The 140,496-nt window shown below is 49.3% G+C and overlaps 5 protein-coding genes, 1 long non-coding RNA gene and 2 pseudogenes across 7 annotated transcripts in view; 3 read left to right on the top strand and 5 right to left on the bottom strand.

Annotated features, from left to right (window-relative positions):
• Positions 1-4,706, bottom strand: part of NAGK (N-acetylglucosamine kinase) — a 10,817-nt gene extending 6,111 nt beyond the window's left edge. The window contains exons 1-5 of the mRNA XM_007970291.3: positions 4,546-4,706; positions 2,347-2,431; positions 2,094-2,192; positions 1,119-1,260; positions 195-305 (exon numbers count right to left, since the gene is read on the bottom strand). Of these exons, the coding sequence (XP_007968482.2) occupies positions 195-305; positions 1,119-1,260; positions 2,094-2,192; positions 2,347-2,431; positions 4,546-4,574 (466 nt within the window). The 5' untranslated portion in view covers positions 4,575-4,706. The remainder of the gene's footprint in view (positions 1-194; positions 306-1,118; positions 1,261-2,093; positions 2,193-2,346; positions 2,432-4,545) is intronic.
• A 24,536-nt stretch (positions 4,707-29,242) lies between these two features.
• On the top strand, positions 29,243-38,209 carry TEX261 (testis expressed 261). The gene is made up of 6 exons (XM_007970292.3): positions 29,243-29,425; positions 30,340-30,419; positions 32,154-32,307; positions 34,304-34,371; positions 35,103-35,205; positions 35,441-38,209. Exons 1-6 carry the CDS (start codon positions 29,356-29,358, stop codon positions 35,554-35,556), a joined length of 591 nt encoding a protein of 196 aa, XP_007968483.1. The 5' UTR covers positions 29,243-29,355; the 3' UTR covers positions 35,557-38,209.
• On the bottom strand, positions 36,476-46,017 carry ANKRD53 (ankyrin repeat domain 53). Of its 2 annotated transcripts, XM_073023064.1 has the most exons (6): positions 45,222-46,017; positions 44,777-44,921; positions 44,262-44,461; positions 42,022-42,186; positions 41,427-41,547; positions 36,476-39,540 (listed from the first exon to the last, which is right to left on the bottom strand). In XM_073023064.1, exons 1-6 carry the CDS (start codon positions 45,389-45,391, stop codon positions 38,851-38,853), a joined length of 1,491 nt encoding a protein of 496 aa, XP_072879165.1. In that variant the 5' UTR covers positions 45,392-46,017; the 3' UTR covers positions 36,476-38,850. The 2 variants fall into 2 exon arrangements, with proteins under 2 accessions (XP_072879165.1, XP_072879166.1); XM_073023065.1 differs by having other exon boundaries at positions 44,777-45,391.
• Positions 46,018-56,887: 10,870 nt separating this feature from the next.
• ATP6V1B1 (ATPase H+ transporting V1 subunit B1) lies at positions 56,888-86,689 on the bottom strand. Its single transcript, XM_007970306.3, has 14 exons — positions 86,476-86,689; positions 78,512-78,567; positions 64,966-65,064; positions 64,683-64,776; positions 64,013-64,090; positions 63,031-63,170; positions 62,089-62,190; positions 61,424-61,521; positions 60,162-60,285; positions 59,751-59,901; positions 59,412-59,494; positions 58,530-58,634; positions 58,206-58,335; positions 56,888-58,108 (listed from the first exon to the last, which is right to left on the bottom strand). The coding sequence occupies exons 1-14, from the start codon at positions 86,591-86,593 to the stop codon at positions 57,945-57,947; spliced, it is 1,542 nt and encodes a 513-aa protein (XP_007968497.1). The 5' UTR covers positions 86,594-86,689; the 3' UTR covers positions 56,888-57,944.
• Positions 66,042-67,329, top strand: LOC140713435 (elongin-C pseudogene; annotated as a pseudogene).
• Positions 86,690-89,069: 2,380 nt separating the features above from the next.
• VAX2 (ventral anterior homeobox 2) lies at positions 89,070-122,691 on the bottom strand. The gene is made up of 3 exons (XM_007970303.3): positions 122,391-122,691; positions 101,751-101,938; positions 89,070-89,741 (listed from the first exon to the last, which is right to left on the bottom strand). The coding sequence occupies exons 1-3, from the start codon at positions 122,635-122,637 to the stop codon at positions 89,304-89,306; spliced, it is 873 nt and encodes a 290-aa protein (XP_007968494.1). The 5' UTR covers positions 122,638-122,691; the 3' UTR covers positions 89,070-89,303.
• On the top strand, positions 92,053-92,165 carry LOC119627472 (small nucleolar RNA U13; annotated as a pseudogene).
• An 11,059-nt stretch (positions 122,692-133,750) lies between the features above and the next one.
• On the bottom strand, positions 133,751-136,167 carry LOC140713434 (uncharacterized). The gene is made up of 4 exons (XR_012095512.1): positions 135,861-136,167; positions 135,669-135,731; positions 134,462-134,574; positions 133,751-134,227 (listed from the first exon to the last, which is right to left on the bottom strand). It is a non-coding gene; the product is annotated as an uncharacterized lncRNA (long non-coding RNA).
• Between the last annotated feature and the right edge of the window lie 4,329 nt (positions 136,168-140,496).

Genomic DNA, 140,496 nt, shown 5'->3' with positions numbered 1-140,496 from the left:
GAGCAGGGTCAGCAGCTAGTCCAGCCTTTGCACCTCTATGATCTCAGTCATGATCCTGCACATGGAATGGCCGGTTCAGGAGTTGTCCCCAGGAAGCCCCAAGGGCTCAGTGAGCCAAGGGTAGGGAGAGAAAGACAGGGAATGAAGGAAGGGGCAGATCCAGGACCAGGAGCTGGGCCAGTCAGTGAGCTCACCTGAACCCTCATCACCCATCATATGGCCCCAGCCACCGCAGCCACTCTCAGAGCCATCAGGGTTGATAAGCCTGCAGTTGGAGCCTGTTCCAGCTATGAGCACAACTCCACCTGGGGAAAGGGAACAGGAGGCTCGGTGCGGCCAAGGTCTAGCACACAGCAACAGCTTGCTGCTGTGGAAAGACAGGACAGAAACCAGCCCCAGGCAAGCGATCACCACCCAGTCCTGTAGAGGAGAAAACAGGGCCCAGCTAGTTTCCTGCCTGAGGGTGAGGGCCTGGATCTCAGAAAAACTCCAATCCCATAATGCCCTTGTCTAGGGGGACAAAGAGAAATGCAAGCCTGCACCTCTTAGAGGGAATGCGGCTTCTTGCCCAGCCGGTTTTCCAGTGACTCTACTTGCTTTACTGAGATTGTGCTAGACCTGTTCTCAGTGATATTCACTCATATCCTAAACCATCTTATGAATACAACGACCTCTATTTTATAGATGAGGAAACAGAAACTCAAGAGAGTTTTGGAACTTCATCAACATGGTATAGCAGGCAAAACAGGAACTGGGATTCAAACACCAATCCCATGACACCAACACTCTTTACACTATCACAGGGCCAACCCACTTCCTCCTCAGCACTGACAGCTTCCACAGTCTGCCTTCCTCACCACACCGCCCCCAGGGGTTCCCTCATCTGCAGGGGAGTTATGTTTGACTCCACTCCTTGATTCCCATCAAGAGACCTTTCTTGCCCTCCCTCCTGCTGCCTGGTCCTTGCTCTGGCAAAGACTTAAACTACTGAAGGAGTCGAGGGGAATATAAGAGAGGCTGCCTTCTGGATATGTGCAGAACAAGTTTTGTCAGCTGTATCTAGGGGGCTTTCCCAAAAAAACCAGTTCTCACTCTCCCCCCTCCCTCCACTTCCTCACCATCCGGTGTAGCTGTGGCGATGGAGCCGGCGGCATCGGTGGTGATGAAGTAGCTTTCACTCAGGTAGGGAAATCGGTCCCTCAGCTCCTCGATCAGGATCCTCCCCGCGTCCTCCTGATCCCCACCGCTCAGAGATAGGCCCTAGGCCACGTGGGAGGTGAGCGAGTGTGCAGAGCCCCAGCCCCAGCTCTTTTCTCAACCCCCTCCCCGTCCTGATGCCTGATTCCTGTTCTCCCCATCTGGCCATTCCCTGCTCACCCAGCCCGTCCTCCTTTCACCCCACACAATGAACCCTCGGAAGGCTGTGGTTATAAGAACAACCTGGACTGGGGATGGACAGAAGAAAGATGGATTCTACAATGCCAGCTTTGGAGCTTGGGAGGGCGGTAGTGCTCTTAACAGAAAGAGCAGACAGCGGGGCAAGGTGAGGGGTGATGGAGAGGTAAGTTTGGTTTGGAACACATGGGGTTTGCCCATGGCTGCAGAACATCCCACATGCATGTCCAGGGAGTGGCTGGAGCTACTGCAACTTGGGAGAAAGATTTGAAGCAGGAGTAATAATAGCTAACATTTAATGAGTGCTTACGGGTCAGGCTCTATACTAACCGCTTTGCAATGTATCATGTCATTTTACCTTCCCAACAACTCTGAGGTAGCTACTATCCACATTTTCCAAATGAGGAAACTGAGGCTTAGAGAAGGTAAGTAACCTACACATGGTTACTCAGATACTGAGCAGCAAAGCTGGGATTCAAACCAAGGTCTTGGCAGCTCTCCAAAGCCCTGTGCTCTTCCAACACACTTGTAGTTTGTAGGTGGCAACTGAAGCCATGAGACTGGGTGAGATTATGACGGTTTCGACACCAGGGACTAAGTCTTGGAGGTCCTTCCCTCTACAAACTCATCTAGTTCAAACTTGCTAGCTGTCTCAGTGTCACTGATGGCTGAATTCCCCAGCTCCACCCCAGACTCACCAAGCTTCGCAGCGGTACCAGAGGATCCACCCCTGCTTTCCGTTTGGCCCTGTTCACCATCTCATTGATCCTCTCCACACACTTGTCTGTCCCGATCAGCTGGCCCCAATCAAGGGAAGAAGGAGTTACAAAGGCTTACAGAAGCTACGTTGCCCCTACAGGCTGCTCTATGAGCCCCAGCCACCACCTCAACAGGAATTACAGAGAATAAAATCAGAACCAAGCCCTCTGATCCCCTCAGTATGGTTTTTACCCAGTGGTTTGTGCTCAGTCCATCTGCTTCTGCCAGGATCTTCCCATCCTCCGAGACTAAAAGGACCTTGGACCGTGTGCCTCCCCTACAGAACACAAGAGGGCACTTGGTCTTGCTCAGAAAAAACCCACAGAGAGAACTAAGCTTGGCTGTCCACACTGGCAGAGCCCAGTGTGATGGAAGACACAGTTTCAACAAACTCAATCACCACTCCCAAACCCGCCTCTATGGTTCAGTGTTTGCGTGCTCTTTAACTGAAACATAATTCTCACTCCTCTTCCCTTAGGGATGTCCTCCTTATCCTGCAAAACTCTACTTATACTTCACCTAGTCCTTGAAACTTTTTCTGAGGTGTGGCCCACCCCCACGAATTAGTTAAGTCTCCATTAGTCAAACCTTCACAGTGCCTCTAAAGTTATTAAGGACTCCTCTGTATGAAGAGTGTGTTCAGAGGCTTTGTGTCCACCTCTTACTAGACTTCAAGTTCCACTGGGTCAAGCTCCTGATCACTTACCCTCTCAGCACTAGCACAGGAGCTGGCACGGGCAATGCTCAGCAAACACTCCTAAGAAAAATGGCACATCTCTCTGCTTCCTTCACAATAGCTAAAGACTGCCTTTCAAGATCCAGGTGTCTTTTTTTTTTTTTCTTTTTTTTTTTTTTGAGACGGAGTCTCGCTCTGTCGCCCAGGCTGAAGTGCAGTGGCCAGATCTCAGCTCACTGCAAGCTCCGCCTCCCGGGTTCACGCCATTCTCCTGCCTCAGCCTCCCAAGTAGCTGGGACTACAGGCGCCCGCCACCTCGCCCAGCTAGTTTTTCGTATTTTTCAGTAGAGACGGGGTTTCACCGTGTTAGCCAGGATGGTCTCGATCTCCTGACCTCGCGATCCGCCCGTCTCGGCCTCCCAAAGTGCTGGGATTACAGGCTTGAGCCACCGCGCCCGGCCAGATCCAGGTGTCTTTAAGACACCTTTGCGAGAAATGCTGACAGGGTGAGTTCATACATACTTAAGCAAGTAAACTTTCAAATGTTGATTACTGGGCGTCACGATAGTTCACAGGGAGATCTGTGGTGGTGGGATATATGTTTCTTTATTGATCATTACTTTTAGGAATGGAAGAAGAGGACACTGAAGACCGCTCATCAAACTCAAAGAGGACATGAAATTTCAAGGGTGTAGTTAATACATGAGTTGGCAGATTCAATATCCAAAAGAATGTCTTGACGAACTGGAAGAAACGGGTCATATCTTACAGATGACTCTAACAAGGATGAATGCAGACTTCTATACTGTTTTTTTGTTTTGTTTTGTTTTGTTTTTAAGTGCTACAGATCCAGGATGGGAAAGATCATTCCTAATAATTCATGGGAAAAGACTGTGGAGTCTGTGAATCAGCAGTGGGGTGTGGCTGCCAGAAAAGTGAAAACAATCACAGATTCGAAAGTACAGTGCTCTGGCTGAGAGGACAGCCACCCCCATTATTGCCTGATTTGACACACTCAGATTCACAGAACGTTGCCACTGACAGGGATGTAGCGATCTTATTTATCCCTATCCTCACTTTGCACATATGTAGCCCAGAGAGGGTAAGTATCTTGTCCATAGTCATACTCAGGGGCAGAACTATTACAAAAAGTTCAGTAAACAAGCTTCTGAGCAGAAAAATGCAATCTAGTGAAAGCAGCATGGCAGGCCAACAGGGATGGAGTGGTTTTCAGACATCAGGACAACCTAGCACTCTGGCTCACAGCTGCTCCAGCTCCCGGATAACCTCCAACCAATATCTCTGTCCCGCTTTTCCCCACCCCCACTCCCACTCCCCACCCTGCCCCCGCTCAGCAATTTCACACCTGACACCTGTTCTGCAAAACTCTGTCCGAGGTCAGGAATAGGAAAAAGGCGCTGCTTCCCCAGCTGAAGACAGCTGAGTGGGTGTTTCGTGGGAGAAAGGGGCGTGGTTCCGCCAAGAAACACAAAGGATCCCCCACCCGGGGTGTGGCTATTGCACACACAGAGTCCCCGTAAGGCAACCGGCCGCGCGCTGCAGGGCGCCCCTGCGCGTGCACACACCTCTTCTCCGCAAGGTCCCGCCGACCAAAGTGCCCGGACGCCGTGGCTCAAGGCCACCAGCTTGCCAGCCTGGCCAAGGCCTTCCGCCCCACCCTCGGGCCCAGGCTCCCTCAGCCGGGCCGTACTCACCCCTCTATACCCCCATAGATCGTGGCCATGCTGCTGCTACCGTCGCCGCTGGTCCCGCCGTTTGCTTCCCTCCCGGCCTGACGCCTCCCTCCCTCCAGCTGGCTGGGCACCGCCCCGTGTCCCGAAAGCTCCCGCGCAGCCAGCTACCGCCCAGTGCGCGTGCGCATGGGCGGGGCGGGGCGCCGGTAGGAGTTATGGATCGCTGAGTTCCTCAGGCTGGCGTCTCCTCCGGGTCGCGCGACTGCGGTCCGCAGCGGCCCCTCCCTGCCTCCTGGATCCTGCTTCCAGAGATGGACACTAATCCCAAGAGGAGGAACCAAAGAGGGGTATCTAGGTCCGTCGGACTCTTAGGACACGTCACTGCCCTGCCTGCCCCTTAGCGCCCGGAAGTTGCTGGCAGCCCCGCGTTATATTGCGCGTGCGCATTGCTCTTGGCCGCGTAGATTGTGACGCACGCCGACCAGACCCCCGCGAAGCTGTGGGCTCAGGGACCTGCGCTCATAAGCCTGTTACATAAATTACTGTAGTGTTCAACCGAACATCTGCCACGCGATGGCGAGTCACACGGGCACACACGAACACACGCTCAGTTTGTTGCCCTGCGCTCGTGTGAATGTACGGATCCGGGAGGAATTGGGAACTAAACAGAGACAAGCCCCCCAGGCGGTCCCGGCATCCCTGAGGAGGGAGCCTTCACCTCTTACTACCCACCCAGTTTACTTCTTGTGGCGGTTGTTTGCAGGGACATAGGCTACTGGGAGAACTAGCAGTTACGGCTTTACAAGTTTTTTATTGCCTTTCAACCCCCATTCCGCTCCCTTTCCTTGCACTGCGTCGGGAAAGGGAATGGGATCCCTAGGGGTGCAAATACAGGCCAGGTCAGGGAGAGCTGTGGCTCCTGAGGGCCTCCTCTGGCTCCTCCGGGCAGTTCTCGGCCCGCAGGGAGCAGCTTCACGGGCCAGGAGGGGCGGTCAGCTGCCCTTGGCATCTCTTAGGGGAAATCAGCTGGCCTGTCGCCGGTGGAACTCTGTCCCCCTTGACTGCCTGCCATCTTCTGGTGGAGAAACCCTAATAGGCTGCTGTGTCTGGTTTAGTGAGAAAATTGTGCTTTTTAAGCTTCCTCATTTCCTACCGTACCACGTTGTAATTCACAGAAGTAAAAAGTAAATCGCTACATGATAGACTCTGTATCATGTATTCATTTATAGAATATGTGTATATCATATATTCTATATCAGATGGAGAATGTAATAGAAGAGGGTAGGATTTTTTTATGCCTACCTACGACGTTTTTTATTCACAGCACATTAGAGCTGGAAGATTATCCAAGACACATATTTTTAGAATTACAGAGTTAATAGATTCTGGTGCAATTAAACTGGGCAGGATTTTTGGAGACTAGATTGTAGGTGGATTTTGAAATAAGTGTTTCTCTCCTGTACTACTGCAATGAGCCATGGGGCCTATGTGTATGATAATATTGTGTGTCTTTGTATTGCTTGTTTAGGCAAGCAAGCAAAAGGGAAAGTGCCTAGGTTTAAGACAAGAATTGAGTTGACCATTTACTAGCTGGATGATCTTGGGTGACTTACAGGTAATTGCTGCAGCCTGTCCTCTACAAAATGGAAATGATAAACATCCACCTGCTGGGGCTAACGCAAGATTTAAATGCCGAAAGACTTTTGGAAACCATAAAATCCTTCACAGATCTTAACTACTTGTATTTACATTACCAATTAGTGTGTGCTGTCCTACACAGTATCCATATGTGATTACTGAGCACTTGAAATGTGGTTAGTCCAAAATGAGATATCCCGTCAGTGTAGAGTACACACAGGATTTCAAAGACTTAGTACCAAGAAAAGAGTGTAAAATACCTCATTAGTCACTATTACATGAATCACATGTTGAGACGATAACATTCTGGATATAGTAGGTCAAGATTATAGATTAGTAAAATTAATTTTGCCAATTTATTACCTTTTTTAGTGTCGCTACTAGGATATTTAAAATTTTGACCCACGTTGTATTTCTGTTGTACAACCCTGTTGTCTCCATCTGGACCATAATATTTCAAAGTCACTGAGTGCCTATTTATGAAATAAGTAATGGCCATATAATTGATTTAAAGAAGAAATGACATTGAATAAATAAAATACTTTGATGTTGTATATTATAATTGTATAGAGCTCTTTTATGTACCTTTAACTTGTTTTATATGTACGTTTATCTTGTTTGATCATCCTAAAAACCTTATGAGAATGACACTTTTTTTTTTTTTTAAGACAGAGTTTCAGTCTGTGACCCAGGCTGGAGTGCAGTGGCACGATCTCAGCTCACTGCAACCTATGCTTCCTGGGTTCAAGTGATTCTCCTGCCTCCGCCCCTCAGCCTCCCAAGTAACTGGGACTACAGGGATGTGCCACCACGCCCAGCTAATTTTTGTATTTTTAGTAGAGACAGGGTTTCACCATATTGGCCAGGCTGGTCTCGAACTCCTGACCTCAAGTGATCCGCCTGCCTCGGCCTCCCAAAGTGCCGGATTATAGCGGTGAGCCACTGCAGCAGGCCGAGACTGACAGATTTCTAATCACATATTACAAATGAGGAAACGGGAGGCTCTAAAATAAAAGTAATAAGCCTAGGCTCACACAAATAATATATGTGGCTTATTATGTGTGGGTAGTTAATATCAAGGGAAGGAAATTCAAGATGTTGCAATATAGCAGGGTATACAGGTGTACACTGGGCTTGCAACATCCAGTAGCTGCTCCGATGATGCTCACAAGGTTAATAAAGTTCTTTAAGAATCTGCAAGCCATAGTCTTCTCTGTCTTCTGTACTTTGTCCCTATGACCCCAGGGAGGCCGTAGTTTGGGGAAAGAGTGGTAAGAGAGACAATAGGAAAATATCTTTCCTCACAAATCCACTTGCAATTTTGGGACAGATAACTTTTGGTCAGGGTCCTCACCAGATTTTGTTAATTCATGAAACACAGTGACATCTGTTTTTACTCACCACAGTATGTCCAGGGCTAACCTCAGTACTCCACAAATAGCTTTGAGAGTGGTTTATAAACTATAAAGCATGGTGTCACAAACATGACGGGTAGCAAATGCCCAATTTGAGCTAAAGAAGGGAGCAAGGAAATTCCACAGCGAAAACTAAATTTACAGAACAGATCAGGAAGAGAAAGAGAAAATAAGGAGAAGTGAAATTGTGAACTGAGGAAGCAGGAATTGGACATGTGGTCAGAGGGCCTCAAAGAGATCTAGTCCTAGTTGGTCTTGCATTCGAAGTTGCCAGTACATGTGTGACCTCAGTACTGTGCTTTTAAATAATCTGGTAGGTCACTTACAGGGTGACAAATGGGAAGGGAGAGTTTGGAGAAGGGAAACACTTAGAAGGCTGGACATTGGTCCAGGTGAGAGATGAACAAGCAAGTGATGGAGGTGGGGTGGGGGACAGAGCAGGAGCCACGGGGAGGGAGCAAGGAGGGGGTCATGCTAACATCTGTTGATCTGGGATGAGGAAGTAGAGAGAGGCTGGAGTTCACTTTCCCACAATGAAAGAGGCAGAGGTGAGGGGCTTCCTTACCAAAGGTGGAGGTGGGTCTCTGGGGCTGGCATCTGCAAAGCAAGGGAAAGACAGCCTACGGGACTGCCAGGACCAACCCAGAAGGGACAAGGGGTACATGGGGTCCCCAGAGCACAGAGGCAGCCATACACAGCTGGTGTAAATGTTCTGTTCTTCAAGTCTCTTCAGCCATGTAAGGGAACTGAAAGAAAAGAGGGATCTTATCTGCCTTGATCTTAAATTGTTCTGAGGGATGTGGGGCCTCAGGCCAGGGCAGCAACCGGAGCAAATCCGGTTAGTTTACTCCCTCTTCTTTTCTGAGCGTGTGGGTGTGTATGTGTGAGTTTATATGCATGTCCTGGCTTGTGTCAATCTATGCATAGGTGTGTATTTTTTTTATATATTCGAACTTCTCTTTGTATATGTTTCTAAGTGACTGAATGTGTCTACAGATGCATGTAGTTGAGATGACGTCCTCATGGTATTTTTCTATATTAATGTGTCTACAGATTTCAAGTTAACATTTCAGTCCTCAAAGAAACCTAAGCAAGCCTGCATATTTAGGCACCTTTAGGCAGATGCGTAAATGTGCACCTGTAACTTACGCTGGAGCCAGCTCACACAGCTCACGAAGACCCAGTTTCATGTACAACTCTCCATCTTCCATGAGGTGTAATTATGTTGGTAGCTTGAAATCACCATGGTGGGAGTATTTACACCACAGAAATCGGTAACTGCTACAACTCAGGTTGTTATTGTTGTTTCCAGAAAGCTGATTGTTAACACTTACCAGCGCACCACTGGGTATATGCCTGTGAGAAAGCTCATGGTCTGTGTATATCAGTGTATAAGCACACACTGTATATGAAAGTATGTACCTGTGTAGCGGCTCCAGTGTTTTACAGACTGCAGACTCAGGGGTACAAAAAGATAACTTTTTCTACAACTAAACTTGATTTCTGACTCAATCCTCCCCTCTCCCTAAAAGCAGAAAGCTTAATCCAGTTAATCATTTACAGGTAAACTCAGTCATTTCAGGTTTCAACTGAGGTCCAACACTTGTCCTCCTCCTCTTGGCTCACCAGGGTGACATGTGACAGCCAGGGTTAAACAGCACTGCAGCAGCACTGAGGAGAGGCATCCACTAGCCTCTGCTGAGATGTGCAGTTTTCCCACTGGGGCATTTGGTCTCCTGACATCTCCTAAGATTCCCAAGGCACCATGAGCCCTCCAGTTGCCCAGTCTATACTGCCATTTTGTGAATGTGTCTCCTTGTCAGGTATCAGGGATGTGTATATCTCTTTTGTAGTGCCTAACTATACAACACTCTGTAAGATAAAGTGTATATCCATTTTATAGTGGCAGAAATGCTCAGAGGTTAGGGACCAGATTGCCACAACACCCTGTGAATTATGGACACTAGTACATGCTTTTGGTCCTGATGGATTAGACATTAGTGCTAGAATAATCAGAATCCCCCATTCCATCATTGGACCCTGCACCAACTGTGACATCTCCTATGCTACGGTATAGCAGGAAACCCAAAAATAAGTGTACATGGAGAGACGGCTGGGAGGTGGAACCAATATGAATTCTGTGGCATGTAAAACCAGTGAATAAGTTTCACAGACCTCCTCTCCTGAGCCTGTCTGGTTCCTTTATCAGGATTTAGTTATCTGGCTTCTAGATGGAGCCCTGGTACTGAGCTGCCAACATTGTGTGTCCCAGAAGAGAGAGGCAAAGAACTCACAGCAGTGGGGTGGATTTTTCCAGAACAGACCTCCTCTGGAAGAGGTCTTGTGAAGTTGCTGCAAGGAAACGGTGGGCAAGGTTTAGAGGGAAGGGGATCTCTTCCAGGCGCCTGCCTTGCCCATTAGCAAATGTGCAGAACTCATAGTTCCCCCTTTTATAAAATTGTATTTTTTTTAAGAGATAGGGTCTCATTCTGTCTCCCAGGCTGGAGTGCTGTGGTGTAATCATAGCTCACTGTAGCCTCCAGCTCCTAGGCTCAAGTGATACTCTTGCCTCAGCCTCCAAAAGAGCTAGGACTAGAAGCATGCACCACCACGTGAGGCTAATTTTTAAACTTTTTTTGTAGAGATGAGGTCTCGCTTTGTTACCCAGGTTGGTCTTGAACTTCTAGCTTCAAGTGATCCTCCTGCCTCAGCCTCCCAAAGTGCTAGGATTACAGGGGTGAGCCACTGCACCTGGCTGTATTTATTTTTAGAAAAAAATCAGTAACTATAATTTTTCGAGATAACTTTAGATTCACATACAGTTGAAAGAAATACTACAAAGAGATCTCAGTTTCCCCCAGTGGTAACATCTTTCACAACTACAATATCACTACTCAGATATTAACGTAGATACAGTCCATCAATCTTTCAGATTTCTCCTTTTTTTTTTTTTTCTGAGATGGAGTTTCACTCTTTCGTCCAGGCTGGAGTGCAATGGCACGATCTTGGCTCACCGCAACCTCTGTCTCCCAGGTCCAATCAATTCTCCTGCCTCAGCCTCCCTAGTAGCTGGGATTACAGGCATGTGCCACCATGCCCGGCTGATTTTGTATTTTTAGTAGAGACGAGGTTTCTCCATGTTGGTCAGGCTGGTCTCAAACTCCCGACCTCAGGTAATCCGCCTGCCTCGGCCTCCCAAAGTGCTGGGATTATAGGTGTGAGCCACTGCGCCCGGCCCAAATGGTAGGTGAATGGAGCCATTGCAAGGCGTATAGGTAGCTGTCAGAATGCTTTTCCTTTTTTCTTTTTATTTTTTTATTTTATTTTATTTTATTTTTGAGACAGAGTCTCGCTCTGTTGCCGAGGCTGGAGTACAGTGGCGTGATCTTGGCTCACTGCAAGCTACGCCTACTGAGTTCACACCATTCTCCTGCCTCAGCCTTCCAAGTGGCTGGGACTACAGGCACCTGCTACCATGCCCAGCTAATTTTTTGTATTTTTAGTAGAGACAGGGTTTCACCGTGTTAGCCAGGCTGTTCTCGATCTCCTGATCTCATGATCCACCCGCCTCAGCCTCCCAAAGTGCTGGGATTACAGGCGTGAGCTACTGTGCCCAGGCCCAGATTTCTCCATTTTTTTTTTTATCATACCCATTTTTTGTTTTTGTTTTTGTTTGTTGAGATGGAGTTTCATTCTTGTCGCCCAGGTTGGAGTGTAGGGGCGCCATCTTGGCTCACTGCAACCTCCGCCTCCTGGGTTCAAGTGATTCTCCTGCCTCAGCCGCCCAAGTAGGTGGGATTACAGGCACACACCACCACGCCTGGCTAATTGTTGTAGTTTTAGCAGAGATGGAGTTTCACCATGTTGGCCGGGCTGGTCTTGAACTCCTGACCTCAGGCCCGCCTCGGCCTCCCAAAGTGCTAGGATTACAGGTGTGAGCCATCACGCCCAACCTGTTGTACCCATTTTTACAAATACATGTGTGTGTTTAGTTCTAGTTTTATCACATGTGTAGGTTCATGTATCCACCACCACAGTTGAGATACTGAGCTGGAATCCATCTCTAGCAGTATTCCTCCAGTTCTCCTCCTTGTATACTCACACTCCCTTTCTGCCTTGAACCCTGGCAGCTAATTTGCTCTCCATTTCCAAACTTTTGTCATTTCAGGAATGTTATATAAATAGAATTGGGTTGGGCACAGTGGCTCATGTCTGCAATCCCAGCACTTTGGGAGGCTGAGGTAGGATGATCACTTGAGGCCAGGAGTTCAAGGTCAGCCTAGGCAACATAGCGATCTCCCTATCTCTCCGTATAATTTTAAAATAAAAATGAAAATAATTTTAAAATAAAAATAAAAAGCGCTGTTTTAGTGACACAGTCACACATATAAATCTCTCTGTACTCTGAATAAAGGTTATAAAGTCATGGCTCCTTATCTGAATCCTTGAGCCTCAAGGAAGAATGCAAGACAGAGCCACCTCTGGGGCTTTCTTCTCAGCTCCTGGAGCGGAGCCTGGCTGGAACCCACCTTTCCCATCTGCCTTTGGGCATCTGGGAAGCAGCCCAAGTCTGGGGCTGAGTGAGGGCTTCTGGGAGAGCTCCTGCTGAGACAAGGGACAGTCCCTGGGGGATGGAGGAAAGGTTTGCTGGGGGAAGGAAGAAAGCAGAGGCTGTGAGACTTGCTCCAGGCAACTGTCTCAACTGGCTTTGCCACTCCCTACCAGGTTCCCAGAAGACTCTCCATCCAGCCAGAGTGCGTTCTCCCAGAATCCTGAGGGTTTTCAACCCCTCTTCAACTTAGCAGTTCCATCCTTCACGGTTACATGTGTACATGAGCGAAAGCCTGTTCCCATCTAACCTGATTCTCTCAGGACGCTTCTAAGGATGCCCCCTCCCCTGTTGCCCAGGCTAGAGTGCAGTGGTGTGATCATGGCTCACTGCAGATTCAAACTCCTGGGCTCAAGTGATCCTCCCACCTCAGCCTCTCCAGTAGCTAGGACTCCAGGTGCACACCATCACATCTGGCTAATTTTTTATAGAGACAAAGTCTCCCTATGCTGCCCAGGCTGGTCTTGAACTCTTGTCTCAAGCAATCTTCCTGCCTCAGCCTCCCAAAATCCTGGGATTACAGGCATGAGTCCTTCTCTGACACTCTCTGAAGCTAGAAAGTGAGAAAGAGGGGCTGTGAGAGTCAACCAGCTGGGAGCATTGGGAGGATAGAAAAGAAACGGGTTAAAATGGACTGGAGCAGTCAGGAAGGGTTCCTGGAGGCAGTCGTCTTAAAAGACTGGTGAGACACGAATGCATAGAGAGAAGGGGCAGGAAGGGCACCTGGAGTGAAGCAAGGGTGGGGCGGAGGAGGGGTTTGTGCAGGAGATGGGGTCAGAGCTGGAACTCAGAGTGTCATGCTTGGGTGCTTGTGGCTGGTGGGCAGGGCTAGGCAGCTTTTCTTCCCTTCACCTGCCCAGGAGATCTGGACAGTGACCTGCAGGCAAGAGACTGGACAGAAGAAAGAGGACGGGCCAGCCAGTAGCTTAATCAGTGATACCAGTCCCCTTGCATCATGATCTGTAGGTCTCAGAGAGTTCCTGGGGCTGACTGCAGCCAGTCCTGGCTCTTCCAGTACCTGCTAGAGGAGAGTGAGCCCAATAGTCTGGTTTGCTCAGAACTGAGGAGGGCTCCTGGGACATAGGACTTTTCCATTTTTAAAATAGGAGGAGTTGGTCACTCTGTGAAGAAATCTCCTCCAGAGAGGGGGCCAAGAGCAAGGCTGAGGGAGCGACCCCAGTGATCCATGCTGTGGGTAATACAACTTGAGTGTTTTTAGGAGGGGAAATGTTTGGTTTTCAGTTTTATAAAATTGTCTTCCAGCCGGGCGCGGTGGCTCAAGCCTGTAATCCCAGCACTTTGGGAGGCCGAGGCGGGCGGATCACGAGGTCAGGAGATCGAGACCATCCTGGCTAACACGGTGAAACCCCGTCTCTACTAAAAAAAATACAACAAAAACTAGCTGGGCGAGGTGGCGGGCGCCTGTAGTCCCAGCTACTCGGGAGGCTGAGGCAGGAGAATGGCGTGAACCTGGGAGGCGGAGCTTGCAGTGAGCCGAGATCCGGCCACTGCACTCCAGCCTGGGCGGCAGAGCGAGACTCCGTCTCAAAAAAAAAAAAAAAAAAATTGTCTTCCAATAACTTAGGGCAGGATTTATATGTTACTGCAAATAATAAAATGAGATATTCATAAAATGGATTAAACTGATCCATAGATCAGTTCGTCAGTGTTTCCCAATATTTCCTCAAGATATGTTAATGAGTACCTCCAGAACACAGGATTCTATGGTCCTTGGGAACACTACGTCTTCCCAAATCCACCTGTCCCACCCTCACCCTGGAGAGACACAATGTACTGCCCATCAGTAGATTGAGGCTCAGAAAGCCCCAAAGGAGAGAAACTTGTTTCATCCTGTTTAATGGCTAAAGAAGCAAGGCTATTTGCACAGATGTAGTCTGGTTTCTCAAGTGGTATTGAGTCCCTAATACATTTTCCTTGCTACACACACCACAGGTTTTCTCTTCCATTGAGTTTGGAAAACTCTGGAAGTGAACATAGATCACAGGGTGCCACCCACTTTATGACCCTGGAGTCCCTGTATCAACTCAATAATCCCACAGCCAGGTTTTAAGGATAAATCAGCTAGAAGTGTAATTTCTATTCTTGTTTGATTTTTTTTCTTTAATAATCCACTGGCTGGATTATTACTGGATTAATACTGGATGCTATTCAAAGGCTACAAAACTTCAACTCCCCACATGCCTCATACCAAAGCCCTAGGCCTGGGCTTTGTTTCCCTCAGGTTGGGACCAGCAGCAGCTGGGGGTCCATGCCCTGGAGCCAGCTCATCACTTCTGAAGGCCTCAGGAAGATGCAGCAAGCCCAGGCCTGGCAGCATGGGAGTGTGGGGCTGGCCCTCCACTCTTTCTTTCCCTTACCTTCTCCTCTGAGGCAGCCCTGAATATCCCCCAGATACTGTTTCCGAAAGACTTCGGCTGCTCCAGCCTTTTCTGGCCCGTGTGGAGAAAAAGTCAGGTGGCTTTCAGTTCTCCAGACCCAGGCCAGGGCCAGATCAGGGCCAGGAGGTGTCACCCAGGACCTCTCATGGGCCCTCCCTAGCATCCTGCCTCTGTCTACATGATGGACTATATCAAGGGAGGCCATTGGAGTTGTTGACACAATGGATTTTTCTGCAGTCATGAACCCCCAGCTGGAGCATTAGGAGAAGAAAGGCAGGAGAGGTGGACCTTACCCAAGCCTGCCCTCAGCTCTGCAGTCCCCTGACGGGGCAGATGGAGCAAGGATTAGTCAGAGTGTACAGGAGCAGGCAAGAGAGGCAGTAGAAAAGGCAGGATTGGAGGATGGCTTGGAGAGTGAGAGGTGTTCTAGGAGGTGATTTGGGCCCTGGTAAAACTGTGAAGTGGTACAAGTTGGGCTCTGGAGGCCTGAGAAGTGGGAGTGGAGTGGGCACCCTTCCACAGGAAGCCAGGTCTTGTGCTTTCTCGTGGCCCAGGTACTGTCCCCTCTCCACCCTCAAACCCCACTGGGAGGAAAGTCAGGTAAACAAGCACCCACTGAGGATCCCAGCCTAGGCTGAGGAAAAGCCACTTCACCTTCTCCAGAGTACTGAGATCCCAGACATGAGCATGACGGCCGGTAAGCTGGGGCTGCCACTTCCACCCCAAAAGCCATCCACCGAAAAGCCCCGGAAGGGGTGTCAAGGGACATAACAGCATCAAGCTCAGAGACCTGATGGTGGATATGTGCAAGGATCGATTGTGTGTTCCAGTGAGCGGGCCTTCCTCTCCCCACCTTTCAGGACCCCGCCCCAGTTAGGGCTGTGCACTTTAAGAGAAGCCCTGAGGGAGAGCAAGGATTGGCCTGGAGGGGTGTTCTTCTGATGGCACGAGCACCGTGACAGGTTATGCACAGATGCTGGGCTTGGGCCCCTCGTTATACCCTCTTTATTACACTACATCCGTGGGCAACCACCCAGCCCAGGGCCAGTCTTATTGCTGAGCTGTCTCTGCTCTTTCTCAAGAACGAGCGGGACTGGAGCCACCATCAGAAAGCCTGGCTGGCCCAGTTGGTCCCATGTGGCCAGGCATGTGCGGTTCAGTGGCCTGCTGAGGACTAAGCAGAGGGGACAGCAGTGCCTTTCCTGAGACAAGTGGGAAGAAGGTATCAGCCATGGCTGACCGAGCGGTGACCCACGGCCCAACACAGAGCCAATTAGCAGCCACCACAATGGTGGTGGGCTCACTGCAGCTTCCACAGGAGGTCCCATGTGCAACCGGCGTGTCAGGCCGAGTTAGCACTAGGAGGGCTGAGCGGAGTCCGACTGGAGGCTACCTGAGTGGGAGAGCGTGGGTGATAACGCTTCCCTCGGGCTCTCGGGAGCTGAGCCAAGTGAGACATTCAAATGCCTCTGCTCACAAGTGCGTGCGGGGGTGCGTGCATGTGTGTTGTGTGTCTGCGTTGTGCACATGTTTGTCGTGTGTCAGTTGCATGTGCATGCTTGCTTATGTTCATGGAACGTATTTAGTGCATGCCTACTTTGTTTGCACTGGGAATTCTGGGACTAGACAGGCCAAAGTCCCTGCCCTCATGGAGTTTACATTCCAGTGGGAGAGACAGAAGATAAATGCACATCAACTATATTGTCTTGTACTGGTAAGTGCTGTGAGGAAAGTCAAAGTGGGGAATGGGCTGGGGGCTGTTGTTCAGCTAGTGTGATCAGGGAGGCCCCCCTGAGGAGGTGATCTTGGACCGAATGATGAGGGGGCAGCCTGTTGAATATCTGAAAGAGGAGGGCTATAGACAGAGGGCAGAGAGCAGGGCCAGAGTGAGAGAAGCTGCAATTCTACTATGCTGTGTGTAGTGTGGACAGGAGGAGAAGGGAGATACCATATCTGGGGTGGCATCTGGCAGCCCAGATGGGGGCAGCCCTCAGTAAGAACCTACTTGCCCAGCTCAACCCCGAGGGGCAGCTCCGACTCCCTCCCTAGGCCCAGCCCCCCTGCCTGGCGCACACGGGCCTCCCCTGCTTGTGTAGTCAGCACCTGGGACTGCCCCTGTGGGTACCCCTGGCTCTGCAGATCCCGCTGTGTCCACATGGTGTCCAGCTCCAAGGGATGTCCAGGAAGAGTGATCAGGGCTCATACAGCCAGGCTTGACCCTGGGACCAGAGCCTGAAGCTGCTCTCGAAGCTGCATTCTAGTGGCCAGAGGCACAGCTGCCCATGGATGTTCTGGTATGTAGGACCCACTGGCAGATGATGGGATGGGCCTGCCCAGAGAACTGAGGGGACACTGGAGACTCCATTCCAGGCTCTCCCAGCCCCCGCCCCCAGACTTTCCCTTGGGGTTCAGAGGCCTGACGCAGTACGCAATTCCAGCAAGTGAAGCAACCAGGGCTGGGCCCTGGGAAAGCTGGGGGGCCTTGCCTGTCCTCACTGCCCCAACCACCTCCCCTCCATGGAAAGGGCAGGCTCCAGTCCCCAGCAGAGGGGTGGAAAGCCAGTTTCCAACTTTGACCTCCATCTCCCAAACCCCACAGCCCTGGGATAGAGAACCTCTTAGGTCCAGGGCAGGGGAAGCTCAACTGGCCCCGCTTCGGGTGACCTCAAAAAAAATTGGGTAGATGCAAAGAAAGGGAGGTGAGATGGGTGTGACAAACTGTTGTCACTGCACCAAACTAGCCAGAGGCTGCCTTTGACTGAGGAAGACTGATTTGGGTGTCTCGGGAGGATGTCAGGTGTGAAGCTGTGTCTGTGGGTCTGCTACCTGTGTGGATTTGGTGTCTGGGTTAGTCTGGTACCTTCCTGCTTGCTTGGGTGTCTGTGAGTGAGTCCTCATGTGCCCACATGTCTACCTGTGCACTCCCTGGGAGCCCTGCACTGCCAGCTGCGGGGGGCCTCTCTTGTGTGTGCCTTTCTGTGTGTGAGATGTCCCGAGGTTTGTGCCTGTCAGCAGCTGAGTCTATAACACTCTGTTCCCCAGCCTTGCCCTGAGGCTCTCTGGGGAGCAGCTGCCTGCTCAGCTCTCACCAACACTGCATATGGGGATGGCAAGGAGACTCAAGGAGCTCTCGGGAGATGCAGTTCTGCTGCTGTTGGCTGGCAGAGGTTTGCACTTAGCTTTGTCTTCACTGTCATTACACACACACACACACACACACATACACACACACACTGCATGCAGCCAGCCAAGCCAGCAGCCCTAAAATTAGTCACGCATTGATTTTGGTCTCTTACTGGTCTCTGGACATGGTTTCAGACTCACATCACTGCCACTGCCCACTCCCAGCCCCCTCCCCCTGAAGGTGCATGGAGAGTGGTGGTGAGTAAAGACAGGCAGCTTGGGTGGGACAGGCAGTGTGGCTGCCACAGGAAGCTACTCTGGTGTGCTGGGCTCAGAGATTTCAGATTTGGGATGGAATTAAGAGGTAATCTAGCCTCCCCCATCCCTCTACCATCGACCGGTGCTATCAGCCACCGTTGTGTGTGTGTGTGTGTGTGAGAGAGAGAGGGCTCCTGCTCCCGTCCAACCTGATTCTCCAAGGACCCTTCTAAGTATGGGCCCCTCACTGACACTGTCTGGAGTGGGGAAGTGGGAAAGTGGGGTGGGAGCATCCACCAGTGCATGGACTTCTGAGCATCTCCCTCATGCCCGGCTCAGTGTTTGGCCAGGGTGTGGTGAGTAGACAAGGGTCTCACAGACTGGTCAGTGAGGCAAGGTGTTAAAGGCCTGGAAAGTCAGATAAGAAGCAGCAGAAGTCACAGGGAATCAGTGAGTATGTCTGATGAGGACTGTGAATGCTGGGTGCAAACAGGAAGCTAGAGAAGAAAGGGTTAGAATGGACTGGAGCAGTCGGGAAGGCTTCCTGGAGGCAGGGATGTTACCTAGGTCTTGAAAGACTGATAACTGGATAGGCAGAGAGAAGGGGCAGGAAGGGCGCGTGGAGTGATCACGGGTGGGGTGAAGGAGGGGTATGCACAGGAGGCAGGGACACAGGATGGACAGGACTCTTCAGAGTTTCAGAGCTATGACTCAGAGTGTCATGGCTGACTCTGACCCTGTGCAAGACATGGGGGAAGCTACACCGGGAGGGACGGACATGCTGCCCAGGAAACGCTGGTGAAAAAGGGAGGAGGCTGGCAAAGGGACTCGCACTTGTCTCATATGAAGAATGGCTGTGAAAAGACGTGGCCTGGAAGAAGACTTGGGGGCTGTGTGCGTGCCTGCGTGCAAGTGCGTGTGAGAAACGTGAAGAGTGGACGTTCCGAGGCAGTGTATTTCAGTGGGTAAGCATGTGGATGCTGTTGCCAGGAAGACTGGCGACTGGAGTGCCCAACTTGTCCCAGTATGCCAGTGGCTTTCCGGGCTTTAGCACTGAAAGTTCAGTGGCATGAGTATAGTAGTATGGTTGGTTGCCCTACCTGGGACTTGCTAGCTGTTACCTAACTTCTCTGTGCTTCAGATTCCTCCTCTGTAAAATGGATCTAATGGATACCTATTTTGGCTGGGTGTGGTGGCTCATGCCTATAATTCAGTGTGTCATGCATGCGAGTGGTGGGTGGGACCAGGACAGCTCCAGGGCTCACCCTTGCTGGGTTGGGTTAGGAGGAAGAGGAGGAAGGGCAGGCTGGGCAGGGCTGGCCTCACTTGCAGGCCCCTCCACTGCTGTCATCTCTACAGCTCTGCATGGGAAAAGGAGGGTGTTGGTGCTCAGGACTCCAGTGGCCGGTGCTCTCCTGTGCTCCTCCTTCCCTAGGGCTGTGTTCCATCCTGGCTGCCCTGTGGAAGCCCTGAGGAAATGGGATGTGGCCCTGTGGAAGCAGGTTGACTTGAAGAGCTGCTGGAGACCGTCCTGGAGAGTCTAATTCAACCCCTCTGAGGTAACTACAATGTACGGCCCCAGCTGAGAGCTACCAGACTGGGAGGTGGGGGACAATGAGGGGACATTGGTACGGCTGGCTGTGGGACAGGTAGGGCCCAAACTCTGGGTCAGCATCTGTTGAGCCCTGGGAACCTCCTCCCCTGGAGCAGTTAGTGTTGTTTCTCTTTTACTACTATTAATAGACGCAAAGACTAAATATCAACAAAGGCCAAAACGAGCGAAGAAAGTGGCAGCCTTTTATTTGCAAATATGCATACACTCTGCCGGTGGAGGTTCTCTGGTCCTCAGGTGTGGGGGGGCCAGGGAAGTCGCGCTGGCGCTCTCGGGTGATGTTCTCCGGCCCACGAATGTGGGGGGCCGAAGAAGTCACGCCGGCTCCAGCCGGCGGCGGACTTTTATGCCTGGGAGCTGGAAGGGGAGGAGTTTGGGGCGTGTGTGTAGGAGTGGCTTCTTGAATTTCGGTGTCCCCGGCTTGACGTCATTCTGCGCAGGCTCAGTTGATTTAGTTCTTTTCCCGGGCGCAGGAAAATCTCTGATGAAGAACCCGGAAACAACAGGGACTGCTCCATCTTGTTCACCTTCCTCCATCTTGTCCCTTTTCCCTCACCCAAAGAGTTAGGACTCTTTTTTTTTTGAGACAGCGTCTCACTCTGTCGCCCAGGATGGAGTGCAGTGGTGCAATCTGGCTCACTGCAAGCTCCGCCTCCCGGGTTCATGCCATTCTCCTGCCTCAGCCTCCCTGGTAGCTGAGACTACAGGCGTCCGCCACCACCCCCGGTTAATTTTTTGTATTTTTAGTAGAGACGGGGTTTCACCGTGTTAGCCAAGATGTTCTCCATCTCCTGACCTTGTGATCCACCCGCTTTGGCCTCCTAAAGTGCTGGGATTACAGGCGTGAGCCACCGCGCCCGGCTAGGACTCTTGAGTTGCAAGAAATAGAAACTCAGTAGTGCCTCAGAGAACCCAAGGGTGCAGGGAGCAGCCGGAATGGGAAGGGTCTGTAAGGCCGAGGCTACACCCCACTGACCGTACCCTCTGTCAGGCTTTCCACAGAAGTGAAAATAGCCTTAACTGATGACATTCCACCATTGTGATTTGTTTCTGTCCCACCCTAACTGATCAATGTACTTTGCAATCTCCCCCACCCTTACAAAGGTTCTTTAAAATTCTCCCCACCCTTGAGAATGTACTTTGTGAGATCGACCCCCTGCCCCCAAAACATTGCTCCTAACTCCACCGCCTACTCCAAAATCTATAAGAACTAATGGTAATCCACCACGCTTTGCTGACTCTCTTTTCGGACTCAGCCCACTTGTACCCAGGTGAAATAAACAGCCTTGTTGCTCACACAAAGCCTGTTTGGTGGTCTCTTCACACGGACATGTGAGACACCCTCCTCACAAGCATCAGCTAGGGCCTTCTCACCATAGACTGACTTCCTCCGTCATTTCCACATGGCATAAATGGCCACCACAGGGCTCACAAGCTGCCATAGAGGTGGTTCAGTGCCACACACTGCACACAGGCCAACCAGCCTCGCTCAGTTCTGCTCTCCAGTTGTGGGAAAGAGCCCATTTAGCCAGCTTGGGTCAAGGATCTCCACCTCTAATGGAGGGAGGGTGACCTGGCAGAAATATGGCTTCAGGGGCCATCCCCATAGGCAGGATAACTCCTGCCCACCTCACGCCCCTCTTCATGCCAGGCCCTGTGCTGGCTACTGTGGACACAGAGATGAGGACACTCCATGGCCTGTTCAGGAAATATTTGAGCTGGGCTTTGAGAAATGAGTGGGCGTTTTTCAGGTGGAGAGGTGGGCAGGTGGTAATGGGTGAAGGGGGATTCTGTTTCTCAGGCAAGAACCGCCCTAGAAAGAGAAGACAGCAACCAGCTCTCTCCCCTCTGTCTGGGTGGAGTGGAGAATGCCAAGGAGTGGAAGGACCCCCAAGGGAGACCATCCTAACGTGTTGTTTGGATTTGAGATTCACTGTGCATTTTCCTCCTCCCACCACTGCCCACTGCCCCAGAATCAGATGTCCCTCCTCCAGTGGTTGGGCTGAGGGTGATATGGAGAGTTGTTCTATTTTATGTTTGTCTTTTTAAAAGCAGGGCACACTGCTGCTCTAAACAAAATACAGGCTCTGCTGGGAAGGAAAAAAGGAAAAGAGGACATTGGAAACAAACCCTCAACCTATGGACATGGTCCCCTTGATTGTCAGCATCTGACTCTGCACAAGACGTGGGGAGAACTGCACCGGGAGGGACGGACATGCTGCCCAGGAAACCACTGGCGAGAGAGGGAGGAGCCTGGCAAAGGGACTGGCACTTGTATCAAATGAAGAATGGCTGTGAAAAGGTGAGACGTGGTCTGGAAGAAGATGGGGGCCGTGTGTGCGTGCCTGCGTGCGTGTGCGTGTGAGAAACGTGAAGAGTGGACGTTCCGAGGCAGTGTATTTCAGTGGGTAAGCATGTGGATGCTATTGCCAGGAAGACTGGCGACTGGAGTGTCCAACTTGTCCCAGTATGCCAGTGGCTTTCCTGGCTTTAGCACTAAAAGTCCCGTTGTGTCATGAGTATAGTAGTATGGATTGCCCTACCTGGGACTTGCTAGCTGTTACCTAACTTCTCTGTGCCTCAGATTCCTCCTCTGTAAAATGGATCTAATGGATACCTATTTTGGCTGGGTGGGTGGTTCATGCCTGTAATTCCAGCACTTGGGGAGGCTGATGTAGGCAGATTGCTTGAGCCCCAGGAGTTCAAGACCAGCCTGGGAAACATGGCAAATTCTTGTCTCTACAAAAAAATACAAAAACCAGCCAGGCATGGTGGCATACTCTTGTAGTCCCAGCGTCTCGGGAGGCGGAGGTAGGAGAATCACCTGAACCTGGGAATGTCAACGCTGCAGTGAGCCGTGATCATGCTACTGCACTCCAGCCTGGGCAACAGAGCAAGACTCTGTCTCAATACCACTACTACTACTAATAATAATATCTACTTTATAGAAGTATTGTGGTTTAAACAAGAGAGTGTATAAAGGACCTAACCCAGTGCCTGGCAAAAGACATGTCCAACAAATATCATTTATTTATAATAAATTATATTAGATATATAGGCTTTTTCTGGGCAGTCCCAAGTGGGGAAACTGGACCAATCTGTTTAGTGTAAGGAAAAATTTCCTCACAGAACATGGGATAGTGAATTGCCATGGTGTTCAAATACAGGCTGATGTAGGGTCTGGTTGTGAAGTGGAATGTAGAGCTAGCATCCGCCTGATCCAGAAATTTATTTTTTCGTTTGTTTGTTTGTTTGAGACATGGTCTTGCTCTGTCGCCCCAGCTGGAGAAGTTGCTCAGGCTAGCAGCATTTCTTAGTTCTCTGATACATTCAATGTCATCTCTTCTCTTTCTTTCTTTCTTTCTTTTTTTCTGAGGAGGGGAGCTAGCTTGTCAGAGAGAGCTGCACCTTTTCTTCTCATCAGGAATTCCTGTCATGAGAGGACCCCCTGGAGCTGCTTGGATAAAGACAGAGAGACACTGCAGCGGAGATTCCAGTGATCTGCGTTATGCTAATGACAAGAGTGACCGTGAATGGCTCTCTGCTGTCCTGGCTAATGGGGCTGCCTCAGGATAGGAGCTGCTAGCCCAGGGCGGCTGGACTTCCATCAGCCAGCTGCTCACCTCCCTGCGCCCCAGGCTGTGGGACTAGAACAGCCCTGCTCAGGGGCTCTGCTGCATGCGTGTGCATGCATGTGTGTGTGCGCGTGTGTGCGCGCGCATGTATGCGTGTGCGTGCATATGTGCATGTGCTTCCCGCCCCACCCTTTCCTTCTTGTCATTCCCCAGCCCCACCCCTTCACCCCCGCCCCACCCCTTGCCCTTTGTCCTCTAGCAGTTTAGCTGAAGACAATGTTGAGACAATTAACAGTGCCCTTTGAGGACTTGTCACTAGAAAGCTCTTTAACCCAGCCACCTGAGGTGGGGCCCCAGGCACATGACAAGGATGGAGGAGGGGTGCCAGGGCCCTGCGGCAGCTGCCTGGGTAAGGCACTGGCACCTTGTAGAAACCAGGTCGGGAGGCCTAGGTTCCTTGGACATATGGATTATGTGGACATAGCAGGGGTCATTGTTTTTCATTGTAGTTTTTCTCTCACTAGAATTTTGGTCTTGCTAACCGGATCTTAGAGGATCTTAGAGGTGGGGTGCCAAGCAACACACCTGCCAACTACAGGGGCCATCACAGAAAAAATTTCCCCGGCATGTGGCACCTTAAAGAGGGGACATCGTGTGGTGGATGGCATGTGTTAGGGTGCAGTGGGGCAGGCGGTAACCTCTCTCCTCAGCTCTTCCTACCACAATGCTGCGCTCCTGGGAGGCCTGGGGAGTTGGTGGGGAAGGAGTTCAGCTCGAGTAAGAGCTACACAGTGGGAGGAGAGGACTAGGCAGAGGGCGGGCCCTGGGCCTCCAGGCCTGTCTCTGCCATGTCTCACAACTATCGTCTGTAGCCAGACCATGCCGGGGCAGCAGGAGCCCCGATGCCGAGGTGGACCCTCTCCACAATTGTGTGTACTGTGTGTGTGTGTGGCGGGTGGGTGTCCGCTGTGTGTACTCTCGGGGCCTGCCCACCTGGCCTTCATGAGCCGGATAGTGGGGTCCCCACTCTCTCTCAAAACTACTTTCCGTAAGCGATGAACCTGTCTTTGGTCCTCGCCAGCTCCTCTGGTCGCCACTGGAGGGCAGCAGCCCACACACTCCGGCAAGGGGAACTTCGGTGGCTGACTCCTGGCCCTGCGGCCTCCTACTTCCACCTGTCTGCACCTTCCCAGCCCCTGGGGATGTGCAGGTCCCCACCGTGTGGGTGGACCACTGGGACCACAGATCCTACTAAGGATGTCCTTGGCCTCAGGCATAGTGAATATGTAAGTCTGTTAGAATGAGAAGGGGAGTGGGTGAAGACAGTGGAGGGGACCAAAAGTGACCAGGGGTGGTCAGAGCCAGAACCCTGAGGTGTGTTCATTTGTTCCTGCAAGGATAAAGGCACGGGGAGAAGAGGAAAAGCCCAGGGGACCAGGCAGCCTGCAGGGAGATGAGGCAGGACCCAGCCCACTGGCCAAATGGCACCTGATGACAAGGCAGGCGGAATCACCGTAACTGCAAAGGCAGGTGATTCAACTCAGAAAGACCAGAGAAAACATGTGGACTCCGGAGCCAGCCTGCCCAGGTTTGAGCCCCGGCTGCTTAAAATATTAGCGGTGTGACTTTGGACAAGATATTGAACCTCTAAGTGCCTTGGTTTCTTATCTGTGATGGAGACAGTAATAGTATCACCTGTGCTAGATGTGTGTATTAAATAGGTTAGTACATACAAATCACTTAGAACAGTGTCTGACACAGAGAAAGAACACTATAAATGCTAGCAATCATTGCTTTCTGCACTTCATCTTAGCCAAAAAGCTGAAAAGCAATTTGGTCTTTGTTTTCTCAAGATGCTGATTGTGTTGAAATAACTAGTTTCCCCTAGAACCCTCTCAGGAAATATATGGAATTGGTCCCCCGCCTACAAACATTTAATGGTAACATTTGTTTTTTTTTCTTTTCTTTTTTTTTTTCTTGAGACGGAGTTTCCCTCTTGTTGCTCAGGCTGTAGTGCAATGGCGCGATCTTGGCTCACTGCAACCTCCACTTCCTGGGTTCAAGTGATTCTCTTGCCTCAGCCTCCTGAATACCTGGGATTACAGGCATGTGCTACCAAGCCCGGCTAATTTTTTGTATTTTTAGTACAGACGGGGGTTTCTCCATGTTGTTCAGGCTGGTCTCGAACTCCTAACCTCAGGTGATCCGCCCTCCTCAGCTTCTCAAAGTGCTGGGATTACAGGCATGAGCCACCGCGCCTGGCCCTTGTGGGGTTTTTTTTGGAGACAAGGTCTCACTCTGTCACTCAGGCTGGAGGGCAGTGGTGCAAACATGGCTCACTACAGGCTTGACCCCCTGAGTTCAAGGGATCCTCCCAACTGAGCCTCTCAAGTAGCTAGGACCACACGTGTGTGCCACCATGCCCAGCTAATTTTTTTTTATTTCTTGTAGAGATGGGGTCCCACTATGTTGCCCAGGCTAGTCTTGAACTCCTGGGCTCAAGCAATCCTCCTGCCTCAGTGCCCAAATTGCTGGAATTACAGATGTGAGCCACCATGCCCAGCCACCTGTCAATATATAAATCAACAAACTGATCAGTCACCTTTGAACTTCCAAACCCTTTGACTCTTGAAATGAGTCCCTTGAATTGGGTGTGGTGGCCCTGCTATCCTTTCTTCCCTCCTTCGGGAAAGGCCTGGGTTTGCTCCCCTGGTAACTCCTTCCCTAAACACAGCCTGAGGACCCTCCCTGAGCCCCGCCCTGTCCTGTTGGGTCAGGTGGAGCTGACTTCTCACCACTTTCAGGAAATGGTGACTTCTCTCTTCCTGCTGTTGGAGGAAATTCGAATCCTCAGCCTTAAGGGTGCAGTGGCTCATACTTGTAATCCCAGCACTTTGGGAGGCCAAGGTGGGTGGATTACTTGAGGTCAGGAGTTCGAGACCAGCCTGGCCAACATGGCGAAATCCCATCTCTACAAAAATACAAAAATTAGCTGGGTGTGGTGGCAAGCACCTGTAATCCCAACTGCTCGGGAGACTGGGGCAGGAGAATCTATTGAACCCAGGAGGCAGAGGTTGCAGTGAGCTGAAATCGTGCCACTGCACTCCAGCCTGGGCAACAGAACAAGACTCCATCTCAAAAAAGAAAAAAAAAAAAAAAAGCATATAGCCTTTAAGGTCTCACTCTGTCACCCAGGCTGGAGTGCAGTGGTGTGATCCTGTCTCACTGCAACCTTGAACTCCCAGGCTCAAGCAATCTCCCACCTTAGACTCCCGAGTAGCCAAGACTACAGTCACCATTGCACCTGCATAATTTCTAAATTTTTTGTAGATATGGGGTCTCACTTTGTTGTCTAGGTCAATCTCGAACTCCTAGGCTCAAGTAATCCTCCTGCCTAGGCCTCCCAAAGTGCTAGGATTATAGGTGTGAGCCACCCCACCATACCCCATATACATATCTCTCAGGCATTCTTAACTGGGGGTCCAGGGACCCCTTAGAAGTCAGCAAGTATAGAATTTAGGGAGACAAATTCAAGAAGCCTGAAAACTTGGAAGGAGAGAAGTTTCTATTTTTATCTATAACTCTCTCATATGATTAATGGTATCTTGAAATATCATTTATACTAACTCCTACTTTGTCATTGTGATAGGTAGTTATTAGATTTTGTAATAGGTCTGCTTATGTCATATATTAATAAAGAAGCACATAAATTACAGAATACATTTGGTTTTCTAAAAATATTTTAATACTTGCATTTCAATATAATTGGTTTGCTTTGTAATCTTTCTTTTGTTTTGTTTTTGTTTTTTGTTTTTTTTGTTGTTGTTGTTTTTGAGACGGAGTCTTGCTCTGTCTCCCAGGCTGGAGTGCAGTGGCGCGATCTCGGCTCACTACAAGCTCCGCCTCCCAGGTTCACGCCATTCTCCTGCCTCAGCCTCCCGAGTAGCTGGTACTACGGGCTCCCGCCACCATGCCCAGCTAATTTTTTTTTTTGTATTTTTTAGTGGAGACAGGGTTTCACCAGGTTAGCCAGGATGGTCTCGATCTCCTGACCTTGTGATCCGCCTGCCTCGGCCTCCCAAAGTGCTGGGATTACAGGCGTGAGCCACCGCGCCCGGCAACTGTAATCTTTTTTTTTTTTTTTTTTGAGACAGGTTTTCATTCTGTCATCCCAGCTGCAATGCAGTGGCCCAATCATAGCTCACTGCCGTCGCCATCTCCTGGATTCAAGAAATCCTCCTGCCTCAGCCTAGAGTAACTGGGACTACAGGTACACACCACCATGCCTGGCCATTTTAAAATTTTTTGTTGCCCAGGCTGGTCTTGAACTCCTGGCCTCAAGTGATTCTCCGACCTCAGCCTCCCAAAGTGCTAGGATTACAGGCATGAGCCACTGTGCCCAGCCTGCTTTGTAATCTTTTTTTTTTTTTTTTTGTCTTGAGACGGAGTCTCGCTCTGCAGCCCAGGCTGGAGTGCAGTGATGCAATCTTGGCTCGCTGCAGGCTCCGCCTCCCGGGTTCACGCTCTTCTCCTGCCTCAGCCTCCTGAGTAGCCGGGACTACAGGCGCCCCCCCCACCACGCCTGGCTAATTTTTTGTATTTTTAGTAGAGACGGGGTTTCACCGTGTTAGCCAGGGTGGGCTTTGTAATCTTATGTATTTTTTTTTTTTTTGGAGGGGGGGAGTTATGCATAACATAAAATTTACCATTTTAACCATTTTTTACGTATACAATTCAGTGACATTAAGCACATTCACACTGTTGTGGTGCCATCAGCACCAACCATCTCCAGAACTTTTTCATCTTCCCAAACTGAAACCCTGTATCCATTAAAAAGTAACTCCCCGTTCTTTGTCCCCCAGACCCTGGCAAGCACCATTTAACTTTCTGCCTATGATTTTGACTACTCCGGGTACCTCATATGAGTGGAATCATACAATGTGTGTCCTTTCCTATTTGGCTTATTTCACTTAGCTTATTTCACTCTTGCCTTCAGAGTTCATTGATGTTGTAGCATGTGTCAGAATTTCACTTCATTTTAAGGCTAGATAATATTCCATTGTATGTTTACAGCACTTTGTCTATCTTTTTGTTAGCCGATGGACATTTGGGTTGCCTCCCTCTTCTGACCATTGTGAATAATGCTACGAATACTGGTGTACAAATGTCTCTGCTTTCTCAGTTCTTTTGGGTATATACTCAGAAGTAGAATTGCTAAATCATATGGTAATTGTTTTTTTAGAAATATGTATTTTTATGCATGAAAAATATGATTCTGAAATAAGCCTACTAGACTCTTACTCTACATACTTTATTTTGCATGCCTGTCTCGGCCACTACATGGGAGATTTGTTCACAAGAACTAACCGGTTCCAGGTGCCCCTCAGGAACCCTCCCAAAGGTGTAGTAAATGCATCCAGCTCCTAGCGGACGCCCTGCGTGCCCGGCACGGGGTGAGGTGCAGGAGATACAAAGGTGCAGAACGTACCCCAAAAGAACAGCCTAGAGGGGAATTAGGCCTGAGGATGACCGATTAAAATCACTCCAACTCCTGATTGTGCCGCTACCTAGGTGCATGACCCAGGGCAACTTCCTTTGGTCTTCCCCATCCATAAAATGATTTACATCATCTGCTCAGATTTCCAACAAGAACACACCTCGCCTTTATCACAGAGCGTGGCATATATTAGGAAATTCAATAATTTTGTCCCTGCCACCTGCAATAGCAAGAGACAGATCTGTCCGCAACCTGCCGAGAGGTAGGTTCTGGGGAGGTTATTGGTGCGCGGTCGGGCTGCCCTGTCCGGCCCAGGACCACCTCCAGGGTGGTGCGGGAGTGCACAAGGAGCGGCTGGAGGCTGCACTCCGATCCCCAGTATTGGCGCTTGGTCTCCGCCCCTGGGGACCGTCCCGCCTCCCCTCGGCTGCAACCGTCTGCATTCGTTCCCTTCCGTGGAGCGGGGGATCCTGGTGGTCGAAGAACGCGGGGCAGCGGCGGTTGGCCCTCCTCTCCGGAGGGCGGCGCTAGCGCGGGCCTGGCCCCGGGCTGCACTCGAGCCGAGCTCCTCTCGGCGGCGGCGCACCGTCGTCCTGCGGTCCGCGGGGCGGGGACGCGGCGGCAGCGGCGGTGGCGGCTCTGTGTCGCCGGAGCCGAAGCGCGCAGGCCCGTCCCGGCGGCCGGGGAGCGGGCGGGTGGGGCGCCATGTGGTTTATGTACCTGCTGAGCTGGCTGTCGCTCTTCATCCAGGTGGCCTTCATCACGCTAGCCGTCGGTGAGACTGCACGACCCCGCCCCGCGCGGGCTCGCGCCCCGGCATCGGTGCTCGTTGGGGGTCGCATCGAGGGGGTTTCGGAGCCACTCGTGGGGCCATTGCCCGGCGCTCCTGGCCTTCGCCTCCCCAATCCCATCCCGCCTGATCTTGCCCCTCCTGTCGAGCCTGGCAGCCCGGCCTGACCGCGGCTCCTTCCAGGTGTCACAAAGTCCGCTCCGGCAGTGCCCGGGAAAGGGTGGCTCGAATGCCCCGCCCGCGCCTGCGGACCACTACCCGCTGCGGCTCCCACTCTTCGCTGGCCTGCGGCGCGGAACTTTTCCCCAACGCCTACCGCCTCCTTTGCGCCTCTGGCCCTTCATACTTGCTGCTCTCTCCACCTTTGACACTTCCCCTCTGGCTAGTTCCCATTCGGCCTCAGTTGAGATGTCATCTTCTCCGGGAAGTCCATAGGGGTTGATGGTCCAGCAGTGCGCTGTCCTTTCCCTAAAGTAGTATTTCTCACACTGAACTCGTCTGTCTGTCTCCCCCTACTGTTCCCTTTCCCTTTCCTTAGCTGGGTCGGGGAGGACCTTGTCTGCCTTGTTCAGCTGTATCCTCAGCCCAAGGACCTGGCTCATGCCAAGTGCCCAGCAGGTGTTTATTGAATACGCGAAATTCCGTTTTCTGAACCAGAGGTTAGCGTTGTACTGAGGCATCAAATGCAGACTTTCATTGATTTTTATGAAATTTCTCCTTAGTTGCCCTTAGAAAGTTTTACTTCTGCAGACTTGGAAGGGCAACACATGGGATGTTTGGTTTGTTCTTGACCTTCTGGGGTCCATAAAGGGTGGATGGGGACTGGGCTGCAGGGAGAGGGGTGACCAGGATGGTGGGAATGACCCTGACTGATAGTCTCCCTGCCTCCCACCCTGCAGCGGCTGGACTCTATTACCTGGCAGAACTGATAGAAGAATACACAGTGGCCACCAGCAGGATCATAAAATACATGATCTGGGTAAGTGGCATCTTTCTCCAGGAGTCCTCCTCACTTTTTACCCTGCCTCAAAAGCAGGAAGTGGGGAGAGTTTGGCATGAATGATGAGGCCTGTGTCTCTGCTGTTTCCTGAGCATACACTCTTACCTCCTTGCCCTGAACGCTGTCTTTTGGGTCTGCACTCCTGGGCCCAGATCTTCCCTGGGCTCCTTCCCCAAGTGGCATTGTTTCACCGCAGGCCTTGTCCACTAGTCCTTAAGGTGACAGCCAAGTGTACATTCTCTGTTGACAAGACCATGGATTTGACTTTGCTTAGCTGTCTCCTATTGTCTTTAGCCCTTTGCTCTGCTCACAGCATTTAAAACTTAGAGGAGCCATAAGACAGTTTTGAGTATATGTTCATTGCCATCTTTCTAATCGGATCAAGTGATTTGTCCTAAGAGTGGCACAGCTTCGCTGGTCTCGCCCTCACCTGGTCTCATGGGAGACTTCTCTTACTGAAGACACCGTCCTTGCCACTGATGTCAAAGCCATAGGGGTGACTGCTGGTGGACAGACTTCCTTCAGCTGCAGGAAAGGCTGGGGGTAGGGTGCTATTGGCGGGAAAGCGTCCACAGCCCCTCAAGTTGCCTGGTGTCAGCAGCCACTTGCACTCTGGGCATGGCCTGAGGTTGGGAGTTCACAGTGGAGACAAGACTATAGCCCTCAACTCTGGTCCAGAGGCCCAGCTTATGGGCGTTGGCACAGGAATTAGCCCTTCACGCAGCCAACTGTCATTTGCTAAGCACTGACGACTGTAGGTCCTTATGAGTAGTGTTTTTCATACTGTAGGCATGATTCATTATTTGGCTGTATAGTTAGTAGGTCACAATCAGCATTTTTTAAAAAAAGGAACATAAATAGAATTGAAATTTGAGCTTTGATCATATATATGTATATATGTGTTGGGTCACAGTGTAAAATGTTTTTCTTTTTCTTTTTCTTTTTTTTTTTTGAGAGACGGAGTTTCGCTCTTAATGCCCAAGCTGGAGTGCAGTGGCACAATCTCGGCTCACTGCAACCTCCGCCTCCTGGGTTCAAGTGATTCTTCTGCCTCAGCCTCCCGAGTACCTGGGATTATAGGCATGTGCCACCATGTCTGACTAATTTTGTATTTTTAGTAGAGACAGGGTTTCTCCATGTTGGTCAGGCTGGTCTTGAACTCCCAACTTCAGGTGATCTGCCTGCGCCTTGGCCTCCCAAAGTGCTGGGATTACAGGCGTGAGCCACTGCCCCTTGGCAAATGTTTTTCTTACTGTGAGTTGCTGTCAAAAAGTTTGAGAAATGGGCTGGGTGCGGTGGCTCACACCTGTAATCCCAGCACTTTGGGAGGCCGTCAGAAGTTCAAGACCAGCCTGGCCAACATGGCGAAACCCGGTCTATACTAAAGACACAAAAATTAGCTGGGTGTGGTGGTGCATGCCTGTAGTCCCAACTACTCAGGAGGCTGAGGCAGGATAATTGCTTGACTCCAGGAGAATGCGCCACTGCACTCCAGCCTGGGTGACAGAGTAAGACTCTGTCTCAAAAAAAAAAAAAAAAAAAAAAAAAAAAGTTGCCTTTTGGGAGCAGAGAATCTAGTTGGGGAGGCCAGACCTGTGAAATGAGGAGATTGAAGCATGAACTAAGTGCTGCCCAGAGCGGGCTGGGGGTTGGTGAGTCCAGGAAGGTTGCCTGGAAGAAGTGCCCTGCATTGTCTGCCTCTGGTTGTTTCAGTTCTCCACCGCTGTACTGATCGGCCTCTACATCTTTGAGCGCTTCCCCACCGGCATGATTGGAGTGGGCCTATTCACCAACCTCGTCTACTTTGGCCTCCTCCAGACCTTCCCCTTCATCATGCTGACCTCGCCTAACTTCATCTTGTCGTGTGGTGAGAGGGGACAGAGTTGGGGAGGCCCCTGAAGGGGTTGGGTGTGCCCATCTCTGTCCTGGGCACTAAAGGGGATACAGAAAAAGGAATCCAATTGTTGAAGTCCTCCAGGAATCCAGGCTAATTGGGAAGATGCAGTTCTTACTGCTGAGGACTGTAGAGCCTACCTTGGCTCTAGTGAATAGAATTTGTTGGGGCTGGAGGCTCAGACAGGGAGGGCTTTCCCAGAAAGGTAAGTTTGAAGGAGAGTTTGGGAAAAAAGAGGTTGTGGATTGGCTGAGGCAGGGCCCCCAACTGAGCAGTTCCAGCCTCAAAAAACAACTTGGCCAGAAAAAGCTGAAAGCCCTTCCGGTAGGCAGGCAGGCAGGCAGCTGTCCGTCCAGTCCTCTGACCCAAAGTCACGGTTAGGACGAGCCTCGTGGGGCTGTGAGCACCCTGCAGATTCTGGCCTGGTGTGAATGCCTCCTGGCGGCTGCAGCTTCTCATCTCATTCTCACTGGTTGCCGCTGCCTCGGGCTTGAGCCTGGATGTGGAGGACCCAGTCTTCTTGGCGTTGCCCTGCCACCACTTTCTGACCCTGGGGAATCGTCGGCCCTCTCTGGGCCTTAGCTTCTCCATCTGTTCAGAGAGGATGTTTCTGAAAGAACTGTTGGGAGACTCAGTGGACATATAGTAGGTGCGTATAAATATTTACAGATATTCCTGGAAAAGGCTTCGGAAAGTATTTTGGTTGCCAAGATTACCATTACTCCTGTTCATCATTACTGGCTACCCTAGCTTTCAGTCAGGGTATCAGGTGGAGTTAGGGGATTTTTTAGAGTGACTTTTCTATTTCTATGAGAGAGCCTGGAGAGTGAATATTATCCACACAAAGGGCATGTTGTTAAAGCCAAAACTGGTTTCTTCCTTGGATGTTGGTGTGATTTCACCAAATAATTTGTTCAGCAGAGGTTTGTTTAGGGAGCCCTTCCATGGAGACCAGGTGCCTCTGTCCTAGGGAAGAAATCCTGCCCCCAGCCCCTCAGCAGCAGGCTCCCCTGACTTCATTCCCTTGATCTGCCTTTTGATGTCTAAAAGAGTTTTTCCAAAAGATCTTGTGGGCACCAGGCACTATCCTACCTCCCATTATCTCTTAGCCCTAGAGTGTGGCTAGGCATAGCAGAACTGTAGTCTTTGCCTTAGAATGGGAGAGGCAGAAGAGAAGAAAGGAGACATGGGAATTGCTGTGAGGTGTGTATGAGGGGACAGTCAGTTTCAGGCAACATGTTCTTTCTGGTGCCTGCCCTTTACCTCACCATGGGAACAGGCAGGGATGACTGTCTCTTGAGCAGTCTGTGTCTAGGATATGCACACGTGCCCTCTTTTATAAACTCAGTTGCACACCAAGGAGGGGTGGCTGTGTGTGTGTGTGTGTGTGTCCAGAACGTATCAGTTCACACTGGTATGCCTTACCTGGGGACAGGATGGGGAAGGACCCCCTCCCGCAGAATGTTGAGGAACCTGAAGACTGCACCTCAAAGCATCTAGCAAGTCTTGCCCTTTTATTCCTGAGGAGCGAGAGCCTTTTTATTTGAGCAGGACTTCTCCCTGCTGCCCAGTTTGGAGTAGAGCCTCTTAGGGGCATCTAATCTGCACACCCGTGATTTCTCCCCACCTGTCACTGTGGGAGAGCTTTCTTTAGCACTCACATCCACTAAAAATGAGGTTCATTATCATGATGCTTTGGATTATGTAACGTAGAAGTCTCATTTTTATAACATGCAAAGAGCTTTGTTACCTTCTAATTTTACTTGGAATGCCCTGTGCAGTGGGCAGGTTGAGGCTCATTCTCCCATTGTAGCAGATGGGAAACAGTTCTAGGCAGTAGCCTACTCTGAGTTGAGTGTAAAGTCAGGCCTAAGACTCCTTGGAGGCTCCCAACTTCTGAGGGCCTTGTGAAGTTAAAAGCACAGCTGTTATTCCCCTTAAACTGACTGACTCTTCATTCCCTCAACAGGACTAGTGGTGGTGAATCATTACCTAGCATTTCAGTTTTTTGCAGAAGAATATTATCCCTTCTCAGAGGTAAGAGGTGTCCAGCACATTCAGCTGTTAATAGGGACAGGGTAGTAAAAGGGAACTTGCATGGTTTACTTTGTGAACTTAGCTATGATTTGAGACTGAATCTGTTCAAGGATTACATGTTTGAAAAAAACAAAACATAGATGGTTTGAGAAAGCAGTGCGGATGGGGACAGAATGTGCCCCTTTGGCCGAGGCGGGGAGGACACTGCTCTTCCTCAGTGAGTCCTTTGGGTCCCCCTGGAGGGGTCATCCTGAGGTCAGGAAGGGGCACTAGGGTGACCTTCTCTGACACAGTCCTTACAGGGCTGGGATGGACTGCACCCCTGAGCCCCAGCTTTTCCCAGTGGCTGCCAAGGTTTTCTTCTCTCACGATTTCTCCACACCCTCCTGCTCCAGTTTGAACCTCTGGGAAAAGCAAGGTCACTTCTTTGGGGAGTGTGGGTCAGTCAGTCATGGCTTAGGACTTCGTCTGCCTCCTTCAGTCCAGGGGAGTTGCTTGCCCTAGTGACCAAGATGTGGGGCTTATGGCCACATTCAGTCATTTTCAGCCTCCACCTTTCCCCACAGAAGGATTTCCATGTCTGAGGGTGGCGTTCCCTGCTTCCCAGGCCTGGGCCCCCTTTGGAGATCAGGTGTGGCCCTCTGTGCACTCTTGACCAACACGCAATGACCACACCCAGCCCACTCTTGGCACCTCTGGGGCACCCTCTTCTCAGTCTCTCTTGTTGCCAGGTCCTGGCCTATTTCACTTTCTGCCTGTGGATAATTCCGTTTGCGTTTTTTGTGTCACTTTCGGCTGGGGAGAATGTCCTGCCCTCTACCATGCAGCCAGGAGGTGAGAAGGGATTTGTAAGGGGCTGAGGTGGGAGCAAGCCAGCAAGCCCTGGGTTGGCAGGGGTCCACTGAGGGAACCAGAGTCCAGCCCTGTGTTGGAGACACCTGGACTCGGGGTTGGGAGAGCCGTATTCACACACACACACTCACACACACTTTCTCTCTCTCTCTCTCTCTCTCTCTCTCTCTCTCTCTCTCTCTCTCTCTCTCTCATATTCTTGCCTGTGTCTCCACAGATGATGTCGTCTCCAATTATTTCACCAAAGGCAAGCGGGGCAAACGCTTAGGGATCCTGGTTGTCTTCTCCTTCATCAAAGAGGCCATTCTACCCAGTCGTCAGAAGATATACTGACCCCGATGTGGGCAGGATGTGGGGGCAAGATCAGGAGAGTTAGGCCCCTGGGCCTCTATGCCAGGTGGGGACCGGAAGTCGGGAAGGCACCTACCACCTGCCCTGGCTTTTCTCCCCTCAACTCTGAAGCCCCATCCCTACCCTCCTTGGGGGGCTCAGCTTGGCTCAGATCTGATGCTGCAAGAGGCTGTAACCTCAAAGGGCACCAAGGAGGGTGGCAGAGCCTGCTTAGCCAGGAGGCTGAGATCCCTCAGCCCTCCCCTGTCCCTTCCAAGGTGGGTCAGGAGGTTCTGGCCCAGCTGGGGCAGGCAGGGCAGGGTCTGTGAAGCTGAAGAGCAGATGGTGACAAGTTCTCTGGGCAGGTGGCCATGGGGAGGGGCCATGGCTTGGCATGTCCAACAGAAATAGTTTTTGCTGTTGAACTGTGATTTCTCTCCAAGTACGGATTTCCGTTTGAATAAAGCTTCTAGGTGGCACTGTTTGCCTTAATACCCTGACAGTTCATCTTCCTTTCTTCCTGCTAACCTTCTGCCCTGGACTGGACTCACTTTTCTGCTCCAGGGACTCCTTTTCTGGGTCTGGGTCTTGCCCTTCCCAAGGGACTGTTCTTGTGGCCCTTAATGGGAAGGGGGCAGGGGTGAGGAACTGAGCCTGCTCAAGGAGTGGGAAGTGGGGCTATAGGCAGCCTCTCTGATGCACTCTCTTCCATCTCTTTCCCCAAGGCTCCGTGACTGTCAAACTGGGAGTAGGAGAGGGGACAATTTAGGACTGGGCTAGATTTTCAGAAGAACATCTACAATATCCTATTTATAAATCTTCCTCTGGGAAAAGGAGTGGTTTCTGGCTGAATACTATCTTAGGCTCAAGGAGAAACGAAATAAAAATTAGCTTCCAGGCAGCCTGTTTTTAAAGAAATGGGACTAATGGGAGAAGCTCTTTGTCACTCTAAGAGCATCTAAGGCCTGGCCCTCTTCTGTGCACTCTTGGCTCCTGGGGAGATATATCTGCCTTCTAAGAAGGCAGGCCAGGTCTTGGGCACAGACCTGCATTTGTTGACCTTATACTCCAACTACAGTGCCTTGCGAGTGCTCAACAGTATATATTGGAATGAAGTCCCCGTGAGAGCCATTTCTGGCCATGTTCTATACCTCAAAGTGAGGCGGGCAGGTACAGAGACGAACTGTACACATGTGATACCTTTAAGCCACTGGAAAAACCCCCGTGCTTGAAAATATTTCCTCTATATCATGCCTGAAGTTCCATCATAGCCCTTCATTTCCTTGGCTTTAGCATTTACCTTCTCTTAAGAATACCAGCTTTCCCCTTTCCCCGAGAGGAAGAGCACATGTTGGTCTTCTCTCAGTGTGAACGAGATTGCCAGGCCCTTTTCTCCTATGCAGACCAGAATAGACAAGGCAGGGGACACTGGTGGCCTGCGTTATCCTCCCATTGGACTGATAGCTGGCCCTACTCTCCTCCCTCTGCTGCTTGGTTCTTCACTTTGATGATGTGGCTTCGCCCCCTCTACTCTACTGCCAGTGTTCTCCCAGAGGTTGCTAAATCCAGCAGACCCCTTTCCTATCTTACTAGATCTGGGCAGCATTTGACATGGCTGATCACCCCTTGCTTCCTGGATGACACTTCCCTGGCACCTCTGTGGCTAGTTGTCCTCCTACCTCTCTGGCTGTTCCTTTCAGGCTTCTGTGCAGGCTTCTCCACTTGCCCATGCACAGTAGGGTCTTTCAGGGTTCTGCTGTGGGCTCCCTAGGGAAGCCCATCCATCTGGATGGTTTCAAGGACTGTGAGGAATTTAGTGTTGACGTCCAGCCCCAACATCCTTCCTGATCACCTGAATCACAGTTTTGCTGCCTTCTGTGTGCACAGACAATTCAGGTCCACAGCCCAGATGGTACTTGCTGTCTTCTGTGAACCTGCCCCTTCTGGGTACTTCCCTTGGCCCCAAGATCACTCAGTAGCCAGACAGGAAACTTCTTCTATTCCTGTGTTCTCTTTCTGCCCACCACATCCAATCTCTCAAAACGGTCAGGTCTACCTTAACATCTTGATTTGAGCCACTCCCACTGTCATCATCTTTCACCTGGATTATCGTGACAGCCTCCTACTGCTTCTCTATCCTGTAGCCAGAGCTGTCTTCCTAAAATGCATTGCATAGTTGATCAAGTCACTCTGGCCTAAAACCTTCCATGGCTCCCTGCTGCCCTCAGGATAAAGTCTGGACCCCTCAGCATGGCTTGTGAGACTCATGGTGTCCTGGTCCCTGCTCACCTCTCTAGTTTCATCACTTGTCTTCTTGCATTCTGGGTCCCAGCCTCCTGTATCCAGAGATGCAGTGGCTCTCCCTTGCCACTCTGATTCCTCCTTTCTTTTGGCCACAGAGAAAGGGTACTTTCTCTGTCAAATCTCAACTTAGACTTGACTTCCTCCGAGGAGCTTTGACTATACCCTCTCCTCCTGACCCCCACCCTGGCATACTACACAGATCACTCTGGGCTTACTTGCCTGCCTAATGGTCATCTCCCCACTAGACTGTAAGCTCCTTGAGGGCAAGGATTGTGCTGGAATTTTTGTATTAACAGTGCCTGGCTTGGTGCCTGGCACCTAGAAAGCACTCAATAAATGTTTGTTTAATGAATGAATTGTAGTGATGTGTACAAAGGGATACATGGGAGCCAGTTAACTTCCTGGAGGAAGTACAAGTGCTTTCATAGACTGAGATGGAAACCACACATCCCTCCCCTCCCTGGATGTGCTGCCCATGCCTCCCTGAACTGCTGGGAATAAGAACCTCAGTGCCTGCTGGGAATAAGGATGGCAGCCCATAGTAGCAGGGAAGCCCGTGCCAGGGGGACATATTAGCTGTCCTCCACCCCATTCTGGGTCTCAGCTTAGAGCCTACAGCAGGAAGGGCTTAATCTGAACAAGAAACAGAATTTCCCAGTGGGTCCTTCCATCCTGGAAGCCTGGGCCCTTTGGGGTGGGAGGGCAGTGGGTGCCAAAATGTGACAACTTTTACAATGCCAAGGTGAAGGATAGCGACTGACCCCCTACTCTGAACCTAACTTGGATTTCCTGGGGGGGTGCCAAGAGATTTCTTTGCAGAGAGAAAGGAGGCCTGGGGTCTGGGCTCTTGATTGGGAAGGGGGACTCCTGTTCTCGAACTTGGGAGTGGGAAACCCATAGGCACCCCTCCCCCTTTCCTCGCCACCCACAGTGCGAATCGCCACACTCAGCCTTCACTGGGCTGCCTCAGGGGGAGAGGTAGCAATGATAACTTTATGGGTTGATTTGTGGGGAGGGCAGGGCAGGGAGTCCTTGATGGGATCGCACAGCTGCCAGGAAGGCTTCATCAAATGTGTCACGCAGGTTCATGGCCAGAGTGTCGGTCCAGAAGGTGTCGTCACCCAGGTGCCGCTTCCTGGGCACTTCCCTCATGCTGATGGGGTAAAAGCCCTGGGGCACCTTCATTCTGTACGGCCGCACACGTGGGTACAGCATGCGGAGCAGCACCTCAAAAGGCAGCCGCGGCACTGGCGCCACCCAGTGGCCGTCCACTGTGTGCAGCCACGCACCGCCGTGCCGGTCTGGCCTCACCTCCAGGAAGCTGCTGAAGTCGTGGTCCGGGCTGGGGTCTGGATGCACGCCCAGGCGGATGCCTTGCGAGTGGCTGATCTTGGTGGTGGGGGGTCTGGCAGGGTTGTTGCTAACATTCCACATCGTGGGCCGCTTGATCGTGGACTTCCTGTAGATGGGCTTGGGCATCTCCGTGGGCTGTGGAATGCATTGCAGGCGCGCCTCCACAGAGGGGTGGAAGCTGCTGGAACACTGCGATCCTCGTTGCTCTGGGGTCTTGGAGAGGGCGGTGGCCCGGGCTTGCTTGGTATTAGAGACCAGAGAGTGGCCTGGGTGCAGCTTGCCGTGTAGCCACTTTCTGATAGCAGCTTCTCTGAGAATTTTGTGCTCTTTCTGCAACAACAGAGGGTACAAGAGAGTCATGGAGGCCTGCTGCCCTGTGCTTCTGTGCAAGGAGGCCCTGTGGCTGTAGCTTTTGGAAACCACGGTCTGACGGATGAGGGAAACTCTGAGTCTGATGGGAGTAACACCTACCTTACGGAAGCCAGTGTTCTGATGGGGGAGACAACTTTTTCCATAAGGGTGCCCCTGGGCTGAGTGGGGAGACAAAGCATCTCTCCCAAAGGGGAGATCTCCAATCTGATGGGAGAGAGAGAGCCTCTGCCCTAGGTGAGGCTCCAACTTGACACGGGAGACACAGTCCCTGCCCTAGGGAAAACCTCAAGTCTTACAGAAAGACAAGTCCCCACTTCTCTAAAGGAATCTGCAGTCTGATAGTAGAGACATGTCCTGTCATAAGAGAGTCTCTGGTGTGAAGGGGGAAAAGGCAAATGGGAAGTGCACACTGCGTCCTTGACCCTGGAAGGAGAAAGCAGAAAGGACCAGATGGCCTGATGTGGACACACTTCTTGGAAGTGAGAAGTCATGCAGGGAGGATACAATTGGCTGGCTCTCCAGGCCCGGTGGCAGCAGCTCAATCTAGCTCTCTCCTTGCCTCCACTGCAGTCTTCCATATGTTGTCATAGAACCTCCCCCACCGCCATTGTCTCACTATCTCACTCCCAGACTGTTGCTAAGCAATCAGAGGCTTTGGAGATTGACCCAGCTCCAGACACAGGCTCTGATTAGGCTAAGCCAATCATAATAATTCCATCAGACCTTGCCCCAGACCTAAGTCAGTCAGCATATGGCTTTCCTTTAGTTGTAGCTATAGAAACGAGAATGGACCCTTGATCGAATTGAGGCCATAAGAGATGAGGGGAGATGCAAGGAGCTTCTGGAAAAGGTTAGAGCTACAGAAAACAGATGGGCCTTGCCTCCTCTGGACAGTGTGTGACTCTGAGGACTAGTGACCCTGGTATTAGAGGAGGATAGGGCTGAGAACTGGAGAGAAACGGAGCTGAAACAGACCTGATGTGCTGGAGTCAGCAGCCTCAAAGCCCTCCCCACTTCAGGATTCACTTAAGATTCCCAGTATCCTCTGAGTTTTCTGGGTTTTGCACCCTATGTAATTACACCTGCTTAAAATCCCCTTTCTTACCCAGCCAAGGTCCTTCACTGATGTGGGCCCCTGCCAAATCTTGGCAGCCTCCAACTTACATCTGATCCCCAGCTGCTCTGAGTTTTCAGTTCTCTGCATACATCATGTTCCCAGGTGCCTCTATGCCTTCCCATGCGCTGCTCCTTATGCCTGGTCAGCCCTTCCCTCCTTCTTCATATAGCTAACTGCTGTGCATCCTTCAAGACTCCTCTTAAGCATCATGCCTCCTGACACCCTCCTGGACCCTCTTCTCCTTGATGGGGCTGTAACCTGCCTCCTCTGCTAGACTCTAAGCTCCTTGAGCATGGGGACCACATATTGTTCATCTTTGGACCTCAGGGTCTAGTAGGTTTCTAGCACAGAGTGAATGCCCAGTGCCTGCTGGAAGGAAGGTTTGATTTTTTTAACCAGAATGTGAGCTCCAGTTACCGGCAGGGCCTTGGTCTCATTGAAGGTTCTCATCCTGAAAGAGGCAGTGCACTAGGAGGGGCCCGGAAATACCTGTGAATTTAAGCTTGCTTAAATTGGCTTTCTAATACAGGATAAGACTTTTGACCAAAAGACTGGCTTGTTTAAAAGTGGAATTTCAGTCAGAGTACAGGGTGGGAGTACAGGCGAAGGGTGACTCTTTCAGGGTGGGAGTGCTTCTAGCCACTCCTCCACAGTATGTGGGTCACTGTCCCTCTGCTCACATGCCTGGATAGCAGCTGGCACCCGGCCCCCCCGCTTCCCCGCTTACTTGATACTCAATCAGGTAGTTGTACTCCATGAGGGCCAGCTGGCTCTTGAGTGTCTTCATTTTTCTCATCTCACGGGCAAAGTCCTTCTTGTCCTTTTTCCACATGGCATCCTTCAAGAACCTAGTGCCAAGGTCGGGACAGGGGTGTCATCCCACAGTGACAGAGCTTCCACCTGGGCTGGGAAGACTGGCTGCTGCTGAGGGCTTGGATGGGGATGAGGGGAGCGGCCAGAGGGAGATGAGCAAGATGAGCCATCCCCATTGCCTGGGGCCCTCTGGCTCCCTACTTCTTTAGGTGAAAGAGGAAAGTCCTTGATGACATGGTCACCGCCCTTCTGCTGAGGAGCCAGGGGCCTCAGGGCAGGAAAGGATGGCAGTGATCAACCCAGAGGGCAGGGGACCTGGACAGACTTACCCCCCAGCCTAGGTGATGAGGTGATTGCCTCATCCAAAATATCCTGGGCAGTAGATGCTTCCTCCAGCTGTCTGGCTTCCCAACCCTCCCCTTAAAGGCTCAGCTATGGTGAGGGCTCTAGGGAAAAGGCTGGGGGAGGGGAAGGGGTGGGCAGGCTCTAGGTGGTTCTCACACTCTCACCGGGCACAGGCACGGTGGTTCCATATTTTGCAGAAGTCAATGGGTTTGTAGCCCATGGCATCTTGGGCGTGGACGTTGGCGCCACTCTGTACCAGGACCTTCACACAGTCCAGCAGGCCCTCACGGACTGCCAGGTGCAGGGGCGTGGAGCCGTTGCATGTCTGACTGTGGAAGGCCCCGCCAATGGGGATGACAGCAGAAACGAAAAACAAAGGGCATCTGCCCATCAGATAGATGGACACACCAGTTTCCAAGCCCTGCTTTACCATCTGTCCACTGGGTGACCCTAGCTATGTCTCTCCCTTTCAGCACCTCAATTTCCTTTACTGTAGAGGGAGGAATTGGACTAAGTGAACAGTAAAAATCTGATTTTAGGAGGTATGTGACAGTTAAGAACTGCTGGAAGGAGAGCTGGCTTGGTTCAGAGACCACTAACCTCATCTACTCTTAAACCAACCAGCCCCTGCCGTTTCCCTATGTCTCACCAGATTCCCTATGCCCACAAGATCTACATGACCTGGGCCTAACCTCCTCAATGTATCCTTTGACCTTGCCCACTCTTTCCCAACACATGATGTTACCTCTACCTGGAACACTTCCCTGGCTCTTTGCATGTCTGGCTCACTCTGTCTTCAGGTTGCAATTTAATGTCACCTCCTTAGAGGTGATTGCTTCATCCAAAATAGATCCTCCCCCTACCTGCTTTACCACCTACCCCATCACCTTGTTTATTTTTTTCATAACCACTTCCCATGTTCTGTCAAGATTTTGTTCATTTATTTGTTTGCTAATTTACTCTCTGCTCCTGCACTAGAATGTCAGCTTCGTGAGGAGAGGGAGCATTTCTGTGACTCTAGCGTAGTGCTTGGCACATAGTGCATGCTTGATACTTTGAATGAATGCAGTCTCCTATATGCCATGCACTTTTCAGTGATCACAGTAGTCCCACGTGATAGGCACTGCCATTCTCCCAAGTTTCAGTTGAAGACACTGAGACAGAGGTTCCCAAACTTAGCTGCAAGTTAGAAGCACCTGGGGATCTTTTCTGACTTCCAAAGCCCAGGTCACACCACAGACCCATTAAATTATAACCTTTGGATTGCAACACTGGTGTTTATATTTTTTAATTTTAATTTTTTTTTTTTTTTTTTTTTTTGAGACTGAGTCTCACTCTGTCACCTAGGTTGGTGTGTAGCGGCGCAATCTCAGCTCACTGCAAGCTCCGCCTCCCGGGTTCACGCCATTCTCCCGCCTCAGCCTCCCGAGTAGCTGGGACAACAGGCGCTCACTACCACACCTGGCTAACTTTTTTGTATTTTTAGTAGAGACGGGGTTTCACTGTGTTAGCCAGGATGGTCTTGATCTTCTGACCTTGGTGATCCACCCGCCTTGGCCTCCAAAAGTGCTGGGATTACAGCCGTGAGCCACCGCGCCTGGCCTAATTTTTTTTATTTTTTATTTTTTGAGACGGGAGTCTTGCTCTATGGCCAGGCTGGAGTGCATTGGTGCAATCTCAGCTCACTGCAACCTCCGCCTCCTGGATTCAAGCGATTCTCCTGCCTCAGCCTCCTGAGTAGCTGGGACTACGCCGCCACACCACCCGGCCAGGTGTTCCTATTTTTTGAGCTCCCTAGGTAATTCCAATGTACACCTAAGTTTGGGAGCCAAAGCACTGGGGCTTAGAGGTTGAGTGACTTGCCTAAGGTCCCACTGTCTGCTAGCAAGTTGCAGAGCTGGGATGTAGACTAGGTCTGTTAAAGGCCAATCTCTCTCTCTCTTTTTTTTTTTTTTTTGAGACAGAGTCTCGCTCTTGTTGCCCAGGCTGGAGTGCAATGGCATGATCTCGGCTCACTGCAACCTCCACCTCCCAGGTTCAAGCAATTACCTGCCTCAGCCTCCCGAGTAGCTGGGATTATAGGCATGTACCACCATGCCCGGCTAATTTTGTATTTTAGTAGAGACAGGGTTTCTCCATGTTGGTCAGGCTGGTGTCGAACTCCCGACCTCAGGTGATCCGCCCGCTTCAGCCTTCCAAACTGCTGGGATTACAGGCATGAGCCACCATGGCCGGCTAAAGCCCAGTCTTTTTACTACACCATGTGGATTCCTGACTGCTTTATGTGGGACCCAATCCTTGTCACCTCCAGCAGCCCCTCTGCTTGTCCTGCATGGATTTGCCTGCCTGGAGGTGGGGCTGTGCCCGTGCCTGAAGTATCCCTCCTGAAGCAGGCTGGACTCACGCATTGAGGGCTGCGCCTTTCTCCAGCAGGTAGTAGATGCAGGGGAGGGCCACGGTGGTGTTGTCCTTGTGGATGACGAGGTGCAGGGGAGTCTGGCTATTGTTGGTCAGCAGGTTCACGGGAAACTTGTATTCCTCTACCAGGACCTGCAGGCATGCAAGCTTGCCCCGTTGGGCTGCGAAGTGGATGGCAGTGAAGCCCTGTGAGGTCCAGAGCAGGCAGGATGAGGCTGAGTGGGGTTGAGGTCCCAGGGTCCACAATTTATATAAATTTATTGGGGTTACCTTCACTGTCTTTCCTGTGTCCCCAGGAATGCTCACATCCTTTTGTTAATTAACCGGTGTGTGTTCATCGGCCCACCCAACCTCCCTGCCCCCAAAATGGTCCTTCCACAGCCAGAAGATGAGTTAAATTAGGAGGCTCTACCCAGAAAAGGACATCTTCTCCAGGTGACCACTCTGAGCAGGGTAGCGGGAGAGGGACCTCAGTCTTTGCCCCCACACTCAAGACCTTACCTTGTAGTCGGTGGGGATTTCCCTGAGGCTCTGGTTCAGACAGAACCGCAGCCATTCCACGTTGCCCACAGCCGCCGCGAACAGCTGGTAGTAGCTCCGGATCGCCGTCTGGTCGATCGTGGTCTGGTCGGACTCCTCGCTGGGGCTGGGATGAGCGTGGGGCGCGGTGAGCGAGGCAGGGCGGCGTGGCCAGGCGAGGGCAGTCGCCTGCGCACGGAGGTGGTCGGCGAGGTAGGGCAGGGGCTGGCTGGTGGGCGGGGCAGTGGGGAAGCGACTCTGGGCCACGGCCCGGGCACCTCGGGAGGCGATCCTTGGCCCCCGCCTGGCTCTCCGGGCTTCTCTGGCCGCAGCCTCCGCCCCCGCCCGCTCCAGGCCCTGCCCACCAGGGAGGCACTGGGCCGGGTTCTCGCGCCTCGCAGCCTGGACACCTTCTCCCGCTACCCACCTGGGCTGCTTGGACTCCGCATCAGTCCAGGTGGCCTTCAAGGAGACTTTGTTCGCCCGCTGCATGGAGCCATGTGGAGTTGGCTGCGGCCGAGCACCTCTACCTTCTCCCCTTTCTGAGTGCCAGCTTCCCGAGCCCGCCCGCCGAGCGGTGCTGCCCGCGGAGGCCATCGCGGGGCTGGAACTCGAACCCGGGCCAGGCGGGCTGCTCACCCACCCGCAGGCGCCCCGTCCCCGGGGGCGGCTCCTCGCCCGCTGGCCGCAGTTTCCCTTCCAGGCCGCTAGGGTTCGGCCGCCTCTCTAGCTAGAGGGGCAGAGCCCGGGCGGGCGCCTCCGGGGACCCTGTCCGCCTGCAGCTCCCCACCCGCCGCTCTGCTCTCGGACTGAGCCAAAACCCCCACCCAACCTCCCAGTCCTGCTGTCCAGGAAACTCAGCATCAAACACATAAACAACAAAGACACTTAGCTTTTGTTTCCGATTATCAAACTAATAAGTAGAAAACAGAAGTATTCAATGTGGAAATTAAAAATTACCATCCCACCACCCACAGAAATCATGGTTTATTGCAATATATATGCATATCATGACTATTTTTTGTATCTTTTCGTTTATTAATAGCATTATATTATGAGCTAGCGCCCATTGTCACTCCACATACTAAATGTACATTATGATGCAACCACAGCCCAGCATCATAATGGATGTGCCATTGTTTCACATGAGCTGCGGGGAACGAAATGGCTCAACTCTGGTTGTTTTCTTAGAATGGATTCCTGGGGGCCAGGCGCGGTGGCTCAAGCCTGTAATCTCAGCACTTTGGGAGGCCGAGATGGGCGGATCACAAGGTCAGGAGATCGAGACCATCCTGGCTAACCCGGTGAAACCCCGTCTCTACTAAAAAATACAAAAAATCTAGCCGGGCGTGGTGGCGGGCGCCTATAGTCCCAGCTACTTGGGAGGCTGAGGCAGGAGAATGGCGTGAACCCGAAAGGCGGAGCTTGCAGTGAGCTGAGATCCGGCCACTGCACTCCAGCCTGGGCCACAGAGCGAGACTCCGTCTCAAAACAAAACAAAAAAAAGAATGGATTACTGGGAGTTGAATCACTAGGTGAAAGGGAATGAATATTTTTCAGCTGTCAATATGGGATTGCAGACTGCCTTCCAGGAAGGTTATATATTCACTTCCACTTTCACCTGCAGTGAAGCGGGTGCGTGTCACATCAGCAGTGTAGCTCTGGGCAAGTTACCTGACTTAGTTTCTACAGCAGCAAAATGGGGATAATAGCACCTAGTTTACAAGGAATGAAGGAATGCAAACAATGAGAACGGTGCTAGCAGAGAAGCACTACCTGTAAATCTGCTATTACCCAAAGAGGAACTATTCAGACCATTGCTAGCATCAGATATTAGGATTTTAAGTAAATGTTCACTAATTTGGTAGTGGCAAATGATGTTCTAGTGTGGCTCTTTGATTACCAACAAGGGTTAAACATTTAATTATCAGCAGTTTTGTCTTCTAGGAATTCTTTTACTTACATGGTTCTTTGAGGGCCTTAATGTGTTTCTTATTGAGCTGTAAAACTTATTAGCATAGTGACCCTTTATGTATATTTTTTGTCAATATTTTCCTTAGTTTGCCTTTTGACTTTTTAGAATACATAGTAGCCAAGCAATAACTGTTGCTTGAATCAGTGTTGTCTTACTGAGCCATCCACATTCTCATCGCTTCTCAACAGGAATGACCCCAAGTTTATCAGAAGGCTCCTGTGGCTCCAGGGTCAACTCTGGGCATATCTGACTACATCACTCCATCCCTACCACAGTCTCTCCTCTGTACCCCAACATTCCATGTATTTCCCCTAAGAAAAGGACAGAAGGTCCCCTAAGACCACGGTGACCTGCAGAGAGGGACAAGAATACAGATTATCCACCCAGAAGCACCTTTCTCCCTTTCCAGGGAACCATCTTCTGAGAGCCCACTTGTCCCCCAACCCCAGTAGCCAGGACTCAGCACACCTGCCAAACACCTTCAAAACTAGCAAATCATGCTGGCTATCTGTCCCAGGTAGGGCCTTAGCAACTGGCTTCAAGTTGAGATAAAGTGACAATGCTTTTCAGGGATAAAGTTTGAGGATTTCCTGGGCTATGGTTGCTTCTGGGGTGTTAGGATTCTAATAATGACGACAGGACCGTGTGTATGTGCTGGGGTTGGAGAGAGCATCTCAGTACCTCTCCAAGTTCATCCTCACTATCTTGACCTGTGGTATCTTACATCTCTATACCAGTGTTTTGCAACCCTGGCTGTACAAACACCAATGCAGGGGACTTACCCCTAAAGATTCCAATAAATTCATCTGGTTTGGGGCCTGGGCGATGGTATTTGTAAAGTTCTCCAGGTGATTCTCGTGTGTAACCAGGGTTGAGAAGCACTTTGAGGCCTTTCTGCCTCAGTCCTCTTTCTAGGGAGGCAAGAGACTGCAAGTGATTTTGAGGGAGAAGGGACAATAGAGTAAGGGAGGAAGATATAGGAAACTAGGAGAGTCTCTGGGAGAAGAGAATGTGTCATCCTAAAAACTCCCTGGCCACAGCGGTGCAGCTGGGCAGACATAACGCCTGGTGGAACAACAGAAGCTGGACCATGAGAAGGGCAGACAGCAGAAAATGCCCAGAGGAAGGTTCGATTTCTTCTTTGGAAGGTGATAGTAAGGGTGTGGCTCCAGAGTAACTGGTTCTACAGCTCCAGGCAAGGGAGATGGAAAACTGAGGGGAGTAGGCCCATCAGGGAGAAGTCGGGGGAGCATCTAGAGAGGCGCTGTCTGCACACCTCAGGGCCAGTGCCCAAGGCCAGATGCTTCCCATCTATTCTCTAAACCACCCCAGGATCCTCTTGAAGCTTAAGCTAGTTTTGATTGAGCTTCTGTCACTTTCAACTGAAGCCTGACTAGTAAAACCTCCTGAGGTTAAAGCCTCTATTGGGTAAAAGAATTAGGACCTGTGGGATAGTCCGAGAAAAGAGCTGTGTGGACTAGGGCACTGTGAAGACCCAGGGGACATTGGAACCTGGCCCTGTGCTGTCTTCCAGGAGGAGGAGTGGTATACCCCAGAGAAATGGCCAGGTACATGAAACTAACTAATTATGCTTGGAGTGCTGAGATCCATTTATTTGAGCAGGGACACACCCTAAGACAGGCCTAGGCTGTGGAAGCTGACACTTTTCACTGTGGCCAGGCAGCGTGCTCGCCCATGGATGGGAGTAGGTGGGGGAGCATGGCTGTGAGAATTGGGAGTCCTCCAGTGGTGAGTCTGGGTTCTGGCTGTGGTGGTAATGGGGTAGGAAACAGGACTTTCAGGACAGCACCCTGGAGTATCTATTTGGAAGGAAGTGGATAATGCTTTTGGGGGAGAAAGAAAAATTTGAAAGACAGGTTCTAACAGGTGGGAGAGGGATTCTCTGCCTCTTGGGACCAGATTTGGAGGATGGCAGGTATCTGGGTGCCCACTACATTGTAGGGGTAGGGAGGTCTGCTCAGGACAGGAATCCTAAAGAACAAGTCATACCCCTTAAATCAGATTTACATTGAAGGGGAAAAGGACTTCACTACGAGAGCCTATCCAAGTCCCTAAACAAATAAACAAACAAACAACAAAAAACAAGCCTGAGAGGGGGGAAGGGAAATCAGAATTCAGAGTTACTACAACATATTTCCTAAAAAGTGTAATTTTCAACAAAAAACCATGAGATATACAAATAAACAGGAAAGTATGACCCATACATAGGGAAAAAAAAGCAGACAACAGAAACTGCCTATGAAAGAGGCCAGATATCAGATTTAACAGACCAAGACTTCAAAGCAGCCATTATAACTATGTTTAAAGAACTAAAGGAAATTATGTTAAAAAAAAAAAAAAGTAGAAGTAGTTGTGGTGGCAATTTCTGAACAAATAGAGACTATCGATAAGATAAACCATTAAAAATAATCCAATGAATTCTGGAATTGCAGAGTATAATAATTGAAATGAAAAATTCACTAGAGAGGAACAATAGTGGATTTGAACTTGCAGAAGAAAGGATCAGCAAACTTGAAGATAGGGAGTAGAGATCATGCAATCCAAAGAGAAAAAGCCGGGGGGCACCATTAGGCATACCGATGTACTCATAATGGGAATTCCAGAAGGAGAGGTGAGAGAAAAGAGCAGAGAAAGTAACTGAAGAAGCAATGGCTGAAAATTAGCCAAGTTTGATGAAAAAGATTAATCTACAGATTTAAGAAGCTCAGCAAACTCCAAGTAAGTTAAACACAAATATATCCACACGTAAGCTCATCATACTAAAAATGCTGAGAGACAAAGTTTTGAAAGCAGCAAGAGAAAAAGAACTAATCACATTTAAGGGAACCTCAATAAGTTTAATAGCTGAATTCTCATCAGAAACAATGGAGGCCAAAAGGCAATGGGCAACATATTCAAAATGCTGAACACAAAACAACTCTCAAGAATTTTATATCCAGAAAAGCTATCTTTGAAAATAAATGCAAAATAAAGACATTGCCTGACAAACAAAAACTCAGAAAATTTGTTGCTAGCATCCCTGCCTTACAAGAATTACTAATGGAAGTTCTTCAGACTAGAAGTAAGTGACCCCACACCACAATCTGAATCCTCACAAAATAAACACAAAACAAACAAATCCAAAGTGCACTGGTAAAGATGACTATGTAATTATAAAAACAATATAAATGTGTATTTCTTCTCTTCTTAACTGACTTAAAAATAAATTGTATAAAACAACATGTATATGATTGTTTTGTTGGGCCTATAATGTATAGAAATGTAATCTATTTGACAATAACAACACAAATGAGGTGGGCGGGAGCAAAGCTGTACTGGAATAAAGACATAACAGCAGTTGGTAACTCATATCCATGAGAACAAATAACAAGAACCAGAAATAGTAAGTTAGAAGATTAATATAATACACTCTATAAATATGTATTTACTATACTTCTCCCCTTCTTTAAATGACATCAAACTATACAAAACAATAATTATAACAATGTATTATTTGCATATTATATATGCACTATGTATAACAATAGCACAAAAAGTTAGAAAAGGGAATTGAGTAATAGAAGAATAATGTTTCAGTGTCTCACCAGAATTAATTTAGTATAAATCTGAAATAGATTCTGATAAGCTAAAATGAATATAGTAAGCCCTAGAGCAACCACTAAGAAAACAACTGAAAAAAAATAGAATGAAAAATGATTGAAGGAATAAAAATGTTACATTATGAAATATTCACTTAATGCAAAAGAAAGATTAAAGGAGAAACAGGAATGAAAAAGACATGACATATACAGAAAATGAAAAGTAATGGAGTCAGAAATAAATAAAAAAAAAGAAAAAGAAAAGAAAAGTAAAATGACAGCTGTATATCCTACCGTATCAGTAATAACAGTCAGACTGGATAAAAATCAATATTCAACTATATGCTGTCTACAGGAGACACTTTATTTTTTATTTATTTATATTTTTTGTAGCAATAGGGTCTTACTATGTTGCCCAGGCTGGTCTCAAACTGTTAGCTTCAAGTGATTCTCCCACCTTGGCCTCCAAAAGAGTTGAGATTACAGGCGTGAGCCACTGCCCCCAGCCCAGAAGACACTTTAGAATCAAAGATACAAGTAGGTTGAAAAGGAAATAGATATATTATGCAAACAGTAAACATAAGAAAGATGGAGTGGCTACACTAATGTCGGACAAAATAGACTTGAACATCAAAACAAAACAAAACAAAACCTGCAATCAAACCATGTTACTAGAGACAAAGGAGGACATTTTATAATGAAAACAGGGTCAATCTGTCAGAAAGATATAACAATTATAAACATATATGCACCTAACACCAGAGTCCAAAAATATAGGAAGTAAAAACTGACAGAATTGAAGAAAAAATAGATAATTCAACAATAATAGTTGAAGACATCAATATCCCACTTTTGATAATGGATAGAACAAGTACCCAGAAGTACAATAAGGAAATAGAAGTCTTGAACAATACTATCAACCAACTAAATCTGAAAGACGTCTGTTGTACTCTTCATCCAACAACGACAGAGTACACATTCCTCTCAAGTGCACATGAAACATCTGTAGAATAGACAATATGCTGGACCATAAAGCAAGACTCAGTAAATTTAAAATAATTGAAATGTTTTCTGACTACATTGGAATGAAATTAGAAATGAATAAGAAATTAACTTGAGAAATTCACAAATATGTGGAAATTAATTCACTCCTAAATAACAAATGGGTCAAAGAAGAAACCACAAGGAAAATTAGAGACTGCTTTGGGATTGATTAAAACAATAGGGAAAATTAACTAAACTGAAAGTCAGTTTTTATTTTTTATTTATTTATTTTTTTGAGACAGGATCTCACTCTGTCACCCAGGCTGGAGTATAATGGCACAATCTTGGTTCACTGCAACCTCAACCTCCCAGGCTCAAGTGATCCTCCCACCTCAGCTTCCTGAGTAGCTAGGACTACTGGAACGTGCCACCATGGTCAGCTAATTTTGTTTAATTTTTTGTAGAAATGAGGTCTCACTATGTTGCCCAGGCTAGTCTCAAACTCCTGGGCTCAAGTGATCCTCCCACCTTGTCCTCCCAAAGTGATGGGATTACAGACATGAGCCACCATGCCTGGCCTCAAAGTTGGTTTTTAGAAAGGGACACCAAATTTGGCAAACTTGAAGAAATAAGACCTAGTGTTTGATAGATCAGTAGGGTGACTATGGTTTACAACAATCTATTGTACATTTCAAAATAGCCAGGAGAGAATAATTTGAGTGTTTCTAGCATAAAGACAAGACAAGTATTTAAGGTGATGAATGTCCCAAGTACACTGATTTGATCTTTAAAAATTATATGAATGTATTAAATTATCAAATGTACTCTGAAATTATGTACATCTACTATGCATCAGTAAAATAATTGTTTTTTAAAAATTGGTAAATCTTTAGCTAGACTGACCAAAAAAAAAAAGAGAGAGAAGACTACATTTATTAAAATAAGAGATGAAGGGGGATATTACTATGTACTTTACAGAAATAAAAAGGAGTACAAGGGAATATTATGAACAATTACTTGCCAACAATTTAGATGACTTAGATAACAAGGGAAAAAATCCTGTAATAACACAGCCACCAAAATGGATTCAGGAAGAAATGGAAAATCTGAATAGACATATAGTAATTAAAGATAATCAGTTAGTAGTAGTAGAAGTTAGTAGCAAAAACTGCCGAAAAGTCCAAGTCCAGATGTTTGGTGAATTTTACCAAACATTTAAAAAAGAATTAATACCAGTTATTCACAAAGTCTTCCCAAAATATAAATGAAAAATGAACAATTTCAACTCATTTTATTAGGCTAGTATTACCCTGCTACTAAAATCAGATAAAGACATCACAAGAAAAAAAATTTACAGACCAATATCTCTTGTGAATATAGATGCAAAAATCCTCCATAAAACTCTAGCAAATCATATCCAGTAACATATTAAAAAAGATTGTGCACCATGATGAAGGAAATTTATCCCAAGAATATAGGTTTGGTTTGATAGCTGAAAATCAATATAATGCACTATATCAATGGAATAAAGGATAAAAAACCATGAGCATCTCAATAGCCACAAAAAGAGCATTTGACAAAATTCTACATCTCTTATTATAAAACACTCAACAAACTTGGAATAGATTGAACTTCCTCAACGTGGTAAAGGAAATCTATGAAAATCCACAGTTAACATCATACTTAATGGTGAACAGCTGAATGATTTCCCTTTAAGATCAGGAACAAGACAATGGTGTCCACTCTTACCACCTCTATTCAATACTGTGCTACAAACAAAACGTATTCCCTGAAAATTATAAAACTTAGTTGAAAGAAATTAAAGAAGACTGGAATAAATAGAAAGATAGTCCATGTCCATGGATCAGAAGATTTAATATTGCTAAGATGGCAATACTCCCCAAATCAATCTACAGATTTAATGCAGTCCTCCTCGTAATTCAGGCAGGCTTCCTTTTAGAAAATGACAGGTTGATCCTAAAATTCATGTGGAAATTCAAGGGATCCAGAATAGCCAAAACCATCTTGGAAAAGTGGGAGCACATCCACTTCCCAATCAAAACTTATTACAAATCTACAGTAACTAAGAAGGTGTAGTAATAGCATAATAATAGACATATAGATCAATGGAATAAATTTGGAGTCCAGACATAACCTGTCACATTAATGGTCAACTGATTTTTGCTAAGACAATTCAATGGGAGAAAGAATAGTCTCTCTAAAACATGGGACACTGGAACATCCATATGCAAAAGAATGAAATTGGAACCCTGGCTCACATCATATAAAAGATTACAATGGATGAAAGACTTAAATATAACAGTTAAAACTGTAAAACTCGGCTGGGCGCGGTGGCTCACACCTGTAATCCCAGCACTTTGGGAGGCTGAGGCGGGCAGATCACGAGGTCAGGTGATCGAGACCATCCTGGCTAACAAAGTGAAACCCTGTCTCTACTAAAAATACAAAAAATTAACCAGGCATGGTGGTGGGCGCCTGTAGTCCCAGCTACTGTGGAGGCTGAGGCAGGAGAATGGCGTGAACGTGGGAGGCGGAGCTAGCAGTGAGCAGAGATGGCGCCACTGCAGTCCAGCCTGGGCGATAGAGCAAGACTCCATCTCAAAAAAACAAAACAAAACAAAACAAAAAACCTGTAAAACTCGGCTGAGCGCGATGGGTCACACCTGTAATCCAGCACTGTGGGAGGCCGAGGAGGGAGGATCACTTGAGGTCAGGAGTTTGAGACCAGCCTGGCCAACATGGCAAAACCCCGTGTCTACTAAAAGTGCAAAAATTAGCCCGGTGTGGTGGTGCTTGCCTGTAGTCCAGCTACTCGGGTAGCTGAGACAGGAGAATCACTTGAACCCAGGAGGCAGAGGTTGCAGTGAGCCGAGATCGTGCCACTGCACTCCAGCCTGGGTGGCAGAGTGAGACTCCATCTCAAAACAAAAACAAAAACAAGAAACTATAAAACTCTTAGAAGAAAACATAAGCACAAATCATTGTGACTTTGGATTAGGCAATAGGTTCTTAGATATGACACCAAAAGAAAAAATAAACAAGACATCATCAACATTAGATTTTTTTTTTTTTTTTTTTTGCTTTAAAAGACATCATCAAGAAAGTGAGCAGACAACACACATACAGAATGAGAGAAAATATTTGCACATCATTGGTAAAGGACTAGAATTGGTATGTCAAATACATGAACAAATCTTACAACTCAATAATAGAATGACAACCCAATTTTAAAATGGGCAAAGGATGTGAATAGATATTTCTCCCAAGAAGATATGCAAATGATCAATAATCATTCATTGTTAGGAAAATGAAAATCAAAACCACAATGAGATACCATTTTGTACCCACTAATATGGCTGTGATAAAAAGGACAGATATTAAGGGTTGCTGAGGATGTGGACAAACTGGAGCCCTCATCCACTGCTGGGGGAAATGGAAAATGGTGCACACACTTTGGAAAGCAGCTGGCAGTTCTTCAAAACGTTAAACTTAGTTACCATCCGACCCAGTGATTCCACTGCTAGTTATCTACCTAAGAGAAATGAAAACATGTCCTCATAACAACTTTCACAGGAATGTTCATAGTAGCATTATGCATAACAGCAAAAACGTGAAAACATCTCACATGTCCATAAACTGCTGGATAAACAAAAGATGGTATATCCATTCTGTGAAATGTTACTTGGCAATAAAAAGAAATGAAGTACTGATGCATGCATGGATGAACCCTGAAAATATTTTGCTAAGAAGCCAGTCACAAAAGACCACATATTGTATGTTTCCATTTATATGACATAAAACAGACAAATCCATAGACAGAAAGTTGGTTAGTAGTTGCCTAGGGCTGAGGAGTGAATGGATTGTGGGGAGGTGTTGAGAGGTGAAAGCTAAGGATGTAGGGTTTCTTTTTGTGGTAGTGACGACGTTCTAAAATTGATGGTGGCCGTGGATGCACAGCTCTGTGACTATACCAAAAACTTAACTCTTACAATTATAAATAAATTGTATAGTATGGGAATTATATTTCAATAAAGCTGTTATTAAATAAAAACAACTCTTTGCCCAGTGGACACTCAAACCTTTCCCCAAGATGGCTGTAAATTATCTTCGGATGGGAATGGGGAGGGCCTCCTTTGGTGCTAGCTCTTGATCCAATAATTCTGACGTCATCTACAAAACATTTACCTAGAAATGAAACTCAGCTCTTTGCTGAAGTTCTATCCTTCTAAACCACCCTTCTTTCCCTTCCTAGGTAGTATTCATGATTTCACTGTAGATGGGGCAGGGGAGACAGAGGGATTGATACTACAGAAAAGTTGGCAGCTTTGAAAGTAACGTGAGGCAGCCTGATTTATAGAATACTCTTCATCCATTTCTTAACTGGGGATCTTCAGTCTTCTACACTCACGCCCACTATGTCCTTCAGGGCCTCTGCCTAGCAACTCTCTTCCCTTCCTGTCTGGAGCAAACCAAATTCTACCTAGCATCTCTCAGTCAGAGCTGTTTAGAGTTACACACATCTTTTGTGGCCTTGGTTGTCCCTTCCAAGGCTCCTGAGCTCACGTTCCACATGAAATGTATCAAGATATATGTGTGTGTGTTTGTTATTGAGACAGGGGGCCACCCTGTCTCTCTCTGCCGCCCAGGCTGGAGTGCAGTGGCACCATCATGGCTCACTGTGGCCTTGACCTCCCAGGCTCAAGTAATCCTCCTGCCTCAGCCTCCTGAGTAGCTGGGACTACGGGTGTGTGCCATCAGGCCTAGGTGATTTTTTAAAAATTATTTTTCTAGGCACAGGGATCTCACTATGATGCCCAGGCTGGTCTTGAACTCCCCAGCTCAAGCAATCCTATCTTAGCCTCCCAAAGTGCTGAGATTACAGACTTGAACTATCACACCCAGCCTATCAAGCTCGCTCTTTCTTTCTTTCTTTCTCTTTCTTTCTTTCTTTCTTTCTTTCTTTCTTTCTTTCTTTCTTTCTTTCTTTCTTTCTTTCTTTCTTTCTTTCTTTTTCTCTCTTTCTCTCTTTCTCTCTCTCTTTCTCTCTCTCTTTCTCTCTCTCTCTCTCCCTTTCTTTCTTTCTCTCTCTCTCTCTCTCTCTCTCTCTCTTTCTTTCTTTTTCTTTCTTTTCTTTCTTTCTTTTAGACAAAGTCTCACTCTTATTGCCCAGGCTGGAGTGCAATGGCACGATCTTGGCACACCACAATCTCTGCCTCCCGGTTTCAAGCAATTCTCCTGCCTCAGCCTCCCATGCAGCTGGGATTACAGGCATGTGCCACCACACCCGGCTTTTTTATTTTATTTTATTTTATTTTATTTTATTTTATTTTATTTTTAGTAGAGACGCCGTTTCTCCATGTTGGTCAGGCTGGTCTCGAACTCCCGACCTCAGGTGATCCACCCGCCTTGGCCTCCCAAAGTGCTGGGATTACAGGTGTGAGCCACCGCTCCCAGCCCAAGCTATTTCTTAGGGAAGATAATTATCTCCCTAAGAAAACTTCTATTGTCAACTGTTAAGACATTAATGTAGCTTTTAAAATTTTTATTTATTTATTTATTTGAGATGGAGTCTCACTCTGTCGCCCAGGCTGGAGTGCAGTGGCGCGATCTCGGCTCACTGCAACCTCTGCACCCCCTGGGTTCAAGTGATTCTCCTGCCTCAGCCTCCCTAGTAGCTGGGATTACAGGCATGAGATATCACACCCAGCTAATGTTTTCTCGTATTAGTAGAGACGGGGGTTTCGCCATGTTGGCCACGCTGGTCTCGAACTCCTGACCTCAAGTGACCCCCGCCTCGGCCTCCCAAAGTGCTTGGATTACAGGCATGAGCCTCGCTATGTTACCCAGGCTGGAGTGCAGTGGCTATTCCCAGGCACGATTCCGCTGTTGATGAGCACTGGAGTTATGACCTGTTTGGTTTCAGACCTGGACTTGTTCACCCCTCCTTAGGGAACCTGCTGGCCCCCGTCTCCGGGAGGTCACCATATTGATGCCCAACTTAGTGTGGACACCACATCAGCATAGCTCACGACAGACCAGAACTGCTGAACTCAAGCGATCCTCCCGTCTCAGCCTCCAGAGTAGCTGGGACAACATCCTCAGGCTCCGCGCGCTGGGCCTTTTTTTTTTTTTTATAGGGAGAACAGTTCAATGAACTCCGTGTACTCATCACCCCAGCCCCCAGCTTCAACAATTATCTTTTCCTTTCATTTTTATCTTTCTTTTGCCAATCTTGTTTTCAACGAAGATAAATTCATCTCAGTTACTTTTTATTTTTATTTTGTGGGCTTTTAACATAAAAATACAGATGCTCCCGTCAGAGCAAGGCATCGCAACCTTCTGTTCTTCCGCAGCGCCAGGAATCGAAGGGGAGGCATGGAGCGCGGGAAAGCAACCGAGAGAGGCAAAGGAATGGAGCGCACGCCCCACCCCCGCAACCCCACCTCGGAGCCAGCGGAGGGCGGAGGGCGGAGGGCGGCGCAGAAGCCGCTGGTTGGGGTGGCGAGGGAGGGGAGACCCGGGAGCCGAGGGCAGGGTCCCTGCCGGTGTTGGGGCGCCACGGCGCGCGTGGCTAGAGCGCAGTGTCGGGCGCGAGGTCCTGCAGCGCCCCCTCGCGGGAGTAGAACTCGTCGATCACGGCCTGCGGAATGCGCTTCAGCATCTCCTTGGGGAAGATGCGCAGCAGCTTCCAGCCCAGGTCCAGCGACTCGAACACCGAGCGGTTCTCGTAGGGGCCTAGGGACAGAACGGGATTCCCGGGAGTGGTAGAAATGTGTGTGGGGCGGGAGGAGGGTGAAGAGTTTACTGGCTCCACGCCAGCGACGCGCCTTACCCTGGTTGATGAAGTTCTTCTCAAACTTCTGCAGGAATTCCAGGTAGAGCAGGTCCTCAGAGGTGAGCGCCTCCTCCCCAACCACTGCCTTCATGGCCTGCACGTCCTTCCCGATGGCATAGCAGGCGTACTGCGGGAGGGGCAAGCCGTCGGGGTGTCCGCTGCGGGCTTACCACGGGAGTCCAGTAGCCCCCCACCTGGCTCTGCTGGGACCCCGTTCGGAAAGGAATTTTGACAGGAGAAAAGCTCGTCCTTCAGATGGGGCTCAGACCTTCAGCTTCTGAAACTAGAGGACCCACCAACCCTGGACCCTCTCCTCCTTACCAGCTGGTTGGAGACATCTCCATGGTCCTTTCTTGTCATGCCCTCCCCAATGGCTGACTTCATCAGCCGCGACAGGGAAGGGAGCACGTTGATGGGGGGGTAGATCTGAGGGAGAAGAAAAAGGAAGTGGTGGAGAGCAGGACTCAAGCTTTGCTCCCCCGTCCCCAAATTGTTCTCAGGAGGAGCTCCTCATTTATTCTACATTCCGAGGGGTCAACAGGCACACCCACCCTCTCTTATCTCCCACAAAGTCTAGGGCTTGGGCATGCAGCTGTCATATGTGGCCCTAGACAGAACAGTGGAGGGGGTAGATGACATGGCATTAGTTAATAAAAGGCTCAGTATTTCAAAACTTTTGATAATGTGGACAAAAACCTCTTTGAAGCTTAATGGTTAATAGCTGAAAAAAACAAAAACAAAAACAAAAACCTGCCAAGCCAAGAGAAAAGCGTCATAGGGGTCGCCTTTAACCTATACACAGGACAGATGTGTGTCAGCCGTTGTTTTCTGTCCACCAAAGCAAATAACTGGAAAGGGAAGGGAAATAGTATTTACTATCTGCCAGATGCTGTCTATATGCCAACTCATTTTTATCCTCCACAACGCGTCTGGATGATATATTTGATTATTCCCATTTTATGGATGAGGAAACCTAGGATCCAAGAGATGAAATTATCTTCTCAAGATCCCAGAGCCAGGTAAGCCAGATTCTGCTCAGGCCTGTCTTCTGTCTGTGAACCATGCAATCTTCCCTGTGGCTGTCTCCTGTTTGGGGTTCGCTTTGACTGGCCCCTCCTAATTCATGCCTGGGGGCAGTGGAACATCTGTTCCTCAGTGTTTCTCTGGGTTGAGAGCAGGAAGTGGGCAGGGACAGGGCAGTACCTGTCTGTTGTGAAGCTGTCTGTCCACGTAGATCTGTCCCTCGGTGATGAAGCCCGTCAAGTCTGGGATGGGGTGGGTGATATCTACAAGAAAATACAGGTCTCAGTGTGGGTAGGGCCCAGGTCTCCAACCACTCAGGGCCACCTGGGTTCTGTTTCCCTCATGAGAGTGATAGCGGTGTGTGGGGGGCATGGATGGTGGAGGAAAGGGCCGTGTCTATCTCGATGGAGGAAAAGTGCTGGTGCACATCTGTGCAAAGCAACGTGGGCTCTTTAAGTGTGTGGTTGGAAAAGGGAGGGCAGGGGAGCTCTGGAGGGTAGTGGGCTGTGAGGAGGCTACCGTCATTGGGCATGGTGAGGATGGGGATCTGCGTGATGGATCCGCCCCGACCCTCCACGCGGCCCGCCCGCTCGTAGATGGTGGCCAGGTCTGTGTACATATATCCAGGAAAGCCTCGGCGCCCAGGCACCTCCTCTCTAGCAGCAGAGACCTGCAATATCCATGGGCATTGGGGTAAGAAAGGGGGTGAGAGGCTGAAGCTAGGAAGGGTGGGTGGGAGTTCAGTGACCCTGTGAGAAATGGAGTGGGGGGCAGGGGAGGAATGGCCAGGCTGAGACCAAGCCCTGGAACTCATGGGAGTGGGGCAGGCTTGGGTGGACCAGCTCCCCTCTATTTGCAGGGTGACCCTCTGGGGTGTCAGGCTTAGGGAGGGGTAGAGAGGAACCTGACACCCCTTGCTAGCCAGCTCACCTCCCGCAAGGCCTCTGCGTAAGAACTCATGTCCGTCAGTATGACCAGCACATGCTTCTCACACTGGTAGGCAAGGAATTCAGCAGTGGTCAGCGCCAGGCGTGGGGTGATGATCCGCTCGATCCTGGAGGTGTGGCCAGGTGTTGAGAGAGCCTGGAGCCTGGGCTAATGCTCCACATAGCCCGGGGGCTGAGTGCAAGGTGAACTGGGAAGCTGGTGTTGTGCATAGTGGCAGAGGAATGGATAAGATGAGCCCTTGCCCCCATTCCCTAGGCCAGGACCACAGTTCCCGGGAGTAGGCAGACTCCAACACACACCTTGCCTACTGTCTAAGGTAGGAAAGGGGACAGAGGCTGAGGCCAAGAGGCAAGTTGGGTGGGAAAAGCCAGGCAGGGCCAGGACTTTGTCTGGTGAAGATGAGAGTGACTTTTGTCCCCTGTGGGCTGAAGGGGAAGGACTCTGGCATATCACCCTGTAGATGAGTTGGGGGCACCTGCTTTACCTCTATCTTACCCTAGGGCACCCACACTTGGGTCAGCTGGAGCACTCTCACCCCACATTCTCTGGATGGTTTTGTCCCTCTCACTGCTCCTCTCACTGTCCCTTTCACTGTTCCAAGCACACCTAATGTCCCTGTCTCTATGCTTGCCAGCCCTACAAACCCTTCCCACGTGGAGCGCTCCTGAACACCATACCTTGGCTTCAGGCACTCTCAGTTCCCAGCTTTGGGGCTGTGGCTCTTCCCCCTGGGGATGTCACCAACACCTCTAGAATTCTATTATCTGCTTTCTGGAGTACCCTCCAGAAACACCCGGGACAGTTTATTAGAATTGTTTTCATCCACCTGGCCCCCAGATTTAAACTCCCATTTTCTACACTTTTAAAATAGCAGTTTTTCTAAACAAATGTTTAGGGAAATGATCTCCTTGGGGTGACTTTGTGGATGTGACACAGAGATAAGGAGCCCTGAGTTGGGATGGTGGCTGGACATGGGTTGTGGGAAGAGCAGAGGGCACAGGCAGCAGGCAGAGTCATGGTCTGGCTCCCTCTGTCTGTGGGTTTTTCCTAGCCCTTCCTAGGAGGCTAGCCTTTCCTAGCCCTTCCCAGGCCTCAGTTTCCCCATCTACACAATGAGGACTGTTCTCCCAGCTATGGCCCGTGGCTGTAGTTCTGGGATGCCCTGGAGCCCTGGCGCTCTAGGTCTTGGAAGGGGACAGGGTCTGCCCACCTGAGGGCAGTTTGGGCCTCAGGGGAGAGCTCACGTGGGGTCGTTGGCCAAGTTCAGGAAGAGGCAGACGTTCCCCATGGTTCCATTCTGCTCAAAGTCAGACTTGAAGAATCTGGCTGTCTCCATGTTCACCTGGATACACAGCAGGGTCGGCTGGAGGTAGGGCCCTGTGACCTGAGGGCAAGGCCCGATCCCTCCCAGCTGTCCTCAGGAAAGCCTGTGGACTGACCAGCTACCAGTCGCTAGGCACCATGGCCACGGGGTGGTGACCCTGGGGCTAGGAAGGGCAGGCACTGGGTTTGCTGCCCCAGTCCTCACAGGGCCTCGTCAGATGCCCCTGGAGAGGCTGAGACTTCTTTAAGTCCAGCTCTGCTCAGTGCCATCCCCACCCCTCCTGTCACCAGCTGCTGCTCTGCCCACCTCCCTGGACTCCCAGGCCTCCCCTTCCTGAAGCTATCTTTTCTCCCCAAATGCCCTGTCTTCCCCTCCTTCAGGCCACCCAGGGCCCATCTTACCACTGTGATTGCCTTTGGGACACCCTGAGGGCCACATGGCCCTGGTCACTGCTCCCATCCTCACCCCTCCTGGCTGGCCGGGACACTGATGGCTTCCCCATCAGATCAGGTCATGCCAGGGGCTGAGGGAGACAGGCTGCCTGCTCCCAGCCTCCAGAACGTGCCAGTCTGCTAAGTCCCTCACCCCCATGGCTGCAAAGACGATGGCGAAGTTGTCGTCGTGGTAATCCAGCACAGCCTTGGACTTCTTCACCAGCCCCGCCTGGCGGCAGATCTGAGCGGCAATCTAGGGCAGAGTGGATTGGGTGGGAGTACGTCACAGTCGGAGCCGACGCCCGCCCCATTGAGCACCACTGCTCACAGCCTTTAGTGGGAGGGATCCAAGTCCAGAGAGGTGAAGGGGCTGCCCCAGGTGCTACAGTCTTTCTTGGGGTGGAGGATGGGGGCTATTGTGCGGCTGCTAGTGGGCTGGGGGTGCCTGGTACGAGAGGCAGGACAGAGTAACAGTCCCAAAGAGCAGCTGCCTCCGTACGGGTCTGGGCACCTTGGCATAGGGCAGGGTCATACCCTTCCACAGCCTGCTGGGGGGCTATCTGGGCACAGAGTTGCCCTGGGCCTGCAGTGTGTGGGCCTCCAAGACACCATGCCCAGAGCCAGGAAGGAAGGGTCACAGTAGGGTGGGGGCACTTATGCCCTCTGATCGCTCAGGCCATTTTGAGTGGTCAGGGTGCTGGGTGGCTGGAGGAGCATCTCGAGACCTTGTCACACCAGCTGCTCTGAGAGGAAGCGGCTGTTCACTGTGGTGGTTGAGAGAAGCGGGAGCGGGTAGTAAAGATGAGTGCAGGGACAGTGGTAGGGGCTGTAAGCTCCCCTGAGCAGGACTTTCTACTCTGGGAGCTCCCCATGGGCTCCCTCGCTTGGGGCAGCCTGAAGATTGGACCGGGAGGAAATCTTGTGCAGTCCTGAGTCCGTGAGCTGCCTGGGGACAGCTGCCAGTCTTGATACAGGTGACCCCAGCCCCGCCAGCCCCTGCCTGCTTGGCACAGGAGCCATCCTCACTGGCCCAGCAGCCCAGCCACTGCTCTGTCCCTCCCCCAGCCATGCCTGCTGGCCATGGAGGCCTCACCTCATTGTGGGGGAGCCCGGCTGCTGAGAAGATGGGGATCTTCTGGCCGCGGGCAATGCTGTTCATGATGTCAATGGGAGAAATGCCCGTCTGAATCATCTCTTCGGGGTAGATGCGGGAGTGCGGGTTGATGGGCTGGCCTGGGAGAGGGCGATCACAGAGCCATGCTCAGGGGTTCAAACCCTTCCCTGACCTCCTCAACACTGACCCCAGACTCCAGAGCAGCACTGTTTGACGGGCCTTCCGGCGATGATAGAAACGCACTCTGGCCGTGCTGCCTGATGTAGCCCTAGATACAAATGGCTACAGAGCACATGACATGTGGCTCTGAAATGGGACTTTATTTCTATTTGAATTAGTTCAAATTTAAATAGCCACAGGCCAAGTGCTACCTTGGACAGCGCTGCCCTCGTGCTTTGGAAGTGGCAGGCAGGGGGAAACTCAGGCTGAGGCTCTAGGGCCTAAGGGGGCAGAGCCCTCATCACCACCTCCAGGTACTAGTGCAGGGTTCGGAGGGCCTGCGAGTGACTCAGCCTCCTGTCTGAGCAGATGAGTCTTCTGTGCTTTGCCACTGACTTTCTGTGTGGCCTGGGGCAAGTCATGGGTCCCCACAGGCCTCCAGCATGTCCTCAGTAAACAGGTGGGATAGGGTTTGAGGCCTGGGGAAGGTGCCCACTTGAATGGACGAGAGCTGGCAGAGCACCGCAGCCCACTCTCAGGATTGTGGACAGGAAGCCAAAGGCAGGGGCATGATGGCCTTGGGGCAGGCATGGAGCACTGCCCAACGATGATGGCATTTTACAGAGGATGGACATGGAGTGCTGATGGCAGTGTTGGGGTTCAGTGGAAGATCTGGGGATAGAGACACCTTTGCTGCTCTCCCATCACATCTGATCTGCTCGTGAGTCTGGGCAGAACTTCCAAGAGTGGGGAAGGTGTTAGGGCTTGGCCCTGAAGCCATCCAGAGCCTCCAGTCACTCACCATTGATATCCAGAAAGTCCTCCGCCATGACCACTGGCCCCTTGTCAATGGGCTTGCCGGAGCCATTGAACACCCGACCTGAGTGTGGGTGAGGAGTGTTAGAGGGTGCTCAGGCTAGCCCTGTGTCCCTCACTGCTGCCTACCCTCCACACCACCACCAGCTCCCTCCCATTCCCCAAAGGAGTGTCCCGTGTCCCCCTCCCCTGCAGCCCACAGGTAGCCCAGAGAGCCAGCTACAATGACTGTTCCTGTGAGAGTCTTCCTTCCTCTCCTGGAAACCTTTACAGGCAAGGCCTTGGCCCAGGACAATGACTCTAATGGGGGATTCCAGGACTCGAGAGAGGAGAGGGCCAGGCCAGGTCTTGGGAGAGAATTAGGGGATATTCAAGGCTTAGCAGTCCCTTTCAGCCTGGCTCCAAATAGGTGGCTACCTACTGTGTCTCTGGTCTATTGAACCCACCTTCCTCATTGATTGAACACCTGTATGTCAGACCCTGTGCTGGGGTCAGGAATCAGAGAGAAGAAGACACACCCCAGACCTCAAAGAGCCCACCAGGGAGACAGGCATATAAACAGGAAGTGACGGTATAGTGTGCTGAGGGCTTGGTCGGAGAAGCTGGGCTGGGAGGTCAGAGGAGCACCTCCATCCCTTCTCCTTCCTGTCCCTCACCCAGCATGTCCTCTGACACCGGAGTTCGTAGGATGTCCCCTGTAAATTCACAAGTGGTCTTCCTGGCATCGATCCCTGATGTCCCTTCAAACACCTGTGGGAACAAGAGAGAGTTTCTCCACTAAGGGGCCTGCTGGAGGGAAGAGGGCTAACCTTTCTGGACATGTTTTGTGTTCTCAGGGAAATAGACCATTTCCTGCCTTCAGAGTTTGTAAGACAGTGTGGGAACTTTATGGGTTAATTCATTGATTTAATTAGCCAATGTCCCATTGACCCCACTCACCTGAACAATGGCCTTGGTGCCAGCCACCTCAAGCACCTGCCCGCTCCTCTGAGTCCCATCTGGGAGGGTGAAGTGGACGATCTCCGCATACTGCGCAAACTGGCAGGAGGGGAGAGCAGCCATGTGACAGTGAGACCAGAGGCAAAGTCTCTTCTCCTCCTCCGGCCCTCCCTGACCCAGTCCCAAGCTGTTCTCTCCCCTCTGGTGCCCAGACACTTGTGGAAATGAACTCGAGGGGCTGGGAAGTGAAAGTCTGAATTCTGTTTGGGAGGCAGTTGCACCCACTTTGGAGTTGCAAGACCAGGTTAGAATTGAAACTCTGAAGCTTAGTAGCTGCCTGACCTTGTGGAAGTTACTTTACGATTTCAGTAACTCATTAAATACGTAAGTCATAAGTAATGAGCTTTAGTTTCCTCATCTTTAAAAATGAGGATAATAATAGTATCTACTTTCCACAGCTGCTTCAGGGAAGAAATGAGATACTATATGCAGATCCATTAGCATGGTGCCTGGCACTTTGTAAAAGCTCAGTAAAGATGTAGTAATGATTGGGCTGCCTCGGGTTCTGGACAGCGTATCTGTTTCTGCCCCTGTGGACTAGGGGTCAACACACTGGCAAAGTGCTTGCCTCTGCTGAGGCACCAGGAGAAAGATGCTCTGCTCACAGGTGTCTTTCAGTACCAGTGGCATGGGACTAGAATTGACTTATGTAGTCCTTCCAGGGATCAGGAATTTTAAAAATCAGGCTAATATTCAGAACATATACAGAACTCTTAGGCTGGGTGTGGTGGCTCATGTCTGTAATCCCAGCACTTTGGGAGGCTGGGGCGGGCAGATCACTTGAGGTCAGGGGTTTGAGACCAGCCTGGGCAACATGGTGAAACCCTGTCTCTACTGAAAAAAGAAAAAAAAAAACAAAACACATATATTGCCAGGTGTGGTGGTGCACACCTTTGGTCCCAGCTACTCGGAAAGATGAGGCTGGAGAATCGCTTGAACCCAGGAGGCAGAGACTGCGGTGAGCTGACATCGCACCACTGCACTCCAGCCTGGGTGATACAATGAGACTCCATCCAAAAAAAAAAAAGAACTTTTAAAATGCAATAATCAAAAGGATTTGATCAAAGAATTTGAAAAAACATTTCTCCAAAGACGACATACAAATGGCCAATAGCCACAAGACAAAATACTCAACATCAGTAGGTATTAGGGAAATGAAAATCAAAACCACAATGAGACAGATGCCACTTCACACACCCTAGGATGGCTATAACAAAAAAGATAGGCGAGGTGAGGTGGTTCATGCCTGTAATCCCAGCACTTTGGGAGGCTGAGGCACATGGATCACATGAGGAGTTTGAGATAAGCCTGGGGAACATGGTGAAACTCTGTCTCTACACAAATACAAAAATTAGCCAGGCATGGTGGCAGGCACCTGTAGTCCCAGCTCCTTGGGAGGCTGAAGCAGGAGAATCCCTTGAGCTGGGGGTGGGCAGAGGTTGCAGTGAGCTAAGATCACACAACTGTACTCCAGCCTGGGCAACAGAGCAAGACTCCGTCTCAATAAAATAAAATAAAATAAAATAAAATAAAAAAGATAATAACAAGTGTTGTTGAGGATGTGAGGAAATTTGAATGCTCATACAGTGCTGGGAGGAATAGAAAACAGTGCAGCCACTTTGGAAAGCAGTCTGGCAATATTCATAATAGCCAAAAGTGAAAATAACTCAATGTCCATCAACTGATGAATGGATAAACAAAATATGGTGTATTCATACAGTAGAATATTATTCAGCATTAAAAAGCAAGAGACTGCCCTGGAACCCATGGGGGCAGGCAGCCAGCTCAGGGGGCGGCCCTGGAATGGGGCTATGGTGGTACATGGGGACCCGGCTATGGTGGCTGCGGGGCTAGCGAAAAACTTCTCAAGATCCTTGGGAAGCAAAGGAGGATTTCATAAGAACAAAACGGATGGAGGGGAGAAAACCTATGGTGGCTGCGAAGGCCCTGATGCCATGTATGTCAAATCGATATCATCTGATGGTCATGAATGTACTGTAAAAAGAGAACATACATCAACACCAGGCACTATAAAATCTATGTTGAGTGGCCCAGATCAGTTTGCTGAGAACAAAACCAACGAGGTCAATTTTAGAGAGATCCGTTCACATGTGCTATTAAAAGTATGTTTGTATTTTGCGAACAAGTTTCACTAGACTACCAGCTCCGCCAAGATTCCTGAATTCCCGATAGCACCCGTAATTGTGTTAGAACTGCTGCTGGCTGCCACCTTCCTAGATTGTTAGAAAAAAAAAATTATAATCAACTGTTAACTCTTTTCAGTAGTTAATACCCATAGTTCAGTTAGTAATTTTTTCATATATAGTGTGTTGCCTGTATGCAGTTGAATTATATAAAGTTCATTGCAAAGCAGATTTGTTTTTTGCATAGCAGAGTTGAAATTTGTTTGTTACATCAACAAATTAAGGACATTTTCACAAACTGAGAAATAAATATGCCAATTCATAAAAAAAAAGAAGTACAGATAGATGCCGCAACATGAATGAACCTTGAAAATATTATGCTAAGTGAAAAAAGCCAGGCACAACAGGCCACATATTACACAGTTCTATTAATAGAAAATGTCCAGAAAAGGCAACTCCATAAAGACAGAAAGTAGATCAGTTGGTGCTCAGGGCTGGGAGAGGGAGGACTGGCGTGAGAACTAATGGACATGGGGTTTCTTTTTGAGGTGATGACAATGTTTTGGAATTTGATCATGATGATGTTTGCATAACTCTGTGAGTATACTAAAAGCCACTGGATTCACAGTACGCAAATTATATTTCAATTTTTGTAACACATCAGGGTCCCAGATAGTCAGGTGGCTGAGACAGGAGGATCACTTGAGGTCGAAGTTGCAATGAGCCATGATTATGCCACTGCATGCCACTGCATGATCATGTCCCACTTCAGCCTGGGTGACAGAGTGAGACCCTGTCTCAGAAAACCAAACCAATCCAAAAACCAAACCAACAAACCATCAGGCTATCCCTCCAGGACCACAGGCAGCACATGGGCAGGTAGAGCTTTGTCCCGGGGAATCCCTGAGCTCTGCTGTCTGTGCATGCTCTGGGAGCCACCCAGTCCCAGTCTTTACCCACAGCTAGAGGAGACCACAGACTTGGCCAGGGAAGCTGGGCTAGCAGAACACACCATCCCCATTGACACTCATCACCAGCTGTCATAAGCACCAAGAGATCTAAGCCCCGTACCTGCACCTTCTTCCTGGAAAAAGTCCTGGAGCAAACGCATTGCATCCCCTAGGCTCCCTCACCTCACTTCCCAGGTGGCTGATTTACTCCCGGGAGTAAGCCATAATTTTAATCCAACTAAAATTAATGCTTCCAGGCACAGTGGCTCACGCCTGTAATCCCAGCATTTTGGGAGGCTGAGGTGAGAGGATTACTTGAACCTAGGAGGTTGAGATCAGCCTGGGCAACCCAGCGAGACCCATCTCTACAAAAAACCAAGCCAAACCCAACAAAAACCCAAAACAACAAACAAACAAACTATTGATGGTAAAAAGACAACACTTTCCTGCCAAATTCCTAATATTCTGGGAAATTAAAGCACTCTTCTGAATTACCTTTTGTCATTAGAGGCAATCAAGACTGAAATAACAGATTATCTGGAAAAGAATGAGGAGGTCATCCTTTTGTGCCACGACCTATGAAAGATATAAAGCTGTACCATGTTCTCTGACCACAAAAGTAAGTTAGAAATCAATAACAACAGCAAAAAAAAAAAAAAAAAAAAAAAAAAAAAGGCAGAAAAACCTCTTACATTTGGAAGAAAAGCATTCTAAGTATAGAAGCATTTATATCAGAATTAGAAAACATTTAGCTCCCGTAATAGTGAGAAGCTGTATATCAACATATGTGTGAAGCATTTAAAGCTTTAAATGATTGTATTAGATAAGAAAAATAGTTGAGGCCGGGCGCGGTGGCTCAAGCCTGTAATCCCAGCACTTTGGGAGGCCGAGACGGGCAGATCACGAGGTCAGGAGATCGAGACCATCCTGGCTAACACGGTGAAACCCGTCTCTACTAAAAAAATACAAAAAAATTAGCCGGGCGAGGTGGCAGGCGCCTGTAGTCCCAGCTACTCAGGAGGCTGAGGCAGGAGAATAGCGTGAACCCGGGAGGCGGAGCTTGCAGTGAGCGGAGATCGCAAGAGCGAGACTCCATCTTAAAAAAAAAAAAAAAAAAAAAAAGAAAAATAGTTGAAGAAGCTAAAAGTATGCAATGTGAGAAGTCAGAAAAAAGAAGTCTACTTTCTTTCCCAAAGAAAGTAGAGGAAATAAGAGTAGAAATTATTAAAACAGAAAACAAATATATAATAGAGAAGACCAACAAAGCCAACTGGTTTTTTGAAAAGCTGACTAAAACAGACAAATTGCTGGCAACACAGATTAAGAAATAAGAAAGGCATGAATAAATAATTGTTGGAATAAAAAAAGTCACAACTAGATAAACTGATAATATTTAAAAGATAATGAAAGGAACAATGAACGATTTTATGCAACACATTTGAGAAATTAGATGAAATGAATAAATATAACTCAAACCAAAGCCAACTGAAAATGAAATTGAAAGCCAGAATAATCCTGAAATCTTGAAGATATTAAATAAGCAAAGAAAACACCAGTCCCAGATAGATTTGGCAGTGAGTTCTAACAGTCAAGGAATAAACAATTTGAAACTTAAGCTCTTCAAAGCTGGGAAGAGAAGGTACTGTATTTAACTCATTTTATGAGGCAATTATAGCCTTGATACAAAAATAAAATAATTATGGGAAACTTGTAAGCAATCTCACTCATGAACATGGATGCAAAAATCCTAACAAAATATTAACAAATCCAATCTAGCAATGCATAAAAAAGACCAAGTTGTAAGCCAAAATAGTAAAGAAAATAAATGAAGATAAACATATACACACAAACAGAAATTTTAAAAGACCAAGTTGGGATTATTTTAGAAATGTTAGGCTGGTCTAGTATGAGAATATCTATTCATATAATTCACCTTATTAACAAATTAAAAGATTAAAAACTATGAACATCTAAAAACATTTTGAAAAAAGTTTTTTAAAAAAACCCATCCATGATTAAAACCAAAATCAAAAAGAACAAAAGTACTCTTTGAAAACAGGAAATAAAAGGGAAATTTCTTAACCCCAAAAAGAATATCCTCAAAAAACCCTACATAGGCTGGGTGCATTGACTCACGCCTGTAATCCCAGCAGTTTGGGAGACTGAGGTGGGCGAATCGTTTGAGGTCAGGAGTTTGAGACCAGCCTGGCCAACATGGCGAAACCTCATCTCTACTACAAATACAAAATTAGCCAGGTGTGGTAGCACATGCCTGTAATGCCAGCTATTGGGAAAGCTTAGGCAGAAGAATCGCTTGAACCTGGGAGGCGGAGGTTGCAGTGAGCTGAGATCACACCACTGCGCTGGGTGACACAGCAAGACCCTGTCTCGACAAAAAACAAACAAACCCTACAGAAAATATGATATTCAATGATATGATGCATAAAGCATTCCCTTTAAAATTAGGAGCAAAGCGAGAATCTCTGCTATTTTCATTCTATTCAGCTTTGTACTGGAGGAACTACTTAAACTAATAAAATAAAATGAGTAACAATTAGAAGGAAACAACCACCAAATAAAAAGCCCCCCTAATTCCCAAATACATTGAAGATAGTACCAAAAGGAAAACTATAGATCAATTTCTCTTATTAACATAGATGCAGAAATAAATTCTTAGTCTAATCAAGCAGTGTATTAAATAAACATGTATGACCAAGTAGGATTTAATCCAAGAATGCAAGACTAGAGCGATCAACATTAGGGAATTTGTCAACATTTGATAACAAAAATCATGATAATAGAGAGTTTGTCAACATAGATTAAAAAAGAATCCTATAAGATGATGTAAATAGAAGCCAAAAGGCTTCTGATAAAATTCAGCATCTGTTTCGCTTGTTTGTTTGTTTTGAGACAGAATCTTACTCTGTCCCCCAGGGTGGGTGGAGTGCAATGGTGAGATCTCGGCTTACTGCAACCTCTGCCTCCTGGGTTCAAGCAATTCTCCTTCCTCAGCCTCTCAAGTAGCTAGGATTACAGGCGCACGCCACCACGCCTGGCTGATTTTTTTTTATCTTCAGTAGACACGGGGTTTCACCATGTTGGCCAGGCTGGTCTCGAACTCCTGACCTCAGGTGATCTGCCGGCCTTGGTCTCCCAAAGTGCTGGGATTATAGGGGTGAGCTACTGTGCCTGGCCAAGCATCTGTTTCTAATACAATTCTATATAAAACAGGAATGGAAGGCAACTACTTGAACACTAAACTATTAACCAAAACCAACATCAGCATCCTTGTACATGGTAAAATGTGAAAGTTACCTTCATTTCCAATAAAAATCAGTAACAGACACAGATACCTACATTACAATTGTTACCTAACATTGTTTTGGAAGTTTTTGTTTATACAGTAAGACCAGAAAAAGAAAAGAGAAAATTAAACATAAACAGAAAATGTCCTTTTTTTTTTTTTTTTTTGAAACAGAGTTTCACTCTTGTTGCCCGGGCTGGAGTGCAATGGCGCGATCTTGGCTCGCTGCAACCTCTGCCTCCTGGGTTCAAACGATTCTCCTACCTCAGCCTCCCGAGTAGCTGGGATTACAGGCATGCGCCACCACGCCCAGCAAATTTTTTGTATTTTTAGTAGAGACGGGGTTTCTCCATGTTGGTCAGGCTGGTCTCAAACCCCTAACCACAGGTGATCTGCCTGCCTCGGCCTCCTAAAGTGCTGGGATTATAGGCGTGAGCCACCACAACTGGCCGAATGTTCTACTTTTTTAAAGATGGTGGTGGGAGGTGACCGTATTCTTCAAAATGTCAAACAAAGTCTGTGGGAAAATGTTCCAGATGATAGGAAGCTAGACAGACATGACAAGTGCAATACCTGACCCTAGACTAGATCCTATACTGGAGTGAAGAAAAAAAATGCTATATTCCAATTTATCAGCTTACCTGGGAATTGGAATATGGATGGTAGATTAAAGTATTGTATCAGTATAAATTTCAGAAGTTGATAGCTCTACTGTGGGTATATAAAAGAATATCTTAATTCTTAGGAAATACACACTGAAGTACTTGAGCTTAACGTACCCTCAAAAGATTCAGGAAGCCCAGGTGTGGTGGCTCATGCCTGTAATCCCTGCACCTTGGGAGGCTGAGGCGGGTGAATCACCTGAGGTCAGAAGCTCAAGACCAGTCTGGTCAAAATGGTGAAACCCTGTTTCTACTAAAAATACAAAACTTAGCCGGGCATGATAGAGGGCACCTGTAATCTCAGCTACTCGGGAGGCTGAGGCAGGAGAATCGCTTGAACGGGGGAGGTGGAGGTTGCAGTGAGCCAAGATTGTGCCACTGTACTCCAGCCTTGGCAACAAGAGTGAAACTCTGTTTCAAAAAAAAAAAAAAAAAAAAAGTGTCAGGAAAAAATGATGCACACACAGCCACACATGGAGAGCAAATGATAGAGCAAGTGAGATAATATGTTAACGGTTGGTGACATGGATGTTCCTACTACTATTTTTATTTTTGAAAATTTTTATAAAATTGAAATTGTCTCAAAATAAAAAGTAAAGTAAAAGCATACTGATGGAAAAAGAGACATAATTCCCTTTATTTGCAGATTATATTATACATTTAGAAAAACTCAAGAGGCTCTGGTTTAGAAAAAAGTTTTAGAATGAATAAGATAATTTGGCTGTTTATAAGATAAATATATAAAAATCATCCCCCCCCCTTTTTTTTTTCTATTTTAGTAGTAACCAGTTAGAAGAAGCAATGGAGAAGACTATCCCATCCACAATAGGGCCAAAACTCACAAAATAGCTATAAATAAGCAAGAAAGGTACAAGAAAAAAATATTATGGGATAACATAAAACAAGTCCTAAACAATGAAGAACATTATTGTCTTCCAAGACAGAATGACTTACTAGCATAAAAACATGAATCCTTTTAAAAAGTATATAAATGTAGTCCAACCCTAATGGATTATTGTTTATTTTAAAATTTAATAAAATGATTTTAAAGTTCACATAAATGTCTGACAATAGCCAAAGTAGTTATGAAAAAGATCAGAGATAGAGGACTTGCCTTATCAGCACAGTGCTGGTGATTATCATCATCATTACTATCGTTATATCACCTCCTGGCCACAAACTATTGACCTTAAGGGCTTGGCGGGGAGAAGCGAAGGGCCCAGTTCCCCAGCAAGGTGTGACCATGGTAGGGGCCACTACGCCAGGAACCCCTGCTGGTCGAACTTGAGACTAGAAGGTTTGCAGCTCTGACAGAAACACGGAAGGAAGCTCTAGCTTAGGTCCCTCCTTGTCCTGTGAAGAGGATGCCAGGAAGGTGACCTGTGGTTCCCCAAACCACCCCTCAGCCTTGCGGAGTTGGGGGCCTCAGCAGGAGGCCAGCCCAGGAGGAAGGCTCCGAGGTGGGAGGAGGTGCGAAAACCCAGGTGTCTGGGGTTCTCAACCACAAGAGGGAGCCCAGGAGCACGGACAGCGAGTGCCTGGGAAACGCGTGGAACACACGTTCCTGCTCGTTTTCCTCTCCTACTCTGATAACCTGTGTTTCGATACGAAACGAGCCTTGCCTCATTGTTTATCACCTCCCTGGAGGTGACGGAGGGCTGTTTTAACCTCAGGGGAAAAGTTGCTGTACAGAGCACAGGCCAGAGTGTGCCCCAAAGAAATCAGGCGGTGGAGTGATTAAAAGTGATCATTTTCTGTAATCCCAGCTACTCGGGAGGCTGAGGGAGGAAAATCGCTTGAACCCGGGAGGCGAAGGTTGCAGTGAGCCGAGGTCGCGCCACAGCACTCCAGCCTGGCGACAGAGCAAGACTCCGTCTCAATAAATAAATAAATAAATAAATAAATAAATAAATAGTGATGATTTTCATGTGGGCTTATGTGGGTGAGGGAGGGAGGGTGGCAGGAGAGGAGAGTGGAGAGGAGAGGGGTGCGTTCTGTGTCCCTGAAGGATAAAATCAGAGAAAATGAACTTTAAATAGCAAAAATTATGGTCAGATCTGGGGAAGGGCCATCAGATTTTCACACCCAGGCATGGAGGATGTAGTGTCTGGAAACTTTAGGAAGAGCCCCAGGCTCTAAGTGTGTGCTGGCTGTTCGTTGGTGGTGGTGGCGGCGGCGTCTCATGACTAGTTAGGGCAGTGGGTGCCAGGGAGAATTCCATTGGGGGATAGCGAGTCCAGGAGCTTGTATCTTAAGGGGCCCTATTTCCCAACCGCATACTGAGCAGGCCTGATCCCATCGACTCTCACTCTGGGTTACTAAGAGGGCTGCAGGAAGAGGTCATGATGCAGTGCAATGGAACCCCGTGCTGGAGATTCATCTGAGCTCTCAACCAGCAAGTGGCCAGGCACCAGGGAGCTGCTGCGTACACACGGAGGACTGAAAGTTCTTAGCAAGCCTGTTGGGATTTGTGCACAGGAATGCTGCCTCTAAGGTCCCTCCTGCTGACAATGGCCAGGGCAGTGCGGGAGCTCCTCTTTGGAAATTGTCTTCAGAGCTGATACAGACTCTTTTGAAAGCAGCCACAGACATTGGGGGTCGAGTCTGGTGGTTAAGGTGAGTGCTTACTCCAATTCTCAAACAGGGAGCAATTTGAATCACAGAATACAGGAGTCAGAAAATTCTCTAGAACAGAGGTTCTCCGTGTGGTTCCCATACCAGCAGCATCACCTAGGATTCTGATAGAAATGTACATTCTTGGGCCTTCTACGCCGGACATGCTGCATCAGAGCTCTGGGGTGGGGCCCAGCAATCTGCCTGTTAACAAGCCCCTGCACCCCCGGTATTCTGATGCTTGTTCAACTTCTGCAAATCAGTTAGCCTTTTCTGGGTCACAAACATCTGGAAAATCAGATGAAACTGTAGAAACTCCTCCCAGAAAAATGCACAGGCACATTCATGGATACCTTCAGAGGTTTGCACACAATTTCAAGGGCCTAATTCCCTAAACTAAGAACCTCTGATCTACACAAAATTCTTCCCTCAAATGTTCTTACATTTGAGGACAGAAGCAGGAAGAGTAATTGCCTGTGTGATTCAATGTGGGCAGAAGGTGGCGCTGTAGAAACGCTGTAGCATTTGCCAAATCCTGAAAGAGAGAAAGGGGTAGGGGAAGTGGAGAGGGATGCGGAGAGGTACCTCCACCTCCCAATTATTTTCTCTGCCAAAGCTACAGATGCAAACGATAGTCGCAGAACCACAGATCTGGGGACCTAGTTCTGGTTTCCTAGGTCTGCCTCATTTTACAGTGGAGAAGGTGGACACCTGTATAGGTTCCGACTCCACGCCACCCTGGGTCCCATGGGGAATGGCAGGTCTGGTGGAGAGTGTGGTGGAGATGAAGAGGGGCAGGAGGTGGCACCAACTATTTAATCAGGCTTATTAGCATTTCTGCATTCCAGGCAGAAATACTGCTGGCTATTCTCAAGGGAGAATAATACTATTTTTGTCTGATGTGACCCTCACAATAACCCTATTATTATTTAATAGATGAGGAAACTGGGACTTGCAATCCTAGATCGATGGTTCTCTAACTAGAGCATCAGTTCATCTGGAAGGCTTGTGAGGACAGACTTCTGGGCCCTACCCCCAGAGTTTCTGATTCTGTCAGTCTGAGTGGAGCCCAAGAATTTGTATTTCTGACAAGTTCCTGGGTGGTACTGATGCTGTTGATCTAGGGTTGGCAGGTAGCTAGTAGAAAAGAGTGGGATGGAGCTGGGATTAAAATCCAAACTCAGTGTGCCACACTTAACTACTCAGCCACACTTCCTCCTGAGGCGTCCCTTACACTGGGGGGGGTCAAGCGGTAATGTCCCTATGAACTCAGAATCTGTTAGCTAGCAACGAATGGGTCTGATTTCTTTAATATTGCTGGCTCAGGTTTTGACAGGTCCATAGCTAGTCATGCTAACATTTATTCATTCATTTATCTCATTAATGTACTCACCTTTCCTTTGAGCAAACATACTGAGCACCTACTATAGCCTACGTGTTCAGTAAAAATACTGTGTTGGGCTTCTGGAGCCAAAGACGAACAAAACACAGTTCATGGCCAATAGCAGGGCACGGTGTGTGTGGGGAAGGGCAGAGAGGAGATATGTGGCCAGATCTTGACCAAATGCCTCAATGGATGCCACTAATAAGACCACAAAAAGTAGAAAAGAGGGAGAGGCATCCAGGAGAAGGTGACCTCTCAACCCTGGGGATGAGTCAGAGGGAGGGAACAGGGGGAAGGGTAGTATAGGAGGCAGAGGGAAAAATCCGTGCACAAAATTACAGCTAGCCAGGAGCAATAAGTTCTAGTGTTCTATACCACAATAGGATGACTGTCCATGACTGTAGTTAACAAATATATATACATATGTCTTCAAATAGCCAGAAAGAGGATACTAATATTCCCAACACAAAGAAAGAATGCTGGAGATGATGGATATGCTAATTGCCCTGACCTGATCACTATGCATTATATAAATCAAAACATCACTGTGTACCCTAGGAATATGTACAATTATTGTGTGTCTGTTATAAAATGCCCAGACACAAGCCTGCAATCTTTGTCATTCCTTTCCACATACTCTATCCTCTTGTCCAACTAATTGTGAGAAGGGTTCTTTGCCTGGAACCTCTCTCAGAGTCTACAGAGAGAACTCAGGGGTTCTGTGATCTTGGATGGGAAAGTTACATTTTTACATTCATTAACGTTTACAGAAATTTAGTGTTTCCTCTAGTTCTGAATGTAAGGAACAAACCACAGTAGAATTAGCAGTTCCACAGTACCTGTGACTTTGTTACCAACAGAAATCACAGATATTTTCATACCACATTACAGTTGTTGCCGAGATCTCAAAATACTATTTGTGCTCATCACACTTTAAAATTATAGCAGTGAAACTGGTGGCGAGATCTCGTTATTTAATTTGTTAATAAACATACATTGCTGATCACATTTTAAAAACATGATATGCAACTGTCCAGCGATCTCAAGTGGCAGCCCCATGCAGTCACTATTTCAGGTGTTAGTTTTTACACAGGGAAGGGAAAGTGATGAGCGTGAGCGGAAAGGCTTGCAGCCACCTTCATAGAAAAGACCTGTAAGTGGCTGGGCGTGGTGGCTCACGCCTGTAATCCCAGCACTTTGGGAGGCCAAGGCAGGCGGATCACAAGGTCAGGAGATCGAGGCCATCCTGGCTAACATGGTGAAATCCCATCTCTACTAAAAATCCAAAAAATTAGCCAGGCGTGGTGGTGGGCGCCTGTAGTCCCAGCTACTGGGAAGGCTGAGGCAGGAGAATGGCGTGAACCCGGGAGGCGGCGCTTGCAGTGAGCCGAGATTGCCCCACTGCACTCCAGCCTGGGCGACAGAGTGAGACTCTGTCTCCAAAAAAAAAAAAAAAAAAAAGAAGAAAGAAAAGAAAAGACCTGTAAGCTGAGGGCACTGGGGAGCCCTAGGCGAATTTGATGCAAGGGTCAGGTCTGAAAGGCTGGAGGATGGAAAGAGGATAGGAGGGTGCCAGGCTGGGAGCCCAAGGTCATTGCCATAACAAGGTAGCAGTGGGGTGGGAGGGAGCTACAGACATGGGTGCTGGCAGGTGTGGGGTCTGGGACAAGAAGGTTCAAAGGGGCACTGAGACTTCCAGTTTGCTCAGCTAGGAGGTGAGGTGAGAGGCTGAGGGATTGGAGCTGGTTGGTGGAGGAAGGATAAGGGAGTGATCTTATACCTTTGCAGGGCTGTTTATGGCTCAAGAATTCCCAACCCCAGGACTCAAGATACTGTCAGTGTCTGCCAGTTTCCCAGGGGCTACAAAATGGCCCACAGCCCACTTACCTTTGGTGGGGCCACTTCACTTCCCACCCATGTTGCTGAGACTGAGATATTCCAAAGGCCTTTGGAAGTCATCAAGATCCCTAGAAATTTTAGTTGGCACTAAAATTTAGTTGGCACCTCCTCCTCTTTCCCCTTAAAAGAAGATCCTGTGAGAGTTGCTGGTGGGGAGATTCTAGCCCTCGAGGAGGTTAGGTGCAACCGTGCTACGGTCCGGCCTTCCTCTGAGGTTAGGTACGCCCATGCCACTGATGGGGAAACGGAGGCAGAACAACTCGTTAGGGGTAGAAGCACGTTTCCCAAGGCCCAGGGCTGGGCCTCCATGGGTTTTTACGGTTTTTACTGAAAAGGCAGGGAGGAGAAAGCTTGGATGGCTTCGGTTACAGCTAGGGTAGGAGAGTGAGAGTGGGTGCCTGGACGGAGAGAATAGAGCAGGCCCCAGGGGCCATGAAGGGAAAGGGTAATTTAGAAGAAATCCTGCAGGGCAAGGGAGAGGCGCCCTGGGATTTGGCCTTAGTGCCAGGGAGGCGGCGGAGGAGTCTTACCTTGACCCGGTCCAGCACCACCAGAGGCCCGTTCACGCTGCACACAGTCCTGTAGGCTGGGGGAGGGGCAGGGGTGAGGAGGGGTTTCACCCCAAACACCTGCTCACACACACAGAGGCATCCTCCGCCTTCCCTTCCTCTCCACACCCCACCTCCTTCCCAGCCTGGGCCGTCAGGGTCATTAGCTGTGACAGGGCCAGCCACCATTGCTGTAAGGGTCATGCCCCTGCCCGCAGGGCCCCCGCTGCTCGGACACCTGCAGGAGGCTGGGGGAGGGCCGGGCAGAGGGCAGAGGCCTCCTCAGAGTCCGCCCCCATCACACAGAGGCCTCTCATCCCTGGGGCTGCTTCCCCTCTGGCTTCCACCCCCACCTCACCCACTCCATCCTCTCTCACTCCAAACATTTTCCAAAAGTTCCCGGCCCCTGGCTGTGGCCGAAAAGTGTCCCCCTCTGCCCTCACCAGGACTGTGTGTGTGTGGTGTGTAGGGGGTGCAGGTGTCACTGAGAAAAACCAAATGGGGCCTCTGCTCTCATCACAGGGTTCCTGGACTCCCCAGGCTCACTGGGTGCTCAGCATGGGAGGGGAGGGAGTGCAAAGGCAGGGGAAGGAGGGAAATGCCTGCAGATGTGGCAGCTGCAGAGACCCACACATGGGAAGTGAGCTCAACTTGCAGAGGGAATTGGGTTAGATGTCAAGAAATACTTCCAAACTCCCATAGAAGAAGCTGTGGACTGGCAGGAGGCAAGCCTAGTTTTGGTTCTGCTAGAGGCTGGCTGAGAGACCTGGGACAGTCCCTTGCCCATAGTCCTGGGATACCAGTACCCTTCTCTGGGGTTCTTGTGATGCACTAATGAGATGAGACACCTGAAATGAAGGCATTTGGCAAGGTGGGCATGGGGCCTGTGAGGCCACTGGGTCAGTCACAGGCTGGCAGGATGCAGAGGGGAGTGGCCCAACCCCTCTTTCACAGGCAAGGAAAATGGGGCCCAGAAGTGTGAGAAGCCTTGGCCAGGGCCACACAGCACATGTGTGGCAGAGCTGGAGCTGGGACCCCCCCCTTGTGCTTCTTGCTGGACCACACTGGTTCTCGGTTCACTTACCCTCCTGCTTTGGGCAAGCCTGGCCCCAAGCCACCACATGCCAAAGAAAAACCAAAAGTCCCTCCCCTTCCCAATCTGGATATCTGTGGTCAAACTTCTTATTTTTGTTTGATCTAAGCTCTTTTCACCACGACTTGAACTAGGAAGACCGACTGGGCACAGTGATTCTTGCACAGATCTTTACAAGGATCCTCCAAGTGTAAGAATCATTTGGAAAACTCTGGGCCTCGAGGACAGCCAGAGAAGACAAGTTCAACTTGCACTTTGCCATAGTAGGGGAACTCCCTCAGTTCCCTGCCTTCAAACCTACCTTATAGACCTGACTGGCCTGCACCTGAGCCACCCTCTTCTTCCTTCCTATTCCCACCAAGGAGGTGTCCCTGCTTCCTTTATAGCGGGTCCTTCCTCTGCACTGGGAAACAGGGCCTAGAGATGACTCCACGGGGTGAAGGACCAGAGCCTCCTTGCCTCTCTCTCTCTTTCCTCTCTTGTCTCCCCATGAAGCTCTGATGTTTCCAGTCCTAAAGAAACCTCGTTCAGTCCCAGTCCTTCTCCAGCTCCTCCCCTCACAAGCATGGCCCCCACTGCTGGCTTTCCTTCCCCACCTTCCGCCTTCTCTTTGGTCCTGTCAGTTCTGGCTTCAGTGGTCTCCGATGGCTATATTCAGAGCCGGGGCACGCTGCCCTCTGGAAGATCTCCTCTGGGGCTGCCCATCAGCCTCCTCTGAAGACTCACACTCACACTCCTCACTGTCAGACCTTTGGGTGCCGGAGGACTTCAAGGTTTGGCCTGGCTCTCCACTTCTCCCTCTCCTTTCCTCTGAGATCTGCTTTCTTCCTTCCCTCCCCGCTTCCTTTCTTCAAGCATATCTACTGCATGGATGCCTTCTAGGTACTAAGCGAGGCAAATGAAAGGGAAAATATGAAGTGCCTACAGGCTAAAAGGATACAGAGCAAATAACATAATTACAAACTGCAGTGGGTGCTCCTAAGGGAAAGATCAGGATGGGTGAACGAGAGTGGGAGGGAAGACCAGACTGGGTGTGCTTGGAGGAAGCATCTTATGGGAAGAGCTGTTTGAGCTGAGCCTTCAGGGTCAAGGGGTGCCAGCCCCCAGGGAGCTAGGGAAAGGGCACTTCTGGCAGAGGTGAGAAAGAACTCATTCAGGGCCTTCGGGGAACAGAAAGAGGGGCAGTGGGCTGGCATGCACAGGCTCACTTCAGGTGCAGTAAGACCTGTCACCTCCAAGAGGGCAAGACATCATCTGTGGTGCTCATTGCGGTGTCCCACTTAGTGGAAGAGTGCAGGGAATATGGTACACACTAAAGAAATATTTGGACAGGTACAGTGCCTCACGCCTGTAGTCCCAGCGCTTTGGGAGGCTGAGGTGTGTGGATCACTTGAGCCCAGGAGTTTGAGACCAGCAATATGGTGAAGCCCCGTCTCTACAGAAAATTAAAAAATTAGCTGGGCACGGAGGAACATGTCTGTAGTCCTAGCTCTCAGGAGGCTGAGGTGGGAGGATCATCTGAGCCCAGGGAGGTTGAGGCTGCAGTGAGCTCTATCACGCTATTACTGCACTCCAGCCTGGATGACAGAGTAAGATCCTGTCAAGAAAGAAAGAAAAAGAAAGAAAGAAAGAAAGAAAGAAAGAAAGAAAGAAAGAAAGAAAGAAAGAAAGAAAGAAAGAAAGAAAGAAAGAAGAAGGAAGGAAGGAAGGAAGGAAGGAAGGAAGGAAGGAAGGAAGGAAGGAAGGAAAGAAAGAAAGAAAGAAAGAAAGAAAGAAAGAAAGAAAGAAAGAAAGAAAGAAAGAAAAGAAAGAAAGAAAGAAAGGAAGGCCGGGCGCGGTGGCTCAAGCCTGTAATCCCAGCACTTTGGGAGGCTGAGACGGGCGGATCACGAGGTCAGGAGATCGAGACCATCCTGGCTAACACGGTGAAACCCCGTCTCTACTAAAAAGTACAAAAAACTAGCCAGGCGAGGTGGTGGGCGCGGTGGGCGCCTGTAGTCCCAGCTACTCCGGAGGCTGAGACAGGAGAATGGCTTAAACCCGGGAGGCAGACTTGCAGTGAGCTGAGATCCGGCCACTGCACTCCAGCCTGGGCGACAGAGCCAGACTCCATCTCAAAAAAAAAAAAAAAAAAAAGAAAGAAAGAAAGAAAGAGAGAGAGAGAGAGAGGAAGGAAGGAAGGAAGGAAGGAAGGGAGGAAGGGAGGAAGGAGAAAGGAAGAAAAAGAAATGTTTGCGGATGGATTATGTTAACTGACCCCATCTGCTCCTTCCCATGCTTTCCACATCGGAACCATTGTGTGTCCCCTCCTGACCTTCCCAAGCCTCCAAACCAAATGAGAGTCCTATTGTCCAGCCTAAAGGGTTGCACCCGTAGCACCAGTCATACTTCCTGAAAAGGCAAAGAGTAGAAGAGAAAGAGGATGCACTGGGCTAAGGGGTTGTTGGGCGTAGGAAGACTCCTCAACGAGAAAGGGTAGGAAACAGAGGCTTGGGCATTACCCTTCCCACCAATAAAAAAAATCCTCTGAACAGCCACAGCACTCCCACACCCACATGGTGTTTGGATCAGACTGTCTGGACCGCTAGCGGATTGTGCAAGCAGGGGAATGCGGAGCAGGCAGGAGAGACCCTCATCTTTATAAGCCCCAGGGAGAGCTGGCATCTGGCATGCCACACCTGCCAAAGGGCTGCGCTGGGGGAAGAAAGCAGTGATGAAAAGATGCAGGGTGGGTGGGCTGGATAGGGAGGTGGGGGTGTGGGAGGGGATGGGGCCCAAGGACCAGAAAAGTCCAGGGAATCATTTCTAATTCCACCGCCTCTGGAGACAAGTCTTTCAACTTCCTCCCTTCCTTCACAGCTGCTCCCCCACTTCACAACCCCTGTCATGTAGAATCCCCATTAACTCTGACATCCAGCAGCTCCACCTGGGAGTGGGGGCAGCACCAGAGTGGTGATGGGGGACAGAGGATTAGGGGATCCACACAGCCCTTCCCTCTGGAGGAGGGGCTGGGCTGGAAGAGGCCTAGAGGCAGCTGCAAAGTACTTGCCGCAGGCCCTCTGGGAGTCAGATGCCTTCCCCGGCCAGGCCACTCGGGTGATCAGGGTGAGATATCAAAGCTCAACATCTTAGCACATCAGCCTCAGCTGTGAGTTGCCTTCCTGGGTTTCTGGCAGCTTCCAGGCCTGGCTCTGCGTGAACACATCGCTTCATAGCCTGGACCCTTCATTGCAGATAATCCACTTATGCGGCTGTTTCTGTTCAGCACTGGACTATGCACATCCTTCAAGGTCTTGCCCCTGACTGACTACTGCAGCCCACTGAGTCCTCTCCCCATTGCTGTCCCACAGTACTATAGACAGGGACCCTAGAGGGATGATATCTCTCCCCTCAGATGTCTTAGAGCTCTGCCCCTCCGCTGTTAGGCCAGCCTGATCTTTTCCTCTAGGCTGTTTGGTTTGGACACAGCCAAAATGGGGGCTGAGCAACAGAGGTGTCCTTGACTGCAAGCCGGTCCTTTTGTTTGTATACTGCAGCCTCCACCTCCATATGTCCCTTGCATGGAGTGGCAAAACGAGGCCCAGAAAATGGGCTAGTTTCTCGTAGGACGCGCCGCAGTTCAGGACGGTATCCTGCGGCGCTCAGCAATTATGGCCACTCTGTAACCCTGGGATGTTCGCCTGGACCCTGGAGAAGGAAGCGGGTGCATTGCCACAGGCAGAGGGGCGCTCCTTCCATGGGCCTTCCAGAGACTTTGCCGACACTCCCTCCAGCTGCCCGGCCCACCCCCTCTCCATTGTCCTAGCTGACACTTTGGGTTGTGCTCCGGACTTCTGGCTGGTGGAGCGCCTCCCTGCCCCCACCTCCCTACCGCCTTTTCTGTCAAAGGCTCAGCGGGGCTCCCGCGCGGCCCACTAATTAGCGCTGGCCCAGCCACACCTGCAGCGTCCTGGGAGAGGGCTGAGACAGGCGCCCATGCGTGAGGCCGGGGTGGGGGCAAGCCCAGGGCAGCAGGTCCCGCACCTCCTCCCCGATCCCCCTGGAGGGATTAGGGGAGGGAGGGCAGGGGCTGGAAGCTGAGGGCTCTTCAGCCCAAGACCCTGCTTGTTGGGACTCTCTCCGTGTAACTCTTTCCTCTTCCAGTTGAGGAAACCGAGGCGGGGAAGCAAAGCCAGTGGTTTGGCACTCAAGCTCCTGGGGGATCTGCGGGGATCTGACCTGGCTTCATCCCTCCAACCAGGCTGCCAGCTTGTCCTTCCTGACCTTTGCTCCTGCTGGGCACCTCCACCTGCCAAGCCCAACATCTTCTGCCCAGACAGATAAAGCTCCAGGATACCTCCTCCCTGGCTGGGAGCCAAGGCCCTTGGGGAACAATTCTAGCTCCTCCACCCTTTCTGGTGTCTCCTCCTTTCTGGCCAGTCCTCTCTCAGCCCCTGCAGTGAAATCACCCTTAAAGTCTCAGGCCTCTTTAGCCCACCTGCCCAGGGAAGGGAATGCCTCTTAAGTCACCTGGACTCATCTCCACCCATGGCTGAGCGAGCCCTGGGGCCTCCTTGCCCTTAGCGCCCCCCTCCCCAGCTTTTCTGCCAGAGTTCTCCTGTCTGGGAGTGCTTACAGACCCAGGGTAGGAGGCCAGGCTGGGGGGCAGACAGGCGGAGAGGGACAGAGCACCCCTGCCTCCAGTGTACTGAGGGTGCAGCCCTAAATTTTCAAACTCTTGCTAGCCCTGCGCCTGTCCACAGGCCCCAGGGAGAACCCCCTCCACCCCTCCCACCCTCAGAGCCTGAGGAGGAAGCGAGTGGGGTGGGGAGGGGATTGGCAGACACTGCGGATGAAGGGACACACCGAGGAATCTGAGCATGCCCCGGGGGGTGGGAGGGCATCTGGGCTGGGCTGAGGCTGGTCCGGTGCATCCTGTGAAGACACTTGATAGGCAGCAAAAGTAAAGGTGCTGGCAGGGAGCAGAGCCTAGAGGGGCTCCCCTGCACTGACCTTTGCTCTGGGTCCCTGTTGGGTTGTTGGATGTGAACACATTTTCCTGGGTGGAGGCCATATACAGCCAGCATCGAGGGAGGCATGCAAATGGGGTGGCGGCGGGGACACTGCCACCCCTGGGTTCCAGCCTGGGTCAGAATCTCCAGGGAATGTTGACTATAAATAAGGGGCTGGGTGGGAAGGAGCTGACAGGAGGTGGCTCCAGGCTTGGGCCATCCTGCCCAGAGGAGTGTGGGGTTAGATGTTATCTATAGGGTCCCTGGGCATCAGGAGGTGGGGGCACATTCCAGGAAGAAGGAAAGCAGAGCATGAAGGTGCAGATCACACACCACTCTCGGCACCCAGCAGCTCCCCAGTGCCCACAGGGAGGAGAGACTGCCTGCAGGGAGTGGGGCTCATCACAACAGACTGGCAAGAGTCACACATCCTAGCTTAGGGCTTCAGGCCTGGGCTCTGGACCCAAGGGGGCCCAGTCACTGCATATTTTTGGGCCTAGGTGACCCTAACTTTGGTCTAGGGAGAATCTTGACCTCCTATCCTCCCCCAGCCTCCATGGGGCAGGGCCTACAGGCCTTCCTTGAGAAATCTGACCCACCCCATTCTCACCATTTCTTCTTCGCTGGAATGTGCTCCACCCTCAGCACCTGCCTCAGGCCTCAGGAGGTGCCCCACACCCCAGGACTCTCCTCCCATGCGCCCCTGGGCCCCTTTGCTCTGATTTCACCCCTCAGCTACCCTCTGAGTTCACGTCACCTCCTCTCCTGGCCTGGATAGTAACAGAGGAACAGAGGGAGGTGGGGTGGCTGTGTCAGGCTCACTTCGCCTCACATCACACTCCCTGTTAGGAGCCTCTGGCTCTGCATAGCTGTGGCGGGCCACACTGGTTTACTCCAGTGAGCAGGGCGGCCTAAGAATTCACCAGGCCAGAGAGAGTGACCTTGGACAAGGAGATGCAGGGGTTCCCTTTGGTCCTCTGGACCTTGCCCCAGACATCTTGGCCACCCTTGCAGGACAGGCACAGGAGCCACACGTAGGGCCTCCCCTCTGAAATTGACAACGGTACATCCCAGCGCCTGTGGACACTTCCATGCCTCAAACCTGGATACTCGTTCTTATCCTAGCTGTACACACTCTCACCATACTCAGATATATGACCCTGCCGGAACACATACACACGTGCTCTCCGTAAGCGCACATGCACACACGTACATCACACCTAAGTGCACACACACACACCTTTGCCCTGAGTGCATAAGCATGCTGTCACACATTTCCTTACCCCAAGTGAAGGTGGGAGTACCCCCTAGACACATGCTCCCACCTGCTTATGCACACAGGCACCTCCCCAGTCGGGAGCAGAACACAACATGCACCCATTGATGTGACACACACAAGGCACCTATTTCCTCAGGCTGAGAGTGCTGACACTCTACACTGCCACACACGCCACTCCAAGTACACTTAATCACACCCCGCCTCACGCTGAGTGCTTGGGTGCACACTCCTCACACAGGCACGTTTACACAAGAGCAGGTGCACAGCACACCCTACTCTCAGGGGCAACTGGAAGCTGTCTCTGGACTTGGGGTGTTACGGCAGGATTGGGCTGATGACAGCTATTCCCCAGCGCTCTCTTCTAGGGTAGGCTGGGCTGGGGACCTGCAACCCCTCACCTGCAGAGGTGGCCCCTGGTCTAGGTGGCCCCATGGTGTCACTCTGCTGGACAGAGAGCCCTCCAAGTCTCCCCAGGTTTTGGGTCCTTCTCCTTTTCTGAGGCAAGAATCAGAGCCAGGGAATCTGGCAGCCCACCCCAGCTCCCCACCCTGACCTCACCCACCACGGTGGAGGGGCTACTCACTGACACGGGGGTGGGTGATGTAGTTTCGGGTGACCGCCTGCATGTGCTCTCGGGCTGCGCCTAGGTTGCAGCCACTGCCGGGGAGCCCCCCAGGCCTGCTGTCTATCTCCATGGCCATGGTGCAGTGCCCGGCTGGGAGCCCAGTGCCTGAGCCTGCTGCTGGTGGCAGCTCTGAGACCTCAGGTCCAGCTGGAGCTGGAGAGAGCCACTCAGCCTTCCCTGCGGCCACCCCTCCCCCCTCCTCTCCCCTCCCTCTCCTCCTTCTCTAGGTTGACAGTAAACAAGGAAGTCTTGGGCTCTGGCTCCCAAGCTTTCCCCACACTGAGTTGTGCAGGTCTGGGAGGGGCCCTGGTCACCTGGGAGCTGCAGGATGTGGAGGGAGAAGGGCAGAAGAGGGGAGGGCTGGCTTTTTCCTGCTTCTGTGCTAGGCGGTCCCTCCCCGCCAACCCCAAACTGTGTGAATTCAGTTCCTCCCCCTGGACCTTCAGGTGCTGTCAACATTCCCACACTCGTCCCTCAGCACAGCTCTTTCTGGTCTCTCCACACCCAACTTCTGGCAGGCTGCCCTCTCTTCACTGTTCTCGCAACCTGACCTCACCCTGCACTCCTTGCCCTGACTATACCTGGATACTTCTTCCCCCCACAATTCCATCGTCATCTTTTTGAACATCTGTAGAGAATTATTTCCTGGTCAGCCTCAGTGCTGCCTCCTACATGAAGCCTTCTCTGGATTCTCTAGCAGCCAAGATTTACTAAACATCTAGCCTCTTTCCTAAGTCATGCCCTTTAGGAGAGGCCTCTCTTGTCCCTGCCACTGGGCTGTGAGCCCCCAAAAGCTGAGCCTGTGTCTCCACCCACAGACCTGGGCCTCCTGAAGCCTGTCTGTCTCATATTATTGAGAGATCTTGAGAACGAGGGCTGGTCTCTCTCCATCTGATCGTAGAACCAGGTCTCATCTTCTCACATTCGCCTCCAGAGTTCTGTACAGCAGAGGCCTGCCCTGACCTTTCCAGTCCAGGTCAGAAAGTAAAATAGAGGTCCCTGTATTGTATAACTAAATACCTGGAGTTATAAATCAAGCTATGTGCACAGCCTGGCCTGGGTTCCACCCGAGACCTCACCACTGCTTCCCAAGAACTCTCTTTGTGTCATGAAACTAAGAGTTGTGGTTTCTCCTGGTGAGTGGAGTGTGGTACAGGTCCACTGGGCAAGGCAGGGTAGACTCTGGGTGGTAGCTGGACCTGCCCAACCCAAGGTCTTCCGGTCACCCCCATGCCTCATTCTAGACTCAGGATTTCTGCATTTCTAAGCTCCTCCCCAAACCATACCACTGAGCAGAGGGAAGGGCAGAAGTATGTTTGTCTAGGGATCACTGTCCCCAAGCACCCACGCCAGGTGACTCAGGACAGCCCATTTGAAACCAAAGCAGTGGCTACTATGTTTCTCAGAGCAGACTGGAGGAGACTGTGCTTGTTATTTCTGTTCACAGAGTCAAAATCTGACCCCGCATCCTCCCGCCTGAGGACCCGTTTCAGGTCTCTGGTTCCTGTCTCGTAATGCCCATCCTTTCAAAGGACTCTCCTGTGGAGGGCGGGGGTGGGTGCGACCACCAAGGAGCAGCACGAGGAAGATCTTTGTGGTGGTGGAACAGGTCTGCATCTGGATTGCAGTGGTGAGTCCATGAATCTATAAAATGACATGGCACTATGCACACACATGGTACCAATGTCAATTTCCTGGTTTTGATATTGTACGATAGGGAAGATGAAGCTTATCTGTCTCATACTATTGAGTTCCTGCCAGTGGAGGGAACTTCTCTGTCCTATCTCTGCAGCTTCCTGTAAATCTACAATTACTACAAAATAAAAAGTTAAATAAAAGAGTCTTGAGCAAGACTCTTATTTAACTTTTAAAAATTTTATATTGTTTGAGCAATATAAAATATATACATTATATACATATATATTTTGAGACAGAGTCTCCCTCTGTTGTCAGGCTGGAGTGCAGAGGCATGATTTCAGCTCACTGCAGCCTCCGCCTCCTGCGTTCAAGCAATTCTCCTGCCTCAGCCTCTTGAGTGGCTGAGATTATAGGTGCCTGCCACCACGCCCAGCTAGTTCTTGTATTTTTTGTGGAGATGGGGTTTCACTGTGTTGGCCAGGCTGTGTGTATATATATTCTAAAGGGTTTCATGTTGCAGTCTGTGATGGGTAGGCCCACTCTGAACACCTGGCCTCTTGCTTGCATTTACCTTTGATGCCCTCTGTCCCTCTCTCTCGACCTGGTCTCACATTTCATCATTCACCCTCTTCAACGTGACAATGTTTCCCTCTCTCAAGTATTTTTTATGTTTGAAAGAGGGTTTGTAAAGGGCAACATTTAACCAAAGAATTCGTGTTGGTGCCATGGGCCTCTATTGAGTGGGAGTCAGGTGCCTGCTGACCCACACATGTGAGTGCCCTGACCCCCAGAATCCCAGTTTCTGCCCCCTCCCATCTGAGGTCCCTCTGACTCTAAGCCCATTTTCCCTTCCAGTGACAAGAGGGATAAAAGGGATTGAGGGGTAAGTAGTTGTGCTGTGGGCGCTGTTTCCCTTCTTGTCATTGTTTTCCTTTTATTTCAGTGAGAGACACACACACGCACACCACTCACGCACACAAGCTGCGGGACCAAGGCCATTTGGTCTTGAGTCTCTGAGCTGGGGGGCAGGTGGGGAGGAGTGCATCGCTGCTGCCCCTCCTCTCCAGGGCCTGCTCAGTGCAGTCCGCTGGGGCACAGGAGGCTGGGAAGGTGCTGTGCTCAGGACTCAGTGTCACAGGGTAGGAGTCTTAAGTGTTAGCTTTCTTGCCGCTGCCAGCGCTGCCCACTTTCCGTTCTAGCCAGCTGTATGGCTCGAAGGCCGAGGAACCCAGTTCGTAGCCGGCAGGCAGGTCCAGCAGTGGGGCTGAGGAAAAGCAGACAGCTGGCAGAGGGGGCGGCAGCGGGGGGGAAGCCGAGGCCGAGGGCAGCGGGTTGAGGCGTGGGGAGGAGTTCCTGGGGTCACCTAAGGAGGTGCCCCTGTGGCTGGCAGGTAGGCCTGGCAGGCTAGGGGTCAGCGCCAGGAGGCTGGGGGCCCTGGGCACAGAGAGCAGCCGGCCCTGCTCCAGTAGCCGCAGAATGTTGGAGGTGGCAAAGGCCTCGGAGGCTGAGGAGGACGCCCGCTTCTCCAGGTCTCTGCTCTGGTCTTTCTTCTGCTTGGTGCGGCGGTTCTGGAACCAGACCTTCACCTTGGGGTGGGGGAGGGGTTGTCAAGGAGGGAGATGGGACAGGCGAAGCAAAGTGGGGGCAGGCGGGAGGAGGAGAGGGGAGGAAGGGCACGGGTGGGGCAGGTGGTGGATGGGGTGGGGCAGGGTGTGAGGGTGGAGCAGGAGGGAAAGAAGAGCAGATTGTTGTTAGGGTCTCCCCACAACCAGCCTGCTCTAGACCAACTGATTAGGGACTCTGGTCCCCCAAATTATGGAGGCCCCTCTACTGCTAAACTGACTTTGGCCTAGGATGGAGGAATGGATTGACAGACAGAGGATGGAGTTTGGGGGTACAACTGATGTTCTCCTCTTGGGCCCACATGCCCTTGGCTCAAAGTCAAGTTCACGGCCTCAGCCACCATTTATGTGCTGGTAATTCCAACTCTACCTCAGGCCCAGGAGTCTGAACTGAGATCCAGGTCACGTATCCACCTGCCTGCTAGACATCTCCCCATGGATATCTCAAAAAACACCCTAAACCCCACATGTGCAGCTCTGTCCTCCAAACAGAGGCTTCCCATGTTCCCTCTTCCATCATGGCTGCCTCCACTCACCTATGCAGGAGCCCCTCTCCCCGCTGCCTAGAGCAGACCCTCCTCTCTTCCTTTGTTCTCTCTGACCTGGATCATGGCACTGTCTCTACAGCAGCACCTCTCGACCCTGGCTGCCCATGAGAACCTGAGGAGCTTTAAGACCCTAGTTCACTTCTCACCTTGGACCAATAAACTCAGAACGGGGGAGCCTGGGACCCAGACTCTACTAGTTTTTAAAGCTCACCAGGTGGTTCCAAGGTGAAGAAACCAGTATTTTAAAGGTGTCTCTGCCCCAGGTCTAAACTGTAACATCTAGAGGGCTTGGGGCAAGAGAAAAAATGGAAGCCTCTGGCTCATGGCCCACCCTGGCTCTGACCCACACGTGTGTGGCTGCCCCAGCCTGTTCACACTCTGCAAATAACCCCGCATTGGCTGCTTCTTGGACCTGGGTCTGTGGTCTGCCCTTGGGAGGACTGACCCTGGAGAGGCCCAGACAGGTGCTGGATGTGGGCTCACGGCCATTTGGCAGGGAATTCTGAAACTGGACACTCTGGTGGCAGGGATGGGTGGTCTCGAAGGTGGGCACAGGCTTCTGGCAGGCTAGACCCCTTGGCTTTGCAGAGTCCTTATCACGTAGTTGGGGGGCATGGCCAGAGGAGGAGCCGGATTCCTGTCTGAGGATGGTGAGGTCTCTGCCTCCATGCTGGCTGCTGCTGCCTTTGGAGGGAGCTCTTTCTAACCTGATCTGAGCTCTTTCAAACCATTGCCCGGTTTGAAGTTTTTAGCAGCACCCTCCTGCCCCATCACCTATAAAGGCCAAGTTTCTCAACGTGACACCAAGTGTGACTGGATGTGGCAGGTTGTTGAGGGGGACTTCTGTTGGCCACACAAAGCTGAGGACACTGTGGTGCCACAGTCTGAAGAGAGTCACCAGCATCATGGAAGAGGTCTTTTTTAGGGCCTCTGAGAGGAGGCAGAACTGGCTCTGCTTCTACCACCCAGCACCCAGTGCTCCAACCCCCTTCCTAGTCTATGTGAGGAAAGGGAACTGGGCAGGAAGCTCAGGCTCAGTCCCCTGGGGGCCACAGAACCTCATGGGAGGAAGGGTGTGCTGCCCCACAGATGCAAGTTGGGGGAAGGCCCAAAAGAATCACTTGTAGGCACTAGGAGAGACTGGCATTCATGCCCCAGTCCAGAAACTCATCAGGCCACAGCACCTACAGGCCCATGTCATGGGGGCCACCATGGGAGGACCCAGAGTTGTTTCCCTGGGAACACAGAGGCCAACCCTGCTCCTCGCCTGGAGCTGGGGCAGGTGTACCAGGAGGGAGGTTGAGAACCGTGGAGGGGAGGGCCCAATAAGAAAAAGTCAGGAAGACCTTGCTGGTTCCTTCCTGTAAGGAAGGTTTTGAGAAGGTGCCAAGAAATGGGTGGAGGAGGAGGCTGGAGCCAGAGGGTTGCCCAGGTTAAGACGATAGGCAGAACCAAGGCAGACTAGGCCACCTTGGCCATGCCAGACATCACCACCTCCTAGGAGTGACTGTCCCTCCAGCAAAGGCCTTCAGAAAGTGAGGCCTGGGTGCCTCCCCTCCTCACATCAGAAGATGTCCAGTTTTTTAAAAATATCTCTGCCTCCTTGAAGCCACCCCCTGCCCTCTGATCCTGGAGGAGGTGGCTGTTGGGGGAAGAGGGAGCAAGTGACTGAGACAGGTCACAATCCCCTCCAGAGGCTGCACTGGGAGAAGGCAGAGTGGGCAGGGGTCCTTTCGTAGTTCTTCAGCAGGATGATTGTGTGTTCATGCTCCTATGTGAGATGTGCTTTCCGCAAACCTCAAACCTTGCTGGCAAGCAGTGAGTCAAGGCTGTTCTGAGTAGGGAAGCAGTGTGGGGCTTCAGGAGAAGATGAGATTTAAACTAGATGTGAGCTTGGTGTTTTGAAGGACATTGGATTGAGTTTCTTTCTTTATTTTTGTTTTTAGAGACAAAGTGTTGGTTTTCTGCCCAGGCTGGAGTGCACTAGTGTGATGAGAGCTCACTGCAGCCTCAAAATCCTGGCCTCAAGCGATCTTCTTGCCTTAGCCTCCCAAGTTCTGGGAGTACAGGTGCACACCACCGCACCTGGCGGACACAGATTCAATAACCAAAAATGACCAGAAAGTTATGGGATCTACTTGAGGTTGATTGCTTCCTTTATGTGTTCATTCACTCATCAGATATACACTGAGGCCCAGGGAATCAGCAGTGAACAAAGCCGAGTGAATCCTTGCCATGTGGAGTGGGCAGTGGAGTTGGGGAGGCAGAGGATGAACAACAAACACAAATAAGCCTATCTGTCAATTGGCAACAAGGACTTTGAGCCGTGTTTCTCAAATTATTTGAGGTGAGGACCACTTATTAAGTGTCCAATTTTGTTGAGGACCAATGCTTTAAAAAAACACAATTAAAATGAATTACTGGAAAGATTACTATATACTTTTTTTTTTTTTTTTTTTTTTTTGAGATGGAGTCTCACTCTGTAGCCCAGGCTGGAGTGCAGTGGCACGATCTCGGCTCACTGCAACTTCCACCTCCGGGGTTCAAGTGATTCTCCTGCCTCAGCCTCCTGAGTAGCTGGGATTATAGGCGTGTGCCATCACACCCAGCTAATTTTTGTATTTTTAGTAGAGACAAGGTTTCACCATGTTGGCCAGGCTGGTCTTGAACTCCTGACCTCATGATCTGCCCACCTCAGCCTCCTAAAGTGCTGGTATTACAGGCATGAGCCACTGCACCAGGCCTTTTCTAAATACCTATTGTCTATTTCTGTACTTACCATGTCATAGACAGGTAACAATTTATGGGCTGGCAGTGGCCCAAGGGTCATACTCTGGGGGGCACTGCTTTAGAGAAAGGTGGCAGGATAGCGGAAAGGAAGGAGGGAGGGTGACTATTTTGTTAATGGAATGGCACATGCAGCCTCCCTGAAGAGGGGACATTTGAAGAAGATATCCGTAAGGGATGGTCAAGGGAGATTCAGTCAAATCTAGCTAAAGGCAGTGACTGGAAAGAAGAAAATCCTTTCCTATTTGTCACCTCTGGAATCTGACTGCTGAGGGAAGCAGTCCCACCAGATCAAGGACCATAGCGCTGCACACTGCTGCATTCCCTGTCCCTGCTGGGAAGCTTCCTGACCTCTTAGCCAAGCCAGCACCTCCCCGTCCTGGGACGTGAAGCCAGGCACCACCTCCAGGAACCCCTGAGCCTCAGTGTCTCATCTTTAACATGGGGACAATAATACTTGGCTATTGCAGAGATGAAAGAAGAAAACCCATTGAGGGGGCTTAGCATCGTGCCTGGCCCACAGGAAATGTGGGTAGTTATTTATCGCTTGCTTTCTTTGTTTCTAGCTCTGTTTCTGAACTAGAGGGAGAGGAGACACAGATGTCATGATTCTGTTCCTTGGGAAGCTGAAGGTCTAGTGGGGGAGTGGCACTAACTCATTACCGACAAACAGAGGGCAATTTGTACTCAGGGAGTGGCAGTAACGGGGTGTGACAGATGAGGAATGACCAGGCATTTGCAAGGTGCTCTCCCACATATCCCATCTTCCTGCAGCTCTGAGTGTAGCAAGGAGAGGTGGGTGTGAGCTGGTGCTGGGTTTGGGCACCTCCTGAGAAGGTGAGCCTGGACTCTAGGAGAGGAGAAGTCAGAGGCAGATGGAGCAGGGGCTGGGACCAGGGGTGCTTGTTTCTTGGCCACATACGGGCTAGGTCAGGAATTCTCAAACTTGGCCGCACATTGGAATTTTCTGGGACGATGCCCAGGCCTCATTCCACACCCATATTAAATCAGAATCTCTAGGGACTGGGGCTGAGGCCTGGGTATTCTTCTAAAGCTCTGTGGGTGATTCTAATGTGCTTCCCAGCATTGCAAACTTCAAGGGCAGGAGTAAGAAGGCTCAACTCTCTACTTCCCACCATCAATCCCATCAGGCCCATCAGGCCGTAACAGGTAGGTTCATAAGGTCCTGCAAATGTTGTCTCTCTGTCTCTCTGAAGAACAGACAGGCTCAGAACCCTCTGAATGTGTCCCTCCTCCCCCAGGAGGCCTTCATTTCCACCTCAGGGTCATCCTCTTCTCAAGGTTAAATCCAAAGTGATCCATCCTTTTCCGCTTCTGGGAAACCATTCCTAGCCAACTTCACAGGGTGGCGAAGCCAGCACACCTCCTGAGGTGTGCCTCTTCTCTCACCTGCTCAGTGCACCTTCTGGGCTGTCTCTTTCCTCTGTCTTCTCAGGGCCCCTTGTGACCTCCTGGAGGCTGTCATCTTGACTCCCTGGGACTCAGTGAGTGCTTGGTGGCTGCCCCGCCCGCCTCCCGATCTCTTGCTGGGCCACACTGTGACCCACAGCTGCGTACCAGGGGATGGGCATGGTTTCCACTTGGCTGCCAGGACTACAGAGGAATTTTCCAGGAGATTATCCACCAGCTTCTTTGGGCTCATGGTCAGTATCAAATTCCAAGATTCATTGTTGATCTGGAAATGGCATTCTTCTTTTAAAGACTGTTTCCTGTGACCATGGGCCCATACTTAAACTGAGGTGAGTGGTATCTGTGTATCTAGGATGGCCTGGCTTTTGTAATCTGCACTGGAAAGGTATAATCTATTCTGCTGTTCTGGAAGAAGCCATCTGGGGCAGAGGCATCAAGCATGAGGCTGAGGACAATGCTGAAGGGCTGGAGCAGCTCTTATCCAAGCTAAGTGGGCATCCTGGGGGCATACTGGGACTTGGCAGTTTGTTCTCCGCCTGACTCCTGGGCTCCTGGCCCTAAGAACGTCCTCCAGGCCAGCTGCAGGAGGGGAGTCCTGAGCCAGCCTCTCACCTTCCCTTCCTCTGCAGCCACATCCTCTTATGTCCTGCTTGGACCCTGGTACTCCGGTCATTCATTCAGGCAACATAGAAATATCAAGCATTTGATGCAAGCCAGGCATTGCCAGGTGCTGAAAAAACAAAAATAAAGAAAACTCCATTTTGACCCTCTTGGCTGTCAGGCACTAGCAGGGTGGGTCATGGGCAAGCAGTAAGTGTTATGATATGGTAAGTGTTTGGCTGAAGTAGCAGACAATATAGTGGAGAATCAGAGGTCAGACAGCCCCTATTTCAATTCTGGTTCCCTTACTAGCTAGATGACTTAGGACAAGTTACTTAACTTCTTGGTGCCTCAGTTTCCCCATCAGTAAAACAGGGTTCATAACTCTTTTTTTTTTTTTTTTTTTTTGAGACGGAGTCTGGCTCTGTCGCCCAGGCTGGAGTACAGTGGCCGGATCTCAGCTCACTGCAAGCTCCGCCCCCCAGGTTCTCGCCATTCTCCTGCCTCAGCCTCCCGAGTAGCTGGGACTACAGGCGCCCACCACCACGCCCGGCTAATTTTTGTATTTTTTAGTAGAGACGGGGTTTCACCGTGTTAGCCAGGATGGTCTCGATCTCTTGACCTCGTGATCCGCCCGTCTCGGCCTCCCAAAGTGCTGGGATTACAGGCTTGAGCCACCGCGCCCGGCCTCATAACTCTTCCTCATAGTTTTGTTGTAATGACTCCGTAGGCTAATAATCATGGACTTAGTAAAGTGCCTGGCAGATGATGAAGTCTTTTTTTTTTTTTTTTTGAGATGGGGTTTACTCTGTTGCCCAGGCTGGAGTGCAGCGGCACAATCTCGGCTCACTGCAAGCTCCGCCTCCCGGGTTCACGCCATTCTCCTGCCTCAGCTTCTCAAGTGGCTGGGACTATAGGCGCCTGCCACCACGCCTGGCTAATTTTTTGTATTTTTAGTAGAGACGGGGTTTCACCGTATTAGCCAGGATGGTCTCAATCTCCTGACCTTGTGATCCGCCTGCCTTGGCCTCGCAAAGTGCTGGGATTACAGGCGGGAGCCACCGTGCTCAGCCAATGATAAAGTCTTTTAAGCAACATGGTGATCACATCTGGTCAGATTTGCTCACTTTTCCGTAAGCCAGTGATTCTCAGACATCACTGTGCATCTGGAATGAAAAATATATAGGTTGTGGGGGTCTTCCTTCCCTAGAAATCTGACTGGGAACCTCTGGGCTGAGGGTGGCACAGGCATCTGTATTTTACCCCAGGGGAGCTGTACGTATAGCTGGTCTCCAGAGCATACCTTGAGAAATGCTGCTTTAATCAAACACCAAACTTTCTTTTTTAAACAAAGCATGGTGACAAGGTGTATCAGAAAGTTTCTAAAATCAAGGAGAACTGGATTAAGTGGGGCTGTCCCTGTTCTCCAACATGAGAAGAGCTTTGAGTGCATGCTACCCTTGCGCTGATAAAGGTGGGCAGAGGGTTCTTCTGTAGTCTCAAGAGAGAGATTCCTCTGAAGCTGCCCCTGCTCTCCAGGGCAGCCATGCACAGCCTCTCTTTCACAGCCATGGAGTCTGGGCAAGGCTGGGACGGAGGTCAGCTGCACTGCGTTTTGCTCACTGTTCCTACTGTGGTGGACTCCTTATCCTGCAGAGCCCTATGGGTGGTGGGGAGCCAAGGAAAGGGCTTCCCCATTCTGCCTGCCCAATCCTGTAAGCGGGCTTCTGATTTAAATCTGCAGACAACTCAACTGAATTGGGCATGCTAGATTAAAAAAAGAGATTAGCCATGGAAATGGGCCCTGAGCAAGCTCTGTGTTTTCTCTGCCTGAATTGGAACCACGCCTGGGTCCTCTGAGTATCCAGGGAATAAGGTAGAGATGCTGTTTGGCAGAAGGAAGAGAAGAGAAAAAAGAGAGAAGAGAAGAGATAAGAAGAGAGAAGAGAGGAGAGGAGAGGAGAAACAGAGAGAGAAGCAGGTATTTTGGAGAGCAGTTGGAGCGCATATTCAGCAGAGCACTGGGAGGAAGGTCTGTGAGTAGCTGGGGCTGAATCTCTTGGGCCCAAAAGAACTTTTGGCTTCCAGTCTCTTCCAATTCCTGGCTACACCGTGGTTCCCGTTATTGAATTTCCACAAGGCTATAGCTTCTGTTTTTATCCCTGGGGAGACCATCCATTATCTGAGGGGACCTGAAGGAATTTCTTATCTTTTCCCCCAAAAGAGCTCTGACAGAGACTCTCAGATAACTTAACTTTAATCAGAGAAAAACCAGCCCTCCCCCAAAATCTGACATGCCTTCCTGACATCTCTGCTGGGATCTCAAACTTAACTGATCCAAAGCAATATTCTTGATTACGCTCCCACCATCTTGCTTCTCCCCTACTTTCTCAACTCGTTAAATGGTGTCACCATTCTCCCAGTTGTTCAACCCAAACCACTTCCTTTCCCTCACCCTGTGTGTGTAATCCATGAGCAAGTCCTAACAGGTTCCAGCGCTAAATTAGAGTACCTCTCACGTCAGTGCGCTTCTCTTCTCCACCACCTCTCTGTTCAAGGCCCATGTCAGTAGTCCCTACCGTCCACCCCGTCCCCTTCCCTGGGTGGCAGCCAGAGCAACTTCTGTAAAATGTCAATCATCTCCTGTCACTTTCTCTTCAATGTATTATCATGATCTCTAAGCCCCATATGATCCTCCCCTACCTACTTACTCAATTACCCTGTAGCTCCAGCCACTCTGGCCTTCTGACACTTCTAGAGCATTCTATGCCAGTTCCTGCCCCTCAGGTCTTCATAGTTACCCTCTGCCTTGACGTGTCCTGGCTCCTCATCTGGCTGTCTCTTCCTTGTCACTCAGGCCTAAGCTCAATGTCATCTTCTCTAAGAGGCCTTCCCTGAACACCTCAATAAAACACTTCCTTCTAGTCTCTCTCCTATGACCCCATTTGAGCTCCCTCATAACACTTATCACTCTTGGAAATCCAGTTTGTCTGTCTCCGTGGATCTTAGCTGCACAAGGGCAGGTGCCTGGTCTGTTTTGTTCGAAGCTATAGCCCTAGTGCCTAGAAGAGTACCTGCTGTATAGTAGATATTCAATAACAGTTTTGAACAAAAGTATGGGTGAACATACTGAGAATGCCACAGAATCCTAGCTACAAGTTAGTTAACCTCTCTGAGGCTCAGTTTGCTTAAATGGGGATAATAGGACCCATAAAGCCATCTTCTTCTAAAGGTTAAATGAGCTCATGAATGCGCCTGCTGCAAATCTTGAGCAAGTTATTTATTTAACTTTTCTATGCCTCAGTTTCCTTCTTTTTAAAGTGGAAACAATATACTCTTATTGGCTGGGCACAGTGGCTCACACCTATAATCCCAGCACTTTGGAAGGTGGAGGAGGAAGGATTACTTGAGACCAGGAGTTCCAGGTCAGCCTAGGAAACAAAGCGAGACCCTGTCTCTACAGTAAATGAATGAATGAATGAATGAATGAATAAATAAATAAATAAATAAATAAATAAATAAATAAATAAATAAGACTTACTGTCGTATGCTAATGAGGTGATTCAGGGTGGATCTCTAGGTAGTTTCAGGACTGGGGCTGGTTCTAGAAAGACCATACTTGTGATTAGAGGGTGGAAACTTTCAGCCGACCCCATTTTTTCCTTCTGGGCAGGGGAGGGAAATGGAGATTGGATTATAGTCTTTTTTTGTTTGTTTTTGAGATAGAGTCTTGCTCTGTCACCCAGGCTGGAGTGCAGTGGAGCTAACATGACTCACTGTAGCCTTGACCTCCTGGGCTCAAACAATCTTCCCGCCTCAGCCTCCCAAGTAGCTGGTACTACAGGTGTTTGCCACCACACCCTGCAGTTTACAGTGTAAACTGTAAAAAATGTTTCAAAAAACTCTTTTAGAGATAAGGGCTCCCTGTGCTGCCCAGGCTGGTCTTGAACTCCTGGGATCCTGAGTGATCCTCCCTCCTTGGCCTCCCAAAGTGCTGGGATTACAGGCATGAGCCACTGTGCCAGGCTGGCCTGGATTTGGTCTTGAACAAGGAGACCAGGAGAACTTCTGGTTGGCGAACACGTGGAAGCACTGGGAACAGGGACACTGGAAACATATGGGAGCTCCACGCACCTCCCCCTTACCTTGCCCTTTGCCTCTTCCATCTGGCTGTTCCTCACTTGTGTCATTTATAACAAACCAGCAAGCGTAGGGGAGGTGTTTCCTGAGTTCTGTGCATCATTCTAGTGAATTGTCAAACCTGAAGAGGGTGATGTGGGAGCCCCCAGTTTTAGGCCAGTCCGTTCAGAAGCACAGGTGGCTCCTGGAACTTGAGTCTGCTGTGGCACTGTCTTGTGGGACTGAGCCCTTAACTTGTAGGGTCTAAGCTAGCTCTGGGAATTGCTGTCAGTATTGAACTGTTGAATATACTCAGTGACGCTGGAGAATTGCAGCACTGCCTGCTGGTGGTTGGAACATACCATACACTTGGTGTTGGAAGAAAAATCTCACATGTATCCCACAAGGTTGTGGTGAGGACTAAACTAGTTAGACTATGTCACACCCTTGGAACAGGACCTGGTGCATGGGAAGTGCTCAATAAGCATTAGCTGTCCATGACTTTTACTATCTGTCAACCCTAGGACTGGGGACAGAGAAAGGAGGGTCATCAGTGGGAACAGTGCGGAGGACTCGCTGAGGGCCTACTGTGTGAGCAGCTGTGTTCTGGTTTCCTTGCGGAGCGCGACGAGGGGCCATGGCCTATAAACACATTCTTGCCCTTGGGAAGCAAATACTGGTGGAGATCCAACCCCACACACGTACACATTCGCACACACACACACACATGTACACATGCACACACACACACACACATACACACACTCTCTCTCTCTCTCTGTGTCTCTCTCCAGGTCAAGCCATGTGGAAAGGTCTCTTGGGAAGAGGGCAAGGTGCCTGCAGAAGGCTTCCTGGAAGAGGAGGGGCTTGGGCTTGACCTCCAAGGGCAGCTCAGTGTAGGGAATACGGGCCTCGGTGACTTCCCCAGGAGCTCTGGCCTGGCCCTGCCACTGCAGCCTCCTCTCTGAACACAGGCCAGGCTTCCCAGCCCCCTGTTGAGCCCAGCTGGAGAGAGGCCCTGAAGGGTTGTTTGGGAGCTCTGCAGTGGCAGCTGGGGGAAAACAAGTGCAGGTGGAGATGACCCAGCCCTGCAGGACAGCAGCTGCTGTCCTTCCCCAGCCTGCCCCTCCTCCCGGTCTGCCCCTCCTCTGCCTCTCGCCCCTTCTTGCCTCTTCCTCTGTCTTACACTCAGTGTACCCCAGGAGGAGCCTGCTCACCCCTCAAGGGGACCAGGACTTCCACGGGCAGCTGACTACCCCCTCCCCAGGGGTGGGCTACACAGCACTCTGTTGGTGGGATTTGAGGGGCTGGAGGAATTATGCTGAGGGAAGCAGGGAGAGCTGACCTCACTGAGGCAGGGACACAGGGGAGGACAGCAGCCACACAGCACAGAGGGGAAGCCCTCACTCCAGCACAGCCTCCTGCCTCACTCCCAGGAAGGAAACCAGAACACTGCTCCAGACCAGCGCTTCCTCACTCCCCTCCTCCCTTCCTCTCCACTTTATCAATCCTATTTTGGCCATTGTTTGCAATGCATGTATTGAGTGATCTCCCTCAAATATGAAAGCAAACTACTAGAGCTCTGGCTGCAAGAAGGGTCTCTGAGTTATTCTTTGACAAGCTCAAGGAAGGTTGCCTCGTTTATAGGCAGCATGAAGATGAAAGACTGCTTGTCCGAAGCCCAGCTCTGGAACGAGTTAGTTCTCTGACCTTGGGCATAACTTCCTGTCACCTGTAACATGGGAATGACATCATCTGCTTCTTGGCAGGGATTAGTTACTTAACATAGGCAAAGCACTTAGCGCCTGACACATGTTAAGTACTAAGTATTATTATTATCGTTAGTAGTAGTATTCTGTAGCTCTAGTACCAGCTTGAAGGGTCTCCATTCATACAGGGTAGGTGCTTAATTTACAAACGTTTTTTTCTTTCGAGTTAAGCATACTACTGTTAAAATGCCAGTCCTACCCAGGTGAAGGGGGTGTGCAGACCCCTCCTTTCCAACAAGAGACTGAGGCACCCTGAGATGAAGGGAAGGTGATGGAGAGTGAGAAAGGGCCAGAAATGGAGAAGCAAGAGGTCCCCAGCCCAATTTTATAACGTTTCATCTTCCCCAGAATCTTTATTTCCAACCAGCCAAGCCCTCACCATCCCTTCTCGTCACTCCTCTTACATGCCAACACCCCCTCAAGCCATTCCCTGCCCCCTGAGGGCTGCTCTCCCCGTTTCTCTGAACCTTTTCCATATTCCATCCAAAAGTGCCTGATGTATCCAGAAGGCCCTCGCTGGCATTTCCTGACTGTCTGTGGTCACGGTGTGTTTATTTGCTCTTTCGCTCTCATTTACCTGTAGCTGAAAGTCTTTCCCTCGTGCTTGTCTGAACTCCTCCGAAGTTGGGTCTCCCTGTAGCAGTTCACAGGGCCTCATATCCCCAGGAGTTCCCAGGCTGCCAGGACAAGAGTGGAGTGGCCTGGCCCTGGTCTCTTACCTGCGTCTCGGAGAGGTTCAACTGGCGGGCCAGCTCAGTGCGCTCGCGGCCCACCACGTACTGGCAGCGCTGGAACTCCATCTCCAGGCGGTACAGCTGCTCGGCAGTGAAGGATGTACGTGTCCGCTTGGGTCGGTCCAGGTCCAGGCCCTTAGGCAGGACAATTTCCCGAATTGTCCCCTTGGCATCTGCAGAGACCATGAAAGGAGCCAGGTTAGTTCATTAGCTAGGGAGTGAGATCACCAGAAAGCATCTTAATAAAAGGTGGTGTGATCTATTGCGGAGCTCCTCCAGCCTGGATCTGGTTGCATGACCTGTAACAAGTTGCCCATCCTCTCTGGGCCCAGATTCCTTAACCACCCAATGCAGGATATTGTATCGAATGAGTAGCTAAATGTATGTGAATAGGCCTCAGTACAAATACCATCGTGGTCTGGGAAGAAAGGACTCACTCTGACCCAGCCAGGATTCTGGGCCTTTGCAGAGTAAGGAACAGATGGGAAAAATATGCTGGATCCTCAAGGACATAAGGAATGATGGGTTAGAATTGAGTGTGATCAATCAGGTAAGGCTTACTGGAGAGGTCAGAGCCGGGTCCTAAGCTATGTGTGTGTGTGTATGTGTTGTGTGTATGTGCATGCATGAAGGAGTATTATCCACAGACCTGGGGTCCATGAGGAGGCGGCTAGCTGATGAGGGGCAGAGGACAGTCTGGGGAGCTGAGGTCCCCAGGAGGAGCCCAAGGACAACTGCTGTCATATCAGTCTGCTGGGATGCTTTCCAGATGGGGGCTCCTGCCACTCCCCATATACCTAGTCCTGAACAGTAGGGCCACTCCTGTACTCTGACCAATGCCCTCCACGCACAGGGCCTCCAATATTTTGGAGCCCACTGAAGAGAGATTGAAAACCCAGCAGCCCATTTTCCCCATGCATTCCTGATAAAGAACTTAGTAACATTTAACTACAGGGGTGGAGATGATCCATGTTTGACCCACACATACCGATGGCTTGAAATCTAGTTATTAGAACATTTTCTGTTACAAATTAGATTGTGGAAATATGCAGCATCACACCTGTAGGATTTACAAAATCACTGCCAACAAATGATGTCCATCATAACGAAGCCAAACTAACAGGAATTTCCATTACTTAACATTGGCAATGGGAAGCTTACCAACTCAAGGATGCCATGAGGAAACCCAGGGAAGAAAGCAACCCTCCACAGGTGCAGGAATTCCAATGCCCTCCAGGGGGCGCACGCAGTCGGAGTTTGCTACGCGGCCAGACTGGGCAGTAGCTGTTGACGTTGCAGCCATAACAAAGGGTGACACTTCTGCAGTACTTGCTCTGGGCCAGGCACTGTTCTAAGCACTTAATTTAATTTAATTTTGTTTTGTTTATTTATTTTTTGAGACAGGGTCTTACTCTCTCGCCCAGGCTGGAGTGCAGTGGCGCATCTCAGCTTACTGCGGTCTCGACTTCCTGGGTTCAATCCATCCTCCTGCTTCAGCCTCCCGAGTCGCTGGGACTACAGGAGCGAACCACAACGCCCAGCTAATTGTTGTATTTTTTGTAGAGACGGGGGCATAGGGGCTTGTTGCCCAGGCTGGTCTGTAACTTCTGGGCTCAAGTGATCCGCCCTCCTCGGCCTTCCAAAGTGGTGGGATTACAGGCGTGAGTCACTGCACCTGGCCTTATTTTATTTTTATTTTTCTCTTTGTTTTTAAAAAATGAGATGGGGTCTCACCCAGGCTGGTTTTGAACTCCTGGGCTCAAGTGATCCTCTTGTCTCAGCCTTCCAAAGTGCTGGGATTGCAGCTGTGAGCCACCACACCCCGCTGTTTTAAGCACTTTAACCTTCCCAATGTCTCTATGAATTTGGAATTATTATGATCCCCGTTTTACAGATGAGGAAATGGAGTAACAAATTTTAAGTAATTTACTCAAGGTCATACTGGCAGTGTCCAAGAAACTCTTGAAACACCGTCATTTTTTTTTTTTTTTTTTTTTTGTGTACACACTCTGTTGCTTAGGCTGGAGTGCAGTGGCACCATCTCAGCTCACGACAACCTCCTCCTCCCAGGTTCAAGTGATTCTCCTGCCTCAGCCTCCCGAGTAACCGGGACTACAAGCGCGTGCCACCACACCCGGCTAATTTTTGTATTTTTAGTAGAGACGGGGTTTCACTATGTTGGCCAGGCTGGTCTCGAACTCCTGGCCTCATTCATGATCCATCCACCTCGACCTCCCAAAGTGCTGGGATTACAGGCATGAGCCACTGCACCTGGCTCCATCATTTTACTTTATGCCTTCCCTCCGTTCGTTCGTTCGTTTCTTTCTTTCTTTCTTTCTTTCTTTCTTTCTTTCTTTCTTTCTTTCTTTCTTTCTTTCTTTCTTTCTTTCTTTCTTTCTTTCTTTTTCCTTCTTTCTTTCTTTCTTCTTTCTTTCTTTTTCCTTCCTTCCTTCTTTCTTTCTTTTCTTTCTTTCTTTCTTTCTTTCTTTCTTTCTTTCTTTCTTTCTTTCTTTCTTTCTTTCTTTCTTTTTCTTTTTCCTTCCTTCCTTCCTTCCTCCTTCCTTCCTTCCTTCCTTCCTTCCTTCCTTCCTTCCTTCCTTCCTTCTTTCTTTTCTTTTCTCTTTTCTTTTCTTTTCTTTTCTTTTCTTTTCTTTCTTTTTGAGATGGAGTCTCACTCTGTCGCCCAGGCTGGAGTGCAGTGGTGCAATCTCGGCTCACTGCAAACTCCATCTCCCGGTCTCACACCATTCTCCTGCCTCAGCCTCCCGAGTAGCTGGGACTACAGGCACCCGCCACCATGCCTGGCTAATTTTTTGTATTTTTAGTGGAGACGAGGTTTCACCATATTAGCCAGGATAGTCTCGATCTCCTGACCTCGTGATCCGCCTGCCTCGGCCACCCAAAGTTCTGGGATTACAGGCGTGAGCCATCATGCCCGGCCCTCAGTTGGTAATTCTTAATAATTCAATTAATAGGTTGAGATGAAGTGGACTTGGTCATGAGTAAAAGATGGAATCTTCTGGATGAGTTCATCACTCCCCTGGAGAACATAATGGAAAGAGCTGTATTTGGGACATGCTGTCTACCAGGAGGCTCCTTGTGATCCACAGGGACTGAGGAACCTACCTTGAGAATCCCTGCTCTAGATGGTTACCCTGAGTCCCTCCCTCCAAGCGTGGCATCCGAGGAGACTGACTCTTTCTGGGTCCTGCCAGTGCCAGTTGATGCTCCCTCTCCAGGGTATGCTCTGGCTCCTGGCTCAAGAGTCCTGGCTCTGATCTCACAGGTTCTCAAGCACCATCCTGTTCACAGTCAGCCTCAGGGAGAAGGTGAGCCAGAGTGGAGGATGTGTCACTGCTCACTCAGAGGTGGCCTCCCTCCCCATCCCAGGCCAGGTCCTGCCAGGCTGCTGGGCGGAGCCTATCAAAAGCTGTGTCGTAGAAACTATAGACCTCTTAGGACAACTTAAGCTTCCCAGTTCCAATTCTGTTCACATTCTAAAATGATAGGGTAATATTTGTGACCCCACTGTGACTAGATCAGTCTCCTTTGCTCAGGTTCCATAATTTCCAATTGTGAGAGCAGACTCAGAACTTTGTCACAACACTCCCAAGTGAATCCATCTCAGATGGCAGTGATTTTATCAAACATGTTTTGTGGGGTATGAATAGGAGGAATGGTGCTGTTACAGCTGGTATCATACCCTCCCCTTAATCAGCCTCCTCAAGCCCACCCTGGAGCATCTGAACCTGAGCCCCTAACCATAAGATCAAACCACTTCTCCCTCTTTATACAAGACCTAAATGGAGGATTGCCACCTCAGGGAGCAGCCAAGTGCAGCTGTCTCCCTCAGGGTCAGGGAGGCACGAACCAGACGAGAAAGGCAACCTCAGACTTGCCACCAAATATCAAAATATGCCATACAAATAAGCGCATGAAAAATGTTCAACATTGCTGGCCATCAGGGAAAGGCAGTTAAAGTCACAATAAGAAACACCTATCAGAACAGTGAAAAGAAAAAATACCGAGAGTGGAAAAGCTGGTGAGGATGCAGGGAAGCTGGATCTCTCCTACATTGCTGATGGGAATGGAAAATGGTACAACTAGCTTGGCAGTTTCTTAAAGAGTTAAAAATATACTTATCCTACAACTCAGTGACTGAACTCCTGGGCGTTTATTCTAGGGAAATGAAATATTTGTTTTGTTTTGTTTTATTTATTTATTTATTTAGAGACAGAGTCTCGTTGTAACCCCCAGGCTGGAGTGCAGTGGTGTGATCTCAGCTCACTGCAACCTCCACCTCCCAGGTTCAAACGATTCTTATGCCTCAGCCTCCTGAGTAGCTGGGGTTACAGGCACCTGCCAGCATGTACGGCTTTTTTTTTTTTTTTTTTTTTTTTTTGAGATGGAGTTTCACTTTTGTTGCCCAGGCTGGAGGGCAGTGGTGCGATCTCAGCTCACTGCAACCTCCACCTTCCAGTTTCAAGTGATTTTCCTGCCTCAGCCTCCCAATAATACCAAGTAGCTGGGATTACAGGTGCCTGCCACCACACCCAGCTAATTGTATTTTTAGTAGGGATGGAGTTTCACCACGTTGGCCAGGCTGGTCTCAAACTCCTGACCTCAGGTGATCCGCCTGCCTCAGCCTCCCAGTGTTGGGATTACAGGCGCGAGCCACTATGCCCAGCTGAAATCTTATGTTCACACAAAAACCTGTATACAAATGACCATAGCAGCTTTATTTGTAATAGCCCCCTAATGGAAACAAATCAGACGTCTCTCAGTGGGTGAATGGTTAAACAAACTGTGGCATAACTGTACTCTGGGATAACACTCAGGAAAAAAAGGAATAACGATTGATACACATAACAATTTACTCAGGAAATTATACTGAGGGGAAAAAACAGTCCCCAAAAGTTATGCACTATATGATTCCATTCATTTAATATAAAAGTAACAAAATTATAGAGGTGGAGACCAGATCAGTGGTTGCCAGGGTTTGGGGATGGAGGAAGGACCTGGCCATCAATGAGTAGTAAGAGGAAGTTCCTTTGTGGTGACACCATAGTACTGTATCATGGCTGTGGTGGTGGTGACATGGATCTATAAATGTAATAAAATGTCATAGAACTATATACAAAAACCAAAAACACAGTGCAAGGAAAAACAGGTGAAATCTGAGGAAGGTCTGTAGTCTAGTTAATTAAATTGTACTAGTGTCAATTTTCTGATTTTGATAATGTACTATAGGTTTGTAAAATGCCATCTACAGAGAAGCTAGGTGATGGATACACAGGACCTCTCTGTACTATTTTTGTAACACCTTGTGAGTGTATAATTATTTCAAGATAAAAAGTTGACAACAAAAGCATGCCACAAAGCTAGAGTGATGTGTTGTCACAGAAACTGACTAATCCATTAGTAGAAAGAACACAATAGTGTCTCTGTATTCCATCTGTAAGATGATTTAAAATGGTACATATGTACCATTTTAAATAAACATATGTCATGTCAAAAGTTAGGCATTTATTTTAATGTTTACTATAAAAAATTTAAACCTATAATTGTATAAGCTTAGGGTGAGGCTAAAGTGGAAATTTAATCTTAAAATGCATTAAGCTAAAATATTAAGAAAATAAATGGAATATGAATATAACAAGTGAAGATGGGACCCAAATGACTGCATATGGGGGAATGATAGCACGGAAAGTACAAGATAAGGGGATATTAGACACATGTATCTATAGTCATAGAGTTTATCATAAAGGGGCATTTGAGATGGGAAAAGAGTGATTTAGTCAATTAGGCAGATTGGTGACCATAAATTGTATGTTTGGAATAAAATTAAGTTAAATTTCTGTCTTGCTCCATAAATAACAACACATTTAAAGTGGATTAAACAGCAAGTCATAGATGATAAAATGATAAGCGCATTACAAGAAAATACAGGAGGATGTTTTTAGAATCCTAGGCTTGGGATGAGATTTCTCAGCAAGCTACAAAACTGGAGGCTGTAGGCCAGGCATGTTGGCTCACGCCTATAATCCCAGCCCTTTGGGAGGCAGAGTCAGGTGGATCACCTGAGGTCAAGAGTTCGAGACCAGCCTGGCCAACGTGGCGAAACCCCGTCTCTACTAAAAAATACAAAAATTATCTGGGCGTGGCGGCAGGCACCTGTAATCCCAGCTACATGAGAGGCTGAGGCAGGAGAATCACTTGAACCTGGGAGGGGGAGGTTGCAGTGAGCTGAGATTGTGCCACTGCACTTCAGCCTGAGAGACAGAGCAAGACTCGGTCTCAAAAAAACAAATAACAAACAAACAAACAAACAAACAAAAAACCTGGAGGCTGTAAAGGAAACATAAAGGATGTATTTGACTACATTAAAGCTAAAAACTTGGGTGACAAAAGCACCAAAATCAAGGTAAAGTAAAAGAAACAGATTTAAAAAAAAAATACATTTAAGAGTCAAAGAGGCTGGTTGTGGTAACTCACGCCGGTAATCCCAGCACTTAGGGAGGCCAAGGTGGGCAGATCACTTGAGGTCAGGAGTTGGAGACCAGCCTGGGCAACATGGTGAAACCCCTTCTTTACTAAAAATACAAAAATTAGCTGGACGTGGTGGCATGCACCTGTAATCCCAGCTACCCGGGAGGCCGAGGCATGAGAATCACTTGAACCTGGGAGGTAGAGGTTGCAGTGAGCCGAGGTCACACCATTGCACTCCAGACTCTGTCTCAAAAAAAAAAAAAAAAAAAAAATTAAAGTAAATAGCCTAATAAAATAATGGTCAAGTAATTTATCTGGGTCATTCACAGAAAAAGACAGCTAAATGGCCAATAAACCTATGAAAGGGTAAGCATAGCTTTATAGTAATCAATATAATACAAGTCCCAGCAACAATGGAAAGCCCTTTATATCCCATAAGATTGAAAGGACATTAACCAGTGATTAAAAACAATGATGACAATTAATAACAATGATGCACTGTAGGGAAATCTACATTCCTATACGCTATTAGTAGAACCATAAATGAGTCCATCTTTTAAGGCTGCATTTATCAAGATTAAAGATGCACATAACTTTTGCTTCAATTATTTTATTTTATTTTTTTTATTTTTTTGAGATAGAGTCTTGCTTTGTCGCCCAGACTGGAGTGCAGTGGTGCGATATCGGCTCACTGCAGCCTCCGCCTCCTACGTTCAAGTGATTCTCCTGTCTCAACTCCCGAGTAGCTGGGATTACAGGTGCCCATCACCACGCCCCCTAATTTTTGTAATTTTTTAGTAGAGACAGGGTTTCACCATGTTGGCCAGGCTGGTCTCAAACTCTTGACCTCAAGTGATTCGCCCACCTCAGCCTCCCAAAATGCTGGGATTACAGGCATGAGCCACCACACCTGGCCTGATTTTATTTTCGTTGGCATTTGTGCTAGAGAAACACAGGCTCAGGTGCTCCAAAGTATATACAACAATGATGTGTATTGCTGCACTGCTCAAAACATCAAAAATTTGAAAGCATCTTCAATATTTTCCACAAGAGAAATGGCTGAACAAATACTGGTACATTCATATTATAAAACACCATGTAGTAATTGAAAAGAATGAGGCAATAAGCTATATGAACAGACATTAGTGTATGAAAGTAAGTTACAGAATAACATGTGTAGTTTAATCTCATTTATGTAGATTAAAACAACTGAATATATTCAACCATTTAACATGTATTTAATAAGCACTTATGTGTCAAATACTATTCTAGGGCCTGGGGATACAGAAATGGGCAAAAGAGAAAAGCACTTGTTTCCATAAACCTTGTACTGGGGAGGGAGACAGATAATAAATGTAAAGTTACTATTTATGTATTTATGTATTTATTTATTTATTTTGAGACAGAGTCCCACTCTGTCGCCCAGGCTGGAGTGCAGTGGTGTGATCTCGGCTCATGGCAACCTCTGCCTCTTGAGTTCAAACGAGTCTCCTGCCTCCACCTTCTGAGTAGCTGAGATTACAGGCACCCGCCACCATGCCCACTAATTTTTGTATTTTTATTAGAGGCAGGGTTTCACCATGTTGGTCAAACTGGTCTCAAAATGCTCAAGTGATCTGCCCGCCTCAGCCTCCCAAAGTTTTGAGATTACAGGCGTGAGCCACTGCACCCGGCATTCAAACAACTTATTTTTAATAAAAAATAAATTTTAAAAATATGTAAGGCAATGATGAGTGCTGGGAAGGCAATAAAACAAGGTAAGGGGATATTACTGTCTCTGCCCTAAATAACAAAACCCAATAACCAGAGAGAGTGTGTGTGCTGCCACACCCTTTCTACTTTGATGGTCTTGGAAGCAGGAGTGAAGAAGCTTTACCAGCCTGGGTTTCTGAGTACCAAGATGAGCCCCTGTCCACTTGTGATGGACTTATGTGAATGATAAATGCATTTGTGTTTTGTTGGGCCTCTAAAATTTGGGATTGTCTCTGCAGCAAAATATAGTCTATCTTACTAAAGTAACCCTCTTTTTTTGAATTGCTCCTTTTCTGGGAGGAGTTTGGGAGAAGCATCAGGAAAGAGGAGCAGCTTTCATTCCAGGGTTTCCTTGCAGGTAGGCACTTATTAGGGTGAAATGTACTCATTCCGAGTCCTACATTTTGCTGCCCCTCAAGTCTCCTCAAAGAGGGGTAAGCTCTGGGGGTATGTGGGAGGATGAATTCTGCCCAGAGAACCTTTGCTTGGGAGAGGTGGTGACCCCTGGCTTAATAGTAGTTAGCTTATGCTTCTGACCTCAGGTGCCCTGCTGGCACCTCTCCCAATAGACATCCCCCCCTCCGCCCCATCCCACCTCCAAAGTGCTATCTCACTTCTTTTCCTACCTAGAACCAGGTAGTCTCTGTGCACAATAAGCTGATAATATGCTGACTTTTTTTTTTTTTTTTTGAAACGGAGTCTCGCTCTGTCACCCAGGCTGGAGTGCAACGGCGTGATCTTGGCTCACTGCAACCTCCGCCTCCCGGGTTCAAGCGATTCTCCTCCCTCAGCCTCCTGAGTAGCTGAGATTACAGGCGCCCACCGCCGCGCCTGGCTAATTTTTGTATTTTTAGTAGAGATGGGGTTTCGCCATGTTGCCCAGGCTGGTTTTGAGTTCCTGACTTCGGGGGATCTGCCCACCTCGGCCTCCCAAAGTGCTGGGATTACAGGCATGAGCCACCATGCCTGGCCAATAATATGCTGACTTTTAAGTGTGCAAGGCCCTTCCTGCCCCTACCTACAAACATAATGTGATTACTAGAAAAATTCCTTATGGAAAATTCATTCTCAAGTTTATTGGGAACATTGAAAATGCTAGAATAGTCAACAGAAACAGTTAAACAATAGGAGTGAATACATATATTACCACACAGCAAGTATGTTACAAATCTACAGCAACTAAAATGGTATAATGCTGCACAAGGGTTATGAAGCAAATCCATGCATCTGTGTGGATCTGGTATGTTATGAAGACAGTGTTTCGAATTAGTTGGAGGAAAGACAGGGTTATCAGAGACATGGCTTTTGGACAATTAGTTCATTATTTGGAATAAAGTTATTTATCTCACACTGTGTGCAAAAATAAACACAAATTTAAATGTAAATAAAGCTCTAAAATTTGAAGAACAAATATAAAATAACTTTCTAAAAAGGAAAATAAATGACATATTTGAGTACCAAAAATAAATGCTTCTGTTGGGTAAGAGACAATTAAAACACGAATGAAGATTAGGAGAAAATATTCATAATGAATGCTTAAGAGAGTCCTAATGTCTGGTGTACACACAGCCTCTGTAAACCGGTGAGTAAAGTCAAGCAGTCCAGGGAGAAACCAAACAAATTATTCAGAGAAGGAGAAATGCATGTGGTTAATAAATATGAAAAACTACTCAGGCTAGAGGAATCAGAAAAATGAAAGTTTTAACAGCAATGAGATACCTCTTTTTTTTTTTTTTTTGAGATGCCATATTTTATCTATCAGACTTGGAAAATTGTGCTGGCAAGGCTGAGCAGAATTAGGTTCTCTCAAGCTCTGTTAATAAGAACATAAATTGATACAATATATGGTTTTTGAAGAGAAATAATGCCTAACTAAACTTAAAATGCACAGTGCCTTTGTCTCAGAATTTTTATAGAGCTTTCTATCACACAGAAACATCGGCATACTTGATAATTACAGACCCATTGTTTGTAGCATAGTTTGCAAGAGGGAACAAAAGGGAAAAAACTGAATGTTTATCAATAGGAAAATTGTCAATAAAATCATAGTCTAGTAATAACTTTCGCTATATGTAGACATTAACAAGAATGAGACATATAACCTGGATGGATGTTTATTGTATACTACTAAGTGAAATGGCAAGTGTGCATAAACCCATTTTTATATTTTAAAAAGGCAGTAAAAGTAAATCCTCTGTGTGCATGTGTCTGTGTTTTTATAACCACACAGGAACAAATCTGGCAAAATAAGCACCTCACTCTTCTCTTGCCTCTGAGGAGTGGAAACTGATCAGGGAGGAAAGATTCTACGCCTTTTTTGTCTTTCTTTATTATTTCTTTTGCTGAAAAAACTAGGTAATAAAATTTTTTTGGTAACAAAAATTTTTAATATGTTTGTGTATGTATATATAATGTTTTAAATGCTGGATGAAGATTTTTCTAACTAAGAGCTAGAATCTAGAAGCCCAAAAAGGAACGACCATTAAATGTGATTAGGGTTTAAATTTCAGTTTAGGAAAAAAAAAAAAAAAAAAAAATCCCACGAAGAAAGTTTTTTGTTGTTGTTGTTTTGTTTTTTCTGTTTTTTTAGAAAGTGACCTGGGAGTTGTTTGCAATACATGTCACAGAAAAAGGGCTCCTTTCCTTCCTATATAAGTAGCACTTACAAAGATGAGAAAATGATTAGTGATTCGATGGAGAAATGGCTAAATATATGAATAATTCACAGAAAAGAATATTAAAATGAAAAATAACTACACAAAAACATGCTTAACCTCATTAGCAATTTAAACTACTAATAAAATGGGATTATTTTGTCACTTGAAAGATTTCACTCTAAAAAATTAAGTATATCCTGAGTTGGGAGGACGTAGAGAAATAGCACTTTTATACAAGATGGCTAAGAGCATAAGTCAGTATTTTTGATATAAAATTTGGAAATACTATCATAACTTTAAATTTATATCCTTGGATTTTAAAAGTTTGCTTCCAGGAATTTATCCTGTAATTATATTCATACTGTGTATATGTAAAATGATTGTTGTTATTTTAAACATTTTATTATGACAAATTTCAAACATTTACAAAATTAGAGAGAGCAGTATAATGAGCTCCGATATACCTATCACCCAATTTCAACTATTAGAAACTCAGGAATAATCTTATTTCTTCTATTCTGCTGTAATTGTTAGCAAATTCTAGAAGTCATAACATTTCACTTACGAGTATTTCAACATGTATCTCTAAAAAAGGGGGACTCTTAAGAAAGTCACCTACAATACTATTATCACAATAAAAATTGACAGTTATTCCTTAACATAATAAAATATCCCACCTAGTTTTACATTTTCCAAATTGTCTCATAAATAAGATTAAACAAAACCATTTGTTCAAGGGAGCACTCATTCTATGGTAAAAATGAGGTGTTGCCTGATAAAAAGATAGGAATAATTAAATATAAAACAAACCATTTGTTCAAATTAGGATACAAAGATGTTCACTACAGCCTTGTTTGTAATAATGAAAAATTACAACCAACCTAAATATCCCTCAATAGAGAACCAGTTAAATAAGTTATATTATATCTACATAATGGAATCCTATGTAGTGGTTAAAAAAAATGAGGGAGTTCTAGAAAGAAAGATTTCCACAAATATTCTTTTGCCATACTTGCAAGCTAAGACAGTTTTTTTAATTAAAAAAAGCCATTGCCAAAAATCCCATTTTTGTAATATATAACTTACATATTTGTATTTTTCAATTACTAGGTAAAGTTTGGAAGGTAAATCTTAGGAGTGGAAGTGTATTATGTAAGAGAAATGAGAAACTTTTAAATTTTTTATGACATAGCAAAATAGTATGGATTGCTTTTGTAATTAAAAAGATATTTTATGAGAGGCCCAGGCAGGAGGATTGCTTGAGGCCAAGAGTTTAAGACTGGCCTCCTCAATATGGTGAAACCCTGTCTCTACTAAAAAAAAAAAAAAAAAATTAAAGCCAGGTCAGCACTGTGGGGATTGCCTGTAGTCCCAGCTACTCCAGAGGCTGAGGCGAGAGGACTGCTCGAGGCCAGGAGTTCAAGATCATAGTGGGCTATTGTTGGGCCACTGCACTCCAGCCTGGGTGACAGAGTGAGCCCTTGTCTCTAAAAAATAAAATATAATGACATAACAAAAATAATAAGATATTTTATACTTTTGAAAACAAAAGACCATCCTAAACCAAATCAAAGGATAAATTGTAAACTAAAATGTTGCAACACATATTGAAAGCAATACATAGAGTTTCTGCAAATCAGCGAGGAAATGGTATATTTGCAAATTAAACTGGTCAAAGGAAATGAATCAATAGATAGAGGAAATACAGCTGGCTAATGAAGAGGAAGATTGACAAAGATGAAATGATACAAAATGTCCAATGTGGGAACAGGGCAAAGGGGTGGGCATAAATTACTAAACTTCTCCTGCAGAATAACTTGACTATATTTATCAAGATGTAAAATGTGAACTGTGCTGGCAAATTTGGGGAAACAATCACTTTCAGACATCCCTGGTGGCAGTGTAAATTGCTACTATCTTACGGAGGACAATTTGAGATTATCTTGCAAATTTCAAACACAGATACTATTTGACCCAGTAACTCACTTTTAGGAACTTCTCTGACAGATACACTCACACATGTGGAAATGACCAAGAAACAAGTTTTTTTTTTTTAAATTTCAGGATTACATATAATAGAAACAGATAAGAAAATAACCAAATGTCCACAAATAGGGCACTGGTTATATGATATTCGTTATGATCCACCTAGTCCATTTAAATAGAATATTATGCATCTATAAAAAACCAAACAGTTATTTACACCCCAAGATTTATTGGGAGAAAAAAATTATATAACTGCACTGATTTCCATAGGCATAAACATTATCTGGAAGGACATATTAGAAAGTCCTTGAGCCAGGTGGGAAGTGGGTGATGGGGACAGGGATGGGAGAGGTTTTTCACCGGATACGTTTTAAAAAGTGCTGTGGCTCCCACCTGTAATCCCAGCTATGTGGGCGTTTGAGTCCAGCTTAAACCCCAAATAGTGAGACCCCCATCTCCTGATGTCTGAAAAAAAAAAGTTGTTTTGATGAATTATCTATTTTACAATTACCTATTACAGAAAATGAAACATATTTAAATGGCTTGTGTAAACCTTTTGACGTAGCAATCACACTGCTAGAAACTTATCCCACAGAAACAAAGGTCGAGAAGACCGCTGCCTTCGAAGCTTACTTCACAGTGTTTATACTAAGGAAAAACAACCCCGAGGTCCCTCCTGTCTTTAGGGGAATTAGGCTTTCCCCAACCAAAGGAATACTTAATTCTACAGTCAAGGGACAGCAAGAACTAGTTCAGCAGAAAAGATGATCACTGCAGATTAAATTTTTTGAAATGGTAAATTGCAAAACAGCCTATGAAATATGATTCTGCTTTTATTTATTTGTTCGTATAAGAGCGTGGAAAAATCGCCTGGAAGGACTCGCCCAGAATTGAAAACAATGGCTGTTCCTGGGATCCTTCTCTGCCTTCGGTTTTTTAAAAAAAATCAAGCTCGTATTACTTTTTGAATTTAAATCCTCTATTTACCTGTCTACATTGTAAGTGTGGCCCTGCCGGAGGCTGTGCTTTGCAGTGTCCTTTGCCCGGCCCTGGCTCCCGCAGCTCGCGGGTGGACGCCGTGGGCTGCCAAGCAGTGGGGAATAGAAGGCGGGATAGGGGCTCTGGAAGTCAGTGTCTCCAGCAAGACGCTAAGGAAACCGTGGCATCAACTGCGCGGTTATTTTGGCTCCAGCCGTGGGCTGCAGCCTTGTGAGCTGGCAGGGGCAGGGGCACAGATTTATCTAGTTATTTCTGTCAACCCTGTGGCTGGCGTTGCCCGTGGAACCTCACACCCGGCAGCCGCCGAAAGCCGGGAGAATCACCACTGACTTTAGGAGCGGCCCAGCGCTTCCCAAGACCTCCGCTCCAGCCTGGGCGGGCCTCTAAGCGGCCGCATACATGAGGGTTTTCAGGTTTTGTAATTCAGTGGTTCCCAAAGTTGTGGATTGCACAAACAAAATTCCAAAGCTATGGCGTTGCCAACTTCATGTTTTAACAATTATTCTATGTCCTGCCATGATCACTGTTTCATATAAGGACATTGCAACGCCAAAAAATAAGATAATCTTAGAACACACGTTCTTCCAGGAGAAGGCATTGGCCGCCTAGTACCTACAGAAATATGCGATGTTGATGAATTCTGTCTCCTTTAAATTATTTGAGAAGTATTTATTGAGTGCCTACTGTACGCTAAAAGCATCCGGGAAGATCGCCTGGATTTGGTGGGCACAGTGACCACCTTCTACGTGGTCTTTGCCTGGCGTCGAGGGAACCTGGCTCGGGGAGCCTGCCCCCTAGACTTCAGCGCGGAAGTCCCTACCCAGCTATTCCTGGCCTGGCTGTGAGAGCTGGGCAGAAATAGCTCACATCCCTGGGACGCTGCATGCCGGCAGCTTCAGCCAGGCTCAGTCTGGCACACAGTAGGTACGCATTAACGTTTGTGGAATAAGTTAAAGAACAAGAAATGCGCGGTAGCTCAGTCCTGTAATCCAGCAATTTGGGAGGTCGAGGAGGGAGGATCCCTTGAGCCCAGGGGTTCAAGGTTACAGTGAACTATGATTGCACCCTTGCACTCCAGTCTGGGTGACAGAGCAACCAGTGTATCTAAAAAAAGTAAAAGAAAAAAAGAAAAAGAAAAAGAAAAAAGTAAGAACAAAGTATGTTAAGGCTACAGGGGAGACGGTTCAAGAAGGACCCTGAGCCCTTACAAGCCCAAGCCCCTATCAAGACCTTACAGCACACTCCTCCAGTCTGGCACTCACCCTGACTCTCCGGGTGCATTCACCCTGGCTCTGCAGGCCACATCCAAGCCTGGGGCTGCTACCTCTTTCTGCAGCGCTGGATGTCCCCAGTCAGCATCCACCAACAGTGGGAGAACCTAAGGCACTGAAACTCCCAACCACCTTCCAGGATAAGCGGGGCTGGGGGTATGAGGAGTGAACTAGGCTCCTAGATCTGTCTGGCCCCAGGGATTGGTGGGCAGGCTCATGCAGCCTTGGTGTCCTCTATCAGAGTATCTTGAACTGGGGTACAGAATCTGTAGACGCACAGCCAGGTAACTGGCTACTGGCTCTCCAAGGGTAGTCAGGTCTAGCATTATTTGTGATTGTATATTAAGCGAAGAGCAAATAGGCAAAATTCATATGCTCTACCTCCCATCATTAAAATAGAAATCAAAGAAATGTAGCCAACAAGAAAGAAGCGTGCAGCCAAGAGGTTTAATTGGGGAAATGGCCCCCAGGCCAACATGATGTATAGGCACCCTGTCTCCCTACAGATGGTGCACAAAAGAGGAAGACTTGAGCCCGGTGGCTTTGACTGACTGCGGGTGCATGCCACTGCCATCTCTTCCCTTTTCTGTAGCCCCAGGTACCCACTTACTGTCTGGACTTCCAAAGAATTTGGCCTCCTTGCCCCTAGGACTCCCCAGAAGCTACCTGGGGGACCGTTCCTGAAGAGGCGGGTGTGTGGGGCAGGGGATGCGGTGGTGGTTCCATGGGTTCCTGGGTCTACCAGACCAGAAGGGGAACAGAAATCGCCTGAGGAGGGAATGAGCTGTCTAATCTTCCTGAACAGTTCCCTGAAAATGAAAACTGGGCACACAAGACACAACTACAAGATGATTTTTCGGGTTACTGGTCTGCTTCAGTGTGTGTTTGTGGGTGTGAGGGTTATGGAAGGGGGAAAACAAAAGAAGACCCAAATGAGAGGGCCTGCCGGCATAGACCCACTAAGGGAATGTGTGCCTCCTGCCGAAAACAAGTAAAAGGGAAAAATAACGTAAAGCAACTCCAAGAAAACAAAACAAAAAAAGAAACCCTCTACAAAAGCTAAAACCAAAAAATAAAAACAAGTACAAAAATCTCAAAGTGTAGTTCCTTGCATGAGCCATTTACACTTTTCCATGTCTGCCTGGGGTGCTGGTCCTGGGTTATCAGGTCTATTAACAGACTCAGATATTGAGACGAAAGTCCCATGGTCCTTGCTAAACGCCTGCGCAGCAGGGCTAGGCCTGCGGCCAGGGCCGATCTCCCCAAGCCCAGTGGCTGCTGGAAATCCAAGCAGAAAGCGAGCAGAGGCCGGCCGACCATGAGCCTGGACCCGGCTGCTGGAGGCGAGGCGTCTGTCCCTGCAGTAACCTGCCAGCCGGAGCCCCTAAGCTGCACCCCCTTGCACGGCTTCTTCAGACGCGCCACTGGGAGATAGGGCCCCAGCGGCTGCACGCCATTGTGCTGTGTGTATGAGTTCGGACTTGCGTGTTTCTGGAGCGTGGGTCCCGGCTGCCCGCAGATTCTCCGAGGGGCTGGACTCCACTAAGGTCAATCCCACCCGTCCCACGGCGGGCATCGCCCAGCCCAAGCAAGAGGCCTGGGCTTCACGCGTCCCCTCACGGCCCCCAGCCATCCGCGCATCCATTCAGCTCCCGGGTGAAAGCGTTTTTGCTGCTGGTGGTGGGGTTGCAGCGAGTGGCTTCTTCAAGGGATCCTGCAGTCATCACGCCCTACCGCTCCCAGACAGAGGGGTTCGGAGGGTTTCGAGTGGGGTTTGAGGACCCACAGCGGTGGCTCTCAGCCCAGAGAGGCCGCTTTGGGTGAGCAGGAACGGACACCACGCATTGTCTGTAAAAGTTGCTGTGTTGGTGGACAGAATTTCCCGGATCTATCAAAATCGGTCGTTAAATTCGCGTCCGGATTAATTTGGGAAACAGGTGCGTTTGAGTGTGCAGGTGCGAGCGTTGATCGTGGGGTCGTAGGGAGTCTGGGGTCAGAGTTGTCCACCTCTTCTGTCTGCTGGGATCCCAGCTCCACCGAAAAGGCTGGTGCTCGGCCACTGCCCTGTGCTATTTGAGCCACGACTCAGGCGGCCTGTTCCTTTCGTTGCTTCCTGCCTGCCTTTGGTGTGCGGTTTCCAATATAAAACAAAAGGATTCCTCCGTCCCCGCCCTCACTGGTCTAGGGACTGTGCACTCGGAGGTGTGGAGCGGCCTTCTCAGGCCTTAGGGTCCGAATGGGAGGCTCGCTGTGTCCGCGGTGCGATGTGCGGGGTGCCTGTTGTGCGCCCGGCCTATCATCTCAGCAGCTCCGGTCCGTGCCCTTGTGTGACGGGAAGGAGCCTTCATTTTGATGCACAGGAGGCATCACATTTGGCCTCCCTGGCTCTCTACCCTGCATTGGCAGAGCCTTGAGTCACTGATCCCAAAAGGTTCCCACCAAGGAGATTGGGGAGGGCCGCACTGTGTGGTCTGCAAGATGGTGCTGATTTTCCTTTACCATCAGTGTGTTCTTGACCCCTAGGTGCTCACCTCCCAGTACAGCCCAGACCCTGGGCCAGAGCCAGAAGGAGGGGGAAAGGGGTGACTTGGGAGAGGCCTCAAACAACAAAGGTCCATTGCCCCACCCATCAAAAGTGGTTAACCTCAGAGCTACACCCTTCCTTCTGTCAACAAATATTTATGGAGATCCTACCGGGTGTTTGCAGTTTTAGACATCACCTCTGATTCTTGGCAAGTCCTTTAAGGTAAGGGCTATGGGTCCCTTTGTAAGATGAGGAAGCAAGCAAAGAGAAACAAAGAAATTGGTTCAGGTTTAAAGGGCTATAAGGTCAGTAATCTAAACCAACTTTGCTTAACTCTGGCGCCCAAGCTCTCCTCCTACTCCCTGTGCCAAAGGACTCCCTCAACAAACCTGCTCCCCTGTGGTAGGCTCTTAGATGAAGGAGTGCAGAATGAAAGGAGGCAGAAAGGACCCAGAAGGCCTCCCCAAGAAAGGGGAGGTCCTGAGGAGGCCCCAACCCAACACTGACACAGGACAGCAAGTGCAAATGCCTCCCTTTTACCTTTTAGTGGTTTCCTTCCAAAGATTCTTTGGGAGGATGTGTTCTCAGAGGTCAAGGGAAAAGTGTATTGAAGGCCTATGGAAGGGATGTTCATTCAGGGGCCAAGGCAGTTCAGACTTTCCTTCACCAGTGCCAGGCCTGTCTCATTGATCAGAGCCCTGAGCCATGGCGGGACTGCCAGTGACTCAGGTGACCCTGGCTAGGAGAGATTAGTGGTAAATCACATCCTGAGCGTTTCAGGCCCATAATAACCTCCCCATCATTAAATGGGGAAGGGCAGAGGGATTTATAAAAGCCACACTTGCCTTTCATTTCTGTTAGGTGTGTAAATATATCCTCTATGCTTTATATCTAATATTTTGATTATATTTTACAAATGCAATGGCACCTCTGTGTGTGCACATACATTTATAAAAAGTACACCCCCTGAAGACTCACACAGGCTGTCTTACATTCAGTGCAAGCCCATCTCTGCCTGACTGTGGATTGCTCCAGCTTGGGTGGCCCCACCTCACAGGGTGGAGGGTCACTTTTGAATTCCACTTCCTATTAGTTTAACCCTGAAGGCTATTTAATTGACATCTGTACACAAAACTTATTTGCTCTACATAAAGGGTTAGTAGGGTGGAGAGGGTGTTAGGTGGGCACAGAACTCACAATTGTCCTGGGGGGAAGAAAATGCCCACCCATAGGTGGGGTTCAAGGTGATGAGTGTCACAGGCAGGGACTTTAGATCTTCCCCTGGGAATGTGTGGGACTGGGGGACTGAGTTCTCTGGCAGTCTTACAGATTTTTTTAAAGGAACCAAAAGGGCTGCTCATGCCTTCACTCAGGACACCCCACAGTCTAAAGAACAAAACCGAATTTAATCCCTGGTGCCCAACAGGTCCATACACCTGCTAGAATTCCTGATGGTATAACTGCCTTGACTTAAGCAGTCAACTAAGAGTGGCAGTGAGCACCCACTGTCCCAGTGACATCTGGCACCAGCAATGTTTCCCAGAGCTAGGGCCCCTACCTCTGTATTTAAGGCAGTCATCAGTCACCCTCACACTGGGCTGCCTTCATGCTCTGCACTCCAGTCCTCAGAGCCACCCACACCCAGCAGCTGCAGAGAGGTCGTGCCCAACTGGCCCAGGGTGTCCCAGTCAGCTTGAGGGTAGCCGAGCTCAGACCAAACAGAATTCCTTCGCTGGAACGACCCAGGGCCAGCTTCCAGCCTGTTCCCTTTCCCCAGGCGGAGGCCAAAGAAATCAGCTCGGGCCAGTGGCCTCCAGAGGCCCAGAGGCTCTCCCGAGCGGCGAGTGTGAAGAGGCTGGAAAGAGGCAGCGGGAGGAAGCCGGGAGGAAGCCGGAGGAGGGAGCCCAGGAAGGAGCCTGGGGGAGCCATTACCGCCAGTGGCCTCTTCTGGCGCGGGGTCTCCCGGACGCGGGGCTTCGGGGTGGAGGAGGCAACGGACTTCAGTCTCTGGCCGCGACCTGGGGTCGGGCTGAGGGCAAGACCCTGGAGTCCCCTTTCTCCTCCCATTTCGCCGGGCAAGGCCCAGATCCAGGGAAAGCGGAGCCCTCGGCACTGCGAAAGGCTGGCACTGGGGGCCTGGGGAGCCTCGGCCTCGCGGCGAGGAGGCCGGGAAGAGCTGGGTAATCGGTCGCAGTCCAGATCGAGGCGCTTGCAGGAAGAAGGTGCCGGGAAGACGCGTTCGGCTGAGAGGAATGGCCGGGAAAGAAGAGAGGAGGACGAGAGCCAAGGGAGAAAGGGAAGGACATGAAAGGCCAGGCCGCGGGAAGGCGGCGCCGAGAGCCGGCTGGGCCCAGGCGCCGCGAGGAAGTGGGAAGCGAGAGAGTGAAGCACAGCGGGCAAGCGCCGCACACGCCACTCTCCGCGTCCCGCGCCATCTCCCCCGGGCAATCCGTGCGGGTCGGGATTGCCGGGGATGGGAAACGCGGCTGAGCAGGAGGGGAGGAAGCACCCCGGCCGCCCTGCAGAGCCGGGGCCTTTTCCTCCCGCGGTTGCCGACGCTGCTTTCTCCACGTCCTGTCCCCGCGGAGCGCGCGTGACGCTTTTCTCCGCACTTGCCTTGAGGGTCACGGGACAGAGACCAGGCTCTCAGCATCCGGCACTCCATTTCTGCACCCGCCACAGTAGAGGTCCCGGGTGGGCCTACGACTAAGGGACTGGACCGAGAGGCGGAGAAACGGGGACCGCTGCGGTCCCATTCGCTGCTTTGTCCCCTCACTCAGCTCAATGTCCAGCACACAATAGACGCTCAAAATAATATTTGAATGAATGACTGGATGACGAATAAATGAATATATGAATTGGAAGATGTCACCTGCAAGAAGGTCGGGGGCCCCAGTATGGGTAGGGTGAGGGTCCAGTGGAGCAGGGCCACGAGCTGTCCCCTTACCTCGCACCAGGATGCGGCGGCAGTGGTCTGCCTCGCCGGGCCCGGGCTGCCCGTCGCTGTCGGCTCCGCTCTCCCTGGAGCCTGCGGGACTGGAGGCTGAGGTCCCGGCCACCTCCGTTGGGCTGTGGCCACCGCCATCAGCTCGCAAGTCCTCCGCTCCGCCGCGGTCCCCGCCGCGCCCACCGCCGCCAGCAGACTCCGCCCGGCGCGCGGGGCCCCGGTCGCGCTCGGCGCCCCCATCGCCCATGCCGACCGCCACTGCCAACCCCACTATCCAGGAGCCAGCCTAGGCTGGTGGTGAGCGCCGCTCCCCGCCCCTCACGCCCCCGCCCGACTCCTCCTCCTCTGGCCCCGCCCCTGGCCGCTGCTCCTCCCCTCGCCGCTGATTGGGCGGGAGTCAGGGTTCCTAGACTCCCAGCTGCGCCGGGGCTCCACGCCAGGGGAGAGAGGGAGGGGGAGGGGAGCGGTGGTCCCACTCCACCCGTAGTCTAGCCCTGCTCCAAGCCGGGCAGAGGGAGAATGGGACGGCCTTGAGGAATGCCCTACAACCCCTCCTAAAGTTGATCAATCTCTCCTCCCCTCCACCGTTCCCCTAGCTTACTCACCTCCCCACTCCCTTGTTCCCACAGAAGCGCAGCCGCTGCGCTCCGGCCGATTCAGCAGGATCAATAACCAAAGTGCGCAAAGAAGGCGACCTCGGCGAGACCTAGCAGAGAAGAGGAGGTTGGCCTTGCTCTGGGGCTTGGCAGGGTGGGGTCGGTGGGGGTGCTGGAGGCGGGGGCGCAGGCCTGGGCTCAGTGCGCCAACCCCTAGATTTATACCCACCCACACTCATGAACGCAGACCGGAGGACCCCCTTCCCCGGCCCTCATGGAAGATCAAGGGCGAGAGTGGGCGAATGAGGCTGGGAAAGTGAGGCAAGGAGACGGACTCACCCGCGTCCCCGGGAGAGACTGAACAGGCGCACAGGCAGACAGCCGGGTGCAGGCGCCCAGAGACTCGAGAGTAAGGCTGAGACCGTGGTAGGCGGCAAAGTCCTGGTTTTCCCTCAGGTCTGAGGCCGTCACAGGGGACCGCACCACGAGACAGGGATAGAAGGTGGGGATTTCCTTGTTTCCCTCCGCGGAGCTCTCCCCGTGCTCTGTCGCTGTGTCGCTGTCCCGGGTCCCACCTTCTCCGAGTCTGCGGAGAGGTAAAGGGCGGAGGTGAGCAAGGCTGGAAGTGAAGTAGGGTCAGGTTGTAAGGAGTTGAACAGCTGGGGTCCCGGGGCTCAGCCCCCCGAGGCGTGCGGATCCCCAGCATTTACTGGAGAGGCCGGCGCTCGCCCGAGCCTAGTGTCTCTCTCAACGCACTGGGAGGGGACTTTCTTTGACTCAGAAGGGGACCTGGACGAAAGATTGAGAACGAAGGTGTGTGTGCAAATGTGTGCACGCGCAACAAGGCCTGTGACCCTTTCCCTAAAGCACTACCACCTCAGACTTTCCTTCGTTTGTTTGACCTGCTGGCGTGAGCAGGGTGCTTCGGTCTGTCCAATAATCTGGTTAAGGGGGTCTGTGAGAGCGGGTGTGGATATGCCCGTGAAAGTGGCTGTAGCATGGCTGCATGTGTCCCTGGTGCAGCCTCCATTATCCCTGTGAGTGGGAAAGCAGGTATATGAGTATGTGCGTGTGTCAGTACCATAGTGCGTGTACAGTATTCATGTGAATGGTTGTGTGTTTCCGATGCCAGATATTCCCGGCAGAAGGTGAGGTTGCGGGGGGAGGGGGACACATACCAATTATTTAATTGAATAATTAACAACTACTCCACTTAGGATATGGCACCTAGGGAAAGCAGAGGGTAAAAAGGGCAGGTCGGGAGGTCTTGCTGGTAGTAAAGAAGGGAGGGAGAAAGGAAGAAAAGAAGGAAGGAAGGAGGGAAGGAAGGAAGGAAGGAAGGAGGGAGGGAAGGAAGGAAGGAAGGAAGGAAGGAAGGAGGGAAGGAAGGAAGGAAGGAAGGAAGGAGGGAAGGAAGGAAGGAAAGAAGGAAGGAAGGAAGGAAGGAAGGAGGGAGGGAAGGAAGGAAGGAGGGAAGGAAGGAAGGAAAGAAGGAAGGAAGAAAGGAAGGAAGGAAGGAGGGAAGGAAGGAAGGAAGGAGGGAAGGAAGGAAGGAAGGAGGGAGGGAAGGAAGGAAGGAAGGAGGGAGGGAAGGAAGGAAGGAGGGAGGGAAGAAAGGAAGGAAGGAAGGAAGGAAGGAAGGAAGGAAGGAGGGAAGGAAGGAAGGAAGGAAGGAAGGAGGGAAGGAAGGAAGGAGGGAAGGAAGGAAGGAAGGAAGGAGGGAAGGAAGGAAGGAAAGAAGGAAGGAAGGAAGGAGGGAAGGAAGGAAGGAAGGAGGAAGGGAAGGAAGGAAGGAGGGAAGGAAGGAAGGAAGGAGGAAGGGAAGGAAGGAAGGAGGGAAGGAAGGAAGGAGGGAAGGAAGGAAGGAAGGAGGGAGGGAAGGAAGGAAGGAAGGAGGGAGGGAAGGAAGGAAGGAGGGAGGGAAGGAAGGAGGGAAGGAAGGAAGGAAGGAGGGAGGGAAGGAAGGAAGGAGGGAGGGAGGGAAGGAAGGAAGGAGGGAAGGAAGGAAGGAAGGAAGGAGGGAAGGAAGGAAGGAAGGAAGGAAGAAGGAAGGAAGGAAGGAGGGAAGGAAGGAAGGAAGAAAGGAAGAAGGAAGGAAGGAAGGAAGGAAGAAAGAAGGAAGGAAGGAAGGAAGGAAGGAAGGAAGGGGAAACACAGCCACAGAGTGGTTTGGGTGGGTGGCAGGAAAGGTGGGATTGAGCCCAAGGCTTAAGTCAGGGTGTTCAGAGGGAGAGCAGCCTGGACTACCTGTAGGTGCTGAGAGTTTGTGGGCCTGGGGCACAGGACTGTAGGAATGTGTATGTATGTAGGAGAAAGGAGTGAGAAAGAGGTTTCAGGAGGGTCCTGGGGAAAGTATGACCCAGTGGAACTGAGCTCGCCTGAAAGAATCCATGTTGCCCGTGTGCCGTGAGCTCTGCACTATTCCTCCCGGCCTGGCCCTAGCAGTGGCAGTGAACTCCTTAATGACCGCCATGCAGGTCAGACCCTCTCCCTCTCCATCCGCCAAGCTTCCCAAAAGTCTTGTCTCTCACCCAGCCACCACCTCTACTCTGCACTTCAGTTTTTTGCCTCTCTGGCTCTCTCAAGTTTATTTTTATTACTTGAGATGCATCTAATATACAAAAATTATAAACAGAAATATAAACAAACACTCGGCTTGCCTGGACACTGCACCCCTACCCCCAGCTCTAGCGGTTCTGCTTGCTGCAGATGAGGCCCCAGTTTCTGTGCAGACAAAAACGGAAAAGCAGCACTTGCTGGACCGTGCCAAGCTTCGTTTGTTGTCGTCGTTTTTATTTTTCATTTCACAAATGGCATCTTTCCATGCCAGTAACTCGAGTCTCAGTCCTGGAGTCCTCTCCCAGTGCCCATGGATGAGGTCCTGGGTGTGAGCACACTCCTGGGAGAGGTCGGAGGCCTCTTATAGAGTCCTCCGGAGCCTGGACTCTGGACGTTCTGGCAGCTTTCCCTTCCCTGTCTGCTCCTGGGAGCCTTGCAGGGAGCACCGCCTGGCTCCAAGCCAGCTAGGTATCGACTCTTGGGTGTTCCAGTCTTCTCCTTTCTCCTGCACCCTTTATTCTTCCTTTCTCACGTTCTCTCTTGGAGGTAAAAGATTCGTCCTCCCTCTGGAATCCTGGGTGTCTCTTGTGGGCAAGCCTGGGCAGTGGGGCCCCAGCCCCAGTGCATGTGCATGCGGGGATGGAGTGAGGAAGTCAGGGCTTCTGTGCGCGGAGGCGCCCGGGTGTGTATGGAGGAGCAGTGGAGAGGAGGACTGGGTCTCCTCACTGAGCCCTTCCCTGACCCAGTCAGACCCCTTTCAGGCCGAGCTGGAAGCCTGGCCATCCGCAGGAACAGAGGTTCTTGAACCCCAGGCTGCCTGGCCCCCAGTGCCTCCCTAAGCTTGCTGCCTGGGCGGTCTAATTCCCCACCAAGGAGGCACTTTGTGCGGGAGCCACTAGGCTCCCACCCGCGTCCTCCCCTTCCTAGAGACAGAGAACATCTTGCTTCGCTAAGTCCCCCGGGTCCTTGGTGAGGAAAGCTGGGCCACCTGTGCCCGGGTACAGACGCATGGCGAGGGTGTACGGGGGGATGTAGGGGTGCGGTACCGCCCCTTCAGAGTATATGCGTGGGTTGGGGAACAAAGCGTGCCTAAGCTGAGTCCCTGCCTGGCTCTAGAGGAAACTTCCTGCCCTGTGCAAGACGGACGCAGAGCTTGGAGGCGTGACGAGTCCGCCTGGCGCGAATTCACTGGGATCAGGGATTCCCCATTCGCGACTGGGACCTGAGCGCCGGTGTCTCGGGCCTACTGTTCTCCTCTTCACCTTCAGTCTCCCCCTGCGGCCTCACTGTGATCTCAACCCGCCAAGACCCCAGGGGCCCAGAGAATTTCTTCCGACTCTTCGCTTCCTCTCTTTTTTGGTAAGGCAATTGAGAAACTAAACCTAAGGGAGTTGGAAGGGGAATGCCAGACGGTGAGGGGAGGGCAGTAGTGGTTCAGGTCCTTCATTCTCAGTGGGAGAATGGGAAGACAGTTGGTAGGGAGGGGCACTCCTGCTCCTAGCTCCCCTTAGAGACCCTTTAGAACGGGGATCCCCTGGGGCTTCTCCAAAGCCGGGCTGGAGTCGGGGAAAGGGGCCATCCTCTCTGGATTCAGCCTTGCTCGGCATCCTCTGCCACCCTCCAATTCCTGACGCCTTTTCGGGGCGCGGGCCTGTTCCGGTTATTCCCCGTGGACCCTCCAGCCCTGCACCACACACCTTCTTGCCTTTTGGCCGCTCAGCAGGAGGGACAGACCTCCCGAGCCTTCGTGGCGCTAAGAACTGGATCCCCGGTGCCTGTGGATAAATACACTCCCCTGCCCCCTACCCCCAACACCACGACCCACAGCAGCCCTCTCTAGGGTTGGCAATGTGAGGCCTGTGCTGGCTGCTAGGGGAGCGAAGGGATGTATGTGGGCGGGTGGAATTCGTAGGTCAGGTTCCCCCAGACACTACCCAGTACCTTTCTGCGAAGCCGTTTTCTGTCCTTCACTGCCAGCGCTCTGCAGCTCTGGCAGAGCCTTCAGTATCCGGCTTAGGTGCTCAGAACCTGTGTCCAGCATTCTGTCTTCTTTCGTATCCTTCGGGATGCTCTGGCAGGTGCACCAGGCCGGCTCTCCAGGCCTGCACTCTGTCCTGCTCAGTCTGGCTACTTAGGGTGCGCTTCCCTCTAGCTAAGGCTGGGGCCTGGCCTCTCCCCCGCGGTGCGCAGTCATGGGTGCTTCCGGGGCTCCCCCTGCTTCTCTCCTGTCCTCCCCTTTGACCCTCTCTGCCTCTACCACCCCGTTGCCTCTCTCAGCTAGCGCATCCCCCCAGCCACTTCAGGCCCAGAGCCCCAGAGGCTCAGGCAGCCTGGGTTCCTCAGCTCTGCTCTGACAACTTTCTTTTTGGGTCTCTTGCCCTCCTCTCTCCTCTCTAGTTTTGGGGCCCACCTTAAGGCCCCTGGGAAATCCTCCGCGGCACTTGCCCTCCTCCCAAAAAATCCAGTCTCCAGGCCTGCCATTCTGCTCAGCCATCATGATGCAGGAATGGGAATTCTTTTGCAGCTAAAGAGAGCTGGGAGCTTGGGATGAGCAGAGAGGAACAATCCTCACAGAAACTACTCAGGGAGTAGTTTCTTTGTCTGAGTTGGCAGAAAGCCTCTGCACCCCACTTCCTTCTCCAGCCCCCTGTCTGTGCCCCAACTCTAGTGCCTGGGATCCTGACCTCTGTACCAGCCTGTTTGGGAGGGGCCCACTAACCCACCCACTGCTAGGGAAGGATTGACATTTTAAGAGGTGATCGTATTGGATTTTGGTATTTTTACAATGAGCATTGTTATTTTTATAAAACAATAAAAATATATTTATTTCTGAGAAAAGTAGCAGTGCTGAAAGTGAAGGAGGTAGCTCCAACAGTAAGACCATAGGCAGGTCCTTGGGGGTGTCGAGAGAGGTGGGGGAGCTCCTCAAATTTCACTGTGTAGGCCCCTCCTGGATCACTGGCTCCTGCAGGCTCAGTCACAGCTCATTTCAGACAACACAAAATGACTGTGGCATGTCTGTGCTGGATGCCAGTGTTGCCCACTGGGGTTTATGCAGGAGAAGGACCCTTGGGCTGTAGGGGCACTCTCTATGAGCACGGGTGGGAGGTTACCCCTGAGTGGGGAACAGGGAACCCAAATTTGCTGTGCTGAACCTGCCTGGTTCAGGGTGAGAAGCCAAAGACTCCAGCCACTGCACCACCTCTGGACCCACCACCTGTCCAACCTGGCGTTTACCTTCGCTGGCCTAGGCCCACAGGGTCTTCAGTTGGCTTTGTGTGCTCTGGGTTGCAGGACAGTAGCTTTAACTGCTGCTGAATCCTTCCCTCTGCCACCTCAGTGTGGGCTTCTGGGCCTAGTCTCCCCTAAGACACCTCAAGGACACAGCACAGAGCCCCCTAAGGCAGCACTTACCTGCTTTGCCTCTCTTTGCTCCATCTTCTCTGCCCCAGCAGGGATTCCAGCCAAGCTGTGGGAGCTCTAGAGCCCGTCAAGATCTGCTGCCTGTGTGCCAGGCCGAAGCAAGGTGTTAGCAACTTTCCTGATCTGCTGAGTCCCAGGGCCTAACCAGGAGGGCTTCCCCCAGGGAGGCTGTGGGTCTAGGCCGGGCTGTAAAGAAGGCCACACTGGAGTGACCATTGCTAACATGTCAGACCTCAGGAGGTCCTCTAGGTACCTAACCAGGCAAATATACATTAGGCAGTACTGCCTTGGCTGTGGCCTTGGCCCAGGGCCAGGAAGGCTTAAGGAAGGAGGCAAACTGGAGTTCTCAACACTTGCCACATATTAAATCACCCAGACAACTTGAAATGGCTGGTGCTCAGCTGAAGACCAAATGGCTCCTTAGTGGTTCCTAGTGGCTATCCATATATTTAAAAGGCTTCCAGCTGAAGCCTGGTTGGGAACCACCTGAATTTGGACAAGGGCTGGGGAAGCTGGCACTTTGCTGGAGCAAAGGCCAGTGGTGATCAGCATGCTGTGGTTCAGGAAATGAGAAATGGTCAGGACTCTAGGTGGGGTCAGGGAGGGGGCAAGCCAGGGGTAGTGGGGTCTGGGAGGTGGGGGAAGTTTTGTGGGAGGAGGTTCATTCGGGGATGGTTGAACAGACCCGGGCAGAACACGACTGGACCCAACCTCCAGGTGTCCAACTTAATCTGAAAAGCCCTGTCCATCCACAGGACTCAGGATTCTCCAGGGCTGCCCAAGAGCAGGAAGAGGATGGCTGGGCCAGAATAGGGAGAGAAGTCCCAGTCAGCAGCCAACGGAGACCAGTGTCCCCAGGTTCTGGAAGGGGGGCTTTCGGACTCCTGACTTGGTAATCTTCTCCAGATTGATCCCAGACTAGTTGGCTTCTTCCTTCTTCTCCCCGGTAGTTCTCTGTGACTCTTCCTCCTCCTCCCCTTTCACCTGATGATTTGGTCACCTCCCCCTCCCTTTGCCTCCGTTTCTCCTTCTTTTCTTTAGCCTTCCTCTTTCCCCTCAGCCACCCCTTCCCTGGGCAGTTCTGTCCTTCCTGTCCCTTGAGTTTTCGAGGCAGTTTCTCTAGTATCCTCCTCACCAACACTCTCTCCTTCCTCCCTCTCCCTTTTCCTTGCTTCCTTATTTCCCCTCTTCTCTTCTGCCCTCTCCCTGTAGGGGTAGGAGTGCGCTCTTTCACTTGTCCATTTTAGGCAAATACAATCCCACTAGGTGTGGAATTGAAATGAACAAAAGAAATGCAAGAGACTTGAGACAATCTTCTAAAACTTTTTCTTCTTTCTTAACAAACTAAATCCCTTCACTCGCACCACTCTGATTTTATCTAGATCATCCCCCAAATTCGCTCGATCCTTCATCTGTTTTCTAACATGGAATACACTGGCTAGTGCTGGAAGTTGTGCTAGACTCATAATTTCATGAAATACTCACAAGACTATTTAGGGTAGGGACTCAGTTGTCTCAATTTGCAGAAGAGGATACTGAGACCAAGGTCACATAGCTGGTTCGTGTGGGACCCCAAGGGCCCTGCCAAGGCAAACATTTCTTCTCCTCCCTCCAACTTCACTCTGTGAAGAAGGCTGTCTCCCAGGCTAAGAGGTTCTTGGTAGGCTGGATCCAGGCTCCTGGCACAGCACAGGAGGGGCCTTTTGAATTGAGGGGCAGTGTCATTCACTGCAGGGGAGCTGTGGCCTCTACAGAGACTGAAAGAAACTTGGACTGCAAGGACATGGACACTTGCAGGGCAGAGCCTGGATCTACCTTGGCTGGGTGGTGGCCTTATATTCTCAAACTATGTGTGTATGCTGTATTGATTTTTGTGTTTTGGTAACAGCTTTATTGAGATGTAATTCACATGTCATATAATTCACCCATTTAAAGTGTATAATTCAATGGTTTTCTCGTGTATTTACAGATATGTGCAACCATCACTACTGTCAATTTTAGAACATTTTCATCACCTCAAAAAGAAATCTGGATCTCCCAGCCTTCTATCTCCTCAAACCCCCAGCCCTAAGCAAGCACTAATCTACTCTCTGTCTCTATGGATTTCCCTATTCTGGATACTTCATATAAATGGAATCATCACCTGTGGCTTTTGTGCCTAGCGTCTTTTATTAGCATACTGTTTCAAATTTCATCCATGTTGTAGCATGTATCAGTACTTCATTTCTTTTTCTGACTGAAGAATATTTCATTGTATGATTAGCTCACTTTTTGTCTATCCATTCATTATTGATGGAAATTTGGATTATTTCTACCTTTTGTGTGAGCATGTCTATGACTCCCAAACTGGTTTTCAGCCTGCAGGTCAGCAGCTTGACCAGAAGAGCGGGGAGGTTTCCTGGGAGCAGCTAGATGAACCCGGCAAGGCTTGGGAAAGGCCACTGATGGCTATGGATCCCCAGCTAATCAGTCACCTTCTGGAAGCATTCTTTCTGGTTTTGTCCAATGGGGAAGAGCCACCTGGACTGTAGCATTGTAGGAATACAGTCTCTGAAGCAATGATTCAGAGTCGTGGCTCCTGGCTAGGTTGTGTTCAAATCCTGGCTCTACCACTTAACTAGTTGCTAACAGGCTGCTGAACCTCTCTATGCTTCAGTGGGAGTAATATTAGTATCAACCTCTGGAACTGTTAAGAGGAGTAAATTAATATATTTAGAGCACTTTACCCAGTGCACTTTACCTGGCAATCTGTGGGTGCTGAAGCAAAGATTTAAGCTTGTGTCATTTAAGGCTTAAAGCCAAGAATACACTGTAGCCCTAATTGGTGCCTCTCCTCCTCGTGCCAGGGTGAATGAAGAAATGAGGAGGTTAGCCATGCCCAATGGAGCAGCGGGAGACTGTCCAGCATGCGGGTTGTGAACCCAGATTCCAGGGCCCTCCACATTGACTACCTTAGTGCCTATCCCAGGTGGTGGGTGCAGGAGAAATGAAACTGGCTGCCAAGGCTGAGGACAGCAGTTCTCCTCCCATTTTGGCTCAACTTTCTGCTTCCCAAAACTGGTCATTGGGTTCAGAGGACAGTGTGCTGTGAGGCCTGGGCTGGAACCCTGTCTTCCTTCATCCAACTCAGCCCTGGCACAGACACTGGGGAGCATTCTGAGTTTATCATTCCGCTCTCACACCCAAAGCCAGATCCTGCATTTTTCCCAACCTGAGAGCCCCAGCCTATCCATCAGCCTTTCCTGAGGCTCAGGGAAGAACGATTCAGGGAAGAAACAGCAACTCAAGCCCAAGAAAGATCTGAGTCCTCTGGCACAGAGACAAAGGGAGATTGTAAAGGCTGTGTGTGTGTGTGTGTGTGTGTGTGTGTGTGTGGCGGGGGGTGGGGGGCACACGGGAGGGGGCAGGCATCATTTCCCAGGCATTTCTCATGAGGTGCTCCTGGAAAGCTCAGGGTGCAGCTGGGATCACTGGGACTGCTCCCTGGGCTGTCTTTGGGGAGGGGCCTGGAGGCCAGCATGGGTGGCCTTTATATCCTTTGATACCTTTTGAATTTGTGGTGTGTTAAAAGTCAAACGAATCCAGTAAAACACAAGTTTAGAATAGGCTTGAAGCATTTTGTTCCTGTGTTTCCATCAAGGGCAGTGGCTCACCTTTCCTTCCTGACTGTGCCTCAGAGAGCTTGCCTACAGTGACTTACCACTTAGGCAGGCCTCCTTTTTGTCTTTGCCACTAGTCACTACAAAGTAGGCAGGTCTCCTTTTCATCGTTTTGTCCTTTTTGTCTTTGCCATGCCTTCTGTGCAAGCCAGAACACTGTACATTCAAGGTCACTAACCACCTGTCTCCCATATCCCCAGTGCTGGGAAAACTTCAGATTTGGGGCCCTGTTGCCTCAAGCAATAATCATTTAGATCAGTGATCCGTGTCACCTGCAAGCGGGTTCCAGACTGAGCTTGGCAATCAGAAGCCAGGCATCTCTGGCACCTCTTCCTAGGTCACCCTCTCTCTGAAGTTTCCCCTTCACCATGTGAGCCAGAGTCCCTGCTCTCAGGCTCAGGTGGGTCCCAACACAAGCACCCAAGGCCAGTCTGCTGAGTGGCCTATTGTCCATGGTGAATAGGAGAGGTTACCCAGGGACTGGGTCTCTAGGAGCCACCGGCCTGGTAGGAACAGGCTAGAGGAATTCTCTATCTCTTCACCCTGGGAGAGGACTTTCAAAATGCAAGAGTGAGGAGCTGAATGACAGCCCGTGTTGGGTGACTGTCGGGCCTCTGTGGGAAGGCACTGGCCACTATCCAAGGCCTTCTAGAGGTGGCAGCCTAGGCGGCCTGTCCTCTTACTCCAAGATGCTGCTAGGAATTTATATCTACTGGAAACAGTTCTCCAGGAGCTGTTGCACATTCTTTGAAATATTTGTCATCTAACAAATGTTTATTGAGTTCCTACAATATGCCAAGCACTGGGGGACAGCTGTGAGCCAAACAGACTTGAATAGTCGGTCGTGCAGCCTACATCACTGGAGATGGCCAGCCTTCCCCGGACAGTCAGAGTGATACACGATCAAGGCTGGAACGCCGGAATTTGATCTTTGGGGTTGGGAGGAGCATTCTACATGTTGCACGCCCCAGGGGATAAGTTTAAGTATCCGATTTTTTTTTTTTTTTTTTTCCTGGCTAGAAAACAGCCTCTGAAAATAACTCCCCTTAAAGAAATGCTTTTTACGAAGCCTCCATGGTCCTGGAATAATGAAACACCAAGAAGGGGAGTACAGTGCCTTGTGTTGGTTTCAGTTCACTTACAAAACAAAACAAAACAACCCCAAACAAACATGCAGACCCTCACCTTGGAAGTGTTTCTGTGTGTGTGTGTGTGTGTGACCTGTTTGTAAATGCGTGTGGTGTGAACTAATTTCATCAACTTTTAAAATAATGACTTTTACTTTTTTTTTTTTTAAGAGACAAGGTCTCACTCTATAGCCCAGGCTGGTTGCAGCGACACGATCACGGCCCACTAAAACCTTCTCCTAAGCACAAGCTATCCTCCGGCCTCAGCCTCCTGAGTAGCTAGGACCATAGGCGGGAGCCACCACATTCGCCTAATTTTTTATTTTTATTTTTTGCAAAGACAAGGGTCTCGTTATGTTGCCCAGGCTGGTCTGGAACTCCTGGCCTCTAGGGCTTCTCTCCCCTTGGCTTCCTAAAGTGTTGGGATTACAGGTGTGAGCCACTCCACTCTGCCTTTTTTCTTTCTTTCTTTTCTTTTAAAAGGAAAACTTGCATCTGAGAAAAAAATTCCAAGCAGCCCAAAAGGTTAGGAAATGACTAGTAGGTGCCTCTCCAGAATCTCAGCCCCATCCCTAGAAGCTCAAGCTATTGTCAATCTCACTCTCTGGCTGTAAAAACGAGATTAAGTCGCCCTGTCCGCCGTTCTTCCTGCCTGCCTGCCTCGCCCGCGCCTGGCGCTGGCTCCTGGCTGCGGGTCTCCTGCTTACCTTTCCTGCGCCCTCATTGCGCGCCAGCCACGTGGGAGAGTGCTTGCTTCCCCACAGCGTCGCCAGCTTAGCGTCTTACCGAAGATTTTGATCTTTGTGCGTCCGACGGGTTTCTTAAAGAAAGACATGAATTATGCTAGGGAAACAAGAGGAAGCAAGAGAAGGGCAGAATGTTTGAGGCAAGAGACGGTTTGCTTGGGTCCTAGGGCGTGCGAGCGCAGGCTGGGGACAATGCGGGGCAGTAATGGCCTGAGCTCCAGATCACACCTGCACTCAGAGGTGGGAAGCCCTCATCCCAGTCACAGCCGCGCGAGCCGAGGTGGCTGGGCGGCGGGGTCAGCGGGAATTAGCGCGCCGGGGCCGGGGCGAGGGATTGCCGCGGGGCGAGAGTTCGGGACGGGATTAGCGGGTTCAAAAGCAGGTCAGGGAGAGCTAAGCAAGGCGACGAGGTCCGCGCGAGGTCAAGGTCCCCGAGAGAGGCGGGTTCTGGGCCGGGCTCGGGAAAGGCAGCGGGCATTGGGATAGCTGGGAGGCTGCATCGGGAAGACCGAGTTCCGAGCGCGTGGAGGACTCGGCCAGCTTTCCAGCGTAGGCCGCGTCCTCTAACGGCCGCGGGGCGAGGACACCTCTGACCATGCGCCTTAGTCAGGAGGAATGAGCGAGCGGCGAGGTGAACCGGGTATGAGTGCGCGGCAACTTCAATGAATGTATCCGAGGTCGTGAGGCGCGCGCCGCATATCTGCGGAACCGGGTTTATCTATTCGTCTTTCATTGTAATCCTGTTTCCTTTTATTTTTATAACACTTTTTTTTTCCTGGCAAGCAAGATCATCTCTTAGGCAAACAAACAGTCAAAAACAACTGCAATGAACAATGCAAAGAAATGTTCTTGCCAAGAGTCAGTCTCTTCCCCGTCCCCTGGCACCTGTGGCCTCCCTGCGGAACAGATCCCAAAGTGTGACACCTTCTGTGTAAAAATCATCGCAACTCACACTCCACCCTTCTGTGCGTCCTGCACATGCACCAAGGGAGAGCTGGAAGGACAGCCGAGGGACACATGCTCTTCCAAGAAAGAAATAGGTTTTAGGGATGTGTGTGTGTGTCTGAGCCCCTGACTTGAAGTTACTGGAGAAGGTATTCGTATATTATTTGGGTTCTCTCTTAAGGAGCTCTTGGGTTCTCTCTTAAAGAGCTCATGGGGAACACACGTGGCGGTACTGTGGGATGCGAAGTGGGCGCCTCACTCGGAAACCTTGGCCTTGGTGGATGATCTAAGAAAAACAAACAAACAAACAAACAAACACCCAGACGGACAGATACATGGGCACTTTCGGAATCGCTGGGTGCAGGCCGCCCGGCCGCCGTCGCCATCTCCACCGTTCACTACTCCAGGCACCTGCCTCTCTTCCCCAGCCACGGCCTTTAGGTCTCCCTTCCTGCAGATGTCGCCTGGAGACATGGAGCCCGGATGCTCAGGCGCGCGGCGTGGTATCCCCAAGGCCGGGACTTCTGTTTTGGGTCTGGTTGATTTTCCACGGAGAACCGAAGAGTCCGCTCCGCAGGGCGAAGTTTGCAAGTCCTTGGGGTAGCTGGTGACGGGGGCTGGGGCGTGAGTGTGAAAGGGCAGGAAGGGAAGGAGAGGGGAGAGGGAAGCCGGCTGAGAAGTGGGGGAAGCCGCGGAAGCCAGGCGCGCGGGAGCTCAGGCGCTGGAGCGGGGTCGGGGGAGGGGCGGGCTGGCACCAAGGCGAGGGGCGGGGCCGGAAACGGGCGGGCGCGCGCCCCAGACAAAGCGCGGCCGGGTCGGCGAGGGCTAGCTGCGCTCCCTGCAAGGTCTCCCGAACCTTCGCTCGGCCATCGGGCTGGTTGTGGTGGGGACGCGCAGGTTGCTGGTGGGGAAGCCAGTCCAAAGGGATCGATCGCTGGAAAAACCCCACGCATTCAACCCAAACGGCCTTCTGCTCCGCGTAACCTCCGGGTGGCTGGAGCAGAGCCTAAGGGTCAAGGGCGAGGGGCCCCTTCCCTGCCCATTCGTTCAGGTGGACTCCGTGGCCGTCGTTTTGTTCTGAGATCCCCCCCGGGAATTCCACTGCCGGGCCCCAACCCCGACTGGCAGGTCAAGGTGCAGAAAGTCCCTCCATTAGAAATGCATTCCCCTGGCTGAAAATGTCTTCTTTTTCTCAGTTTTACAATCATGTACACAATGTTAAGACTCTTCTTGACGCCACTTCCAACCTCTGTGCACTGTTCGCATGGCTAGAAGAGCAATCATAGAACTGAAAGCAGGGAAAATATCCCCGTGCTACCCCTAAAAAACTCCGTCTTTTTTTTTTTTTTTTTTTTAATGTGCGTCCTTATTTTGCATAATGTTAGTCCTGGTGAACATGTAGTTTTGTATTCAGTCTTTTCTACTTGAGGCCACACTTTAGTATTTGCTATGTGCTATGATCCTCATAAACATACTTTTCAATGGCCGAGTAATGCTGTATTATGTTACTGTGTAATTTACTTAAACGTTCAATTACTTGATATTCTGCCGTGTCTAGTTTTTCTGCATGAAAATAATACACAACCCAAAACCTTCTTGTATATAGTTTTCTCTTTTGGGGAGGATTATTTCTTCAAGATTCTTACTGTTTCAGCAGGAAGGGGACATTTTCACTACTCTTAATAAATTGCCCAACTGCTTCCCAAAGCAATTTACACAGGCATTTATTTTCGGGTCATTATGGGCCTAGTGCTACCGGTCAGGAATGTCCAGACTAAATCAGTCCCACCCTTAGAGCACTTTCCCTGGACCCCAAGCCTCTGAGAGGCAGGCCCCCGGAGCAAAAATCACCGCGCAAAGTGGGGAGCACCGTGGGCAGAGGGAAGAAGAGGCAATGGGAGCCGGGGAGTGGGTAAGGGTTGTGAAGGTTCTTTCCCCAGCCTGGAGAAAGTCAGGAAAGGCTTTACCTGACTTAGACAGGAAGTGAAGATGACTCCCGAGCACAGCCCCAGGCAGGGGTTTGTCAAGTAGAAATGAAGGGAGAAACATAGAAACCTTCGCCTGCGCAGGTTGCAAAGTTCGTTGGGTTTGGAGAGGTGAGTAGTGGTTATACGCTGCGCAGGATCATAAATGTGGGTGGGAAAGTCCAAGAAAGTGGGACTCTCGCCAACCAGTCCAAGGAAATTGGAAACAGACAGCCTGGTTATTGTGCTTTTGCATTATTTTAAAGGTTGCTGTATTAATAGAGGCATGATTACATAATCATTATTGCTGTACATTATGTTTTTCTGAAAAGCAGTTTACATTTCCTTATTTAAAAATACTAATTGTCTTGCCTTCTGACTCTTCAGGCTGAAGAAAGAAATACGAATTGTCCTTTAAGAAACAATTCCTTCTCTAAACCACAGTAATATGTATTTTAAATCATAAAAGCAATACATATATTATTTGATTTTTTTCATAAGAATATATTCACATAAGATTAATTTAAAAATTATAAGTGAACACAAAGTCATAAAATAATCAGACAAGTGTATACAAGTCCTTCCTTAATCATCTCTCCAGAAGTAGCATGGCTTATAGTTACTATGTTGCATATGTGAACTATTTAGATGCTTTTTGCAACAATGATTCATATTCTCTTTCACTCTGTAATTGCCTTAAAAAAAAAATAGGTCATAGTTTTCTTATATGTTAATGGACGTAGCTCTGTCTCATTCCTAACAGCTGTCTTGGTAACATTATATGGATGTTCCACCATTTTTTGTCTGTATTAAAAAATTACATATTTAATTATTGGTTGTATTTTATGTAATAAATGTTCAAACAATGCCAAAAGATAAAGATAAAACATGAAACCTCCCTTCATGCTTGTCCCTATTTCTACCTATCTCGTTCCTCAGAAGTGTGAGGTGAGAAATTTGGGGGTTGTTTCGGCAGCTCCCCTCCCTAGTCTGTTTTAAAAGTTGTGTATGCATGGTGGCTGACGCACTTTGTGTAGGCGTGGTGGCTCACGCACTTTGGGAGGCCGCGGTGGGCGGAAGTGGGCGGATCATCTGAAGTCAGTAGATCACCAACCTTGCCAACATGGTGAAACCCCATCTCTACAAAAAATAGAAAAATTAGCTGGGCGTGGTGGCGAGCGCCTGTAATCCCAGCTACTCCGGAGGCTGAGGCTGGAGAATTGCTTGAACCCGGGAGGCGGACGTTGCAGCCGAGATCGCACCATTGCACTCCAGCCTGTGCGACAAGAGGGAAGCTCCGTCTCAAAACAAAACAAAACAAAGCAAAAATTGTGTGTTTAATCTCTTTAAACTCAGGACTCGCTCACATTCTCCTCCTCCCTGAATTTCACAGCCCCCTCCTCCAAACCACGGGGTTGCATGGTTTTTTTTTTTTTTTTTTGGTGTGTGTTTTTATTTTATGTACATGGTATTGAGTTTTATATTTCATTTTATTTTTAATATTACTTAAAAGTTTTAAAAACAATTTCAAATTTATGGGAAAGTTGCAAGAATATTACAAAACTCTAGTATAGCTGTCTTTTAGCTGCAATTGCATTATCATTCTCTTATAAAATTATTTTTATGGAAGCATTTGAGGATAAGTTGCAGACACCATGCCCTTTTACTATTAAATACTTTAGCATGCATTTCCTGAGGGCCATCACCTACATGCCACATTGCAATGATTAAAATTAGGAATCTTAACGTTGATATATTATATAATCTTCAGATCTTATTCAAATTTCATCAATTGTCCCAATAATGTCCTTTATGTTATCATTATTTTTTCTGGTCCAAGATTTAACTCAATATTATCCATTGCATTTAGTTTTTAAGTTCTTGTTAGTCTCCTTTACCTGGAAACAGTTTATCAACCTTTTTTGTATATGTTTGTAACAGACATTTTTGAAGAATATGGACCAGTTAGATTGTATATATTAGAGTTCCTTGTTTTATTTTAAACAGTCTGAAACTTACAGAGAAATTGTCAAGAGCATTACAAAGAAACCCCCTCCTCCACTTACCTATTTGAACTCAAGTTGCTGACATAATGCTTTAGTTTGTATTTCTAACAAACAAGGACATTCTTCCTTGAAATCACAATGCAATCGTCAAAATTAGAAAATTAATGCTATCACAGTTAACTCCTCAGACCCCATGAAACCTTGTTAGTGTTCTGGAAATGTCCTTCATTATCAAAAGGATGCAGTAAAGATGTATTGCAGTCAGTTGTCATGTCTCTTTAGTCCCCTTCCATCTGTGACAGTTAGTTCCAGTCTTTGACTTTCACAGCCAGTTATTGTGTAGAATGCCCCTTAGTGTGGGTTTATCTCATGTTTCCTCACAATTCAATTCAGACTATGCATCTTTGGCAGGAATATCACAGAGATGATATTGAATTCTTCTCATTGTGTCATCCTAACAGATGGTACATGATTTTGATGTATCCTTTACTGCGATGTTAACTTTGATCATTTGAGTAAGGAGTAAGTTTCTCCCTGTAAGGTTATTATTTTTCCCTTTGCATTTAATAAGTATTTTGCAGGGAGGAACTTTTAGACTATGTATATATCCTGCCCCTCATCAAACTCTTTGTACATTGTTTAGATCAATATCAAAAAATGAATTCCTATTGTATTCAGTGGACTATATTTTGTTACTATATTATTTATTTAATTTGCAAATTGTCCCAAATGTGAAAGTCTATTCAAGCTAGCTTCTTTGTCCCTTTGTGGGGGTAATAGCTTTATTGAGATTTCATTCATATATCATACACTTCACCTATTTAAAATACACTGTGTAATGTTTTTTAAATATGTATATTCACGGAGTTGTACAACCACTCCTATAGTCAATTTTAGAACATTTTCGTCATCCCCAAAAGAAATCCCATTCCCGTTAGCTTTCACCTCCCAATTCTCCCATCCCTGCCAGCCCTAGGTAAATATCTCCATTGTGTCTCTATAGATTTGCCTATTCTGAACATTTCATATAAATGGAATTGTTCCATATGTGGTCTTTTGTGACTGACTTCTTTCCCTTACC

This window comes from Chlorocebus sabaeus, chromosome 14 (assembly GCF_047675955.1).
Source record: "Chlorocebus sabaeus isolate Y175 chromosome 14, mChlSab1.0.hap1, whole genome shotgun sequence".
NCBI lineage: Eukaryota > Metazoa > Chordata > Mammalia > Primates > Cercopithecidae > Chlorocebus > Chlorocebus sabaeus.
This window is presented reverse-complemented; position numbering and strand designations above follow the sequence as displayed.

Bases quoted from the DNA above. Each gene is read 5' to 3' on its own strand.
- TEX261 (XM_007970292.3), top strand. From the start codon at position 29,356: ATGTGGTTTATGTACCTGCTGAGCTGGCTGTCGCTCTTCATCCAGGTG. The intron at 29,426-30,339 runs GTGAGACTGCAC...CCCACCCTGCAG, and splicing joins CTTCATCACGCTAGCCGTCG to CGGCTGGACTCTATTACCTG. The intron at 30,420-32,153 runs GTAAGTGGCATC...TGGTTGTTTCAG, and splicing joins TCATAAAATACATGATCTGG to TTCTCCACCGCTGTACTGAT.
- ANKRD53 (XM_073023065.1), bottom strand. From the start codon at position 45,391: ATGGCCTCCGCGGGCAGCACCGCTCGGCGGGCGGGCTCGGGAAGCTGG. The intron at 42,187-44,261 runs GTGAGTCCAGCC...GGCCTTCCACAG, and splicing joins AAAGGCGCAGCCCTCAATGC to TCAGACATGCAACGGCTCCA. The intron at 41,548-42,021 runs GTGAGAGTGTGA...CCTTGGCACTAG, and splicing joins AACCACCGTGCCTGTGCCCG to GTTCTTGAAGGATGCCATGT.
- ATP6V1B1 (XM_007970306.3), bottom strand. From the start codon at position 86,593: ATGGCCATGGAGATAGACAGCAGGCCTGGGGGGCTCCCCGGCAGTGGC. The intron at 78,568-86,475 runs GTGAGTAGCCCC...CCCCTCCCCCAG, and splicing joins CATCACCCACCCCCGTGTCA to CCTACAGGACTGTGTGCAGC. The intron at 60,286-61,423 runs GTGAGCTCTCCC...CCACACCTCCAG, and splicing joins AACTTGGCCAACGACCCCAC to GATCGAGCGGATCATCACCC.
- VAX2 (XM_007970303.3), bottom strand. From the start codon at position 122,637: ATGGGCGATGGGGGCGCCGAGCGCGACCGGGGCCCCGCGCGCCGGGCG. The intron at 101,939-122,390 runs GTAAGGGGACAG...TGGTCTCTGCAG, and splicing joins CCGCCGCATCCTGGTGCGAG to ATGCCAAGGGGACAATTCGG. The intron at 89,742-101,750 runs GTAAGAGACCAG...CCCCACCCCAAG, and splicing joins TGAACCTCTCCGAGACGCAG to GTGAAGGTCTGGTTCCAGAA.